This window comes from Borostomias antarcticus (assembly GCF_949987555.1).
Source record: "Borostomias antarcticus genome assembly, chromosome: 14".
NCBI lineage: Eukaryota > Metazoa > Chordata > Actinopteri > Stomiiformes > Stomiidae > Borostomias > Borostomias antarcticus.
The window spans coordinates 8897505-9012504 of NC_140247.1; the positions used below are offsets into that span (position 1 = coordinate 8897505).

The 115000-nt window shown below is 46.7% G+C and overlaps 14 protein-coding genes across 16 annotated transcripts; 4 read left to right on the plus strand and 10 right to left on the minus strand.

The window, feature by feature from the left end:
• The first annotated feature begins 6915 nt into the window (after window positions 1-6915).
• Window positions 6916-9556, plus strand: ccdc43 (coiled-coil domain containing 43). The gene is made up of 5 exons (XM_084448677.1): window positions 6916-7101; window positions 7533-7623; window positions 7778-7913; window positions 8098-8150; window positions 8533-9556. The coding sequence occupies exons 1-5, from the start codon at window positions 6928-6930 to the stop codon at window positions 8718-8720; spliced, it is 642 nt and encodes a 213-aa protein (XP_084304803.1). The 5' UTR covers window positions 6916-6927; the 3' UTR covers window positions 8721-9556.
• An 818-nt stretch (window positions 9557-10374) lies between these two features.
• Window positions 10375-15004, minus strand: moto (minamoto; the record flags this gene model as incomplete). The annotated part of the gene is made up of 4 exons (XM_084448414.1): window positions 10375-10520; window positions 12621-12801; window positions 13039-13173; window positions 13334-15004. 4 exons carry the CDS (start codon window positions 15002-15004, stop codon window positions 10375-10377), a joined length of 2133 nt encoding a protein of 710 aa, XP_084304540.1.
• A 3614-nt stretch (window positions 15005-18618) lies between these two features.
• fzd2 (frizzled class receptor 2) lies at window positions 18619-20970 on the plus strand. Its single transcript, XM_084448800.1, has one exon. The coding sequence runs from the start codon at window positions 18663-18665 to the stop codon at window positions 20031-20033; it is 1371 nt and encodes a 456-aa protein (XP_084304926.1). The 5' UTR covers window positions 18619-18662; the 3' UTR covers window positions 20034-20970.
• A 28778-nt stretch (window positions 20971-49748) lies between these two features.
• mylk5 (myosin, light chain kinase 5) lies at window positions 49749-73499 on the plus strand. Of its 3 annotated transcripts, XM_084448794.1 has the most exons (18): window positions 49749-49958; window positions 50065-50213; window positions 52718-52867; window positions 53723-53875; window positions 54718-54888; window positions 55160-55195; window positions 57111-57238; window positions 59190-59343; window positions 59435-59746; window positions 59896-59998; window positions 69356-69559; window positions 70192-70409; window positions 70663-70786; window positions 71026-71178; window positions 71310-71439; window positions 71611-71698; window positions 72225-72365; window positions 72926-73499. In XM_084448794.1, the coding sequence occupies exons 2-18, from the start codon at window positions 50084-50086 to the stop codon at window positions 73126-73128; spliced, it is 2598 nt and encodes an 865-aa protein (XP_084304920.1). In that variant the 5' UTR covers window positions 49749-49958; window positions 50065-50083; the 3' UTR covers window positions 73129-73499. The 3 variants fall into 3 exon arrangements, with proteins under 3 accessions (XP_084304920.1, XP_084304919.1, XP_084304921.1); XM_084448793.1 differs by having other exon boundaries at window positions 49749-50213; XM_084448795.1 differs by lacking the exons at window positions 49749-49958; window positions 50065-50213 and having other exon boundaries at window positions 52746-52877.
• A 61-nt stretch (window positions 73500-73560) lies between these two features.
• LOC311317709 (complement C1q-like protein 2) lies at window positions 73561-74656 on the minus strand. The gene is made up of 3 exons (XM_084448796.1): window positions 74502-74656; window positions 74108-74242; window positions 73561-74017 (listed from the first exon to the last, which is right to left on the minus strand). The coding sequence occupies exons 1-3, from the start codon at window positions 74611-74613 to the stop codon at window positions 73731-73733; spliced, it is 534 nt and encodes a 177-aa protein (XP_084304922.1). The 5' UTR covers window positions 74614-74656; the 3' UTR covers window positions 73561-73730.
• Window positions 74657-76385: 1729 nt separating this feature from the next.
• LOC311317934 (complement C1q-like protein 2) lies at window positions 76386-77886 on the minus strand. Its single transcript, XM_084449091.1, has 3 exons — window positions 77731-77886; window positions 77337-77471; window positions 76386-77246 (listed from the first exon to the last, which is right to left on the minus strand). The coding sequence occupies exons 1-3, from the start codon at window positions 77840-77842 to the stop codon at window positions 76960-76962; spliced, it is 534 nt and encodes a 177-aa protein (XP_084305217.1). The 5' UTR covers window positions 77843-77886; the 3' UTR covers window positions 76386-76959.
• Window positions 77887-78071: 185 nt separating this feature from the next.
• Window positions 78072-79360, plus strand: LOC311317332 (telokin-like; the record flags this gene model as incomplete). Its single annotated transcript, XM_084448415.1, has 3 exons — window positions 78072-78078; window positions 78499-78639; window positions 79047-79360. The coding sequence occupies 3 exons, from the start codon at window positions 78072-78074 to the stop codon at window positions 79247-79249; spliced, it is 351 nt and encodes a 116-aa protein (XP_084304541.1). The 3' UTR covers window positions 79250-79360.
• Window positions 79361-79445: 85 nt separating this feature from the next.
• LOC311317333 (cerebellin-3-like) lies at window positions 79446-80904 on the minus strand (the record flags this gene model as incomplete). The annotated part of the gene is made up of 3 exons (XM_084448416.1): window positions 79446-80137; window positions 80228-80362; window positions 80622-80904. The coding sequence occupies 3 exons, from the start codon at window positions 80902-80904 to the stop codon at window positions 79851-79853; spliced, it is 705 nt and encodes a 234-aa protein (XP_084304542.1). The 3' UTR covers window positions 79446-79850.
• A 1967-nt stretch (window positions 80905-82871) lies between these two features.
• LOC311317636 (complement C1q-like protein 2) lies at window positions 82872-83832 on the minus strand (the record flags this gene model as incomplete). Its single annotated transcript, XM_084448716.1, has 3 exons — window positions 83644-83832; window positions 83250-83384; window positions 82872-83158 (listed from the first exon to the last, which is right to left on the minus strand). The coding sequence occupies exons 1-3, from the start codon at window positions 83753-83755 to the stop codon at window positions 82872-82874; spliced, it is 534 nt and encodes a 177-aa protein (XP_084304842.1). The 5' UTR covers window positions 83756-83832.
• Window positions 83833-85337: 1505 nt separating this feature from the next.
• LOC311317659 (adiponectin-like) lies at window positions 85338-86635 on the minus strand. Its single transcript, XM_084448740.1, has 3 exons — window positions 86479-86635; window positions 86087-86221; window positions 85338-85996 (listed from the first exon to the last, which is right to left on the minus strand). Exons 1-3 carry the CDS (start codon window positions 86588-86590, stop codon window positions 85710-85712), a joined length of 534 nt encoding a protein of 177 aa, XP_084304866.1. The 5' UTR covers window positions 86591-86635; the 3' UTR covers window positions 85338-85709.
• A 1188-nt stretch (window positions 86636-87823) lies between these two features.
• LOC311317334 (cerebellin-3-like) lies at window positions 87824-89491 on the minus strand (the record flags this gene model as incomplete). The annotated part of the gene is made up of 3 exons (XM_084448417.1): window positions 87824-88724; window positions 88815-88949; window positions 89209-89491. The coding sequence occupies 3 exons, from the start codon at window positions 89489-89491 to the stop codon at window positions 88438-88440; spliced, it is 705 nt and encodes a 234-aa protein (XP_084304543.1). The 3' UTR covers window positions 87824-88437.
• Window positions 89492-90885: 1394 nt separating this feature from the next.
• On the minus strand, window positions 90886-92384 carry LOC311317933 (complement C1q-like protein 4). Its single transcript, XM_084449090.1, has 3 exons — window positions 92135-92384; window positions 91733-91867; window positions 90886-91642 (listed from the first exon to the last, which is right to left on the minus strand). Exons 1-3 carry the CDS (start codon window positions 92373-92375, stop codon window positions 91356-91358), a joined length of 663 nt encoding a protein of 220 aa, XP_084305216.1. The 5' UTR covers window positions 92376-92384; the 3' UTR covers window positions 90886-91355.
• A 2631-nt stretch (window positions 92385-95015) lies between these two features.
• On the minus strand, window positions 95016-100454 carry LOC311318032 (coenzyme Q-binding protein COQ10 homolog, mitochondrial). Its single transcript, XM_084449214.1, has 5 exons — window positions 100321-100454; window positions 98200-98361; window positions 97617-97809; window positions 96427-96528; window positions 95016-95528 (listed from the first exon to the last, which is right to left on the minus strand). The coding sequence occupies exons 1-5, from the start codon at window positions 100419-100421 to the stop codon at window positions 95379-95381; spliced, it is 708 nt and encodes a 235-aa protein (XP_084305340.1). The 5' UTR covers window positions 100422-100454; the 3' UTR covers window positions 95016-95378.
• A 7772-nt stretch (window positions 100455-108226) lies between these two features.
• hsd17b1 (hydroxysteroid (17-beta) dehydrogenase 1) lies at window positions 108227-111038 on the minus strand (the record flags this gene model as incomplete). Its single annotated transcript, XM_084448419.1, has 6 exons — window positions 110936-111038; window positions 110029-110190; window positions 109517-109696; window positions 109302-109395; window positions 108977-109160; window positions 108227-108385 (listed from the first exon to the last, which is right to left on the minus strand). The coding sequence occupies exons 1-6, from the start codon at window positions 111030-111032 to the stop codon at window positions 108227-108229; spliced, it is 876 nt and encodes a 291-aa protein (XP_084304545.1). The 5' UTR covers window positions 111033-111038.
• Between the last annotated feature and the right edge of the window lie 3962 nt (window positions 111039-115000).

Consider the following 115000-nt stretch of genomic DNA (forward strand, 5'->3'; position numbering starts at 1 on the left):
AGAACTCTAAGAGCGGTCTCCATGGATGACTGCGTTTGCATATTCATTAGGCCTTCGTCTTTCTGCGCTCATGTGGTGGAGATTTAATTGCGGTGATTCTGTCTAAAGAGCTTGGGAGAGGGGGCGGCAGCCACATCCGGGGGGGATATGGGGAAGGTCCGCCAACAGCTGGCATCAGATCCACAATAACTGTCCTCATCACCATTCACTTGGAAATCGGCTCAAAGTTTTAGTAACACCATCTGAGCAACCAGAGAGCCACAAAGACACTGAGCCGCAGGATGCAAGGGTCTTTGAGGATAAAATAAAATCCCAAAGTCTACACTTGCTTGTCCCAGAATGCTCCCTTTAGGACCTTTACCATTTTCATTGTCGGGTGTTTAATTTTTATTTTAATAATATAAATGAATACAAGGCAAGCCAACATATATGATGAGGGGATGTGCTGTTGTTTGCTGTTTTTAATATTGCAAATGGATGCTGGTTTTTCAGGGGGCTGGTGTGTGTGCTGTCACATTGACGCTACCGCACGGGAGATGTTGACAGAGAGGACATTGCACACTGGCTGGTGGCATTGGGAGATGAAGACAGGGGTGTGTGTGTGTGTGGGGGGGGGGGGGGGGGGGAGAAGGGTTGCCTGTGGAGCTGAGCATGTGAATGCCCACCCACTCACATGGCCTGGCGGCCCTCGTCACTTCGCATCAATCCACAACCCTCGATAAAAATAGGATGGCCGTCCTACAGGGCGACAGCATTCTGCGCCGACCACGGGCTTCTCTGCTTGAGACGTGACAGAGGCTGTGGCGGTCTGGAGGCCTAGTCGTGCCGGCCTGACACTCACACAAGTGAGCCTCTCTCCCCTCGTCTCTTTGACACCTCCTCCCTCCTTAAACCAGCGCCTCTCCACTTTATTTACGTGCTGAAGTACAGAGGCATCTGTACTAGCAGGAGGAGCGACAGCACAGTCTAAACCAGACCGCATACCACACCAGATAACAACATTCTGAATAGAAATTAGCGTGTTGTTTAAGTTGATACAGGTACACTCGGCCCCTATATCAATATCAATGTGTATAAGAGTTTAAATAATGTATCTGGGATCTGAGGAGAGACACGCAGGACAACAAAACAGCGCGTAAACACCGCAGCTTCCTTGTGGCATCGGAGGAGCTTCACACTTCATTACTGCAAGGCCGGCGACGTGTGAAGCCATTACACCGGAGGGGGGGGGGCAACCGATACCCCAAACACACAGAGTGCTCTGCAGTCCATGCACTCGGAAACCCTCTTCCTTGATTTATTCAAACAGCCGGCAGCTCCCCCAATGTTAGCTTCTGTGAAGTGCATTGTATTGCCTATGTGTATGAAGTGCGCTAGCCAAAAAAATGAAGTTTGATTTGATTTGCCAAAGAAATAGGGGCAGAGGGCAGAAATAATAGTTTGTAGCTCTTGCTACTGTACAGACCTTAGGCTATGACCTCAGTTTGGTCTACTTACTAATAGAGTATGTGAGCAAAGTTATGGCTGCATGTGAAGTTGCAGCGCCACCGTTTGCTAATGAGTAAATTATTGTCTTCCATCTCCACCCAGTGGTTAACAGTAGAATACTTTGTACACTCATGCCCCTCTGCTCCAAAGAGTATGGAATGCCAAGAGGGGACAGCTAAGTGCATTTTTGGCACCCGCCTGAAGAGGGTACTCATGTAGCGTTTCCGCCATTATGGACTGTCATCTGCAGCCGAATTCATCCAGTCAGGTCAAAATGAAGACTACAAATCAGCTGCTGAAAAAAATGCACAAAGAAGTGCAAAGGGTTGAGTCTGACATGTTTTGGTCACTTGGTCATCCAGCTCCAAGGCGATGGCTCCTACAAAAAAAAAAAGTTGTAATTCACAATTGATTGAGATGATATGGTTCAAATAGCCTAAAGTTGGCATATATTTTCCATCAGCAATATGGTTAGCCTACCTTTGATCATGTGTGTAGTTTTGGTTCTGCCTACTTCTTGGCGACGTAAGAATGAAGAAACATGGCAGCAACACTTGCTGAACTCGTCGCTAAATGCCAACGGCAGGTTGTTTTTGGCATCAGCATGGCCATTTTCAACTCTGCCTTGGTCACTAGATCAGCTTCTGAGTGTCCTCTAATAAAGAATGAATCAATCGTTGGCGTTCCTCTATCCCTCAATGGCTACTTTATGTTTAGCCGTGCTAGCATGTTTTGTTAAATCATTTTTCCCTCCGTGCTCCACACTGAGGTCGACGTTGCAAGGCTTGCAAAACGCATGGTGGGTGCTACAGCGGCTGGCATTCCCCCAGGAGAAGGTCTCGGTCCAGGTCGACTGGAATTTGGCAGCATATTTATTTTTTTATTTTTCAATTTGTCTTTTCTTGGGAGGAGTGTCAGGTGTTTCACCCTCCACCTCTGCTGTCGGCCACGGAGGATATCGTGAACCCATAATCGAGTCCGACCAACTCTCCTCCTCAGCCTCTAAATAGGCTAGAGCCAGAGCACTCTTTCTACTTTTTGACATAACAGTAAAAGCCAAAAAGTTGCTTAGTGCAAGTAAATAATGTAACGGTTGGTTACAAGATAAAACGTAAGGTACAATGTATCGAACTTGGGTAGAGTCAAGAATGTTGTTATGGAAACGAAATACCGCATCTTTTTTTTGTGCGTAGCTGTAAGACATCGCACCATAGGTGCGTGGCTGTAATGGTGTGTTCGTTTGTGGCCGGAGATGGCAAGTGGCAAAATACTTACCTCCGACCTGTGTGCATTCGAGCTATAGCGAAGTCGCAAAAACATGGATGCGCAGATTCTCTCTGTTGCGCTTACATGTCTCTTGTTCTCACTTTTTTTTTAAATGACGACATTACCTAGATAGGTTACCTAGCTAGCTAACGCGTTAGCCTAAAGATTGCCTGTAACGTTAGCTAGACGACGGTTGTGACCAGAAGGACTCGTTTCATCACTTTTGCTGGTTGCAAGTTACAACTTCACCGTTGAAAAAACACTGAACGGCTAATAACGATAGGTTTTAGTAACTACGGCATTAGAAAGTTGAACATTGTCTTTTCAATTCACACAATTGTGTTTCAATCATATTTTTACTTACCGTTGTTCATATTCGCAGCCATTTTGGATTGACTTCAGTCGGCAACTGGGGGCTGAGAAACAGTGAATCTGTAGTGTGGACACAGCCTAAGATAGTACAAACTTTTTCAACTGCGCGGCTATGCGAGTGATGCACTTCGCCTGGTTGGAGTCATGCACGCAGGCAGGGTTGCCAGATACTGCGACAAATATCCCCCACAATCATACTTTTTTCCTCTGGGGAAAAATCTGATCGGGAGCCTCGCGGGAGAAAGGGTTAAAAATCGTGACTCTCCCGCGTAAATCGGGAAAGTTGGCAGGTCTGCCCTATGCATGGATGTATTAATAGAACTGGATACAGCCACTCCATTCACTGGCCGCTATCAACAATGAAGCCCTATTGAACCGCGCCATCTTGGCAAATTTGTAGTCATTTGACTATTTCCGGTGACTTTTGACTTGCGCAGTTGTGCTTTTCTGGCCTTCCGGTGACTTTTGACTTGCGCAGTTGAGATTCTCTGGCCGACGCGCGTCCACGAAAAAGTTCACATTTATCTGAAATGTAGACGCACGTTCCCGGCTCTCTCGGCTCTCCCCGCTTTGATTTAGCAATGAAAACCGGCTTGCATATTAACCTGTTTTTGTCAAATATATCAATTGGAGAAATTATTTTTTCATCCAGGCATCTTAGTTTTAACAGGTTAAATATAACTGAACATGTTTCGTTTGCTAGTAGATGGTATTCATTCCGTTCGCGATAACGTTATTGCAGCCAGGCTAAATTCCTCCAGGGAGCCAGTGACCGGCGAGTTGAAGAGCTTCACTCCCCGCCAGCAGGAGCTTTGGCCGCGGCTACCGCATCTCGGATAACCCGCTGAGTTCCTGGCTGCTATTTCACACTCGCCCTTGATCAATCCCAATACCGATCCATGGTAATAATGAATCAATCGTTCAGATCAGATCGGCAGTGCTGCATGCATGTTACAACATCATTGTTAGCTTTATTAACATAACCATAGCCTACATTTATCTCTCTAACGTTAGGCTATCCATCTTACACCAGTCGGCCATTCGATAGCTGGAAGCGGTCAACGCCAACGTTGACTGAAAACACCCAAACTCAGTGTATCGTTTCATCTTCATGCTACACATCAACTCCTTTACATTGTATGTGAATACATTCCTGTTATTCTAAAAATATCCCATTTCTGTCCATTCCTGGAAAAGGCTAATAATTGCTGTCAAATGATCACTCCAGTTTATCACCGTATCCCACTACCATTTCAACTATGCACAGGAGATTGTCTTGTGGTCATTTTCATTAAAAATGATTAGCCTGATCAGTTTGTTGTATGTATTAAGCCCTTTTTGAGCGGTATGCTTGTATTAATAGCTTATAGCTTGCCATACTCACCAACCTTGGGACCTCAGAAATAGGGAGCATTTCCAAACCAAATTGCGGGGGGGGGGGGGGCATTAAAAGCATTACAAATTAGACATTAAAAGCATTAAAACGAAATGTGAAACATTATATATATATATATATATATATATATATATATATATATATATATATATATATATATATATGTGTGTGTATGGAGCAATTGTTTTTAATGTCCGACTTTTGTCTGTGCTGTTCAGTAAATGTGCATCTGTCCTAATTTATTGTAGCCTATCTACTACACAACCTAGTTCAAATTTATGAATCTCCCGCGGCGTGATCATTTCCAAACCAAATTGCGGGGGGGGGGGGGGGGGGGGGGCATTAAAAGCATTACAAATTAGACATTAAAAGCATTAAAACGAAATGTGAAACAGCATGACAACATACATATTCCTTGATTATTTGTATGCTGTGTTGTCCCGTCTGAGTTTGTCCTGTTCGTGATTGGTCTCGTGTTCCCACTCGATAGGCTTGCACCTTGACGTTGGTGAGTGGGCTTTAAACCAAGACGGGCCTTTGTATGTGTATGTGTGTATGTATGTGGTTTGTGTGTCATATTCTATTATTGAAATGTAATAACAGAAACAGTGTGCCTCCTCTTATCCTCACAGCTCAAGCCATTTTTAGGAGACCAGTTCACACCTCAACCAGACCTGCTGCTGTTTAGGACCTGCTTTAAGCCCTTTTTTGTGGTGTCCGTTTTCTGTGTTCTGTGTCAAGTAAGCCAACCCACCTTCAATGCAGTGTAGCCTCCACATTTGAATGGTTACAGCAGTCTTGTCGTCTACAAGCAACAGTCTCTGGCTTTGCATGGCAATTTATGTAGTATCATCCGAGTTCTACAAATGCTGTACTTTTTTGTACTGTAAGTAACCCCTCAATTATTCAATTTTACTGGGGAGCAGTGACCATAGCCTACTTGCCAACCCTCCTGACTTCCGCGGGAGATTCATAAATTTGAACTAGGTTGTGTAGTAGATAGGCTACAATAAATTAGGACAGATGCACATTTACTGAACAGCACAGACAAAAGTCGGACATTAAAAACAATTGCTCCATACACACATATATATATATATATATATATAATGTTTCACATTTCGTTTTAATGCTTTTAATGTCTAATTTGTAATTGTGAAATAGCAGCCAGGAACTCAGCGGGTTATCCGAGATGCGGTAGCCGCGGCCAAAGCTCCTGCTGGCGGGGAGTGAAGCTCTTCAACTCGCCAGTCACTGGCTCCCTGGAGGAATTTAGCCTGGCTGCAATAACGTTATCGCGAACGGAATGAATACCATCTACTAGCAAACAAAACATGTTCAATTATATTTAACCTGTTAAAACTAAGATGCCAGGATCAAAAAATAATTTCTCCAATTGATATATTTGACAAAAACAGGTTAATATGCAAGCCGGTTTTCATTGCTAAATCAAAGCGGGGAGAGCCGAGAGAGCCGGGAACGCGCGTCTACATTTCAGATAAATGTGAACTTTTTCGTGGACGCGCGTCGGCCAGAGAAGCTCAACTGCGCAAGTCAAAAGTCACCGGAAATAGCCAAGTGACTACAAATCTAGCCAAGATGGCGCGGTTCAATAGGCCTTCACTTTAGATTTCGAATCCTGGGGGCTTGGCCCTATGCTGCTTCCATCCTACCTCCCAGACACAGCTCCTTGGTATTACTGAAGATGGCTAGTCTAGCCAAGTTACAGCTTGTAATGGGTATGAGCATGAAAGTAAATTCTATTATTTAAAATTATTTATTATTTAGTTAACACAAGTGTCAACGTGAAAAAGTGAGTGCATGACACTGACAGCTAACAGTGCAGCACAGGTTAAGCAATCAACTTGACAGTCCAAAATGGCGACGGCCCGGCTCAGCTCCTGGGCGTTTTGGTTCCATATCAGAATGAATGGAGTGTTCCCTCTTGACATTCCATTCTCTTTGTCTAAACTGCAAATGAAGGATGAGAGTGTTACGAGTATACCTCCATGGTTACGAGGCCTAAGGCACCAGACTCACGGGCTCCACCTTGAGGTCAGATCCAACCAATGGAATTTTGCCACATAGCTATAATATTGTTTATCTTACTGTCAAGTGAATTTTTGCCAGCCTGTACATTTAGAAGCTTCCAAATCCCTGCTATGCGCTGTATTATTCGTGTCAGCTAGAGCAATATAGGTGCATATCAGATTATGTTTTCTTCAAGATTTCGGACGCCAGTAAACGTAGTTCAAATTTGAATTAACGATTGTTTTCCATAGATATGTGGAATAAACACAGAGTTGAAATAAACTATAAATAAACCCGCCTGAAATAAACACCGAGTTGCTTTAGCAGGCAATCTGCACGGTCGTCTCGTGGTGTCTGGACCCCATAGGGCCATCATGGCTGCGCCCGTGACAGACGCCGGGGAGTTTGAAAACTGGCTAAATGATCGACTTGATTCTTTGGAAGTGGATCGCGAGGTGTATGGAGCGTATATTTTAGGAGTCTTGCAAGAAGAGGAGACGGATGATGAGAAGGGAGATGCATTACAAGGAATCCTGTCAGCGTTTTTGGTAAATGTAAACTGCACGACACACCATGCGATGCTCACTGCTACAACTTGGGACGTTAGTCACCGTAACGTGAGCTAATAGGTGACTGTCGTGAGCTGCCATGCCATGATATAGTTGTTCATGTGTAGCATTTTAGGGGAAAAAGCAACCTCACTTTAACTAGCGTAACGTTATAGTTGCGAATGACTAAAGAAGACTGGTCACTTAGCTAGCTAGCCGACTCCTGTGCTAGCTTGCTTTTATTAGCCAGTGAGTCAGTATTTCTGCCTTCTAGTACTTACTTTCTAATTTTAGACAGCTCTGTCGGTTGCTGACATTCGAGTTTGTTCGTAGCAGGCCAGCGAACAGAAACGATTGCCTCTCGTCGATAGTTGAGTCAGAGTTATTTGAACAACAACTGTTACTCGTATGCCTTTGTCTCGCATTCACAGGAGGAAGACTCGCTTGAAGATGTCTGTAGAGAGATCATTAGGCAGTGGACGGAGAGCAAGGCCCGGTCTGCAGCCAAGAGTGATGTTGATGGTAGGCTGAGGCTACAGTGTGCTGTGTATTAGATGCAAGGAGGAGAGGTTCACCTCCTCCTGTGAAGAATATTCAAGATCATAGTAATTATTCACCTGATCATTATCTGATGCTGACCTCCTCCACTAACTCTCCCTCTTACCTCTGTGCATAGTTGAGGTACAGGCCATCGCCAGCCTGATAGAGAAACAAGCCCAGATTGTTGTGAAACAGAAGGAGGTGTCTGAGGAGTCAAAGAAGAAGAAAGAGGCCCTCCTGGCTCAATATGCCAATGTCACCGATGATGAAGAATATCCTTGGTCTAGATGATTAGCTATGGCTGTTGGATATTTGTATGTAGTATTTTTGTAGCCCAGCTGATGTGCAGAACTGTGGTACACACACAGTGAGTGTTGTATCAACAGGTGTCACCCATGTAAAACACCATAATATTATGTTCACAAGAATCGGTGTCGGTTTCCTTGACATGAACACTGCAGCTGAAGAAGAGGAGCCGGCAGGTGGAGCTTTTCTAAGCAGTGAAAAATGTATCCTTTTCCATGCTACAGTCTGTTGTATTCTAACTCATTTACAGTGCACAAACATATATTATACAGATATTATTGATGACCTTTATTCTCTCTGGTAATGTAGTGGAAAAGTACTAGGGCTGTTGAGAGGGGTCAGGGAAGAATTTTTACAGCTCACTTATCTGGCCCCCGGGTGATTACGTTTTTTTTTTTTTTTTCTTCCCTCTGGAATATGTAGAGAGTGGGTCGTATGCCCACCTCCCTTGTTCTCTGTAAAGCGCATTGTGTTGCCTCTGGGCATGAAATGCGCTATACAAATAAAGCTTTGATTGATTGATTGATTGAGGGCTCCATGCCCGGCCGTTTGATGGTGTGTGATATCCTTGACTCTGAGTCTCAGCCCTGTTTAAGAATACCAACGTGGAGGAGGTACTGACCCGTAAGAAGCAGCAGCGTGACCAGGCCCGGGAGGATTCCCAGAAGAAGAAGGAGCAGGACAAGATGCAACGCGAGAAGGACAAGCTGGTCAAGCAGGAGAGGAAGGACAAGGAGAAGAAACGCACACAAAAAGGGGAACGCAAAAGATAAAACCGAAACGTGACCCTTTTGGACATTGTTAGATGGTTTTGTTACCGGACACAAAAAAAACAATCTTTGATGCCTCTTTTTCCCTAGCCCCTCTTAACATGTGTCAACACAACTTCTTGATTTAGAGCAATGATTGAACTCATCACTCTGTTAATTGCTTTCTTCATGCTGTTAGTATTCATACAGGCATGTAGAGTTTACTAAATGTTATCTAAAGCTGGAAAACACGTTCAGCTATTGTTACCCATGAAAACATTTGTCAAGAAAGGAAAACACTCAGTGGTTTGACTCTTGTTGAGTAAACAAACTAATCCATATTTAACCTGTACAAGCTCCTACCTGTAACCAGTCACTAGTCTGCCTTTGCTGAACAGAAAAGGAGCAACATTTGTTTGGATTTCCATTTCAGTTTCATGTGCTAATAGGAGTACAGAAATATTCTGCAAGGCCTACAACTTCTGAGAAGTTGTCAGTGGGAGTAATACACCATTGGTTTGTTTTATACTCATGTACAGAGCTGCTGCTGCTGTACACAACGTGCCAATGTCTTGCAAATGCCTCAACTCCATACTCCTCTTAACACTCATGTCATTTTGTTGGGCCCTCAAGCCTTCACTTAGCGTCTATGCACTCATGTAAGAGAAGAGCAAACTGGTGATGGTGACATCTTTATTATACCCCAACTAGATCATGTACATTGAACAGAGTACTGCAACGGGGACATTTTTAACAATTTCAAATGAATAAAAGCTGTTTTAAAGACTGGTGCTATACTTTCTTGTTTTCATATGATGAAATAACTACATGCAGAAAATCAATCTTTGGGGAACTTCATTGTTAGCTGGCTCATGTTTTAACTTAGAAATTGGCTGAGAAACAATGTGATTAACATTGCATTGCTGTTAATCAGTAAATAAGATAAACATTAAAGCATATGGGCGCAGACTACCAGACTCTGTTTTTTTCCTGCAGTTTCCACCAGTCTTGTCAAACCAGTCACATTAATCCCAGTGATCACACTGTATGCTGTAGTCACTTCCTAGCTCCATTCAATGTGCATCACCACAATTCAATGTCCATCAACACTCCTTCACTTTATATTAATCATATTTAACTTTTACTCCTTTACGAGCTCTGGATGTGCTGCTAGGTATATTTTGTTGTCTGCCCTTATTTGTGACTCTTTAACATCTAATATTTTTATGCCTACTACATAGTTGTTGCTTGCCATGTCCTAAGGATTTCATTGTTCAGAATTACCTTGTGTTATAATGTGCATTTGATAAATAAAACACTTTGACTTTGAACAAGATACAATTGATAACAGTCAATGCATATCAGTTTCAGAAGAGAAAAACCCCCAAAAGTTTAGAATTATTAGCGATTGATTAGTATGTAAACATAAACATAGAATGACATAAAATGGATTCCATTATCATGCTTACTTAGTGTAATTTTCACTTATGATTCACAATAATCTCCTTTTCACTTATGATTAACAAAAAATGTACTTAAGAAGAACCTTGAGGCAACAGTACTAACCAATGAGCCACCGTGCTGCCTAAATTGTATAAGATAAATCACATTTCATACTATGAATGGGCCAGGCATGGCGTCATGGTGGGAGCATCAGAAGGGCAGAGGCCCTCTCTCCTCAGAAGGGCCTTCGCTCGCCCTGCTCCTCCAGCTGATCGGTGGAGGTCTTGGGGAGGGTCATCTGCAGGGCACACCACATGGCGGTGCGGGACTTCTTGGTGGTGACACACAGGTCCCTCAGTGCCACGGCCAGCAGCAGGATGTCTTTCAGAACCACAAGAAGCAGACATGATCAGGCTTTTTCAAGAGGAAACATTTCTGATTTGGTGCGCCATGCTTAGACATGACAATACAGACTGAGCCAGAAAAGCATGTCAGTGAATACAGCCCAGATTTTAGGTCAGATACAGTTATGGTCAAAAGTTTAAATACACTTGTGTCGTGGCAATCTTGAGTTTCCAATAATTTCTACAACTCTTATATTTCTGTGATGGAGTGATTGGAGAGCATACTTCTTTGTTACAAAAATACATGAAGTTTGGTTCTTTTATGAATTTATTATGTACTACTGAAAATGTGACCAAATCTGCTGGGTCAAAAATACAGTAATATTAATAATTATCAATTGTGGTGATGTAGAAAGTTGTGTCAATCAAATTTGTGGCATGGCCTCTTAACTTCTTGTGAGTGATTATGATTGACTACAGCTGGTGACTTCTCTGAGCCCATTTAAATAGGGCTCATTTGATACAATCATTAGGCTCAGCTACAAACGTTTCAATGGGAGCTCATCACGGATCAGAAAAAGCGGATCACTGACTTGAACAAGTCAGGAAAGTCACTTGGAGCCATTTCAAAGCAGTTACAGGTCCCAAGATCAACTGTGTAGTTGTGTCACTGCCACAATCAGGAAGAAAATGCAAGCTATCACCTGCTGCTGAGAGAAAACTGGTCAGGATGGTCAATCAAGAACCACCAAAAAGAAGGGCTGTGTTCCGAATCGCATACTACCCTACTATATAGTATGCCAAAACAGGGTGAGTATGTCCCAATACATAGTATGCCACATGCAGTATGGCAAAAAATACCAGGATGTCCTACTACATCCGGTCGTGTTTTGCAGTATGCAAGCCTGCAGGCTTTTCTGGCTATTCTGACCCACAATCCTGTGCGCAGCGGAAATGTGCGTCACATGTGCGAGTCGTGACAGCTGTAGAAGAATGTCGTGTTATGGACAGCAACGGATGTGGGCAAATTTCAAGGCGCAATGTTATGACAAGGTAGTATGTCCCAATTGGATGCCTACTGCTTGCAAAGTACGTACTTTCTAAGGGCAGCTGTAGTAGGTACTGGTAGTAAGAAGTAGAAGTATGCGATTCGGAACGCAGCCCAGGTCTGCAATGAATTAGAAGCTGCTGGAACACAGGTGTCAGTGTCCACAGTCAAACGTGTTTTACATCGCCAGGGGCTGAGAGGCTGCCGTGCAAGAAGGAAGTCTTTGCTCCAGATGCGGTGCCTTAAGGCTCGACTGAAGTTTGCTGCTGATCACATGGACAAAGAAAAGGCCTTCTGGAGGAAGGTTCTGTGGTCAGATGAAACAAAAACTGAGCTGTTTGGCCACAATGACCAGAAATATGTTTGGAGGAGAGGAGGTGAGGCCTTTAACCCCAAGAACACCATGCCTACCGTCAAGCATGGTGGTGGTGGTATTCTGCTCTGGGCCTGTTTTGCTGCAAATGGAACTGGTGCTTTACAGAAAGTAAATGGAATAATGAGGGAGAATTACCTCAAAATTCTTCAGGATAACCTAAAATCATCAGCCAGAAGGCTGGGTCTTGGGCGCACTTGGGTGTTCCAACAGGACAATGAACCCAAACCCCCTCAAAAGTGGTAAAGGAACGGCTAAATCAGGCTAGAATTAAGGTTTTAGAATGGCTTTCCCAAAGTCCTGACTTAAACCCCATCGAGAACATGTGGACAGTGCTGAAGTCCATGTCAGAAAGCCAACAAATTTAGCTGAACTGCACAGATTCTGTGGTCAAAGATTCAACCAGAAACTTTTGGATGGCTACCAAAAGCATCTGAGGTGAAAATCGCCAAGGGACATGTAACCAAATAATATTATTGCTGGATGTATATTTTTGACCCAGCAGATTTTGTCCTATTTTCAGAAGACCCATAAAAATTTCATAAAAGAACCAAACTTCATGGATTTTTTTGTGACAAAGACAAATGTGCTCAAATCACTCTATCACAGAAAAATAAGAATAGTCGAAATTATTGGAAACTCGAGACATGCCAACACATGTTCTTTGCAAGTGTATGTAAATGTTTGACCACGACTGTATGTTTTCTCTGAATTACCTCTGTCCTCTCTGAAATGGGCCCCTCCCGGCCTCTGCCGGTTGGATGTGTTGACAAATTCCTCCTCGCGTCTGGCCTGGGTAATGTAAATAGCCTCTTGATGTCTGTCCAGGGCTGAACCAATATTGGCGTGAAAGGGGAAGCTACGGAGATGCTCCATCTCACCAAGAAGGCTCACCACCTAAGAAATGGAAATTACAACATCAATGACAATATGAATATACTATTATTTTCATACTTATGTGGGTGACTATCCAATTAACACAGAAATATGTACCGTTTTCAAATTAAGCTAATAACACCTACAGCAACCATCCTCAACAGTCTTTATCAATGAGACTTTTATTGGTGATAGACGAGTAAAGCTGTGGGTGGGACTAGCATTGGGTGTAACCAACTCTAGCGTTGGGTGTCTCACCCTGGTTTGCTCTCTGATCTGGTCCACGATGAGATGGTCCACTCTGGATGGGTTCGGAGGGACTTTGGGGAAGGCACTGTTGCTTACAGCTGAGATCCGCCTCACAGGGTAGCTATTGGTAAGGATCACCTCTGTCTGAAACAGAAAATATGAAAAAGAAAAGAGTCTGTATTTGCCCACAAATAAAACTATTCATACAACAATAATTGGTAGTTAACATGTTTATTAACAGGCACCATCATCAGGGGCATAATATTTAGTCAACCATAACACATCTTAACACACCTATGCTTACCTTCTTCCTCTCCTTCTCCAGGAACCTCCACTGCTCATAGCATTCCTCCAGGTGGAAGTGGAGCTGGCTCATGGGCCCCCCGCGGTTCCTCATCCTCGGGGACCTCAGTGCCGAGGGAATCCCCGAGTACGGGCCCTCTCCACTGGACCCCATCAGGTCATAAGGGTTGAAAGCTGCAAACTCACTGTCTGGCAGCAAATCACACAGGTCAACGAGGGGGAATGGGCTGCCATAAGGGAGAGAGGACCTGGGGTTGAAGCCAGAGGACCTCATGGAGGGCAAGTGGTAGTTGTTCTGTCTGGGGTCGCTCCCAGGATACATGTAGGGCAGAAACAGTGGCATCTTCCCCGCGTTAACGTTGCCGTTTCCTCCTCCAAATCTCTGAGAGCTGTACATGCTTCCCAAGATGTCCAGGTAAGGGTTGTGAAGGAGCCCCTGCCTCTTGTCACCCTCTCTCATGTGACTGGCTGTATGAGGCCTGGCGGTCTTCCCATCCATGCGCTGTGCGGAGAAGCCCTCTCCCACCAGGCCAGATACGGGCATCCTGTTTTTGTCCAGCTGCATCTCAACGTCTCTATCTCCACATCCCCTCAGCCCGTCCACACCTGTCCCCACCTGACCTTGTCCCATGTGAAGCACTGTACCATCCCCCTGACTGAAATCTTCAATGGACAGTAGACCTCTCTGGATTTGGTGGGATTGTTGAGGCACAAACTCGGACACAGAGTGTGACAATATTTTGGAGGAGACGGAAGGCACACTGTTGCTTCTGGGTGGTTTGGGTGTGCTCTGGTTCTGCTGGCATCGCGAAGTGAACTGGCTCAGATTCAGGTTGGTGGAGATGGGGTTGTTTCCTTTCTGCCCAATCAACTTACTCTGATAAGAATTTGGAGGATTGAAAGATGCAGATAGTGCTTTTGGTTGTTGGAAATAGTCATGTTGTAGACCAAATCCAGATAGATCTTTGGAGCCGAACTCACTCTGCAATGGCTGTTTTCTTCCTGCTCCATCAGTCTCCTGCTGAAGGACTCCAAAGTTCCCTCCCAGCTCCTTGTGAAACTGCATGGTTGGAGTGCTATGTGTTGACACTCTGGGGCTGGTGAACTTTCTCTGCTCAGCCATGCTGTCTTCATACTGCATCTGTGCAGTCTGCTTGTTCTGGACCTCCCTGGCAGATGTGTTGACCTGATCACCAACCATTAGGGCCTGGATATTACTGGCCAGCTTGTTGACACCTTGCATGGTATACTGCCTGGTTCTTCTCGTCTGGCCACTGCTTTGGCCTGTGTAATCTTCATAATAATCATCAAAGCCATGGCTATTCATCTTGCTCTGGGGTGAAAATGCATCCATGTGAGTATTCACTGAACCACAGAGTGCACCAACCTTTTCCGCTGTGCTGTACTCATGTTTACTTGGTCTCATTCTCGACATATAGGAGTTACCCACAGTGGGAATATGTATCCCCATTGGCTTCGACATCTCTTTTGCCTGGGGAGAGTAGGTGTCCAATTCTCCATTGCAGGAAGAGAAGAGCCACTGTTCACTGGAATCCAAGCCGTTGAAATGCTGATACATCTCCTCAGAATCATTGTTCATTGGCTGTCCTTGTGTTATATCGAAAGGCTCAGGGTAGGCATGACTTGGCAAAAAGGCAGAGTTTGGCAGCATTTTTGACTCAGCCTGAAAGTATTGCTCCCTCATGGGCTTTGAAGACCAGACTGATTTTAAATTGAATGGTGTCCTGAAAGGAGAGTTGAGTGCTTACAAATTAGAGATCTGAGGTAGCATTGGTTAATTGTACATTGCCCTAAAGGTGCACAAAGTCATTTGAACAACCTGTTTACCAACAGAAAGGCCAATGCATTCATTTGAATGCATGTCCTGAGAAATCATACAGTACAGTAAAATCATACCCCCAAAACCACTCTTCCACTTGACAGACTGTTAGATATACTTACTTTTCTTCAGTGTAGTAACTGTCCATTTGATCAGGCTCCTCCAAAATATTTGACACCAGCCCATAGAGATCAGCTTCACTTCCACAGTTCATTCCATCAGTGAGATTTCTTGAAGAAAGCAATATAAGATTCTATAAAATGTCTCTCACAAAGTTGTTTTTATCAAACTGCTGGACACTTCACATTCCCAAAAAAATCCCCCTACATTGTTTTTTCCTTCTAGTTCCCTTCTCTCTTATTTCTAGGTACTGTAATTACACATCATGTACAGCATTTCTCATTGTACAGGGTTCAAAACTAACATTTTCCACTGGTGGCACCAGTGCTAGCCAACTAGCAAATGTAATTACATAGCAAGCTGCTATGACAGTTAGTGACTAACGAACGTAGCAACATCTAGTTAGCTAACTTAGCTAGGCTAGCCTAAGTTGAAAGCCACGGCTATAAAGAGCATAGCTGATGTTATATAGCTGTAGCCAAAGAAGCTAGCTGCGCTTTGCTAGGTCAACTAGTTAGCCACATTGGTAAATGGACTGCATTTATATAGTGCTTTTATTCGAGCCTGCTCATTGGGAGCAATTTGGGGTTCAGTGTCTTGACCGTGGACAGGAGGAGGCAGGATTCAAACCGCCAACCCTACAATCACTAGATGGTCTGCTCTACCACTGAGCCACAGCCGCCCCATCTTCCTTGTAGAAGCTATTGTACACAACAGTCACCGTCTGGAACTGCAACCGTTATGAAATGCTACACTGCTCCGTCGAAATGTTTAGCGCCGAATGAGACAAGTGACGAGAAGATGGAGCGAGAGAGAGAAGAAGCGGGTTTGTGCGCCCTTCAGCGGTGTTTGTGTGTGTATGTGTGTGTGTGAATCCTCTCTTTTGAACCCTGTTGTATGAGCCTGGGTTATACACATTTTCGTTTAGTTCACTAACTGTACCTGCTTTTATTGTTCTGGGTGCATTCAATTAGTTGATATGGATCATCATCATGGGCAGACCATGGTGTGTAGGACATGGCAGGTTCTTCTTGCAGTGAGAAATTGGGTGAAGGGAGGAATGGTTGCAACAGCCTGCCATTGTCTCCAGTTCCACAAGTCTGTTGACAAAAAGAGACATTCAATGAAGCCAAACTCGGGTCTCAGAATCCTATAATCCATAATCAAACTCGCTAGGATAGAATAGGTGGTTGAGATGGAAGTTATCTAGCTACTGTAACATACTGTATTTGGCTATCGATGTAAACAGGCCAACACGTTTTTCCATTACCCTAACTTTGTACATGGATGGGTAGTATACAATAGAAAATGACAGAAGCAAAACCTGTTGTTTATCAGCAGAAAAGAGAGCTGATCCTGAAGATGTGCCTTGAAATCCGTTAAAAGCCATTCTGACTCCCCTTGTATCATTGATTCTACCTTTCACAGCATGATTAACCTAGGGAGAATATGATTTTCATGATAAGAATTAATTAAGTTTGGTATAAATATGATGTCCACTTATGAAGTGGCTTAAGTTAGCTAGAATAACTACTAAAGTTAACTTACTTTGGCAACTTACTAACTTAACGTTACTTGAGCTAACTTAACTAAGTTAGCCTAGCTGGCTAGAAAGACGATGGCTAACATTAGCTGAGGCTAGCTAACATTTGCTTGTCTAAATCTGCTAGCTAATGTTAGCTAGTTAGCTAATGTCAAAAGCAAATCAACCTACCTCCATAAATAAACTACTTTTTAGAATTGATTCTTACAGGTGAAATATTCACGATTTAATTACTGACTTTTCACACAGAAGAACTCACTAAATTTCGATTTTACAAGGATGTCAGTTGGCAGAGGAAGGAATAGGTCTCGAGCTCCTGGTTGTTGGCTGCACGCGCTCGCTATCGCGTTCGTCAAATCAACGCCAGTGGGTTGAGTATGGGTTGAGTATGGAGTTGAGTACATATTTCTAGACACGTATTGGTCCGTGAGACTTCTCTTAGGGCCAATGATTATGCTGTGTGGTGAAATTGGCATAGCAACAATGCGTAGCATAGGCTACCAACAATGAGAGAGAGAGAGAGAGAGACATACATTTTATTATAATTTTTATTTATTTATACATACATACATACATACATACATACATACATACATACATACATACATACATACACTATATGGACAAAAGTATTGGAACACCTAGGCCTACATATGACACGTTTCCACTGCTCCAGAGTCCAGTGGCGGAATGCTTTACACCACTCCATCCGATGCTTGGCATTGCGCTTGGCAAGGCCCTCTCGTCCAACATCAGAGTCTGACATCACAAATGCTCTTCTGGATGAATGGGCAAAAGATCCCACGGACACATTCCAAAATCTTGTAGAAAGCCTTCCCAGAACAGTGGAAGTTGTTATACCTGCAAAGGGAGGGAACAATATTAATGCCTTTGAATTTAGAATGGAATGTCATAAAAGCTCCTGTAGGTGTAATGTGTAGGTGTCCCATATAGTGTGCGCGCGCGCACACGCACACACACGCACGCACGCACGCACACACACACACACACACACACACACACACACACACACACAAACACATGTTATAACTGTTGTAGACGTGTTAAATCAACCACTAGAGATCGTTACAGTCCCGTGGTGCCCCGGGCGCAATGAATCCTTTTGGATAAAAGTAGAGCGACAGACTGACTGAAGACTGATTTGCGGATGATTGATAGACAGATAGTTCACGGGACATTGTAGGGTCGCACGGTGTCCCCACCACATCACACTATGACCAGCATCACATTTTGGGAAGGGTGAAAATCTGTTTCAAGACCCCCAAATCCCTCCTCCCTTGTAGAAAGTTGCAAGGGGAACTTGAAACAGTCTGATTGGACCATGTGAGTTGCACAAAGGAAAAGTCAAACAACCGAAGCCCACTGCTAGCGAGAGCAACAGTCCCCTATATGCATACCGGAGCAGTTTCTTATTCTGTTACTTGCAAGTTTCTCAAACTTCCTAATGCTGCGGAATACAAGGACACATTCACTGCACGAGTTTATCTGGAATAAATAGCCGAAATCAGAAGCGAAGTTAATTTGACAATGACAATGATTTCCCGTAGAAGTTTCGTTACTTTCGCACTTCTACTGCCCGCTTTGATCTCAGGGCAGTACCAAGGAGATAATGGAATAGCAGTTCCCGACCATGGATTTTGTCAGCCTATTTCCATACCACTATGTACGGATATAGCCTACAATCAAACCATCATGCCGAATCTGGTAGGACATACCAACCAAGAGGACGCTGGCCTGGAGGTGCACCAGTTTTACCCTTTGGTAAAGGTACAGTGCTCACCGGAGCTCAAATTCTTCCTATGCTCCATGTATGCGCCTGTGTGTACAGTTTTAGAAAAAGCCATTCCTCCGTGCCGCTCCATCTGCGAAAGGGCCAAGCATGGCTGCGAGGCGCTCATGAACAAGTTCGGCTTCCAGTGGCCCGAGCGTCTCCGCTGCGAGAATTTCCCCGTGCTGGGAGACGGGCACATTTGCGTGGGTCAGAACGAGTCCACTGCCACCGCCCCGCCCGTCCACATGCCCGTCCCCGGGACCCCAGGCGTCCATGTCTACTCCACGCCAGACAGGCCTTTCCGTTGTCCAGCTGTGCTCAAAGTCCCATCATATCTGAATTATAAATTTATGGGGGAGCTGGATTGTGCCGCCCCGTGTGAGCATTCCAGGAGCAGTGGGGGCTACATGTTTTTTAACGATAAAGAGATCCAGTTCGCTCGCATATGGATCCTCATCTGGTCCTCCCTGTGCTGTGCGTCCACCTTATTCACAGTCACCACATATTTAGTGGACATGCAGCGCTTCAAGTACCCAGAGAGACCTATCATCTTCCTCTCTGGCTGCTACACCATGGTCTCTATAGCATACATAGCGGGCTACTTCCTGGGGGACAAGGTGGTGTGCAATGACAGTTTCACCCCTGATGGATATAAGACTATTGTACAAGGGACCAAAAAGGAGGGCTGTACCATTCTCTTCATGATGCTGTACTTCTTCAGCATGGCCAGCTCCATCTGGTGGGTCATCCTGTCTCTCACCTGGTTCCTGGCGGCGGGTATGAAGTGGGGTCACGAGGCCATCGAGGCCAACTCCCAGTACTTCCATCTGGCAGCGTGGGCGGTGCCCGCCGTGAAGACCATCAGCATCCTCGCCATGGGGCAGATCGAGGGCGACGTTCTCAGCGGCGTCTGCTTCGTCGGCCTGAACAGCCTGGACCCGCTGCGGGGGTTCGTGCTGGGCCCACTCTTCATCTACCTCTTCATCGGGACGTCTTTCCTGCTGGCCGGCTTCGTGTCCCTCTTCCGCATCCGAACCATCATGAAACACGACGGGACGAAGACGGAGAAGCTGGAGCGCCTGATGGTGCGTATCGGCGTGTTCAGCGTGCTCTACACCGTCCCCGCCACCATCGTCATCGCCTGCTTCTTCTACGAGCAGGCATTTCGCCATCACTGGGAGCGCAGCTGGGTCAGTCACAACTGCAAGGGTCTGGCCATCCCCTGCCCCATCCAGAACAGCCCCCGCATGACCCCCGACTTCACCGTCTACATGATCAAGTACCTGATGACCCTCATAGTGGGGATCACCTCTGGGTTCTGGATCTGGTCCGGAAAGACGCTTCACTCCTGGCGCAAGTTCTACACCCGGCTCACAACCGGTAAACACGGCGAGACCACCGTGTAGATCTCTCGGGACAACATGCTGTTTTCCTCGTCCATTCGTTCATCCGTTTGTTTTCTAAATACTTTTTTTTCCAATTTTCTTCTCTCAGAGTGGTCTCTTTATACAGGGATCAGATGCCGTCAGTATTTTTTATGGACGCCGTCAATAGACTTTGTACAGATAGCCATGCCAAAACTAAACCTTTTGAAGAGAAGGGTGGGCTTGACTTAAGAACATACTGTCAATCCAAGAATGACTGAAAGTTTCTGGACAAACAACACACATGGTTACTAAGTGCCATGTGCTGAAAGGCTCTCCTCCCCCAATCAGGCCACCATTCTTTTTTTAAAGTCACCAGCCATAAAACTCTCCAGTGTGAGTATTCAGCTGGGACTGCAGCGAGAGGGGAGGGAAAGGAGACCTGAGCAAACGGCCATTTTGAGACTTTATTTTTCACTCTGTGAACATTTCAGATGTAATTAAATGCAACTGTAAATAGTATTTGTAAAGATATGAAATTATATATTTGTATTTAAAGACGGATATGTTTTTTTTCTCTTGTCAGCTGTGCTTGGTTTAGGTACTGTTGTGCCACCTCTGAAAGGAGACACACATCGTTTGTCTGGCAGTCTGTGGCACAACAAACAAACGTTTCTCCTCTGTTCAACACAGAACTGTAATCATTTCTCCTCTAATGTACAAAATGTATAAAGTCAGGGCAGCTTGGGATGTGTTCTTTCCCTAATCTGCCTCTCCATCTTGTTTCTCTCTCTCCCCCTACTCATTAAGATCCTTGGAAGCAGGCCGTCACTTTGGTTCTGTATATTAATGCGTTTCCAACCTACTATAAATTGTAGCAGAACTCCTTTACCCCAAAGTTACTGAATGTGACACAAGACGACTAGACAAGTGTTGTAACACTAAATCTCGCCATTTTAATAACTGACTTGGTGGAGTACGGTACATCTGACAACTGTCTAATACAACAAATGTATTTCCCATGATGTACAGTAAGAGGCAGAGACAACACAATAAACACCTTATGATTTCATTTTTTTTTAGAACTTTGTCTTATGTGTTTCCTTTGCTGAGTCTTGTTCACTTGTTTGAGTTGATGCTGTACAGGGCCATTTTGAGGCGCAAATATCAAGTTGAGAAATGTAGATTCAGTCTAGCCTCAAGTTCTACAGAAACACGGATCCAGGGAGTTCTAAAGGCATGTAATCAAAATGCTTTTGAATATTGTGCTATAAGTGAGGTTTGACAGAATGTGTTAAATAGTAATTACATGTATTGAATCCCCTTACTAATGTGAAAGAAGGGATGTTAAAAGGTAGTTCAGGCTGGAACTAACAATGGACCCTTTAGAAATACAATCTAAATACTCTGTATTTTAAACAGTACTCTGGCTCTGTTTAGGGGCCTATCACATTTCTTCTCTAATGTATGTCCTTAGGGCGTGCAGTTTCATGGTTTTGCTCCAATACAATGCCCCCCTTTACGCTCAAGTCATTCAATTACCATGATAAGGTTCTGCGTAGGGCCATACGTGGCCGACTGTGTGTCTCCATCTGTATGTTGCGGCCTTTTTAACTTCGCCATTTGCCCTGGCTGTTGTCTGTGTCTATCTTGGTCCAACATAGTCGCACGCAATCTCTACTAGATTATGCCTCTCCATCCTCTTGCCCATGCCAACGTGTTGACAGTTGAGTCATACCTTAACATCTGTTAGCTTTCAGACTGTGAGGCGACTGCCTTGGAAATGTGTTACCCGTGGCTCTCAAGGGCTCGGGGCGTGAGGTAACATGGATACCTGGAATGACACACCTTTAGGACGCATATTAATTTATATGACAGAATTTCTGAGACTGTTCTTTGTCTCTCAGATCCTGTGGAAGGATGTACGTCTCTAATGTGAAGAGAAATTAAAAAGTTAAGGGCTTCACAGAGCTTATAATCGTTCAGAAGTAGAGTGCCGACGCAGAACACAGTGAAGCTGAAATCCCCCAAGTGATGAATGATTGAAAGTGAACCTCTGAAATGATGTAATGAAATAAATGTAGTGTTAGAGAAAGTGGATACTGCCAGGATCATATACCTCCAGCCCTGAGCCATTTACATGTACTTCACATACTCGCAGTCCGAGTGTAGCTCTTCCAGCCCTTCTTTAAACAGTGCACTAGTAGATGATTTATTCATATAGTGTTACAGGTAACAACAGACATGATTTAAGATCGCGAAAGAAACAGTGCCTTGTTGGGGAAGACAAGACATCCATCTACCTGTCCCCATTTCTAGTCTGGCCCTCTACGCCTCTGCCCTCCCCCCCTATCTCTCTCCGCCCTGCCCCCCTCCCCCTCTTTCCTTCTCCGCTCAGATGAATTGGGAGAATGCAGTGAGTCAGTGAAGCAGTGCTGGGCCTTGGCCCAGTGACAGACAGTCTCCTATGCGCTGCTTTCTTCAAAGGGCTGCTGAAACCTGACTAGCCCCTTGTAAACAGGGCCGCCTGGCCTGAAGGCCCTCTTCCTGCGCTTAACTCAACTTAATGGCTGGCTTGTTTGGTTTTTCACTGAAGCACAGAGAGACGAATGAGCAGAGAGAGAGAGAGAAAAGGGGGGATTTTGGGTGGGGTGCTGGTGGGTAAGGTCTGAGATTGTTACAGGGGTTGGAGGGGGTTTGGAAGGTATTTTGGAAAATTCTGTTTAATTAGGGTGCTTTTTTCTTTTCCGAGGAAAACAAAAAAAAAGAAGAAAAGAAAGGAGAATCGGGACGAGGGAAAGATGTTGTGGATCCGTAGACAGAAACCCTGGCTCTCTGACCCTCCTAACTAAATGGTACCAGATGCTCCGACTCACTCTTCAAAATGTTTTTAGTTTCACCAGCAAAGCCCTTTTCACTTGCTATCCTCTCTCAGGGAACTTGTCTGACTTATGTGACCCAGCAGGGAGACAGACTGCATGAGCTCTACAATGGATTTACCCCCGAAGGGCAACAGCTTTGTCCTTAATATGTGGAGGAATGTCAAAAGCCTTGAATTCACCACACTCCTTTACAAACTATCAAGATGAGATGACAAAGTGATCACGCTGAGCAGATTACATGCCCAAGAGGAGGGCTATCTATTTGGGTCAGACGTTTACAGCTTTTCAACACCAGTGACTTGAGTTTTCAGAGGCAGCCGTAGCATGAAAGTGGATTTGCTTTCCTTCTCTGTGCTAATCTGAGATTAATCTTAGTCTACCATGCTGCCTCGAGGGCAAGAAGGGACAAGCAGAAAAGTGGGCAGAAAGAATGCTCTTCAGAATGTTGATAAAGTCTTCAGAAAGAGTGTCATAGAGATGGATCATGTTTTAGTGACAGAGTTTTTTGGAGGTGTTAGTGTGTTTCTGACTGTGAGGGTCCATTGTTCATAATGTACCTGTGAATCTGCTTTCAACAAGCAAGGCTTTCAACTTAAGTGTTGAATGAAAAAAAAACGAATAAAGGTCAGCACCTTGTTGCACAATGTTTATGGAAAAACAAGATCACCAAAAATATTAATTTATAAAAACAAGGGCATAGTGAACCTGTCGTCCCCCACCAATGTTGCATGTCATCAGCATGTACAGCTGTTGAATGTGTAGGTGACTTTTCTAGTTTAGATATATCTATAGAGCCAGCATATAGGCCCATAATTTTTGGCGGTGATGTAAGCATTTATTGGAAATTAAGTAGTTTAATTTAGTAATTAAAATAAAATATCAGTGACTAAAATAGTTAACATAAAAAGAACCTCACTTTCTATAAACTGTTTCATGGAATGTTCATATTCAAAACAATAAAAGGTATTTGGTCTGGCCAGGTGCCAACTATTTTAAAAATATTTATGAATGGACGCATTGCTGAGGAATGTGTCAATTATGCGGCCCCTGACACCTGTGAATCCTTCATATACATTGGAGTATATCCTGTTATGCACTGTGTGTATATTTAGATGTGTATACAGATGGTGGTTGCCCTGCAACTGGCACGTTCTGTTTTAATATCTGTGTTGCTTTTATGTGTCTGTGTGCTACTAACCCTTTTCTGCCTCCCCTCCCCCTAGTGCCTCTCTCCCTCCTACCTTCTAACCAGGTCCAGTGGATGCCCCACTGTCACCCGCAGACCACCCTGAGTCCGATAGACACCCCCTGTGTCTGTTGTGGATGTCCAGTACAGCCACTAACCCTGTCTTCCTCCCTCCTCCCTAGTGTCTCTCTCTCTTATACTCTATACAGGTCCTGTTTAGACACCCCCTGTCTCCTGCAGGCCACCCTGTAGCAGGTCCCAGAGAACCCCCCCGTCCTCGGCCAAGGTACTCCAAATGGCTCCTGGAAATGCCCTCTGCCTCCTCGTGACTAGCTCCTTCCCACTCTGTGTCGTCAGCTGTCCCTATCCAGCCAAGCCCACCCCTTTTTCTCTTGGCTCTCTGCTTTCTGTTTCCCCACCCCTGCTTTGCGGCATTCTCTATGAGCCTGTTCTGCTAAAATAGACAGGTTCTGCCAATAGACAAACATTTTCCAGAAGCTTGCTCGATCATCTCATTGAGAGAGGTCAGGGAAGAATTTTTTACAGCTCACTTTTCTGGCCCCCAGGTGACCTATGCCCACAGAACAAGCGCCAAAAGACCTACTGATCTCCTCAAGCTCTGAACTCTGTGGATTTAGAAAGTAGTGGGCCTCCTGAGTAGAATATACTTTAATTTTACTAAGACACCAAGCATAGTTTTTTATGCACAAAGCAAAATGTACTTGGCAATGGGAAAAAATGAATTGTGGAGAGCGCCCCCCGGTGGTGGGTTCTGGTACATGTGTGACAAACGCGCAAATGAACGAACACACGCACGTAATAACGTACAGCACACATGCCACACCCACTAACATACAGGGCTCAGATTAATACCTCCCCAACTCGATTTCATCAGGTTGGGGACAAGAGAAATAACCTGGCTTGGGTCTGTTACTAATCAGGTCATGGGGATATCTCAAACAGGAAGTCCAGGCGCTGAGGGCTTAAGCTCAATTAGTCATCGTCATATATTATCCAGACTAGAGGGCAGCTGGGCTTTTCCAGAGCACATGTCATATCTGTGTATCTAGCTCTCCCTTGAAATCAAAACAGGAAGTCCAATATGTTCCCTCTCCTCCTATTATGAGCGTGGATTGCTTCCTGAGGCCGCGTGTCGGGGGAGCGAGAGACGAGAGTTGGCAGGAAAGGAGGCTAAACTGCATTTTGAATCACTTTGACTCAAGTATAGTACCTCTTCTCTTCAGGCCAAGCTTAGATCCTGCAGCTGTATTGACATGCGTTGTCAGTCTGCCTCTACTAGCAACCATAAGTAAACAGCCATGAAATGCAACTCCACATCATGAGTGTCTCGGATGTCCTGTCTTGTTTCCCAGTTGTCTTATGAGACTCTGTGGACATCAGTCAGGTTTTAAGAGGCAGTTGAAAAGGTCACTGATTCCTTCATTGGATACCAGCTGCAGGGGAGAAACGCAGTAAAGAGAGAAACATGAAACTCAAACTCTGACTTTAGATGGAAATATCTTTACCAACTGACTATCTTACTAAGCTCACTGTCTGTCTCAAGCCCCCCCCCCCCCCCCCCAAAAAAAAAACTTACTGTCTGGCTCAAGCCCCCCCCCCCCCCATTTTTTAAACATCAAGTACACCAAACAAACTCTTGTCTGGAGACAGTTTCATAAAATAGTACCTTTATTTACATTTTCAGAGGAGCTATTCCACTGCTCTCTTGTTTGCGAGGCCTGCTTGGGTCTGTGAGGTTTTGTAACTACAGCAGGAGGGAGTAGAACAGAAGCCAACAAATGTGGTGGGGCTTCTGGCGGAGCGCGCCCCCCCCCCTCCGTGTCTCACTCTCACGCCTCACGCACACCATTTGCCCCGGCTTTTACGGCCCGCTGAGTACACAGGCCACTCAGGGGTGGCTTTGGCAAGATGGATGGGTGAGGCTCAGGCACGCACACACACACACGCACACACACACACGCACACACACACGCACACACACACCCACGCACACACACACACGCAACCGCACATCCATAAACATGGAACATTTGACTCTTCCTCTGCACTACCTGGGGTTATGCTATCCTGTTCCCCGTCCACTGGTTTGAGCGTGGAAGGAGAGAGAGAGAGAGAGGGAGAGAGCGGGGAGAGAGAGAGAGAGAGAGAGAGGGAGAGAGCGGGGGAGAGGGGGGGGGGTCCCAGAGCTGCTCCAGCTGTTGCACAGAGAGGTGCAGACAGCTGCGCTAGGGGTATTTTGGGAGCCTGAAACGCGCCTGGGATAATGATGGCCTTGATTTGGAGGAGCAAGGGGGGTTGAGGCGCAGCCAGACACCACACTGTATACACGGCCGTGCCACTCTCCTAAACTCCGGGGCTGATGGCATGGGCCGCCTAGTGACGACCATACAAACAGAGCAGGGTCACCCCGACTGCACGTCATGCTACCCGCTTGGAATGATTCAAGAATGAAACCGTCCTGCTCACCAAGCTCATATCCAACCTGCAGATCTTCCCCACGGTCTGGGCTGGTCTCCCTGGTCTCCCTGGTCTCCGGGTTGGACTGTTGCTGCTCAACACAGAGAGGGTCAGCAGCCTGAACACAGAGAAAGAGGGCGAGCACTCTGAACACAGAGAGAGGGTCAGCAGCCTGAACACAGAGAGAGAATCAACAGTCTGAACACAGAGAGAGGGTCAACAGTCTGAACACAGAGAGAGAATCAACAGTCTGAACACAGAGAGAGGGTCAGCAGCCTGAACACAGAGAGAGAATCAACAGTCTGAACACAGAGAGAGGGTCAGCAGCCTGAACACAGAGAGAGAATCAACAGTCTGAACACAGAGAGAGGGTCAACAGTCTGAACACAGAGAGAGAATCAACAGTCTGAACACAGAGAGAGGGTCAGCAGCCTGAACACAGAGAGAGAATCAACAGTCTGAACACAGAGAGAGAATCAACAGTCTGAACACAGAGAGAGCGTTAGCAGCCTGAACACAGAGAGAGGGTCAACAGCCTGAACACAGAGAGAGAATCAACAGCCTGAACACAGAGAGAGAATCAACAGCCTGAACACACAGAGAGGGTGAGCAGCCTGAACACATAGAGAGAGAGTCAGCAGCCTGAACACAGAGAGAGAATCAACAGCCTGAACACAGAGAGAGAATCAACAGCCTGAACACACAGAGAGGGTGAGCAGCCTGAACACATAGAGAGAGCGTTAGCAGCCTGAACACAGAGAGAGGGTCAACAGCCTGAACACACAGAGAGAGAATCAACAGTCTGAACACAGAGAGAGCGTTAGCAGCCTGAACACAGAGAGAGAATCAACAGCCTGAACACAGAGAGAGAATCAACAGCCTGAACACACAGAGAGGGTGAGCAGCCTGAACACATAGAGAGAGAGTCAGCAGCCTGAACACAGAGAGAGAGGGTCAGCAGCAGGAGCTAAGATAAACACAAACAACAGCGGTCACTTAGGAGGGTAAAGGGTTGGGGTGAAAGCACTTACTGCCCCACCTCAGTGCCTAAAAACCCCCAGGACCCCCCCCCCCCTCCCCGCCTGTCTGAAGTACCCGTGGTCAGGCTCCGCCCCTGAAGCAGCCCATACTTGCCTGTCTCTGTCTGGGGCTACTGGGAAACACACAGCTTCTCTCATGGCCTGAGCCCAAACAGGGGGACCCGGGACTTCTGGACAGAACCGGAGGGCAGTTATTAGGTTCTCCTAAGTGGAGTAAATACCGTAGAACAGCTACCAGAATGTATAATAGTTAATTTTAAATGCTAAAATTTGTTTCACTGGTAAAATTTCCCTCTGGTCACAATACTTCTTCAGCTTGGTGGTTATAATGGAATCTTGTGTACATCTCACAAGTAGCTGAAAGGTTCTATCCGTTCTATTCCTAGCGTTCTTCTCCCATGGGTTCTCCAACCCCGGAACGCCTTGGGGCTGCAGGTGATGACTTATTGCGTTGGCTGCTCCGTGGCGAGCGCCAGTTAGCCTGTTTTAATGGGGCCTTTTTACCTCTTAACTGCTCTTTCAGAGGAATTTACAGCCCCGGCTCCGCAGCGCTCGGTGGGCCAGGCGAGGAGGCACACTGGCGCTTTGTCCGGACGGGGCCAGGAGTGGAAAGGTACCGCTAGAGGCGAGGTGGCGGCAGGGTTCCTAGCGTGTACGTGTGTGTGTGTGTGTGTGTGTACATATGTGTACTGTATCTGTGTGTGTGTGTGTGGAGGGGGGGGGGGGCTGTGTGTGTGTGTGTGTGTGTGTGTGTGTGTGTGAGTGAGTGAGTGAGTGAGTGAGTGAGTGAGTGAGTGTGTGTGTGTGTGTGTGTGTGTGTGTGTGTGTGTGTGTGTGTGTGTGTGTGTGTGTGAGTGAGTGAGTGAGTGAGTGAGTGAGTGAGTGAGTGTGTGTGTGTGTGTGTGTGTGTGTGTGTGAGTGGTTATAGGGGGACTGGAGCCGGTAGGTTTTCTCTGTAATTTCTTCCTCCCTGAGCAGCGTAATCACTTCCATGTGGGCCCCGCCCAGGAAGAGGTGGAGGGGCCTCACTGAGGAGGTGAGAGTTACACACACACACACACACACACACACACTCACGAATCCTACACACACACTCTTCAATAACATATTTACCAGTGAACACACATGTTTCTCATATGCACATATATAGTGGTAATACATGTATTGCTTTCTCAAATGTCCAGTAAAGAGAAACTTTAACAGAACTAATCTCTTGTTATGTTGTATGTATGTTGTTGCAAAGCTATGAGACACATACACACGCACGCATGCGCGCGCACACACACACGCACACACACACACACATACACATACACATACACAACATAGTGACGTCCAGTCTGTAGCACCATTTATTCACTTTAGTGAATCAATAATAAACCTCATAATCCCAGTCTCCTGCGGCAAAACATAAAAGATATCATTACATTCAATTGACTTATTCATAACTGAGTAATAACACTACAAATTTATCGAACACTCATTGAACTTGTTTATTGAACCAGTCTTAAAGCTGTGAGATTATGGCCGTGGCCTAAAACCGCATTTTCTAATTTCCTTCCTCCAATCCTGAGGTAGTGTTTTTCTCTGAGCGTCTCTTGCTGCTCATGTCCAGCTGTGTGTAGGAACACCCCGGGCACAGCGGCTTCAGACGTCCACGGTCAAAGCGTGGAACTAATAGCGTAGAAAAACAAACAAGCCCCTCCGCCCCTCGGCCAAGAGGAAACGTTCGGCTCGAACGTATCCTCCGTTTACCGGGGGGGCTTCAGTGAATCTCTCTCGAATCTCCGTGCGGAGAGCAGAGGAGTGAGAGATTTAGCGTTGTGCAATGGTTGAAACGTGTTCTCCAAATATTTGAAGATGGAAGAAAAAAAGCAGCAAATGCCGAAAAATGACCCCCTGTCCCTTGGCCAACATTGCAGTGTTATTGTATTTACATAGTGTTCATCTGGTGAGCGATACCCCCTGCTGTTCTTTCATTCAAAGGCCTACTGAGCTGGCCGGCTCAACTCTTCTTATATAAACATACAGGAAATACCCTGCTCTATAAACATACAGGAAATACCCTGCTCTATAAACATACAGGAAATACCCTGCTCTATAAACATACAGGAAATACCCTGCTCTATAAACATACAGGAAATACCCTGCTCTATAAACATACAGGAAATACCCTGCTCTATAAACATACAGGAAATACCCTGCTCTATAAACATACAGGAAATACCCTGCTCTATAAACATACAGGAAATACCCTGCTCTATAAACATACAGGAAATACCCTGCTCTATAAACATAAAGGAAATACCCTGCTCTATAGAGTCTTGGGTCACAGAGGAACCTCTACCCCCACGGCCTCGTCAGTCCAGAACCAGTACCGGCTTGACGGCTGGATATAAATGGACTTTCTGGGACACCGTCCAATTTCCTGTGTATATGGAGCAGTGTGACAGAACCGGGCCTAACCCAGCAGTGGGCCCCGCTCCAGCAGAACAGCCCCTGTCTCCAGCACGGCCAGGGGCCCTGTCTGTGGGGCCGCTCCTCTGCAGCCCCATTAGAGAAGAGGTCAAAGGGCGTCGTTAGGACAATGTGCTACTCCCCCCCACCCCCGGCGGCTTGGAGATACAGAGGTATGCTTAGAGAGAGGACAGGGTGTAAGAGAGCCCGCAAACACACAGAACCGGGATTATATAGGTGGGAGGAAGGGGAGATGGAGGGGGATTGTGGGTAAGATAGCAAAGCCGAGCGGATCCCAGCTGTCTGAATCCCCCCCCCCCAACACCAACGCCCCCCTGTTCCCTGGAGGTAAGGGGAGCAAATGTTCACACTGACCGAGCCACTCAGGGACAACAGCTACGGCCCAAACAGCTCTCTCCCGCTGAACACGAGGCACTATGTGGCAGGTGACAAGCCTCACCTACTGGCCAAATGGCCTAGTAAAACACAGCAGACATGTGGAATGCAATGACTAATAAAAGCAATACAACGGCCAGCATGTGAGAGCCGCGTTTTCATTTAAGTGCCTTCCCTTGCACAATACTTCCACAATAAAGCATGTCATCCTACTGTATATGTTTATATGTCCATATCCTTCTATATCATACTATATCTTTGAAACATTAACTTAGAGAACAGAAAAATAGGATACTTTACAAATGATCACTGCATCCTTTTTCTATTGTCAATACAGTATTAAAGGCTAAAGTGGTATTAAGCTTGATTGTAGCTTTTTCTTTGAAACGCCTCTCTTAGATCCCAAAGAGTCTCCCATGATGGATCCTATTAACTACTGAGAAAGAAAAACAGAATATGAGCGATATGTCAGCCCCTGTATCCCCTGAATACCATGTTTTAATCCCCTGTCACGTATGTCAAATGTTCAGCTGTATGACAGTTCTGACACTGCAATTAAATAAGACTTCAAAAAGACCCAACGAGTGGTCTTGACTGAGCAGGCGGATTAATCTATAAGCCCCGGAGCCATGTGAGTGGCCCCCAGCCCCGTCACAACCCTCGCCAGGCGCTCTTTGATGACCTCACCAGCCCCGAGGGAGGAGGGACAAAGTGTGCGCTCTGGCACAGAGACAGTCTTCCCTGTCTAAATGAGCCATTAATGAAGCCTGTGTCTGCCTCACAGGGGCCTCACAGGGGTCTCACAGGGGTCTCACAGGGGCCTCACAGGGGCCTCGCAGGGATCTCACAGGGGTCTCACAGGGGGTCTCACAGGAGTCTCACAGGGGTCTCACAGGGGCCTCGCAGGGATCTCACAGGGGTCTCACAGGGGCCTCACAGGGGGTCTCACAGGGGTCTCACAGGGGTCTCACAGGGGCCTCAGAGTCGCCGGTCACCCAGGGAACCAGCTGATTAACATCAGGGGAGTCTACCACTACTGGAGGATATTGACTGTGTTTAACCTCAACCACACTTTACTGCTTGTCTTACCTGCTGAATAGTCGCCCTCCAGGATCTGTGCTTCTAATGCCCCTAGTGATAATAGTAAGTAAGTAAGTAAAATTGTATTTATATAGCACCCTTCGTAGCACGATTGCACAGAGTGCTTTACAGTAGGAACATTAAAATCATCAGAGTCCAATCTGATACATACAAGTGCACTGAATACATGAAAGAGAAAGAGTGCACGTAAACACAGTGACATAAAAGAGGTCATGTCAGGGGAAAACAGGCAAGCTGAAAGGAGAGAGTGCGTCAGATAGAGACGGCCGAGCACTCAAAGGCTTGTCTGTATAAATGTGTCTTTAGCTGCCCTTTAAAACTGTCCACAGAAACAGCAGCTCTCAGATTCTGTGGGAGGGAATAATGTCCCTGGTGATAATAATGTCCCTGGTGATAATAATGTCCCAGGTGATAGGACCCAGGGACTCATAGACCAAGTCTGCTACTCTTCTAGCAACCTCAGAATATATTTTCAAATTGAGACTCAAGAATCATTTTTTTCAATGAATGTATTATTATTTTAGGAATATGTATATGTTTAAATGTTAGTTGATGAACATGTACAAAGTATGTACAAGTATGTACAAAGTATGTACAGTATATAGGCTACACTATTTCTGTCTCTACGATTATTTTGTGTTACTGTACGTAGGCTATAAATCTTAGTAGCCCAATTCTTACGTTATTCTGTTATGATGATAACTTGTGCTACTTTAGTATGAAAAGTGCATTATGATGATGATGATGATGATGATGATGATTATTATTAGGTGGGCTAGCTTGCAGAAGCTAGCCCAACTTCTGATATTCCCACTATTTCTTTCTTTCTTTCTTTCTTTCTTTCTTATTATTAGGTGGGCTAGCTTGCAAAAGCTAGCCCAACTTGTGATATTCCCACTATTTCTTTTTCTTTCTTTCTTTCTTTCTTTCTTTCTTTCTTTCTTTCTTTCTTTCTTTCTTTCTTTCTTTCTTTCTTTCTTTCTTTCTTTCTTTCTTTCTTTCTTTCTTTAACCTTAACTAGTTCTTCATACTTTGTGCTAGAAACTTCATTCAGACTTTAAAATGTTCATGACGTTCAGCTCTTGAACGGATCCATTCAAATTTTTGATATTTTTTATAGTTTTTTAGAAATTTAACTTTTAAAACTATTTTTTGTCCCATTGAAACTGCTTGAAACTGCTTTTGGAATGTTCAGAAACTTTGTTTTTAGAGTGGTGGCAGCAGTTGCTTTGAAAATATTCACACATTTTGTAAACTGCTGGCACTCCTACAGTTTTGAAAGCTCACACACATATTATACATCAAAACATTCACACAACTGTGCTGATTCGTACAATGTAAGTATCTAAGCAGTGTGACTTATAGTTTTCGCTGTATGACGATTTGTTCGGCAACTGCGCTCCTCATTGAAACGTATGGCAACGCACTCTAGCTTTTGAGCTGCTAATTTTGCATTTTTACTCTTTTTCTTACTTGTCCCTATGCCCACAGTTTTAACAGCTCATACACATATTATATATCGAAACGTTCCCATAACTGTGCTGATTCGTACAATGTAAGTATCTAAGCCGTGTGACTTATAGTTTTCGCTGTATGACGATTTGTTCGGCAACTGCGCTCTCCATTGAAACGTATGGGCCCACACTCTACCTTTTGAGCTGCTAATTTTGCATTTTTACCCTTTTTCTAACTCGTCGCCATGCCTACAGTTTTTAAGCTACACGGACATATCATATCCTAAAATGTTCAGCATTTTCTCAGGATTCCTACGGTGTCAATATCTAGGCTGTGACATTTATACTTTTTGAGAGAGAGCTGTCTGAATCGGACATGACTTTCCATTGAAGTGAATGAGAGGATGCTCACAGTGTCAGTTTGGATTTGAATTTGGGGACACATGCAGGCTCTCTGTACAGGCACCCTTTTATGACTACTGTGGTAGCATTCATATTCATTCATTCCTTCCTTCCTTCCTTCCTTCCATCCATCCATCCATCCTTCCTTCCTTCCTTCCTTCCTTCCTTCCTTCCTTCCTTCCTTCCTTCCTTCCTTCCTTTCCTTCCCTTCCTTCCTTCCTTCCTTCCTTCCATCCTTCCTTCCTTCCTTCCATCCATCCTTCCATCCTTCCATTCCTTCCTTCCTTCCTTCCTTCTTGCTTTCTTTCCTTCCTTCCTTCCTTCCTTCCTTCCTTCCTTCCTTCCTTCCTTCCTTCCTTCCTTCCTTCCTTCCTTCCTTCTTTCCTTCCCTTCCATCCTTCCTTCCTTCCCTTCCTTCCTTCCATCCTTCCTTCCTTCCATCCTTCCTTCCTTCTTTCTTTCTTTCTTTCTTTCTTTCTTTCTTTCTTTCTTTCTTTCTTTCTTTCTTTCTTTCCTTCCATCCTTTCCTTTCCTTTCCTTTCCTTTCCTTTCCTTTCCTTTCCTTTCCTTTCCTTTCCTTTCCTTCCTTCCTTCCTTCCATCCTTCCTTCCTTTCCTTTCCTTTCTTCCTTCCTTCCTTCCATCCATCCATCCTTCCTTCCTTCCTTCCTTCCTTCCTTCCTTCCCTTCCTTCCTTCCTTTCCTTTCCTTTCCTTTCTTCCTTCCTTCCATCCTTCCCTTCCTGCCTTTCTTTCTTTCTTTCTTTCTTCCTTCCTTATATTCAAAAAAATATTCAGAATGACACTCTTTTTCAGGCTGCAAACTCATATTAATATATTTTCTCCTCTTTCAGCTATTGAACTCAATAAAACTATGAGTTATGATGAGTGGTCTAATCTATTTTTGAGTGTAGTACTAGCAGTACTTATAACAAACACCTACTGCAACACCTCCACAGCTACTGCTCGGCCTGGGGTGGTCTATAGACACATGGTCTCCAATGAGGGGTGCATGGGGATGGCCTAGCAATCACTGACCTGCCCCCCACAACCTCTGACCTGAGGGGGTGGAGTCTCGCCACCACGCCACTATCCACGCCACCGTCCCCACATCTCAGACCCTGAGTTGGCTAAAGACGCAGTTTTCACGGTTGGGTGCATGTGGGTGGTCAGGGGAGCAGTTCACTGTCCTAGACCGGCTCCGACACGAGGGGGCGGAGTGTCGTCAGTGTCCCCACATCTCAGCCCCTGAGTGAGCTACAGACACACGGCCTTCACTGTTGGGTGCATGGAGATTGCCCAGATGTCAGTGCACTGCCCCCGACCTGCTCTGACCGGAGGGGGAGGAGTCTCGCCATCACGCCACTATCCACACCACGGACCTCACAACACAGCCTCTGAGGTGGCTAGAGACACACAGTCTTCACTGGTGAAGGCAGGTGGGTAGCCCGGCATGGCCTACACTGTCCACGACCAGCTCTGACCCAAGGGGGCGGAGTCTCACCACCACGCCACTATCTACGCCACGGGCCCCACAACTCAGCCCCTGATTGGGCTAGAGACACATGGTCTTCACCGGTGCGGGCGGGTAGGTGGTCTGGAGAGGGGTACATTGTCCTTGACCAGCTTTGACCTGAGGGGGCGGAGTCTCACCACCATGCCACTGTCCACACCACAGACCCCACAACTCAGCCCCTGATTGGGCTAGAGACGCACGGTCTTCGCCGGTGGGTGCATGGAGATTGCCTGGTCTGTAGTAGTACTAGCAGTAGCTGTTACATAAAACTGCAGCAGCTAGCCCACCTCACATTTTCTCCAGGAAATGTACTTTCTAGTTATTATTATTATTCGGCCTATTATTACATTTTTGGAGGCCTTCTAAACCAATTAAAGCCTAATTGTCACAGCAAATCCCATAGGGGACTATGGTAAACTTTCAGCTCACCTGATCTAAGAGCAGAACCGTGTTTGCCCTGTAGGCCTGGGCTACTACGATTCCGCTTGCATTAGCATACCACATACACGAACAGAAGTCGATTAATGTGCAATCGTGAGAAATTAGTAGGGCCTACAGGGAATTGGGGGGCGTGAGGCGTGTCTCAATGTGCGAAGAGTGATAGGCGAATGTTTCTCGTTGACGGGGATTGATTGAGTGAGTATAGGCTACTTTGAAGTTTTCCACCCTGTTGTTCCAAATTCGCTTCTATAGAACTATAGACTATAGTCTATAGACTATAGTCTGTTTATCGCCATTTGACAAAAGTTGGTTTGAACGCTCTGACTAGCGATACCTGGCTGCGAGGTGTCATTGTGCTGCGTCATAGTAGTCCAATTGTGCGTCATATTCGCAATAATTTGACGCAATATGTAGGTTTATACAATATCTAGGATCTGGTCTGGAGGAGCTAGGGGTGATGAGCAGTAGCCCTGCCAGCTAGTCTTCGCTCTGTTGTCTCTGCTGCCGCTCGATGCGAAGGTTATCTCTTTATTTCCAGTTTCAATGTTCCACTCGTCAACTTCGTTCTGAATGTTCTAGTCTTGTAGGGGTAACTGTATTGTTCTTTGTGTACCTATTGCAACATGTCAGAAATTATGAATTAATATATGATGGATAGATTTTTTTTAGTAGAAACCTTATTGCAAATATCTCCTGTTTCCACAGCCCTCGTGTTTTGTCAGTTCGGGTGGTTAACAGACAACATGCAAGACAACCGGAGCTGGAAAGAGGCAAGTACTCACATTCTAGTTTATACTTTGAGCGACAGGATAAAAAATACATTTAAGTCCTAGGAACTGCACTACAGGATCACATTCAAACCATGTGGCTTAAACTGAGACTCCCACATAGTCCATTATACTGTGTTTATTTGTGTACATTCTATTGTTTATTTGTGTACATTCTATTGTCTCTATTGACGTTGTTTTGTTCACTCAGAAGGCTCAGACCATGTGGCTTAAACTGAGACTCCCACATAGCCTTGTCCATTATACTGTGTTTATTTGTGTACATTCTATTGTTTATTTGTGTACATTCTATTGTCTCTATTGACGTTGTTTTGTTCACTCAGAAGGCTCAGGACAGAGCCTCCAGGTTAATGAGGAGGCTGATGGGAAAGAGTCCTAGGAGCTCTGACCAGGACTCCAGCAGTCCAGAGTCCACGCCGCCTGAAGTCCGCCAGGCAGTCGTTGGCCGTCACTCAGGCAGTAACCACAGCGTCCCCCGGGCCGAGCTGCACCCGCCACCCTCCAGGAAGACCAGCGTCGACAACAAATCAGCTGATAGCCATAAACTGGCAGCAAAAACCAGTAAAACTGGAGAGGCCACAGCCGGGAGGTCATCCGCTCATTCATCCAACAGCTCTGACAAGGACTCCAGCAGTCCAGAGCCCGCGCCACCTAAAGTCTGTCATGCAGTTGTTTTCCGTCAATCACCCGGTGGTAAACACACCAGCAGCAGCTCAAAGCAGCACCCACCACCCACCCAGAAGACCAGCATCGATAACAGATCACCGGATAGTTCCAAACCGGCAGCTACAACCAGGTTCTCCATCCATCCATCCAACAGCTCTAGGCCACAGGGTCAGCAGCCCAGAGGGATGTCCGTTCTGAAGCCTCCAGGGAGCTCTAGGGCAGCAGGACCTCCAGAAGCAGCTCACCCCGACATGGGGAACACCGTGGCTACCAATGATGGCGTCACCGACTCGACCAACACCAACATGACATCAGACACAGAGGCCCAGCAGGTGGCAGACTTCCCTCAAGCGATCGAGATGACGCACACCATAGATGGCGTTAATGAGTTTCAGCAGGCCACACCCCAACTGACGGCCGACACCACTGGGGTGTCCCAGCGCCAGGGGGAGGCGGAGCAACGAGAAGAGAGCCGCACGGTGACAGACCAATCAGGCCTCAGCGATGACGTGAAGGGCGAGGGCTCCACAGTCCCAGAGACCTCTAGCATTGGTAAGAAGATAATCAAATTCCCCCTCCTGCTGTTTAGTAAGTCACTGGGTGTCACGCCTGGGGCAGAGCCCACTGACGGGGCAGAGACCACGCCTGCTGAGGTGGTCAGCTCCCCGAAGGAGACTGGGGTTGGAGACATGATCAAGCAGATCTTACCAACTTTACCCAAGTTCAACTTGTCTAGCCCTGCTGAAACAGACAGTAAAGTCAATAGCAAAATCAAAGACTTCTTCAAGTACACACTTGGTAGACAGGAAGTAGACAAAACCCCAGCCATAGACACGGTAAAGAAATGGTCTCTCACTGAGGTCCAGAGAGCCGACCATCAAGGAGCAGAGCAGGTCAAAGGCAGGGACTATGGCAAGTGGAGGCCTTCCTCCAACGACCAACAGAGGCTCAACCAAGCCCTTCCAGAGTCCGACACACAGCCTAGGGAGGTCACCAAGAGGAGGGGTACCATCTACGCTCAAGACCTCCAGCAACAGATGCCTGATTTGGGCAGATTCAGACCCAGGGATTCCTACAGGAAGCGGGTCACATACGCTGAGGACACGCAGCAAAGGCCTGACCAGTCGATGCCAGAGCCAGACGAAGCCTTGTTGAGATTAAAGGACGTTCCACGTCGAAGGGGTTCCATCTCGTACGATGAGTACCAGAGACTCAACCAACAGATGCCAGTCACCACCATCAACACCTCAGCACATCAGGACCTGGAGATCTTCCTCCAGCTACTGTCAGTACCCTTAGCTCCGTTCTATACCCTCAATACTCTTTTGTATTCAGTTTTATTACCTACCCCCACAGTAGTGAGGATAGTACAGTATGTAAGATTCAATACAGTTATAATTACAAAGATAGGCAACAATACGTTGGTGTGTGATATGAAATGTGATAGATACGACAACAATATGTCTTGGGGATATGACAATGTTTCTTTGACTTTCACTTTTATTTCTTATACTATTATATTTGCCTCTGCAGGGGGGTCGATAAGAACGAAGACCTGGCAACCACAGTGTCTGATGAACCACTGACAGATACTCAGACTGATGGTGAGAGTCTGTTGATTGTCGTATTTTTATCATACATCTCCTCCCTCAGTCTGCAATTATCGTCACTTCACTTCCATTTTGTTACAGTAGCTAACTTGTTAACCTGTTTGGCTGATTGTCAATAATCATCCGATCTTGAATCTGTCTTCTACCAATGGAGCCTTCCGAGAGGTTTTTGAACAGTTTGCCCAGAACAGCCATGGCTACATCGACAAGGAGAGTCTGACCTCCGCGCTGGACAGACTCCAGATCAGCATCAACCCTGAGCAGATGGAGAAAGCGCTGGAGACAGCTGACTACGATGGTATGGGACTATAGACTCAGCAGCTGTGTCGTTGCGGGGGATAATTATCCATGAGAAGCCCTGACCTTGAGCTAACGTGTGTTGATTGGTACACCTTTTGTTTTGTTTTTTGTCTGCAGAGGATGGAGAGGTGAGCTTCCAGGACTTCCTGTCTGTGATAACAGACAGCCAACGGTTTTCCAAATGTGTAAAAGGTGGGGTTGCAAATTTCAAGGAATTTCATTAATCGATAACTGTTAACCTTAACAAACAATAGTCGATTAATTGATGAGAACGTCCCGCGCTGGACTGCGCTTTGCTCCATTCATTCTTCTTCCGCTGTGTCTTTGAAATTTCCTGGCATCCCAATTAGCCTTCACTACATGGCATGGCGCCCTCATGTGCAGTCAGACCCTAAATCATGATTACATTCCACGCAACTCCCGTTGAAAACGTTCATAAAAAATAAAAAATAAAGTTCATTAACAAGCACTTAATTGAGTAACCAAATCTTACTCAAGTAAATTCTTATCGGCAATTAATCGATAGTCGATTAACTGTTAACATCCCTAGTAAAAGGTGAAGATTCTCTCTGTCATCTCCCTATGACAGACAGCTGGAATACGACACATATAAACTGCGAGCCTTCTTCTTCTATCATGCTTATCTTCCGTTTCAATCTGCCCCGCTCCTTTACCTGAGCCAGCCGTGGGAGCAGAGTCGCCCCAGTCTGTGGAGGTGTTTGAGACGGTGTTTTACAAGTCCCTGACAAAGATGCTGGAGGCTGGCATCCTGCCCACCGCTACAACAGGAGAGATAGTCCAGTATGTAGCGTCTTATTGTCTTATTAATGAGTCTCTTAAGCCTAGCTTATACTGTGCAAGACAAGCTATGGTTCATGGCTCGTAGATGCACACACAGTAGGCTATAAATGTATACAGTGTTAGGTTATGTGTGTCTATGAGCCATCTCTGTACAGCTCAAGCAACATAACACACAGCACGCAACAGAACACTACAATACATCATACACAATAAGCAATATAAAATACAGTACAATACAAGGGCCATCGGGTGTCCAGCTCAACCTGAGTTGAAGGCCTTGGAGAACAGGTGAGTCTTTAAAGAAGACTTCTCTATGGTCTGAGCAGACCTAATGAGCCAGGGCAGACTGTTCCAGAGCCTGGGGGCCTAGGCAGACCTAATGTGCCAGGGCAGACTGTTCCAGAGCCTGGGGGCCTAGGCAGACCTGATGAGCCAGGGCAGACTGTTCCAGAGCCTGGGGGCCTAGGCAGACCTGATGAGCCAGGGCAGACTGTTCCAGAGCCTGGGGGCCTAGGCAGACCTAATGAGCCAGGGCAGACTGTTCCAGAGCCTGGGGGCCTAGGCAGACCTAATGTGCCAGGGCAGACTGTTCCAGAGCCTGGGGGCCTAGGCAGACCTAATGTGCCAGGGCAGACTGTTCCAGAGCCTGGGGGCCTAGGCAGACCTGATGAGCCAGGGCAGACTGTTCCAGAGCCTGGGGGCCTAGGCAGACCTAATGAGCCAGGCCAGACTGTTCCAGAGCCTGGGGGCCTAGGCAGACCTGATGAGCCAGGGCAGACTGTTCCAGAGCCTGGGGGCCTAGGCAGACCTGATGAGCCAGGGCAGACTGTTCCAGAGCCTGGGGGCCTAGGGGCTGGGCAGACCTAATGAGCCAGGCCAGACTGTTCCAGAGCCTAGGGGCTGGGCAGACTTATGAGCCAGGCCAGACTGTTCCAGAGCCTAGGGGCTGGGCAGACCTAATGAGCCAGGCCAGACTGTTCTAGGACCTAGGGGCCTAGGGGCCGGGCAGACCTAATGTGCCAGGGCAGACTGCTCCAGAGCCTAGGGGCCGCCGCCCCAAAGGCTCGGTCACCTCTAGTCTTCAGCCGAGTCTTTGGGACAGCCAGCAGCAGCTGATTAGAGGACCTCAGCTCTCTAGCTGGGGCGTGAACGTGTCTTACACAGTATATACTAGGCTGTATTCTTTTTGAGTGCTTCAGAGATCCTCCCTCAGAACCCGTTCATGGAGAGTCCAGTTTAAAGGGTGTCTTTCTCTCGGGGCAGATACTACCACAAGAAGATTTTGCGGCTGATCCGCAGGGCGGTGCGTCCGGGCGGCGCGGGCGGCGGCCATCTTCTCACCTACTACTCCAAGGGAGCATATCTGATCGGGTTTAAGAGCAAGCAGCTCATGAAGTACATCAAACCATTGGGTGAGCTTACAACAACAGCAACAACAACAGCAACAACAACAACAACATCAACAACAACAAATCGAGTGTTGTCCTGTCTCTATTGTTCCATGCTTAGCTGACCTCTCCCTCTACGTTCCCTACTCACAAATACATCCTGTTGCTCAGACCAGTGAAGACTGTCATGATTTTGGGTCGGCAGAACCCAAGGAGAAGGAAAAGGACAGCCCCTACTCAAAGTGTCCCAGCCTGAGAAAGGTCAGACGAGACGCACCACGCCTGCCCCTCAAACCCGCCATGATGGTCAAGATGGGCCGCATGAAGTCTGTCAAGACCTGGAAGACCGTTGAGATTGAGGACCGCATAAGACAGGTAACAGTTTGAGAGAAGGTTGTTAGGAATGTAGCGATATTTCTGTTTCATACTGTACCTCCATACCAGTAAGATTCAAGATTCAAGATTTCCTTTATTGTCATTCGAACATCTTCTACAACGAAATTAAAACTCACATCTAACGGGGCTCCAATATAAAATAGAAAACTAGATCAATAATAAAATATAAATATTTCACACTCACACCATTATATACGCACCTAAGCTTACCATGATTGGTGGAGAGGGGTCAGGGAAGAATTTTTTACAGCTCACCTTTCTGGCCCCCGGTGAAACTGTTTTTCTGCTTCCCTCTGGAATATGTAGGGATGGGACCTATGCCCACCCCCCCCATTGCTCTCTGTAAAGCGCATTGTGTTGCCTCTGTGTATGAAATGCGCTATACAAATAAAGTTTTGATTGATTGATTGATTGATTGATGATTATGTCTCTCAGCTGTCAATCAAGCACCCTGGCATGGAGACCATGGAGATGATCACGCCGGTCAAGATCAAGGTGAACATGTCCTTGAAAGAGAGGGACCGCCTGACCTACAACCAGATCGGTCAGATCCAAAGAAAGGTATGGAGGGAGTTTGTCAAATCTGCTTATATTGATTATTCACCTCTCACGTGACCACGCCCTTGCTGAATTTCCCCCTCTACTCCTCGGCCTCTCCCCCTCTCTCTTTCCTCTCTCTTTCCTCCCCCCCCCCCCCACCTCCATCACCCTGTCCCTCTCCCCCTCTCTCCTTCCCCTAACTCCCCCCCCCCCACCTCCATCACCCTGTCCCTCATCCCCTCTCTCTTTCCCCTAACTCCCCCCCCCACCTCCATCACCCTGTCCCTCTCCCCCTCTCTCTTCCCCCCCCCCCCCACCTCCATCACCCTGTCCCTCCCCCTCCGTCTCCCCCAGTCCAAGTCAGGTCAGAGGCGCTACCTGAAGACCCTGACCCAGCTCAAGCGCAGGGACACGTGGAACTCCTGGGGCTCGCTGCAGTGCTACTGTGATCTCCACAGCAACAAGGACTTCCCCGAGACTTTCACCGCCTACTCCTGGTCCTGGAGCGGCTGCCGCAACGCGATGGAGACCGGCGACCTGGACGTGGGCCCCCCGGATGTGGGCCCCCCGCCCCCCGCGCGCGGCCACCCCCCGGGGCCCGTCCACAGGAAGCGACGCTCGCAGTCCGATCGGGGCGGCCTCGAAGGCGTGGCGCAGACCGCCCCGGCCGGTGGGAGGAGCTGTGCTCCTGACACTCGCGACCAGGTGGACGGCTCTTCAACTTCGACAGGGACGAGGAGCGGCCCTAGCGAGCAAACGGGGGAAGACCCCGCCCCCGACCTCCCCAGGTGGACGGACAGCCCCCTCGCCGCCTCAGAGAGGAGTAACACGAACATCAACACTCAGCACACAGGAAGTAACTCTGCTCCCTCTTCGTTGGGGGGCTGTAACCCCAGCCGACCTGATGAGTACACCGAGTTTGACTCCGACTACGACTATGAGTGGAATATAGCGCCATACTATGTCATCAGAAAAGACCGCCCCCCCAGCTGATCTGGGACTTTGGGCCCACCGCCTCCCCCCCCCCCCCCCAGACACTGATCCTTCATCTCTGAATAAAAAGAGACTTAGTCAAAAGAACAAAAAGTTGAAAGAGACTAGTTTGTTTCTCAGTAGAATAGGCTATATGCACAACCCCAGTACTTCCTGAAATTAGACATGCTTCTCTATTTCCTGTCCTACACTATTGGATGAAGTGATGAGTTGCCCATCTGATGATATACGAAAGAAGAAGAAGAAGAAGGATGAAGTGATTAATCAGGTGTGCCTGACTGCAGCACAATGATCAGGCACACCTGAATAATCATTTCATCCAATAGTGTAGGACAGGAAATAGAGAAGCATGTCTAATTTCAGGAAGTACTGGAGTTGTGCATACAGCCCATTAGGACACAAAAAAGGACAGCGCATACCTCCAGTGTGTTTGATGACCCTGGGTGCAGAGGTCAACGAGAGACGACCTTTGTGGTTCAGTTTGGTCTGAACCATCTTAAAGGCACACCCAGCCCGGCTGTGGGAAGATGAGGTGTGTTTGTTGCGCATGAAGGTAACTGGCGGCTAGGGGAATGTGCGCCGAGGCGTGTGTATGAATCACAGAATAGTCCTAGAATGAGGTATGTATCGAGGGTCAGGCCAAAATCATGTTCTCCTTAATTTCCCAACAATCTTCTGATTGTGATTATGTCCAGATGTTCCCTTGTGTTTGTCTCCAAGTAGTCGTTTCCAATAACTCCCCTCGCAACAAGACAGCTCCAGACCCCCCACGTCTCAGACAGGGTTTGGCTGGGGGTCTCGAGGTCTCCGGGCTCAGAGCCATCCGGCACGGCCCACTCTAGCTGGGCTGGGTCACTCTTATTCACTCACTGAGTGGTCCGGGTCGTGGTAGCGGGTTGGAACCGTTCGGGGCCACAGAACTGAACTGATCAGGCTCAGTGCTGGTTGCCTCACTCTCATTAGGGGAACAGCCTCTGTGTAATGTTAACCAGAGAAATGTGCGCACACACACACACACACACACACACACACACACACACACTGATAGAGAGGACGTCGACCTTCTCTGGTCTGGCTTTCATTAAGAAGATGACTGTTAATAGACCACAGTAGAACAGGGAGCTCTGTTGTAAAAGGTTGTGTGTGTGTGTGTGCGTGTGTGTGTGTGTGTGTGTGTGTGTGTGCGTGCAAGGGTGCACACATGTGCGTGGGTGCGTGATACCTGCACAGATATCTGTGCTTTTGTGCCAGAAATCTGAAGTGAACTTGAATACTTGAGCTCATGACGGGCCAGAGGGCCCGGTTCTGCCTCTAAACCAGATGTTCTGGATTTTGCACTTATACATTTTATTTTTCCCTTCCTTGGTTTTCTTTTTTCCCCTTTCTGTGTTGTGGAAAATGTGTGTTCTGTGCATAGTGGAGAGGGGGAGAAGGCCCCCTAGTGGTTAATGTTTCTCTCACACATCGGCATGCTATGGTACATGGAGCTTGACTGCCAGTACTTCAGGACTTCTCCATTAGGTGGCGCCAGTGTCTTCTCTCGGCAGTGTCTGCTTCATGTTCAGGAGTCAGGACTATATCAGCTTCCTCTGAAACAAACAGTAAACACTTTAGGAAAATACACTGCCTATTTTTGAAGACAGAATGTTTGGATCAGCTTGAGTTGATCAGTTGAAGTGTTTGTCGTGCTGAAATGTTTATAGTCTTGTTACTCAGGAGCAAAACAAGACGGACAAATACAGTCTGTCTCACAGCCTTCATTGTTTATGCAGCAATAATTCATATATGTATATATGTATGCTATAAACAGCCTATAGATCTTGGCATTTGAAGCAGCTTCCTAGATGGATAGATGGATAGATAGATAGATAGATAGATAGACAGACAGACAGACAGACAGACAGACATAGATAGATAGATAGATAGATAGATAGATAGATAGATAGATAGATAGATAGATAGATAGATAGATAGATAGATAGATAGATAGATAGATAGATAGATAGATAGATAGATAGATAGATAGATAGATAGATAGATGGACACCACAAGAGGTTGGGTCATGGAGGGGCGGTACATCCCTCCGGTAGCTGCAGCCGACGCCCGTTCTACCGGGCTGGTGGCCACTCTGTCTCCCCCTGGTGGCCAACGCCAGTACTACCGGGCTGGTGACCACTCTGTCTCCATCTGGTGGCCAACGCTAGTACTACCCAGCTGGTGACCACTCTGTCTCCCCCTGGTGGCTGTGGACGCTCAGCCTCCTAGAGTTAGTAGAGGGGCAGGGTAGCACACCTGTGGGTCATCAGTTGTTTGACGGAAGCCTACTTGTACCTGCTTGTGACCAGGGGACAATGTGGTGTGGTTGAGCGGAGGTAAAAGGCTCCCTAGAGATTATGTTGGATTGGTAGAAGAGAACTGTTTTGCCTTTAGGATACCTGCTGTAACCGGATGAGGTTTTGAGTTGTTTTTGAATGAGTAAAGGTTTATTTCCTTAGCATCCTGTGCACCACACCAGCCTGACCACTGAACAAACAACCTCTCATGGTGTCACAAGAGAAGAGATAGATAGATAGATAGATAGATAGATAGATACAGTAGATAGATTGACTGATAGATAGATAGATAGATAGATAGATAGATACTGTAGATAGATAGATAAATAGATATATATATATAGAAAGATAGATAGATACAGTAGATAGATTGACTGATAGATAGATAGATAGATAGATAGATAGATACTGTAGATAGATATATAGACAGATAGATAGATAGATATATACTGTAGATAGATAGATAAATAGATATATATAGATAGATAGATAGATAGATACAGTAGATAGATAGATAGATAGATAGACACTAGATAGATAGATAGATAGATATATACTGTAGATAGATAGATAGATAGATAGATAATGTAGATAGATAGATAGATAGATACTGTAGATAGATAGATAGATAGATAGATAGATAGATAGATAGATATGAACTTTAATAACCCTTGTGGGGGGGAATTTGGGCGTTCCTCATGACATATTGCTGTTTTTTCCCCCGAGAGGTGGAAACTATTGTTGATAATATGTGGTCAGAGGTGTGACCTCACCAGGAGCCCCACCATTGTGTTGCACTTCCGCCGGGCTGCTGTTGTTTCTCTGCTTCCTGACCTGCATATTTGTCTCTCCTTCTTGGATGAAGCGGTGGTCTTTCCGTTTCCGGCTGTCACGATGACCTGTGTGTTGATCTGTTTGGTTTCTAATTCTCATCACGATGACCTGTGTGTTGATCTGTTTGGTTTCTAATTCTCATCACGATGACCTGTGTGCTGATCTGTTTGGTTTCTAATTCTCATCACGATGACCTGTGTGTTGATCTGTTTGGTTTCTAATTCTCATCACGATGACCTGTGTGTTGATCTGTTTGGTTTCTAATTCTCATCACGATGTCCTGTGTGTTGATCTGTTTGGTTTCTAATTCTCATCACGATGACCTGTGTGTTGATCTGTTTGGTTTCTAATTCTCATCACGATGACCTGTGTGCTGATCTGTTTAGTTTCTCATTCTCACCACGAGTCTCAGTTCTCATCATTCTACTCGTTATTGTTTCACCATTTTCCAATTCGAACTTGATTTTCTCCCTCAGCTTCATGTTGTGTAATTTGCGTCAACGCTGCCCCAGCTGTGTTTATCTCCATCCCACATCTCGACCGTGTTTAGACTGAGAAGACACACTCAGCGGCACACAGAGACAGCAAAGACGGGGTCCATTTTAAAGACTACAACAAAGATAGGGGCCATTTTAAAGACTATAACAAAGATAGGGGCCATTTTAAAGACTAACAAAGATAGGGTCTGTTTTACAGGATGTTGAGGGTGCACTACCTGCAGCTAAGCAGTCAAAGCTGAAGGTTAGACATAACACATGTAAGCCAGGTTAGACATAACACATGTAGGCCAGGCTAGACATACTGTAACACATATAGGCCACTGTACTGTTTTTTAAGCATGTTGATGTACAGTCTCACTGTTCATTTTTGGGCAATTTATTTTTCCCATCACCACCTCTGTCCCTGTCAACTCTGGATACGTAGTATTCTACATGTGTGCATGAGTGTGCATGCGTTTAGTTGAGTTCTGAAAATGGGTCTAAGACCAATTCACACTGCCACAACAATAGCCAACAAACGGCAACAACAAATAACAAACAGCCAACAGTTGATTCTGTTCGGTTGGTGTGCTACTGCTTGCAGTGTTTCCCAATTCAACTTGCTCAACCGGGGGTTGTGGTATGTTGATCAGTGTGCTATGCTTTTCCAACGAACTATGGCGTAGCGTCGACCGTTAGTGACTTACTTACTTACTTATTATTTATACCAATCATTCTAAACCCAACAGACAACAAGAGAGTGTTTGGAATGCTGTTGTTAGTTGGTCATTGTTGGTGATTTAGCTGATTGAGTCACTGTGTGATGTGTGGATTAGGGGCGAGTTCTGACCTCTCCACTGTCTGTTTGGGCGGCTCATGGACCCGCCCCGTGATTCAGATCCGCTCCAAAATTGAATGGGTTGTGAGTTGGCCGATGCTACACCCCTCCATAGAGTTGCATGAAGATCGGTCTGATAGTTTTTGCGTAACGGTCAAACAAGCGAACACACACCACTGAAAACATTACCTTGCCTTGCGCTGTTGCTGGGGCGTAGGTAATGACGTACCATCGGTCACCAACAGCACATTCGGAAACCTTTGTATTCATGTCCTGCTATATTTCAGCTGCTACCCGCTGACCTGCTCTGGGAACATAGATAGAGAGCTGTTGTGCAACTCAAGTTGGGTCCGAGTCAGCAAGAATGCATCTACATGCATGACACTAGAATAAATCCTCACAATGCTCTCTCTGTCTGCACCATCTGGCCTTAAACGTGTTTGCTTTGGGAATTCTTATCCCTTGTTCTACTGAAACTAAAACAAGCCACCACAGACCTTGGACATTCTATGTGGTCAGTGATGTGGAATTTGGGACGGGGCGTGGGTCAGGGGGTGAGAGGGGGTTTGTGGGGGCGAGTGGAGCGGTATTGGATTAATGATCTACAGTTTCTCAGTTTTCGTAATGGTATTAAGTTCCAGTTCAGTTTATTGCCATGTGTATATATACACACTGAGATGTATATACTGTAATTTTTTATCATACGAGCAAGAGTGAAAAGAAGAGAAAATATATTCTCTATTCACTTATAAAAATATTACAATGAGAATATATACATGGTGATGAATACAAAAATATCATAAAACTATTAGAATATACAGTGGTCATTCAAAAGCTATACAACACTGGAATATAAATGAAATCAATGAATATACATATATTAGTGATCATTCAAAGCCGTACAGCACTGGGATAATACATATCTCCTGAACGGCTACTAACTGCTCTGATAAATGTAGGCCAAGGAATTTGAAGCAACCCCTTCTCCGTTAATATGGATAGGATTGTGCTGCATATTTTTCCTTCTGAAATCAATGATGATTTCTCTGGTTTTGCCTAAATTTAGATTTAGATTAATACTAGCACACCAGCTGATTAAATAATTTATAACTTCTTTATAATTGACTTCATCATTCTCAATAAGTCCAATTATTGTTGCATCATCTGCAAATGTAACAATATAATTATTTGGCATTTGGCAGTGTAATCATGAGTAAAAAAAAAGTGAGAACAATAATGGGCTCAACACACAGCCTTGAGGCATCCCAGTACTCAGGACAAGTGGTAAAGACACTTACCACCTGTAGCCTGTTAATTAAGAAATCTAAAACCCATTCACAAATGGAATGGGAAAGGCCAAGATCTCGGAGCTTGAGCACCTTATTTACTATCGGTGACGGCGAAAGTCAGCAACGTTATTTGGCTGAATACTATGACGTTGTTGTTGTTGTTGTTGTCTCATCTGATCACAGAATGAAAGTATGCAAATGTTTTGTGCTAGGCCAGTCCTAGATTACATCTTGTCCTTACTTGTTTCTTTAAATAACCAACAGGTCCGACTTGTACCAGTGCTACCCAGAGAGAGAGTGTTTGTGTGAACGCAGGGCTGCTCTGATGAGCAGAGCGAGGCGTCTCCAGGGAGATTGCGGTTGCCACACAACAGGTGGGTTTGTGGGAGTGGCCTCGTTGCCGTGGGCGTGGCGTGTGGAGGGGTTCGCCACGGCGATCTGTCCACCGAGAAGGGATTTATGTGTTGTTTTCAATCAGAGCCGGCGCCTACGAGGGTGAGAGGACCTGTGCTGATGCAAGTGAGTCACACACACCCAAACACACACATCCAAACACACACACACACACACCCAAACACACACAAATACCCAAACACACACACACACATCCAAACACACACACATCCAAACATACACACACACATCCAAACACACACGCATCCAAAAACACACGCATCCAAACACACACACACCCAAACACACACACACATCCAAACATACACACACCCAAACACACACACACACACACACATCCAAACACACACACACATCCAAACACACACACATCCAAACACACACACATCCAAACACACACACACCCAAACACACACACATCCAAACACACACACACCCAAACACACACACATCCAAACACACACACATCCAAAGTTCAGTCAGCATATTGATAAGTGAGCACTTGACCGGCGAGACTGTAGAATGTTGAGAGCCAATAAAAGAAACTGTGGACCTTTGACCAAATGGAGAGATAAGTATCAGTGTGTGTGTGTGTGTGTGTGTGTGTGTGTGTGTGTGTGTGTGTGTGTGTGTGTGTGTGTGTGTGTGTGTGTGACCGACCGCTGCTAGGCTGGCCAGGGGGGTCGGGATGTGTGGGCGCTGTTAGGAGACACGAGGGACACAGACAGAGATAGGATCTGGTGGAGAGGAGAGATTTGTAAACTGGAGGTGGAGTTAGCTTGGGATAGAGCGTGCTAGAGAGAGAGAGAGAGAGAAGGAGAGAGAGAACGAGCAGAGAGAAGAGGCTTAGAGAAACACTGAATCCAACTGCTCTTTGAATTGGTAGTTGGAGAGAGAGAGAGTGAAAGAGAAAGAGAGAGAGAGAGAGAGTGTGAAAGAGCGAGCGAGTGAGTGAGAAAGCAAAGGCACATGCAGTGGTGACAGAGCGGAGGGGAGAGGAAGTTTGATAAGCGATGTGGGAAATGACTGTCTAAACTTATTTTTGTTATCCAGAGACTGTGGATATTCTCAGATGGCCATGAGTGGTGAGGGAGGGAAGAAGCGCTATGTGTCGACCTTCAGGATGGACATTAAACCCTCCACGACCTCCCAAGCACAGGGAAACAGGCCTAAGAACCGGGTAGACAGACCCTCAGACGCAGGTAAGGGGTGAATGGAGAGATAATTATCTGTGTGTGTGTGTGTGTGTGTGTGTGTGTGCGTGTGTGTGTGTGTGTGTACGTGCGTATGTGGATGTGTGCGTGAGTACAAATGCGACCGGTTTAAATATTCCCTCAGGTCATGCTCATGTACATGTGCCAGGACAGACAGACAAGTTGGAACATGAGTTTTCTTACCCAGTAATCTCAAACCAACAATCTCACCTTGCCAAGGATTTATTTTCATTTTCAGAGACCGGGTATATGCTGGTGTTCGATGATGATAATGATGATGAAGATGTGTGATGAGTGGTTATTTGCCGCTTTGAGTATTGCAGAAGTGAACAACCGGCGCTATTCTGGGACTGAGTGCTGTGTACGTTTTGAGCGCTGCTTCTTTTTAGTATTTCTTCCAGCCGCACTGTAGAATTGAATGTAACAATCATCACACATATTTCCCAGATAGCAAGCGGATCTGGGCCATATACAGGCCAGATCTGGCCCTTGTGGCTTAGTTCCGGCCCATATATGGCCCAGAATCATTACACATCCGCTTGCTATCTGGGTTCTGGATTTGGACTCATGTGCATGTGCATCAGCTCCTGGTTGCTCAGTGAAAGTGTGAAACGCCAGAGAGCGTCGTAGGGAGACGTGAGAATCCTCCCCCGTGTGTCGGGGTGAAGAGCAACAGGGATGTTTTGTTTGAGAGCTGCCGTCTCCCAGACCTGCAGGTTAGAGGTCAGAGGTCAGGGGTCAGCCAGCCCGGGCCTGTCAGGGAGGTCAGTCTGGCACCATTTCTACCTGCTACTGACTGGATGCCAGCATTATCAACATTCAAGATGTCTTTATCGTTATGGCCTTCATACAAGTGTTATGGAGTAAAATGTGTGAGTTCTGGCTGCTCAGCTTTGCAGCAACAGAATAATAATACAAGATGATAATCATTTTAAAAAAGAACAGTGAAATATAACAGCACTATCTATAATACATCTAATGTATCTACGATACAATACAAAAGTGAATATATGGTGTGTATGTGTGTGTTAAGTGTGGGTGTGTGAAAAGTGCAGAGGTGTATTGTTTGCGTGTTAGTGTGTGTTTGTGTGGCCGTACTGTACACCTACTCCTGCTGCTGAAGGGTTAATGATCCGACATTGGGATTCCACCCAAGGTCAGGCATATGGAAGAGATAAGAGGCCTATAAAGACCCGAAGCGTCCGAGATAGTCCAGAGATAGACCAGAGATAGTCCAGAGATAGACCAGAGATAGACCAGAGATAGACCAGAGATAGTCCAGAGATAGACCAGAGATAGTCCAGAGATAGACCAGAGATAGACCAGAGATAGTCCAGAGATAGACCAGAGATAGTCCAGAGATAGACCAGAGATAGACCAGAGATAATCCAGAGATAGACCAGAGATAGTCCAGAGATAGTCCAGAGATAGACCAGAGATAGACCAGAGATAGTCCAGAGATAGACCAGAGATAGACCAGAGATAGACCAGAGATAGTCCAGAGATAGACCAGAGATAGTCCAGAGATAGACCAGAGATAGACCAGAGATAGACCAGAGATAGTCCAGAGATAGACCAGAGATAGACCAGAGATAGACCAGAGATAGACCAGAGATAGACCAGAGATAGTCCAGAGATAGACCAGAGATAGTCCAGAGATAGACCAGAGATAGACCAGAGATAGACCAGAGGTAGTCCAGAGATAGACCAGAGATAGACCAGAGATAGACCAGAGATAGACCAGAGATAGACCAGAGGTAGTTCTGGTCCGGGGGCGTCTTCGCTGCTCTCGGCTCCAGCGGACTGTTCTCAGCCAGGACTCATATATCCGCTGGGGTCCCGAACGTCCCTCAGCACCTTCTAGGTATGGACGCACTTCCTGGAAGACCTCGTTTTACCAGGAAGGAGTCAGCGCAGCGCTGGTCGGTGTGAGTCAGGGGAACGAGTCAGGGTTTCGATTTCAACCGTGAACAAACGGACGGGAGGATATTGCTGATGGGATAGGGGGGAGGTGAATGACGGGGATACATGTTCGGATATCAAGACGAAGCTGAATAGTTTCTGTAGTTGCTGGAAGCGTTTGAGTCGTATACTGTATTGTACTGACTGGAGGTGACGAGGCCTCAGCAGTTAGACGCGTTGAAAGAGAAACCTACGTACGCTATGATGTGGCTTCACACGGGAAGAACAGAGAAAGAGCGGCAAACCTTGGTGCTAGTACTGAAAGATGTCAGACAAGAAAAACAACAATAAGCTGTTTTACCCTCTGGCTGTCTGGCTTTCAAATCCTCTCACACTTGTGGTTAAGACAACAGGTTGTCAAAACTACACATTGAGTGTTAGTAAACTGAGAAGTGAGGAATCTATTTGAGCAGAGTAACAGCATGTTGTGTGATTGCCATGCAGGACACAGATGGCCCGGGGTGTGAAACTCAGTCATCCAGTATTCACGGTGCTCTCTTACCTCACGCCTGGCCTTCCCCCCCCTCTAGGGTCCGGCTGCACCTCACCTCTCAATGGTTTGGCCCCGCCCCTCTTCACCAAACCCTTAAAGGACTGCTCAGTAGACGAAGGAACTGACATCATCCTGCGTGGGGTTGTTGCAGGAAGTCAGCCAATCAGTGTGTCCTGGCTACACAATGGTGAGCTACAGTAAGGACAGTCCCTACGTAGACCTGCATGAGTCCCTATGTAGACCTGTACTGCATGTCTGGCACAGAGTTGGAATTAATGATTTTTACAACGACTTGAGAAGAACGGCATCTGAAGGTAAACTGTATTAAAGCTTTGCACATGTTAACAGCAGGGAACTCATTTCGTCACATGTAAACAGCAGGGAACTCATTTCGTCACATGTAAACAGCAGGGAACTCATTTCGTCACATGTAAACAGCAGGGAACTCATTTCCTCAGCGCATTTTTGGATAATGATGTTGCAGATGTTAGATAACAACCTTGTGATGTTTTCAAGTTCATATTTGGATTCAATTTAGGAGGACAAGGAACAACTCAATCAATGCTGTCCCAGAACTTAAATTTGATTTTCATCTGTTATACAAAAGGTGTCCACCCCTTCCATCCACCTACACTCTCTCTCTCTCTCTCTCTCCCTCACTCTCTCTCTATCTCTCTCTCTCTCTCCCTCTCTCTCTCTCTCTCTCCCTCTCTCCCTCTCTCTCCTCTCTCTCCTTTCTCTCTCTCTCTCTCTCCCTCTCTCTCTCTCCTCTCTCTCTCTCTCTCCCTCTCTCTCCTCTCTCTCTCCTCTCTCTCTCTCTCTCCCTCTCTCTCCTCTCTCTCTCTCCCTCTCTTTCTCTTTTTTTCTCTCTCTCTCTCTCTCTCTCTCCCTCTCTCTCTCTTTCTTTTTCTCTCTATCTCCCTCCTCTCTTTCTCTCCCTCCTCTCATATGTGGATGCAGGAGCTTCATGGAGAACATATCTGTGACAGAGTGCGTTTGATGTGTGTGTGTGTGTGTGTGTGTGTGTGTCTGTGCCGGGCAGGTGAGGCGGTGCGTTTCGGGGAGCATGTGTTCGATGGCAGAGGAGCCAGACTGGTTGTGAGGGAGTGCCTACCGGAGGACGCCGGCGCCTACACCTGCCTGGCAGAGAACGCCGCTGGCAGGACCTCCAGCAGCGCCGCCGTGTGTGTGAGAGGTGAGAGGACACACACACACACACACACACACATACACTCAGAAACAACAACATTTTCAGTTGGAATGAAGCATATCCCAGTGGAACATGTACACTTAAAGCTCCATGAGACAACTTTTTATGGTTCAATATTCACCTTTACTTGCTATTAGTTTATGAATTGGCCTTAACAAGACCTACCAAAATCATTTTCGTGACATGAGACTGCATGAGACCCTGTGAATTTATTATTTTAGAATGTCGGTGTACTGGCTAGTACACTGGCGGGAAATTTTGTGGGGGAAATGGAAGTGCCACGTTTTGCGTGTCACAATATCAGGACAACAAACACTTCGCCCAGCAAAATGAACTCGTTTGTTATCATTTTTTTCCCATCATTACAGCGAGTGAGTGGGGGATTGTGGGAAGTGTGGTTCTTAAAACGCAGTGCCGATTTTATCACGACCAGAGGGGCCGCCAAAGTGCCGAGATATCTCATGTAGCTTTAAACTGTTTACACTAGTAAACACTAGTAAAGCTAGTATGTTTTGCATTACTGCATGGCATGGATGAGTCGAGAGGGAATATGGATGGATAGATTATAGCATCAGTCAGTCTATTCATGAGTGCAAACAAAACTCAGGTATTATCTTTCACTCTGAAACCCCATCAAGAGGAAGTGCAAATGACAATCCAACGATGGACTGTTTCAGATCCAGTACTTCATATACTAAGGCACGCTCTGGAGGTTTATACCTGCAGTTCCACAAAAGGGTTCACCACATGTCCCAGAGAACCTTTCATTTCTCATTCATCTCTGCTCTGTCCTTCTCTCTCTTATGTTGTGACCCGATGGGAACCAGACTTTGAGACAATCTGTGGGGTGAGAAACTACACTTCCCAGCAACCCCCTCTCAGCTCCAGAACCATCATGGAGAACCGGAGCTCAAAATCACCCCTATCGCCTAAAGATGACATCAGGGTGTTTGGAGATGCTGACTCCCCTACGAGCCCCGCCCCCCCGAGCCTGGGAGGTAACGCGCTTAGATTCGTCACACCTCACTTCCCCTCATAAAACGTGGGAGGAACTAGCGGTCAAAGAGACTGCTCCACTCCGCCACCTTGTAAGGGGAGAGATACCGCAGTAGCAGACCAAGCCCAACCCCTCTCTCCCAGCTGATTTCCCTAGACCGAGCTTAGCCCCTCCCTCCTACACCTGAGGCGCGCGTCCCCTCCATCCTGCCAGTCTGCTGCTGGTATCTCACCTGTGCTGACATCTCACCTGTGCTCCATCCGTCTCCTCAGGGGTGACTCAGAAGAAGAGCGCGGACTCGGGGACAGGTGAGCGCACCACTTCCGTTCTCTTCCCTCCCAGCGCTGCCCAGTCACATCACAACTATTCCCAAGTGTCTCTGTCTAAACGTCATGTTGGTATGAAAGTGTTTTTCAGTTGTGTAGACCGTGGTGTTGTCCTAGCGGAGGTGGTGTTAGCGTGCCCTGTGGCTGGTCTCTCCTCTAGCCTGGCCTTTGTACCTCTCTCTTTTGTTACCAGCATTGTGCTCTTGTAGGAAGAGACTTTGTTCAAGTATTGTTCACTAAACCGGATCAGGGTGTTGCCGGGTTGCTCTTCGCACTGTCCTGTCTCGTCCCCGCACCCTGTCCAATGTTGTCTCCATGTTATGCGCCACGCCCGAAACAAATTCCTAGTATGTTGAAAAACTACAATGGTACAATCTGCTAATGGTAATAGGATGGATAGTTCACCTCACGGCCAATAGGCTCTGTGCACCAGCTTCACTACTTCCTGAAAGTCACTTGGGCTGCATTCCGAATCGCATACTTCTACTTCTTACTACCAGTACCTACTACAGCTGCCCTTAGAAAGTACGTACTTTGCAAGCAGTAGGCATCCAATTGGGACATACTACCTTGTCATAACATTGCGCCTTGAAATTTGCCCACATCCGTCGCTGTCCATAACGCGACATTCGTCTACAGCTGTCAACTCGTGCATGTGACGCACATTACCGCTGCGCAAAGGATTGTGGGTCAGAATAGCCAGAAAAGCCTGCTGGCGTGCATACTGCAAAATACGACCGGATGTAGTAGGTCATCCTGGTACTTTTGCCATACTGCATGTGGCATACTATGTATTGGGACATACTACATTCTGTTTTGGCATACTATATAGTAGGGTAGTAGGCGATTCGGAACGCAGCCTTGGCTTCTTTATTTCCTGTCCAATATGATTGGATTAAGTGATTAATCAGGTGTGCGCTGGGTCTGCCGCACACCTGATTAATCACTTAATCCAATCATATAGGACAGGAAATAAATTTGCCAAGTGACTTTCAGGAAGTAGTGGAGCTGGTGCACAGAGCCTATTTCAACGTTTGAAAGTACACATTGGGCTGCTTGTTTTTGCTAAATTGACCCAAATGCAATTGGGTCACGGCTGGAATTTCGAGTGCATTGAGATAGACGGGAGGTAATGTTAATGCCATGCCTTGAGATCAAAGGTCCTATGATGTCAGAGTTCCCCTCGTCCCGAAGAGAAGGTCCTTTGTAAACCGAGACCAATTTAAACACGAATCTTATCTTCCCCTGTTTAACACGTGTTATCGTGCCCAGTCAAATTCAACACACTGCTGCCATTTGAATACAGCCCGGTGCCTGCAACGTTTGCACGTAAATGGAGTTATCGTCTCAAATGTTATGTCATGGTTATGAGATCGTGACTTCCTCCTGGCTCTTGGGCGTGTGTGTTTCAACCTTTATGTGTCGTTAAGGAACAGGTTTGCTGAAAGTCTTAGTGTCTGTAGATCATACTGGATGTACTTTCTTCACCCACATCATCTACAGGGGATCCAGTAGAAATGTTACCTCAACTACCTGCACAGTCCATGTATGTTAGGTGATTTTGCGATGAACTCACCTCGCTGGAACGCTGCATGCCGGACTCTGATGCGGTCAGGCCACGGAAGGAAAGCCCTTGTGTTGTGTTGGCGTTTGCAGGGGAAAGTTGAAATAGTTCAATCTGTCTGTGTTTAGTAATGAAATCCTGCCTTTGTTTTCGGTTTATACACCAGGCCCAGCAGAAAATAAGGGCTGTCTATTAAGAAGGGAGGAACACACGCACGCACGCACACACACACACACACACACACACACACACACACACACACACACACACACACACACACACACTTGAAATGGCGCCATAGCCCTGAGGTTGTGTTTCCTGTTCCCCCCACAGCCCCTGCGGTGCAGTTTGTGGACCCCCCCAACCACGTGGAGGTGCGGGCGGGCATCTCGGCGCGTCTGACGTGCGCCTTCAGAGGAAGTTCTCCTGTGGTTTCCTGCTGGATCAGAAACAAAGACCAGGTAGGCCTACAAACCAACTCAATGTATGCAAGTATTCTGCTAAAAAGACCTCAGCTATGTCTGAATGTCTCGAAATCAAGAGTTTGGTTCCAAAATGAGATGAACACCAATTTGTAACATTTGCATTTTATTATCAGGAATGATTGCTAAATGATTGGTCCACGAGGCCGGCTATGGACTTTACACCCGTTACTGTCTGCAATGACTGCTCCTCTTCATCCCTCGTTACTCTACCTCTCCACTTCCTGTGTTACTGTACCTCTCCACTTCCTGTTACTGTAAATATCCACTTCCTGTTAATGTACCTTTACACCTCCTGTTACTGTACCTCTCTACTTCCTATGTTACTGTAAATGGTAAATGGACTGCACTTATATAGCGCTTTTCCACCTTAGCGGCACTCAAAGCGCTTTACAATGGCCTCTCATTCACCCATTCACACACCAATGGCGGTAGCTGCCATGCAAGGTGCTAACCTGCTCATTGGGAGCAATTTGGGGTTAGGTGTCTTTCTCAAGGACTGTACCTCTCCACCTCCTGTTACTGTACCTTTACACCTCCTGTTACTGTACCTCTCCACCTCCTGTGTGTCGGCCTGCTTTTATCTATCTGTAGTCGTGTGGTCATCCTGGTCGCAGGACGATGCGGGGCAGCGTCAGGTGGAACGTGATAGCTGTGGACTGATGGTGAAATAGGTCAAACTCTCCACTCAACCCAGCCTCCTTCAAGAACAAGAAAGTCTGGGGATAATCCACTTAAATATTAGGAGCCTAATCCAGAAATTAGATTATGCAATAATTCTTGTTATACAGTCAGACCCTGGTGTTTTGTTTTTGTAGTGACCCTTGGTTAAGTAAGAGTAGCACAGACTCGGACATAGCTCTGGCACTCCTACTGCCTCTTGTGGTGCCAACAGAGAGATGCAGGCCAACATTGAGTAAGGGAGGGAGGGAGTGATAACCAGACGCTATACTAGGTACGCTGGCTTCCAGCCACAAACAAAAACACTCACACTGAACACCAAATGCCAGGTCAAAAACCTAGGTGTCATGTTTGATTCTGATCTTAATTTTGTGGCCCATATTAAGAATGTGACAAGGACATCCTTTGAACAGAAACATTGCTAAGGTGAAACCTTTTCTCTCCCAGGCAGACACTGAAAGACTAATGCATGCTTTTATTAGTAGCAGGTTGGATTACTATAACCCTCTCCTGTCTGGTCTACCGAAGAAAGCTACTGTATTAGTCATAAATATGACACTCACCACTGTGTTCTTTATCTTCTTCTTCGTTTGGGTTTGATGTACATCCTCTCCCCCCAGGCTCGGGGCCGGGGGGCCCCTTTACCACCCCAAGCCTGGGTGAGGGGTCACCTGGGCTATGTGCATGTCACCGTTTCGTCATCCACAACCGTCAGGCCATGCATTCTCTCCCTGTCTCTATCTCTCTCCTTCTCTCTCTCTCTACCTCTCTCCCTGTCTCTCTCTCTCCTCTCTGTCTGTCTGTCTCTCTCTCTCTCTACCTCTCTCCCTGTCTCTCTCTCCTCTCTGTCTGTCTGTCTCTCTCTCTACCTCTCTGTCTGTCTCTCTCTCTCTCTACCTCTCTCCCTGTCTCTCTCTCTCCTCTATGTCTGTCTGTCTCTCTCTCTACCTCTCTCCCCGTCTTTTTCTCTCCTTCTCTCTCTCTCTACCTCTCTCCCTGTCTCTCTCCTCGCTCTCTCTCTACCTCTCTCCCTGTCTCTCTCTCGCCCTCTCTCTCTCTCTACCTCTCTCCCTGTCTATCTCTCTCCTCTCTCTCTACCTCTCTCCCTGTCTCTCTCCTTCTCTCTCTCTCCTCTCTCTCTCTCTACCTCTCTCCCTGTCTCTCTCTCCTTCTCTCTCTCTCTCTCTCTCTCTCTCCCTCTCTCTCTCTCTCTCCTTCTCTCTCTCTCTCTCTCTCTCTTTCTCGCCAGGTGGTGGACAGGTCAGAGTTGTGGGTGGAGAGCAGTGACCGGAGCACCACGCTGGTGATCGCCCAGGCCCAGCCGGAGCACGCCGGACGCTACACGGTCGTGCTCAAGGACCGCAAGAGCTCCGCCCACCACATCCTCACCCTCTCCGTCGTAGGTAAGAGTCGTCTTTAACGAGCGTCCTGCAGGCGCAGAAAACCATGACGTATCTGTGTGTGTGTGTGCGTGTGTGTGTGTGTGCCCTCCAGACCGGCCCCAGCCCCCAGCCTCCAGCCCGGTGGTCTGCCTGGTGTCTGTCGGTGGTCCGGTGCTGTCGTGGTCGGGGCCCTGTTACGACGGCGGCAGCGCGGTCTTGGGCTACGTGGTGGAGGTGAGGAGCCAAGGCCCGGCAGAGCCTGGGGACTGGAGTGAGCTCACGGCCCAGTGCAAGAGCACCTCGTACAGGGTACGATCGGGCCTGCAGCCCCGGGAGCGCTACTGCTTCCGCGTGAGGGCCTACAACGCCGTGGGGGTCAGCGAGCCCAGCCAGGAGTCCCAGGTGGTCAGCATGAAGCTGGAAGGTGAGGGATGGACACTGGATTTCAGTGTATCATTCACCTCAGTGGTAATATGTTTTGAAGAGAAAAGGGTGGTTTGTCGTCAGACTCAACTATCAACCCTCTGTGTGTGTGTGTGTGTGTGTGTGTGTGTGTGTGTGTGTGGTCTGCAGCTGAGCCACAGGAGGAGGAGTCTCCTCAGACCTATCCTGATGTCACTATAGACTCCACCCACAAAGTCACTGACCACTACACTGTACTGGAGAAACTGGGCGTGTGAGTATCTGTTGTAACACACACACACACAAACACACACACACACACACACAAACACACGCACACACACACACACACACACACAAACACACACACAAACAAACACACAAACACACACACATGCACAAACATACACACAAAGATACTGATGTTGGATAACCTTGATTAACCTTACTGGTCAATGAATGCTGAGAAGAGAATAATCTTTCTGTTGTTTATTCATCATAGCATGTATCAAAAACATACAGTATCAACCATGCTTTAGGCATTGGTTCAATTATAGATTTCAGACATAGCTTAGTTTAACATAGTTACGTAACAGGATTAGACAATGTAACGTACCGTAAACAGATGAGCAGATGTTTGACAACAGGTGGACCTAGCATGCTAACATGCTAGCTTGCTAAGCTAAGCTAAAGCCAGCGTAAGATAGTTTAAGCCTTCATGAGTTACGAGGTTAAGCGCACCGTTCCAGTCCAGTGGTTCTTACTTTTATACTGTTCAGTGTAGAGCCTTAATATAGGCTGTCATCTGACCATTCTTTATTTATGGTAAGAAGCGATGATTGGCACAAAACCAGTTCAAGATTAGACTCTGCTAGGGAACTTATCCATATCTACTTTCTGATTGCCCAATCCTACAGCTGCTATTGACGGTTCTTCGCTGACCAAGTGAATTGAGAAACCCCTGACCTTTCCTCAACTGTATCACCTTTGGCCGTAGCTAAATATACACAGTATTAGAGACACTTAAGCCCGATATAGCTTTTATATGACAGCGAATGAGATCACTGAAACTAGAGACAACCCACAACAGACCCCCGTATGAGGGATTAATTTCCCTCAAAACCAGTAACATCACAGTTGGCTTCTAGCTTAACTCAAAAATGTCAATAAAACAACAATTAACATTAAACAATAACTTCAGACAATAGATGCTAACTCAAAAACCCACAGTCAATTTACTAAAGAATTGTGTTTGTTATTCAGAAAACATTAGCTTTGTCTGTAGGTAGGAGTAGGGAGCGGAGTCCTGCGTCTTTGTCCCCAATTTTCATGGGACAGTTGGCGCCAGTCTCCACTGCCTCGTCCAGAACCCCACAGCCAAGCCATCTCGCGAGAGAGAGTTTCTCGAACACATGTGGAGAGGAAACCCACATGTTAGTCACAGTTCTTAACCATTTTTTTTTTTTTCCCTTTTTCTTGAAACATAAGACAGTTAAACACTTTTAAGACTGTTAAACAAAACAAACAAAAATGTGTACATTGACAGATAAATACACTGCTTTGTCCTGTTACAGATAACTAATGACAATATGTATATATTAGTGATTATTCATTAAGAAAAGTCATCCTCACGGACATGTTTTTCTGCCTCCTCGCGATGTCCGTTGAGGTCCTTCTGTTTTCCTCCTCCCCCGTCTGATCCATTGGCACACGTTCAGTCTTTTGCCACCCGTCTGATGGCATCCATAGGAATGTCCTTTACCACCCGTCTGATCCTTAACACTCACACTCCCTAGCATAGGAGTGTCCTTTGTCCGATCAGTCCAGTAGAGTGTAGAGGAGACTGGGTAGCACTCCATAGACGCCTTTCCTTGATGGTCTTTGGCTCAAGAGTCACTTTGTTCCTTTGTTAGTGGAACTTCAGCACAATGCAGAGGTTACAGATGTCCACATTCACTTTTGGGTAGAGGGGAGACTGGAACTCAGCATAGCGTAGGAGTTAGGGTACAATTCCATCAGCAAAAACATTTGCAATTTTCTTGTTCCAATTAAAAATTAAAGTTATTATACATTTCTAATAAACTTGTTGTGCAGATAAATTTCGGACCAGCGCCTTGTCTGTACATTAACTTAAACTTGCTGCTTGGTTGGTATTGAAATAGAACTTATTTAAAACTTTAACTTGAGTTAAATAAACCTTGCCAAAATCAAACCACACCTAAGGTTGCTACGCACAGTGAGGCGTGGCCAGGCAATTTCAGGCAAGTTTTGGAGCAATGAGCAAGAGAATATGAAGATAACAAGAAAGTTGACATCCCAATGTTCATTTTGCATCAGTTGAGGATTGAACTTGTAACTTCTGACACCAAGCAACATCCTCTATCTCACTGAGCTAATTAACAACAACTGACGTTTGGTTTTACAAATAGACCATGTGTCATCATAAAACACTGGTGGTATCTGCAATAGCCCATGAAATATCGTTGTTGATTAAAGTATACACTGAAACAAAGGATACAACAATAGATGTTGCATCATATACTAATGGTCTGCTCTTTAAAGTGTGGATGAGTGGCCTAAGTGATCAGAGTCTCATAATATATTCAACAAATTAAAGAGACAGCTGGTGACAATACTTTGTATTGTAAGACATTTTGATGCATTGTCGCTCAATCTTAATGACACTCTGGTCACTGAGTTTGTGAATGACAGTCTGAAGATCTAATGTAACATTAACTTCAGCAACAGTCGCTCAGTTTGGCCAATCAATGAATTCAGTCATTGTAATCCTCGGCAGGGGCTAGGTATGTTTGCCAACAGCGATGTCTCCGATTGGTGGAGCTTGCGTTGGATTGTGGGTAATGTAGTGTTGGATTCAGAGGACAGAATTAAACATTTTTCAAAAATCCAATTTCTGAAATAAAAATCTGAAAGAAATCACACTACATCTATCCTTTATGACAATCTTCGCTGATGTTTTGTCCACGAGAAGTTAGACTTCAGTGGAAGAAGAATAATAATAATAACATAGGCAAATACAATAGGGTCCCTGCAGCTACACTGCCTGGCTCCTAAATAAACCAATCCCCCCCTTGGACACGAAATTATCAAAATAATGCAGTGGACAATTAATGACATGTTTTAACTAAATATACCTAGATGGGGACTGTAATCAATAATTTAATTCCTAAGTTGAGCATAAAGCATTGACCACTCATAGCAGAATTAATGTCCATACTCCTGGCGTTCTAGAGCTATCTTTCTTCACTGTTTCTATTATATCATTTTTATTTCATTTTATTGTATTTTATCTTATTTTTATTTATTTTTCAAAACCCCATTCCCTGGCCTTCCCTTTGTGTCCCTCCCAGAGGTCTGGCTGGGGGTAAGGTGCCATTCTCCTTTCTCTTTGCCCCGTGCGGCATCACATTCCATGTTCCACGCACCTGAACCATAGGCCTCCTTTCGGAACCCTATCGTCCAGCCGCCGGAACCCCACAGTCCAACCGCCGGGCTCACCCGTCAATCACCTCCCCCGTCTGGCGCCAGCCTCGTTGGGGTACACATTCTTTTGGGCGATGACCTCAGCATGTCTCATGGTCACACCTGGCCTTTGGGGTATGATGAGATTTCACAAACAATGAACAGTTGATAATCTCTGACGCTCTCTACTCTACCTGCTTCCTGTAGCTGTGGCCTGTCACCATTCACTACTGCCTTGACCCCGCCCCCTCTCTGTAATGGAGAGAGAGACAACATTGGTCAACAATCCCACTTGTCTTTCACACAGTGGTAAATGCAGGCTAGAAAGAGATGTAGTTTCCTGTCTGCCAGGACAATTTCCGCATGTGTGCTCAACACTTGTCTTGGCATCGATGTACTGCTCTGTTCTGATTCTGCCATGTTGCTCTATCTTCCTTTGGATTGAATTAAAAACACACAAATTAACACCACAGTATAATACTTTGTTAGTACAGCTCTAAGATGAAAGTAAAAATACAACAATCTCAATGGTAATGACAATGATGGCAATTGATTGCGCTTAAGTCTTAATTACCATACAGAGGTTCATGATGGTCTCCTGACCTCCATTGCTGCGCGACTGGTCTGGTTCCAAATTTATTTCTGCTGCACACAGAGACTTTAACAACAGATTAACAAATTCCTTATTCAATAGTACAATTGTATAACAACAGTGTAATATAACAATTTGTTCAATTTCTCATATAGTCATTGATTTCCTCTCCACATTCCTTTCTCTCATTATTTCCTGGTGATAATAGTGAGTAAAAATCGACTGATTATGATTTGGACAGTTCAATTAAAAATTTCAAAAATATAAATTATTCTAGCAACAATTCAGCTTATAAAACTAACACTATTATTCTAAAAAACATTCTATACCTATTTCTAATATTTTACATCTATTTCCTAATAAAAACATAAATTATACTAAACAATGTCTTGCCCTGCTTCTTAACACTTCCCTGGCTAAGAGCAAACACTAATTGGGACAATGTTTTTATTAAAAGAATGATTTTATAATTCTCTTTGCTAAATGACTTTGCAGAAGATAAAATATTACTAATTTCTTCCCCTGCAGGGCACTAGATTTCCAATGAATCTTTCGCTTGGAATGGTTAGTCTAGAATATAATTTAGCAAATAGTATTTACTCTCTCTTCCTTGCCCTCATGTACACACTAGTCTTTTCTTTGTCCCGCCTATGCCACTGAGTTTAAACAGTTCACTTGATTACTGCTTCCTGCTTTCCCTATAACTCAAATAAGTCATTGCCTACTTTCCCATCAGGGATAGGTAATAGTCACTAAAGTCGTCACTCTAGTCACTACGCTTCCCCTATTACTTTCTAACAGTAATTTCCAGTCAGGTTAAGCATGTTACTTGGTTAATTGGCTACTCACTCACAGCTCACCTGATTCACTCTTCAGTGTACTCTTGATGGTTAGTCTCCAGCTCTCGGACGTCAGGTCACGATGGACAATACAATCCCATCGTAGAACGGACCTTGGCTCCAGAGCACCTCACAAGTTAGTTCAGTCAGTTATTAGATTGTATGTCAATAGAAATATTTATCTCCAGTGGAGATAACATTTCTTGTGTAGTCATGTTGTATTCGCTTGACCCAATGGCTGGTTCACCACGGCCGCTCTGTCCATCCTGCAGGTAAAAATACACTTCACAGATGTTAACCAGCTACGTCGTATTATTAAAGTTTTGATCAGAAACCTTAATCACGTGCCTTCCTACGAGCCTGCAAGATGGAAGACGTGGAGCGGTGGCACCCAGGCGATTAACCAATTAATCACTGGGTCAGTTATTTGTCTTAAATCTGCGCGCCATTCACCACCGGTGACGGTGTTGGCCCAATCAAACCACGTTGGTAGACGCACAGGACTCGATTCTCCTTCACGACTTCATCTCTCCTTACTCTGGAACAATACTCTTAGGAAGTCATATTATTGTTATGTTGTACACACATTACAGCAATATTTCCCTCAGTAGTCTATTGTTCTGTAGATTCTGATCGCTTGATATTGTTACGTTATTTCACACGCGTTACAGTGCCAATTCTTAAAACAGTACTATATATACCTGTTGTGGCCACTGAGTGTCTTCCAGCTGTGCTGGGGGGGGGGTATACTTTTTCCTCTTGGTTCATGACGACCGAGTCATCTACACAATGTACTGCAGACCACCAGGTAAGCTGATGACCTGTCCTCCCCATTCTTTCTCAGGACAATAGGTGTCCCGAGCGTCTGGGGAGACAAGCACCATTATTGCAGACAGTACTCAAATCATCATTAGCAAGTTCCCTATTATTTTAAATAATATATATATATATATATATATATATTCAGGGTATTTCAAATTGCAGTTTCAATAGTTTAATATCATAATTTACTAACAACTAATCATAGTTTTGGCTCAATTCAATATTCTTTGGGATACCGTAATTTTGAAAGAGAGGGAGAGACAGAGACAGTGAGAGGGAGGGGTGGGGGCGAGAGCAGAGGTAGGGGCTAGCCCGCCCGCCTGAGCCGGGGCCGTTGCTATTAATAGATTCTTGGTGCCTAAGAATTGTGTGTAACTGACGCACACACCCACGGCGGATTTCTGCTCCAGCCTGTCTCTCCTGATCTCCCAAAAGCGTTATAATAGCACTTTACTCAGATCAGCTGGCTTTTTTAGTGAGTAAGTTTCAGCACATTAGCATAGCTGTAGCGCTTAGCATTTTAAGCATCGTTACAGTTATTTTTATGACATGCATAAACATTATTATCATTTTTTAGTCGTCACTCGCTTTTTCTGGTATTTCCTGACACTTTTCAACTACAAACATTTCCTGGAATCTGGCGTAACCACAAATGTCACTTGTTTTCGAAATCCCTGTTCTGGTGTTTGTCTCCGTTAGTTTGTGGTTAAATTGTCAAATTAGGTACGGTACCGGTACAATTACGACCGAATGACTTCTCGATTGTTTTACCATGAAATCAGGCCCTTTCTTTTTACACATTCCTTTTATTGTCCCCTTGGAATCGTGTATTTTCCCCTTTTCTGCCAAGGTGATACGTCTAAACTCTGCAGTATTATAATCAACACATCCAATCGAGATAGTCACTTCTGCTTTCTGGGACCCCTTGTTTTTTACTGTTTTTGGTTACAGCGCAGGGAAAACGACTATGCCAGTCCTGGCCAGCTGCCAGCGGTCGGTCCTTTCCCTTAGATCTTAAAAACGCGTCTGTATATCATTCACTTCTGAGGAACTAATCTAAATCACTCATTCCAAATCAATCAAATCTCTGGGAAATAGCACTGACTGGCGGTTGATGCTCACTCATACTTCTTTTAAGTATCATTTTCCTGTTAGTTTCAGTGACAAATTTTACACATTTAAAACTCATGCAAATTTTCACACAGCTTAAATCTGGCATTATTCCCGTTCAACATTCATTGACCCTTTAATTAATCAGTTCCATATATCAGGTTCTTTTACTGAAATATATTCAATCCTTGCCTGACAACGCCATTTTGATGTTGTATAACCTTGATTAACCTTACTGGTCAATGAATGCTGAGAAGAGAATAATCTTTCTGTTGTTTATTCATCATAGCATGTATCAAAAACATACAGTATCAACCATGCTTTAGGCATTGGTTCAATTATAGATTTCAGACATAGCTTAGTTTAACATAGTTACGTAACAGGATTAGACAATGTAACGTACCGTAAACAGATGAGCAGATGTTTGACAACAGGTGGACCTAGCATGCTAACATGCTAGCTTGCTAAGCTAAGCTAAAGCCAGCGTAAGATAGTTTAAGCCTTCATGAGTTACGAGGTTAAGCGCACCGTTCCAGTCCAGTGGTTCTTACTTTTATACTGTTCAGTGTAGAGCCTTAATATAGGCTGTCATCTGACCATTCTTTATTTATGGTAAGAAGCGATGATTGGCACAAAACCAGTTCAAGATTAGACTCTGCTAGGGAACTTATCCATATCTACTTTCTGATTGCCCAATCCTACAGCTGCTATTGACGGTTCTTCGCTGACCAAGTGAATTGAGAAACCCCTGACCTTTCCTCAACTGTATCACCTTTGGCCGTAGCTAAATATACACAGTATTAGAGACACTTAAGCCCGATATAGCTTTTATATGACAGCGAATGAGATCACTGAAACTAGAGACAACCCACAACAATACACACACACACAAACACACACACAAAGATACACACACACAAACACACACGCACACACACAGGCACAAAAACACACTCGCACAACTCTTTCAACACATCTCTGTCTTCCCATGCCCTCTTATTCTCAGTTTTTTAAGCAGGACAAAAACAAAGTCCTCCGATCCATTTGCCGAACCTTTCAGAGACGAGGCTCATTAGCTTCTCATAACAAATCAGTTTGTTTATTTGGTGTTTATTCAACAAAGAGACACTCCGAGTCTGCTAAGTAGATCATGGAGGATGAGACTATCCAAACATCTATGTAGGAACGCCCATCAGCTCCTCTCTGACTTATAGTTATTTATATATCCCTCCGCTGAGTGTAAGTGGAAGGATACTGCAGTGTAAAGTTCATCCTGATTAATATCCTTGGCCCCTCCCCCTCCGTCCGGGCCATGCAGGCCGAGGTCCTTAGCCCCTCCCCCTCCGTCCGGGCCATGCAGGCCGAGGTCCTTAGCCCCTCCCCCTCCATCCGGGCCATGCAGACCGAGGTCCTTAGCCCCTCCCCCTCCGTCCGGGCCATGCAGGCCGAGGTCCTTAGCCCCTCCCCCTCCGTCCGGGCCATGCACGTCGAGGTCCTTAGCCCCTCCCCCTCCGTCCGGGCCATGCAGGCCGAGGTCCTTAGCCCCTCCCCCTCCGTCTGGGCCATGCAGGCCGAGGTCTAACTGACCATTTGGCCAGATCTCCAGATGAAGGCGATCAGAATCACAAAGCCATGTCCACCACACTCCCCTCTCTTGAATGGCCTCATTGTGCTTTCACGGTCATTCAACCATCTCTCTTCCAACTATTCTTCCAACTGTCAATGGGTACTCTCTAATCAATGAGAGTACAGCGCTTTGGGTTCGAGAAATGCGCTTAATAAATCTGATTTATTATTATTATTATTATTATTATTATTATTATTATTATTATTAATGAATGACAATGGCTGGGTTTCCCGAACGAGTTAAGAAGCACTTAACGCCAAAGTACTTCTTAACTCCCATACAAAGGGTTGCTTAAAGGACAATGCTCGTTTTTGACAACCTGGACCTTATTTACGACATATTATAAGACGTTTGACTCACCGAGATCACTTTGGTGTAGTTCGGAGGCATGTAGAAGAAATTTAAAATCCAGCGCGAGCCAGTATATCCATGTAATGGCGGTGGTCGGGGCACTTAGAATGCAGTTTCTAAAAATCTATTTTCTGCCGCGAAACGGTTGTTTTCATCAATCTGTCTGGATGAATCGCTAGTTGTGCTTACATAGAGCATGCCTGTTGTGGTTTTCACATGCCATGATCTTTAGAAACGTCTTTCGAAACGAAATAGCTTCCTCACTTGCTCCAGCACTAATGCGCACAGCGCGCAATCGTTGCTCCAGCACGCTGTGCGCATGCGTGCTGGAGCAAGTGAGGAAGCTATTTCGTGTCTAAAGACATTTCTAAAGATCATATTACAGAGGCATGTGAAATACCACAACAGGCATGCTCTATGTAAGCACAACTAGCGATTCATCCAGACAGATTGATGAAAACAACCGTTTCGCGGCAGAAAATAGATTTTTAGAAACTGCATTCTAAGTGCCCCGACCACCGCCATTACATGGATATACTGGCTCGCGCTGGATTTTAAATTCTACATGCCTCCGAACTACACCAAAGTGATCTCGGTGAGTCAAACGTCTTATAATATGTCGTAAATAAGGTCCAGGTTGTCAAAAACGAGCATTGTCCTTTAAGAAGGGTTCCTTAAGAAGGTTCTTTATCGGGAAACCCGGCCAATATCCTTATAAAGTCTGGTGTGTGTGTGTGCGTGTGTGTGTGCGTGTGTGTGTTCCATGCCGGACCGGGCCTGTTCTCTCGTCATCCACCTGCTGATCAGGGGAAAGTTCGGCCAGGTGTTCAAACTGAGCCACAAGGAGACGGGCCGCCAGTGCGCCGGAAAGTTCTACAAGGGCCGTCGGGCCAAGGAGAGAGAGGCGGCACGCAGGGAGATCGAGCTCATGAACGACCTGCACCACCCCAAACTGGTCCAGTGTCTGGCTGCCTATGACAACAAGCCAGAGATGGTCATGGTCATGGAGCTGTGAGTATCTGGACGACGTCATGATTCATTAGCTTGACCTTTAGAGTAGGGAAGCACTATATATCGGCGATCATATCGGTATTGGCCGATGTTAGTCATTTTTTAATATATCGGTATCGGTCCGATGTGCAAAACAGGGCCGATGTAAACAGCAGATCATTATTTCTGTGTAGCTGCTGTTGTGTGTGTTGTTTTTGAGAGGAAACAATGTGGTAAATCTATGATTTATCAGCTTTTCAGAATGTTTTGGAAATAGAGACAGTGTTTCCATGTGTTTTTCAGTATGTATAACATTTGATTTTCATAGAAACTTTTTTTGTACAGAACATATCGACATTGGTAAATATCGGTTATCGGCCATGACAGCAATGTTAATGGCCCGGTTTCACGAAACCTTCTTAGCGCTAAGAAGCTCTTTGAGTCTTCTTAAGGCTCCCGAAACAAGCAAATGGGCGCCTTAAGAAGACGCAAAGAGCTTCTTAGCGCTAAGAAGGTTTCGGGAAACGCAGCCAATATCTGTTATCAGTATCAGCCAAAATGTTCATATCGGTGCATCCCTACTTTAGAGTGCAATAGAACAAGAGTGGAGTTGAGCCGTGTTAAACATGGGTTTGTGAACGCGTTTTCGGCAGCATCTCAGGCGGCGAGCTGTTCGAGCGCATCGTGGACGAGAGCTTCGAGCACACGGAGCCCGCCAGCGTCCGATACATGCAGCAGATCTGCGAGGGGATTGGCTACATGCACCGCCAGAACATCATCCACCTGGACATCAAACCCGAGAACATCGTCTGTGTGAACCACACCGGCACACTCATCAAGATCATAGACTTCGGCCTGGCCAGCAAGCTGGGTGGGTGTCAAAACCGTTTTGAGGTTAAAGAGCAAAGACAAAATGGCTGCCGTAGAGCTTAATGTTCTTGTGTGTTCTTGTCTGTGTGGAGGTTAAAGAGCAAAGACAAAATGGCTGCCTTAGAGCTTAATGTTCTTGTGTGTTCTTGTCTGTGTGGAGGTTAAAGAGCAAAGACAAAATGTCTGCCATAGAGCAAAGACAAAATGGCTGCCGTAGAGCTTAATGTCCTTGTGTGTTCTTGTCTGTGTGGCAGACCCCTCTACTCCCCTGAAAGTGATGCACGGGACGCCAGAGTTCGTTGCTCCAGAGGTGATCAGCTACGAGCCCGTTGGCTTAGCCACCGACATGTGGAGCATTGGGGTGATCTGCTACATATTGTGAGTAGTAAACCATGTGACTTTGATGTCATTGATGTCAGCATTTCTGTAGTCAGTGTGCAGCAGTGCTTGTAGTCTCCACAGGAAGGTGGACAGTAAACTTCTCTCTACTGAGGCTATGAAGCTATGGACTCTGACACCCCCTAGTGGTTCTACATGCTGTTGCAGCTACAAAATGTTGCAGGGAAACAGGCTGATGGAGTCATTGTGTGTGTGCGTGTGCGTGTGTGTGCGTTCAGACTGAGTGGCGAGTCTCCGTTCCAGGGTAACAGTGACACTGAGACTCTGGCCCTGGTGACCGCTGCTACGTGGGAGTTTGACGAAGAGAGTTTCGAGGACATCACTGACCAGGCCAAAGACTTCATCAGCTCCCTGCTCAATAAGGACTCCAGGTCTGTCCTCACGACACAATAGCACACCTCTACACCTGGACTGAGCACTGGGCTGTCTTTACTCTGTGTGCCTGAGTTGAGAATCCCCCTAACCCCCCCCCCCCAACCCTCTCTACCCCCCCCCCCCCCAGACACAGGATGTCCTGTGACGAGGCGCTGGCCCACTCCTGGACGGCCGCCTTTGTCGCCGCCGACCCCAGCACTACCAAGAGCCTGTCCAAGGAGAAGATGAAGAGGTTCCTAGCCAAGCAGAAGTGGAAGGTATCACTCCAGGATCGGCTCTAGGATCGCTAGAATGTTTCATCGGCTCTGGGGGGCCTATAGTCAATGACTCGGACACTGAGCCCGACGTGTGTGTGTGTGTGTTTGTGTGTGTGTGTGTGTGTGTGTGTGTGTGTGTGTGTGTGTGTGTGTGTGTGTGTGTGTGTGTAGAAGACGGGGAAGGCCCTGCTGGCCCTGAAGAGGATGGCCCTGCTGTCTAAAGGGGACCGGTCCGGCTCTTCAAGCAGCTCGGCAGATGGTGAGACACTCCTGCGCCGGGTCCACTCTTGACCACGTCCATCTAGTTTCAGCTGGCCTCCCTGCAGACTTTGTCTTCCTGTCCCTCTGCCTGTCCCTCTTCCTGACCCTGTCCCTCCCCCTGACCCTCCCCCTGTCTCTCTCCCTGTCCCTCCCCCTGACCCTCCCCCTGACCCTCCCCCTGTCTCTCTCCCTGTCCCTCCCCCTGTCTCTCTCCCTGTCCCTCCCCCTGTTCCCTTCCTCTCTCTCTCCCTGTCCCTCCCCCTGACCCTCCCCCTGTCTCTCTCCCTGTCCCTCCCCCTGACCCTCCCCCTGTCTCTCCTCTGTCCCTCCCCCTGTTCCCCCCCTGTCTCTCTCCCTGTCCCTCCCCCTGTTCCCCCCCTCTCTCTCTCCCTGCCCCCCCCCCGTCTCTCTCCCTGTCCCTCCCCCTGTCCTTCCCCCTGTCCCCCCCCTGTCTCTCTCCCTGTCCCTCCCACTGCCCCCCCCCCTGTCCCTCCCCCTGTCCCTCTACCCGTCTCCCTGTCCAGACTTGCCCCTGAGCCCGGAGGCAGCGCAGGCCCTGCAGTCTCTGGAGCTCAAGCTGCAGGGCCCTCCTCAGTTCTCCCGGCCCCTGAGGGACGAGACGGTGGCGAGGGGCTCCACCGCCCGGCTCTCCTGCCACCTCACAGGTAAACACACACACAGGGTCCCCAGGGCCCGGCTCTCCTTCCACCTCACAGGTAAACACACACACAGGGGCCCCAGGGCCCGGCTCTCCTGCCACCTCACAGGTAAACACACACACAGGGGCCCCAGGGCCCGGCTCTCCTGCCACCTCACAGGTAAACACACACACAGGGCCTCATCGCCCGGCTCTCCTGCCACCTCACAGGTAAACACACACACAGGGGCCCCAGGGCCCGGCTCACCTGCCACCTCACAGGTAAACACACACACAGGGCCTCATCGCCCGGCTCTCCTGCCACCTCACAGGTAAACACACACACAGGGGCCCCAGGGGCCAGGCGGGGCCCCCACAGGACTCACATACACTGGATACTTCACTGTAGAGTGAGGGGTTTTGAGGGGCGTCAGTCGGTGCTCATGGAGGACTGATGGAGCCCCGGGGTCGAGCATGGTCCCATATCTCATCCAACATCTGTACTTGTACCCTTGTACCTTGACTGTATAGTTCGGTTTCATTACACGAGCTCTTATCTATGGATGTTTCTCCCCCCCTCCCCGACAGGCTACCCTGACCCGGAAGTGGTTTGGCTCAGGGGGGAGGAGCCTATAGTTGAGTCCTCCCGTGTGCAGATAGAGCAGGTGGATGGCTGCTGTACCATGGTTCTGCGACAGGTGGCGCCAGAGGACTCAAACGTCTACACCTGCAGGGCCACCAGTGACCAGGGGAGGGCGCACTGCTCAGCTAAACTCAGAGTGAAGGACTAGTTTGGTGGAAACTAGTTGGGTGAATTTGTATTGAAACGATGCAGAAATTCTAAATGTCACAGATTTACAAGTGTTTGTAGGATAACATCAAACATCCCATATAATATCCATGAGTGCCTTGTACCGTTATATTGTACATTCCTTCTTCAACACAAAACAAATTCATAGACAACACCACAGCTATTTTGGCATATTATTATTATTATTATTATAGAATATGGCTAACAGTAGGTTCAAACAGAATTAAATATTTTTCTATTGTTTACAGATACCTTTAAAATTCTGTGTCCACATTTTGTTAGTTCTCTAAGAAAATATATATATATGATTCAATTTGACTACAGTTTTGTGCACAGATTACTGACACTCTACTAACTGCATAATAAATAAATTTTTCAGCTATTCTTCTTTGTGTATATTTTAATAGCTTATGGTCTAGAATGTCTAGCTGCGTCCCTAGGACTGGAATGAGGAACTGATTAGTGTAGATAAGACACTGTAAGGACAAGCGATGATAAGAATTCCAATGTACCTGTACTTATTACACATGGCAAATAAACATTCTATTCTATTCTATATCTTTGCAAAGGAGTACATCACATTCACATGGGAAAGAGCAGGAAGCCACTGAAGCTGTTGTAGTTCATGGTGTCGTCATAGATGAGTCTGTGGGCCCAGAGTTGGACGTAGATGTTGTCGCCCACCTCCAGAGGGATGACCACAGCGTTGCTGCCAATGTCGTTGGCGTCGGACCCTGAGGTGTCCCACACCGACACCAGCCTCTGGCTATTCTTCATCAGGGACACCACCGAATTAGGGGTGGAGCGCAGGTTGTTCATCATCGAGAAACGAAAGTAGTACATTCCCTTCACCATGGCAGTGAAGATGCCTGTAAAAAAACAAAACAGGTTTTACACCTCCATTCAGACAAACAACCACTCAAACACTGGTTGATCTACGCGGTATCAGTGTAGGCTACCTGTGGCCGGGTTGTAGCTGCTGCCCATGTTGGAGAAGAGCTTCTTGTACTGCAGGGGTGTGTTGGTGCTGAAGGGTCCCGTATTCGCAGAGCCCGAATCAGTGAGCGTGGCTGAGAACGCCACCTGAGGCCGGCCTGACAGACAGACAGACAGGGCATGGAAAAGCTCACCTCACTACAAATTTTTTTTTTTACCTTTAATTAACCAGGTAAGTCAATTGAGAACAAATTCTCATTTACAATGACGACCTGGCCAAGAGGCAGAGGTTAAACAGGTCGGAGCACATCAAATCCTCACAAACAAAAACAATAATTTTGTCACTGTTGGGCGGAAAACTTGTATCTCCAAAATGAGCGGTACTCATTTTGTGGTAGCCTACTGTACATCTCTTACCCCCAATCAGTCTCTTCAGCTCCTCAGTTTCATTCTCACTGGTCTGTAGTCTGGTCTCCATCAGTCCCAGTTTCTCCTCCATGGTTGCCAGTTTCTCTCCCAAGGCTGCCATTTCATTGGCCAGAGTGCAGGTGTCAGGACAGCAGAACGCTCCATGTTTCTGGCTGACTTTCTGGTCGAGTTCCTGGGTCTCAGACACAAAGCAGCATAGTGCCAGTAGCAGGATTGTGATTCCCTTCATTCTGAAGCTCAGCTCCCAGAAACTGGTTCTGTATTTCAGCATGGTCCTCTATATAAACTGTCAAACGTTGTGCAATACTGGAATGCACTTCAGAGTACAAATGTACGGTGGCCTGCAGACTTTCTTCCTGTCCCTCTGCCTGTCCCTCTTCCTGACCCTGTCTCTCTCCCTGTCCCTCCCCCTGACCCTCCCCCTGTCTCTCTCCCTGTCCCTCCCCCTGACCCTCCCCCTGTCTCTCTCCCTGTCCCTCCCCCTGACCCTCCCCCTGTCTCTCTCCCTGTCCCTCCCCCTGATCCTCCCCCTGTCTCTCTCCCTGTCCCTCCCCCTGACCCTCCCCCTGTCTCTCTCCCTGTCCCTCCCCCTGACCCTCCCCCTGTCTCTCTCCCTGTCCTTCCCCCTGACCCTCCCCCTGTCTCTCTCCCTGTCCTTCCCCCTGACCCTCCCCCTGTCTCCCCCCTGTCCCTCCCCCTGACCCTCCCCCTGTCTCTCTCCCTGTCCCTCCCCCTGACCCTCCCCCTGTCTCTCTCCCTGTCCCTCCCCCTGACCCTCCCCCTGTCTCTCTCCCTGTCCTTCCCCCTGACCCTCCCCCTGTCTCTCTCCCTGTCCTTCCCCCTGACCCTCCCCCTGTCTCCCCCCTGTCCCTCCCCCTGACCCTCCCCCTGTCTCTCTCCCTGTCCCCCCCCTCTCTCTCTCTCCCTGTCCCCCCCCTGTCTCTCTCCCTGTCCCCCCCCTGTCCCTCCCCCTGTCCCTGTCCCTCCCCCTGTCTCTCCCTGTCCCTCCCCCTGTCCCCCCCCTCTCTCTCTCTCCCTGTCCCCCCCCCTGTCTCTCTCCCTGGCCCCCCCCTGTCCCTCCCCCTGTCCCTGTCCCTCCCCCTGTCTCTCCCTGTCCCTCTACCCGTCTCCCTTTCCAGACTTGCCCCTGAGCCCGGAGGCAGCGCAGGCCCTGCAGTCTCTGGAGCTCAAGCTGCAGGGCCCTCCTCAGTTCTCCCGGCCCCTGAGGGACGAGACGGCGGCGAGGGGCTCCACCGCCCGGCTCTCCTGCCACCTCACAGGTAAACACACACACAGGGGCCCCAGGGCCCGGCTCACCTGCCACCTCACAGGTAAACACACACACAGGGGCCCCAGGGCCCGGCTCACCTGCCACCTCACAGGTAAACACACACCCAGGGGCCCCAGGGGCCGGCCGGGGCCCCCGCAGGACTCACATACACTGGATACTTCACTGTAGAGTGAGGGGTTTTGAGGGGCGTCAGTCAGTGCTCATGGAGGACTGATGGAGCCCCGGGGTCGAGCATGGTCCCATATCTCATCCAACATCTGTACTTGTACCCTTGTACCTTGACTGTATAGTTCGGTTTCATTACACGAGCTCTTATCTATGGATGTTTCTCCCCCCCCTCCCCGACAGGCTACCCTGACCCGGAAGTGGTTTGGCTCAGGGGGGAGGAGCCTATAGTTGAGTCCTCCCGTGTGCAGATAGAGCAGGTGGATGGCTGCTGTACCATGGTTCTGCGACAGGTGGCGCCAGAGGACTCAAACGTCTACACCTGCAGGGCCACCAGTGACCAGGGAAGGGCGCACTGCTCAGCTAAACTCAGAGTGAAGGACTAGTTTGGTGGAAACCAGTTGGGTGAATTTGTATTGAAACGATGCAGAAATTCTAAATGTCACAGATTTACAAGTGTTTGTAGGATAACATCAAACATCCCATATAATATCCATGAGTGCCTTGTACCGTTATATTGTACATTCCTTCTTCAACACAAAACAAATTCATAGACAACACCACAGCTATTTTGGCATATTATTATTATTATTATTATTATTATAGAATATGGTTAACAGTAGGTTCAAACAGAATGAAATATTTTTCTATTGTTTACAGATACCTTTAAAATTCTGTGTCCACATTTTGTTAGTTCTCTAAGAAAATATATATGATTCAATTTGACTACAGTTTTGTACACAGATTACTGACACTCTACTAACTGCATAATAAAGTTTTTTTCCAGCTATTCTTCTTTGTGTATATTTTAATAGCTTATGGTCTAGAATGTCTAGCTGCGTCCCTAGGACTGGAATGAGGAACTGATTAGTGTAGATAAGACACTGTAAGGACAAGCGATGATAAGAATTCCAATGTACCTGTACTTATTACACATGGCAAATAAACGTTCTATTCTATTCTATATCTTTGCAAAGGAGTACATCACATTCACATGGGAAAGAGCAGGAAGCCACTGAAGCTGTTGTAGTTCATGGTGTCGTCATAGATGAGTCTGTGGGCCCAGAGTTGGACGTAGATGTTGTCGCCCACCTCCAGAGGGATGACCACAGCGTTGCTGCCGATGTCGTTGGCGTCGGACCCTGAGGTGTCCCACACCGACACCAGCCTCTGGCTATTCTTCATCAGGGACACCACCGAATTAGGGGTGGAGCGCAGGTTGTTCATCATCGAGAAACGAAAGTAGTACATTCCCTTCACCATGGCAGTGAAGATGCCTGTAAAAAAACAAAACAGGTTTTACACCTCCATTCAGACAAACAACCACTCAAACACTGGTTGATCTACGCGGTATCAGTGTAGGCTACCTGTGGCCGGGTTGTAGCTGCTGCCCATGTTGGAGAAGAGCTTCTTGTACTGCAGGGGTGTGTTGGTGCTGAAGGGTCCCGTATTCGCAGAGCCCGACTCAGTGAGCGTGGCTGAGAACGCCACCTGAGGCCGGCCTGACAGACAGACAGACAGGGCATGGAAAAGCTCACCTCACTACAATTTTTTTTTTTTACCTTTAATTAACCAGGTAAGTCAATTGAGAACAAATTCTCATTTACAATGACGACCTGGCCAAGAGGCAGAGGTTAAACAGGTCGGAGCACATCAAATCCTCACAAACAAAAACAATAATTTTGTCACTGTTGGGCGGAAAACTTGTATCTCCAAAATGAGCGGTACTCATTTTGTGGTAGCCTACTGTACATCTCTTACCCCCAATCAGTCTCTTCAGCTCCTCAGTTTCATTCTCACTGGTCTGTAGTCTGGTCTCCATCAGTCCCAGTTTCTCCTCCATGGTTGCCAGTTTCTCTCCCACGGCTGCCATTTCATTGGCCAGAGTGCAGGTGTCAGGACAGCAGAAAGCTCCATGTTTCTGGCTGACTTTCTGGTCGAGTTCCTGGGTCTCAGACACAAAGCAGCATAGTGCCAGTAGCAGGATTGTGATTCCCTTCATTCTGAAGCTCAGCTCCCAGAAACTGGTTCTGTATTTCAGCATGGTCCTCTATATAAACTGTCAAACGTTGTGCAATACTGGAATGCACTTCAGAGTACAAATGTACGGTGGCCTGCAGACTTTCTTCCTGTCCCTCTGCCTGTCCCTCTTCCTGACCCTGTCTCTCTCCCTGTCCCTCCCCCTGACCCTCCCCCTGTCTCTCTCCCTGTCCCTCCCCCTGACCCTCCCCCTGTCTCCCCCCTGTCCCTCCCCCTGACCCTCCCCCTGTCTCTCTCCCTGTCCCCCCCCTCTCTCTCTCTCCCTGTCCCCCCCCTGTCTCTCTCCCTGTCCCCCCCCTGTCCCTCCCCCTGTCCCTGTCCCTCCCCCTGTCTCTCCCTGTCCCTCCCCCTGTCCCCCCCCTCTCTCTCTCTCCCTGTCCCCCCCCCTGTCTCTCTCCCTGGCCCCCCCCTGTCCCTCCCCCTGTCCCTGTCCCTCCCCCTGTCTCTCCCTGTCCATCCCCCTGTCCCTCTACCCGTCTCCCTTTCCAGACTTGCCCCTGAGCCCGGAGGCAGCGCAGGCCCTGCAGTCTCTGGAGCTCAAGCTGCAGGGCCCTCCTCAGTTCTCCCGGCCCCTGAGGGACGAGACGGCGGCGAGGGGCTCCACCGCCCGGCTCTCCTGCCACCTCACAGGTAAACACACACACAGGGGCCCCAGGGCCCGGCTCACCTGCCACCTCACAGGTAAACACACACACAGGGGCCCCAGGGCCCGGCTCACCTGCCACCTCACAGGTAAACACACACACAGGGGCCCCAGGGCCCGGCTCACCTGCCACCTCACAGGTAAACACACACACAGGGGCCCCAGGGGCCGGCCGGGGCCCCCGCAGGACTCACATACACTGGATACTTCACTGTAGAGTGAGGGGTTTTGAGGGGCGTCAGTCGGTGCTCATGGAGGACTGATGGAGCCCCGGGGTCGAGCATGGTCCCATATCACATCCAAGGGTACTTGTACCCTTGTACCTTGACTGTATAGTTCGGTTTCATTACACGAGCTCTTATCTATGGATGTTTCTCCCCCCCCTCCCCGACAGGCTACCCTGACCCGGAAGTGGTTTGGCTCAGGGGGGAGGAGCCTATAGTTGAGTCCTCCCGTGTGCAGATAGAGCAGGTGGATGGCTGCTGTACCATGGTTCTGCGACAGGTGGCGCCAGAGGACTCAAACGTCTACACCTGCAGGGCCACCAGTGACCAGGGGAGGGCGCACTGCTCAGCTAAACTCAGAGTGAAGGACTAGTTTGGTGGAAACTAGTTGGGTGAATTTGTATTGAAACGATGCAGAAATTCTAAATGTCACAGATTTACAAGTGTTTGTAGGATAACATCAAACATCCCATAAAATATCCATGAGTGCCTTGTACCGTTATATTGTACATTCCTTCTTTAACACAAAACAAATTCATAGACAACACCACAGCTATTTTGGCATATTATTATTATTATTATTATTATAGAATATGGCTAACAGTAGGTTCAAACAGAATGAAATATTTTTCTATTGTTTACAGATACCTTTAAAATTCTGTGTCCACATTTTGTTAGTTCTCTAAGAAAATATATATGATTCAATTTGACTACAGTTTTGTACACAGATTACTGACACTCTACTAACTGCATAATAAAGTTTTTTTCCAGCTATTCTTCTTTGTGTATATTTTAATAGCTAATAGTCTAGAATGTCTAGCTGCGTACCTAGGACTGGAATGAGGAACTGATTAGTGTAGATAAGACACTGTAAGGACAAGCGATGATAAGAATTCCAATGTACCTGTACTTATTACACATGGCAAATAAACATTCTATTCTATTCTATATCTTTGCAAAGGAGTACATCACATTCACATGGGAAAGAGCAGGAAGCCACTGAAGCTGTTGTAGTTCATGGTGTCGTCATAGATGAGTCTATGGGCCCAGAGTTGCACGTAGACGTTGTCGCCCACCTCCAGAGGGATGACCACAGCGTTGCTGCCGATGTCGTTGGCGTCGGACCCTGAGGTGTCCCACACCGACACCAGCCTCTGGCTATTCTTCATCAGGGACACCACCGAATTAGGGGTGGAGCGCAGGTTGTTCATCATCGAGAAACGAAAGTAGTACATTCCCTTCACCATGGCAGTGAAGATGCCTGTAAAAAAACAAAACAGGTTTTACACCTCCATTCAGACAAACAACCACTCAAACACTGGTTGATCTACGCGGTATCAGTGTAGGCTACCTGTGGCCGGGTTGTAGCTGCTGCCCATGTTGGAGAAGAGCTTCTTGTACTGCAGGGGTGTGTTGGTGCTGAAGGGTCCCGTATTCGCAGAGCCCGAATCAGTGAGCGTGGCTGAGAACGCCACCTGAGGCCGGCCTGACAGACAGACAGACAGGGCATGGAAAAGCTCACCTCACTACAATTTTTTTTTTTTACCTTTAATTAACCAGGTAAGTCAATTGAGAACAAATTCTCATTTACAATGACGACCTGGCCAAGAGGCAGAGGTTAAACAGGTCGGAGCACATCAAATCCTCACAAACAAAAACAATAATTTTGTCACTGTTGGGCGGAAAACTTGTATCTCCAAAATGAGCGGTACTCATTTTGTGGTAGCCTACTGTACATCTCTTACCCCCAATCAGTCTCTTCAGCTCCTCAGTTTCATTCTCACTGGTCTGTAGTCTGGTCTCCATCAGTCCCAGTTTCTCCTCCATGGTTGCCAGTTTCTCTCCCACGGCTGCCATTTCATTGGCCAGAGTGCAGGTGTCAGGACAGCAGAACGCTCCATGTTTCTGGCTGACTTTCTGGTCGAGTTCCTGGGTCTCAGACACAAAGCAGCATAGTGCCAGTAGCAGGATTGTGATTCCCTTCATTCTGAAGCTCAGCTCCCAGAAACTGGTTCTGTATTTCAGCATGGTCCTCTATATAAACTGTCAAACGTTGTGCAATACTGGAATGCACTTCAGAGTACAAATGTACGGTGGCCTGCAGACTTTCTTCCTGTCCCTCTGCCTGTCCCTCTTCCTGACCCTGTCTCTCTCCCTGTCCCTCCCCCTGACCCTCCCCCTGTCTCTCTCCCTGTCCCTCCCCCTGACCCTCCCCCTGTCTCTCTCCCTGTCCCTCCCCCTGACCCTCCCCCTGTCTCTCTCCCTGTCCCTCCCCCTAACCCTCCCCCTGTCTCTCTCCCTGTCCCTCCCCCTGACCCTCCCCCTGTCTCTCCCCTGTCCCTCCCCCTGTTCTCCCCCTGTCTCTCTCCCTGTCCCTCCCCCTGATCCTCCCCCTGTCTCTCTCCCTGTCCTTCCCCCTGACCCTCCCCCTGTCTCTCTCCCTGACCCTCCCCCTGTCTCTCTCCCTGTCCCTCCCCCTGACCCTCCCCCTGTCTCTCTCCCTGTCCCTCCCCCTGACCCTCCCCCTGTCTCTCTCCCTGTCCCTCCCCCTGTCCCCCCCCTCTCTCTCTCTCCGTCCCCCCCCCTGTCTCTCTCCCTGTCCCCCCCCCTGTCCCTCCCCCTGTCCCTGTCCCTCCCCCTGTCTCTCCCTGTCCCTCCCCCTGTCCCTCTACCCGTCTCCCTTTCCAGACTTGCCCCTGAGCCCGGAGGCAGCGCAGGCCCTGCAGTCTCTGGAGCTCAAGCTGCAAGGCCCTCCTCAGTTCTCCCGGCCCCTGAGGGACGAGACGGCGGCGAGGGGCTCCACCGCCCGGCTCTCCTGCCACCTCACAGGTAAACACACACACAGGGGCCCCAGGGCCCGGCTCACCTGCCACCTCACAGGTAAACACACACACAGGGGCCCCAGGGCCCGGCTCACCTGCCACCTCACAGGTAAACACACACCCAGGGGCCCCAGGGGCCGGCCGGGGCCCCCGCAGGACTCACATACACTGGATACTTCACTGTAGAGTGAGGGGTTTTGAGGGGCGTCAGTCAGTGCTCATGGAGGACTGATGGAGCCCCGGGGTCGAGCATGGTCCCATATCTCATCCAACATCTGTACTTGTACCCTTGTACCTTGACTGTATAGTTCGGTTTCATTACACGAGCTCTTATCTATGGATGTTTCTCCCCCCCCTCCCCGACAGGCTACCCTGACCCGGAAGTGGTTTGGCTCAGGGGGGAGGAGCCTATAGTTGAGTCCTCCCGTGTGCAGATAGAGCAGGTGGATGGCTGCTGTACCATGGTTCTGCGACAGGTGGCGCCAGAGGACTCAAACGTCTACACCTGCAGGGCCACCAGTGACCAGGGGAGGGCGCACTGCTCAGCTAAACTCAGAGTGAAGGACTAGTTTGGTGGAAACTAGTTGGGTGAATTTGTATTGAAACGATGCAGAAATTCTAAATGTCACAGATTTACAAGTGTTTGTAGGATAACATCAAACATCCCATATAATATCCATGAGTGCCTTGTACCGTTATATTGTACATTCCTTCTTTAACACAAAACAAATTCATAGACAACACCACAGCTATTTTGGCATATTATTATTATTATTATTATTATTATAGAATATGGCTAACAGTAGGTTCAAACAGAATGAAATATTTTTCTATTGTTTACAGATACCTTTCAAATTCTGTGTCCACATTTTGTTAGTTCTCTAAGAAAATATATATGATTCAATTTGACTACAGTTTTGTACACAGATTACTGACACTCTACTAACTGCATAATAAAGTTTTTTTCCAGCTATTCTTCTTTGTGTATATTTTAATAGCTAATAGTCTAGAATGTCTAGCTGCGTACCTAGGACTGGAATGAGGAACTGATTAGTGTAGATAAGACACTGTAAGGACAAGCGATGATAAGAATTCCAATGTACCTGTACTTATTACACATGGCAAATAAACGTTCTATTCTATTCTATATCTTTGCAAAGGAGTACATCACATTCACATGGGAAAGAGCAGGAAGCCACTGAAGCTGTTGTAGTTCATGGTGTCGTCATAGATGAGTCTGTGGGCCCAGAGTTGGACGTAGACGTTGTCGCCCACCTCCAGAGGGATGACCACAGCGTTGCTGCCGATGTCGTTGGCGTCGGACCCTGAGGTGTCCCACACCGACACCAGCCTCTGGCTATTCTTCATCAGGGACACCACCGAATTAGGGGTGGAGCGCAGGTTGTTCATCATCGAGAAACGAAAGTAGTACATTCCCTTCACCATGGCAGTGAAGATGCCTGTAAAAAAAACAAAACAGGTTTTACACCTCCATTCAGACAAACAACCACTCAAACACTGGTTGATCTACGCGGTATCAGTGTAGGCTACCTGTGGCCGGGTTGTAGCTGCTGCCCATGTTGGAGAAGAGCTTCTTGTACTGCAGGGGTGTGTTGGTGCTGAAGGGTCCCGTATTCGCAGAGCCCGAATCAGTGAGCGTGGCTGAGAACGCCACCTGAGGCCGGCCTGACAGACAGACAGACAGGGCATGGAAAAGCTCACCTCACTACAATTTTTTTTTTTTACCTTTAATTAACCAGGTAAGTCAATTGAGAACAAATTCTCATTTACAATGACGACCTGGCCAAGAGGCAGAGGTTAAACAGGTCGGAGCACATCAAATCCTCACAAACAAAAACAATAATTTTGTCACTGTTGGGCGGAAAACTTGTATCTCCAAAATGAGCGGTACTCATTTTGTGGTAGCCTACTGTACATCTCTTACCCCCAATCAGTCTCTTCAGCTCCTCAGTTTCATTCTCACTGGTCTGTAGTTTGGTCTCCATCAGTCCCAGTTTCTCCTCCATGGTTGCCAGTTTCTCTCCCACGGCTGCCATTTCATTGGCCAGAGTGCAGGTGTCAGGACAGCAGAACGCTCCATGTTTCTGGCTGACTTTCTGGTCGAGTTCCTGGGTCTCAGACACAAAGCAGCATAGTGCCAGTAGCAGGATTGTGATTCCCTTCATTCTGAAGCTCAGCTCCCAGAAACTGGTTCTGTATTTCAGCATGGTCATCTATATAAACTGTCAAACGTTGTGCAATACTGGAATGCACTTCAGAGTACAAATGTACGGTGGCCTGCAGACTTTCTTCCTGTCCCTCTGCCTGTCCCTCTTCCTGACCCTGTCTCTCTCCCTGTCCCTCCCCCTGACCCTCCCCCTGTCTCTCTCCCTGTCCCTCCCCCTGACCCTCCCCCTGTCTCTCTCCCTGTCCCTCCCCCTAACCCTCCCCCTGTCTCTCTCCCTGTCCCTCCCCCTAACCCTCCCCCTGTCTCTCTCCCTGTCCCTCCCCCTGACCCTCCCCCTGTCTCTCTCCCTGTCCTTCCCCCTGACCCTCCCCCTGTCTCTCTCCCTGTCCCTCCCCCTGATCCTCCCCCTGTCTCTCTCCCTGTCCCTCCCCCTGACCCTCCCCCTGTCTCTCTCCCTGTCCCTCCCCCTGTCCCCCCCCTCTCTCTCTCTCCCTGTCCCCCCCCCTGTCCCTCCCCCTGTCCCTGTCCCTCCCCCTGTCTCTCCCTGTCCCTCCCCCTGTCCCTCTACCCGTCTCCCTTTCCAGACTGGCCCCTGAGCCCGGAGGCAGCGCAGGCCTTGCAGTCTCTGGAGCTCAAGCTGCAAGGCCCTCCTCAGTTCTCCCGGCCCCTGAGGGACGAGACGGCGGCGAGGGGCTCCACCGCCCGGCTCTCCTGCCACCTCACAGGTAAACACACACACAGGGCCTCATCGCCCGGCTCTCCTGCCACCTCACAGGTAAACACACACACAGGGGCCCCAGGGGCCCCCACAGGACTCACATACACTGGATACTTCACTGTAGAGTGAGGGGTTTTGAGGGGCGTCAGTCGGTGCTCATGGAGGACTGATGGAGCCCCGGGGTCGAGCATGGTCCCATATCTCATCCAACATCTGTACTTGTACCCTTGTACCTTGACTGTATAGTTCGGTTTCATTACACGAGCTCTTATCTATGGATGTTTCTCCCCCCCCTCCCCGACAGGCTACCCTGACCCGGAAGTGGTTTGGCTCAGGGGGGAGGAACCTATAGTTGAGTCCTCCCGTGTGCAGATAGAGCAGGTGGATGGCTGCTGTACCATGGTTCTGCGACAGGTGGCGCCAGAGGACTCAAACGTCTACACCTGCAGGGCCACCAGTGACCAGGGGAGGGCGCACTGCTCAGCTAAACTCAGAGTGAAGGACTAGTTTGGTGGAAACTAGTTGGGTGAATTTGTATTGAAACGATGCAGAAATTCTAAATGTCACAGATTTACAAGTGTTTGTAGGATAACATCAAACATCCCATATAATATCCATGAGTGCCTTGTACCGTTATATTGTACATTCCTTCTTTAACACAAAACAAATTCATAGACAACACCACAGCTATTTTGGCATATTATTATTATTATTATTATAGAATATGGCTAACAGTAGGTTCAAACAGAATGAAATATTTTTCTATTGTTTACAGATACCTTTAAAATTCTGTGTCCACATTTTGTTAGTTCTCTAAGAAAATATATATGATTCAATTTGACTACAGTTTTGTACACAGATTACTGACACTCTACTAACTGCATAATAAAGTTTTTTTCCAGCTATTCTTCTTTGTGTATATTTTAATAGCTTATGGTCTAGAATGTCTAGCTGCGTCCCTAGGACTGGAATGAGGAACTGATTAGTGTAGATAAGACACTGTAAGGACAAGCGATGATAAGAATTCCAATGTACCTGTACTTATTACACATGGCAAATAAACGTTCTATTCTATTCTATATCTTTGCAAAGGAGTACATCACATTCACATGGGAAAGAGCAGGAAGCCACTGAAGCTGTTGTAGTTCATGGTGTCGTCATAGATGACTCTGTGGGCCCAGAGTTGCACGTAGACGTTGTCGCCCACCTCCAGAGGGATGACCACAGCGTTGCTGCCGATGTCGGTGGCGTCGGACCCTGAGGTGTCCCACACCGACACCAGCCTCTGGCTATTCTTCATCAGGGACACCACCGAATTAGGGGTGGAGCGCAGGTTGTTCATCATCGAGAAACGAAAGTAGTACATTCCCTTCACCATGGCAGTGAAGATGCCTGTAAAAAAACAAAACAGGTTTTACACCTCCCTTCAGACAAACAACCACTCAAACACTGGTTGATCTACGCGGTATCAGTGTAGGCTACCTGTGGCCGGGTTGTAGCTGCGGCCCATGTTGGAGAAGAGCTTCTTGTACTGCAGGGGTGTGTTGGTGCTGAAGGGTCCCGTATTCGCAGAACCCGAATCAGTGAGCGTGGCTGAGAACGCCACCTGAGGCCGGCCTGACAGACAGACAGACAGGGCTTGGAAAAGCTCACCTCACTACAATTTTTTTTTTTATCTTTAATTAACCAGGTAAGTCAATTGAGAACAAATTCTCATTTACAATGACGACCTGGCCAAGAGGCAGAGGTTAAACAGGTCGGAGCACATCAAATCCTCACAATAAAAACAATAATTTTGTCACTGTTGGGCGGAAAACTTGTATCTCCAAAATGAGCGGTACTCATTTTGTGGTAGCCTACTGTACATCTCTTACCCCCAATCAGTCTCTTCAGCTCCTCAGTTTCATTCTCACTGGTCTGTAGTCTGGTCTCCATCAGTCCCAGTTTCTCCTCCATGGTTGCCAGTTTCTCTCCCACAGCTGCCATTTCATTGGCCAGAGTGCAGGTGTCAGGACAGCAGAACGCTCCATGTTTCTGGCTGACTTTCTGGTCGAGTTCCTGGGTCTCAGACACACAGCAGCATAGTGCCAGTAGCAGGATTGTGATTCCCTTCATTCTGAAGCTCAGCTCCCAGAAACTGGTTCTGTATTTCAGCATGGCCCTTTATATAAACTGTCAAACGTTGTGCAATACTGGAATGCACTTCAGAGTACAAATGTACGGTGGCCTGCAGACTTTCTTCCTGTCCCTCTGCCTGTCCCTCTTCCTGACCCTGTCTCTCTCCCTGTCCCTCCCCCTGACCCTCCCCCTGTCTCTCTCCCTGTCCCTCCCCCTGACCCTCCCCCTGTCTCCCCCCTGTCCCTCCCCCTGACCCTCCCCCTGTCTCTCTCCCTGTCCCTCCCCCTGACCCTCCCCCTGTCTCTCTCCCTGTCCCTCCCCCTGACCCTCCCCCTGTCTCTCTCCCTGTCCCCCCCCCTGTCTCTCTCCCTGTCCCCCCCCCTGTCCCTCCCCCTGTCCCTGTCCCTCCCCCTGTCTCTTCCTGTCCCTCCCCCTGTCCCTCTACCCGTCTCCCTTTCCAGACTTGCCCCTGAGCCCGGAGGCAGCGCAGGCCCTGCAGTCTCTGGAGCTCAAGCTGCAAGGCCCTCCTCAGTTCTCCCGGCCCCTGAGGGACGAGACGGCGGCGAGGGGCTCCACCGCCCAGCTCTCCTGCCACCTCACAGGTAAACACACACACAGGGGCCCCAGGGCCCGGCTCACCTGCCACCTCACAGGTAAACACACACCCAGGGGCCGGCCGGGGCCCCCGCAAGACTCACATACACTGGATACTTCACTGTAGAGTGAGGGGTTTTGAGGGGCGTCAGTCGGTGCTCATGGAGGACTGATGGAGCCCCGGGGTCGAGCATGGTCCCATATCTCATCCAACATCTGTACTTGTACCCTTGTACCTTGACTGTATAGTTCGGTTTCATTACACGAGCTCTTATCTATGGATGTTTCTCCCCCCCCTCCCCGACAGGCTACCCTGACCCGGAAGTGGTTTGGCTCAGGGGGGAGGAGCCTATAGTTGAGTCCTCCCGTGTGCAGATAGAGCAGGTGGATGGCTGCTGTACCATGGTTCTGCGACAGGTGGCGCCAGAGGACTCAAACGTCTACACCTGCAGGGCCACCAGTGACCAGGGAAGGGCGCACTGCTCAGCTAAACTCAGAGTGAAGGACTAGTTTGGTGGAAACTAGTTGGGTGAATTTGTATTGAAACGATGCAGAAATTCTAAATGTCACAGATTTACAAGTGTTTGTAGGATAACATCAAACATCCCATATAATATCCATGAGTGCCTTGTACCGTTATATTGTACATTCCTTCTTTAACACAAAACAAATTCATAGACAACACCACAGCTATTTTGGCATATTATTATTATTATTATTATTATTATTATTATTATAGAATATGGCTAACAGTAGGTTCAAACAGAATGAAATATTTTTCTATTGTTTACAGATACCTTTAAAATTCTGTGTCCACATTTTGTTAGTTCTCTAAGAAAATATATATGATTCAATTTGACTACAGTTTTGTACACAGATTACTGACACTCTACTAACTGCATAATAAAGTTTTTTTCCAGCTATTCTTCTTTGTGTATATTTTAATAGCTAATAGTCTAGAATGTCTAGCTGCGTACCTAGGACTGGAATGAGGAACTGATTAGTAGATAAGACACTGTAAGGACAAGCGATGATAAGAATTCCAATGTACCTGTACTTATTACACATGGCAAATAAACGTTCTATTCTATTCTATATCTTTGCAAAGGAGTACATCACATTCACATGGGAAAGAGCAGGAAGCCACTGAAGCTGTTGTAGTTCATGGTGTCGTCATAGATGAGTCTGTGGGCCCAGAGTTGGACGTAGACGTTGTCGCCCACCTCCAGAGGGATGACCACAGCGTTGCTGCCAATGTCGTTGGCGTCGGACCCTGAGGTGTCCCACACCGACACCAGCCTCTGGCTATTCTTCATCAGGGACACCACCGAATTAGGGGTGGAGCGCAGGTTGTTCATCATCGAGAAACGAAAGTAGTACATTCCCTTCACCATGGCAGTGAAGATGCCTGTAAAAAAACAAAACAGGTTTTACACCTCCATTCAGACAAACAACCACTCAAACACTGGTTGATCTACGCGGTATCAGTGTAGGCTACCTGTGGCTGGGTTGTAGCTGCTGCCCATGTTGGAGAAGAGCTTCTTGTACTGCAGGGGTGTGTTGGTGCTGAAGGGTCCCGTATTCGCAGAGCCCGAATCAGTGAGCGTGGCTGAGAACGCCACCTGAGGCCGGCCTGACAGACAGACAGACAGGGCATGGAAAAGCTCACCTCACTACAATTTTTTTTTTTTACCTTTAATTAACCAGGTAAGTCAATTGAGAACAAATTCTCATTTACAATGACGACCTGGCCAAGAGGCAGAGGTTAAACAGGTCGGAGCACATCAAATCCTCACAAACAAAAACAATAATTTTGTCACTGTTGGGCGGAAAACTTGTATCTCCAAAATGAGCGGTACTCATTTTGTGGTAGCCTACTGTACATCTCTTACCCCCAATCAGTCTCTTCAGCTCCTCAGTTTCATTCTCACTGGTCTGTAGTCTGGTCTCCATCAGTCCCAGTTTCTCCTCCATGGTTGCCAGTTTCTCTCCCACGGCTGCCATTTCATTGGCCAGAGTGCAGGTGTCAGGACAGCAGAACGCTCCATGTTTCTGGCTGACTTTCTGGTCGAGTTCCTGGGTCTCAGACACAAAGCAGCATAGTGCCAGTAGCAGGATTGTGATTCCCTTCATTCTGAAGCTCAGCTCCCAGAAACTGGTTCTGTACTTCAGCATGGTCCTCTATATAAACTGTCAAACGTTGTGCAATACTGGAATGCACTTCAGAGTACAAATGTACGGTGGCCTGCAGACTTTCTTCCTGTCCCTCTGCCTGTCCCTCTTCCTGACCCTGTCTCTCTCCCTGTCCCTCCCCCTGACCCTCCCCCTGTCTCTCTCCCTGTCCCTCCCCCTGATCCTCCCCCTGTCTCTCTCCCTGTCCCTCCCCCTGACCCTCCCCCTGTCTCTCTCCCTGTCCCTCCCCCTGACCCTCCCCCTGTCTCTCTCCCTGTCCCTCCCCCTGATCCTCCCCCTGTCTCTCTCCCTGTCCTTCCCCCTGACCCTCCCCCTGTCTCTCTCCCTGTCCCTCCCCCTGACCCTCCCCCTGTCTCTCTCCCTGTCCCTCCCCCTGACCCTCCCCCTGTCTCCCCCCTGTCCCTCCCCCTGTCTCTCTCCCTGTCCCTCCCCCTGTCCCCCCCCTCTCTCTCTCTCCCTGTCCCCCCCCCTGTCTCTCTCCCTGTCCCCCCCCCCCTGTCCCTCCCCCTGTCCCTGTCCCTCCCCCTGTCTCTCCCTGTCCCTCCCCCTGTCCCTCTACCCGTCTCCCTTTCCAGACTTGCCCCTGAGCCCGGAGGCAGCGCAGGCCCTGCAGTCTCTGGAGCTCAAGCTGCAGGGCCCTCCTCAGTTCTCCCGGCCCCTGAGGGACGAGACGGCGGCGAGGGGCTCCACCGCCCGGCTCTCCTGCCACCTCACAGGTAAACACACACACAGGGGCCCCAGGGCCCGGCTCACCTGCCACCTCACAGGTAAACACACACCCAGGGGCCCCAGGGGCCGGCCGGGGCCCCCGCAGGACTCACATACACTGGATACTTCACTGTAGAGTGAGGGGTTTTGAGGGGCGTCAGTCGGTGCTCATGGAGGACTGATGGAGCCCCGGGGTCGAGCATGGTCCCATATCTCATCCAACATCTGTACTTGTACCCTTGTACCTTGACTGTATAGTTCGGTTTCATTACACGAGCTCTTATCTATGGATGTTTCTCCCCCCCCTCCCCGACAGGCTACCCTGACCCGGAAGTGGTTTGGCTCAGGGGGGAGGAGCCTATAGTTGAGTCCTCCCGTGTGCAGATAGAGAAGGTGGATGGCTGCTGTACCATGGTTCTGCGACAGGTGGCGCCAGAGGACTCAAACGTCTACACCTGCAGGGCCACCAGTGACCAGGGGAGGGCGCACTGCTCAGCTAAACTCAGAGTGAAGGACTAGTTTGGTGGAAAGTAGTTGGGTGAATTTGTATTGAAACGATGCAGAAATTCTAAATGTCACAGATTTACAAGTGTTTGTAGGATAACATCAAACATCCCATAAAATATCCATGAGTGCCTTGTACCGTTATATTGTACATTCCTTCTTCAACACAAAACAAATTCATAGACAACACCACAGCTATTTTGGCATATTATTATTATTATTATTATTATTATTATTATTATTATTATAGAATATGGCTAACAGTAGGTTCAAACAGAATGAAATATTTTTCTATTGTTTACAGATACCTTTAAAATTCTGTGTCCACATTTTGTTAGTTCTCTAAGAAAATATATATGATTCAATTTGACTACAGTTTTGTACACAGATTACTGACACTCTACTAACTGCATAATAAAGTTTTTTTCCAGCTATTCTTCTTTGTGTATATTTTAATAGCTAATAGTCTAGAATGTCTAGCTGCGTACCTAGGACTGGAATGAGGAACTGATTAGTGTAGATAAGACACTGTAAGGACAAGCGATGATAAGAATTCCAATGTACCTGTACTTATTACACATGGCAAATAAACGTTCTATTCTATTCTATATCTTTGCAAAGGAGTACATCACATTCACATGGGAAAGAGCAGGAAGCCACTGAAGCTGTTGTAGTTCATGGTGTCGTCATAGATGAGTCTGTTGGCCATGAGTTGGACGTAGACGTTGTCGCCCACCTCCAGAGGGATGACCACAGCGTTGCTGCCGATGTCGTTGGCGTCGGACCCTGAGGTGTCCCACACCGACACCAGCCTCTGGCCATTCTTCATCAGGGACACCACCGAATTAGGGGTGGTGCTCAGGTTGTTCATCATCGAGAAACGAAAGTAGTACATTGCCTTCACCATGGCAGTGAAGATGCCTGTAAAAAAACAAAACAGGTTTTACACCTCCCTTCAGACAAACAACCACTCAAACAATGGTTGATCTACGCGGTATCAGTGTAGGCTACCTGTGGCTGGGTTGTAGCTGCTGCCCATGTTGGAGAAGAGCTTCTTGTACTGCAGGGGTGTGTCGGTGCTGAAGGGTCCCGTATTCCCAGAGCCCGACTCAGTGAGCGTGGCTGAGAACGCCACCTGAGGCCGGCCTGACAGACAGACAGACAGGGCATGGAAAAGCTCACCTCACTACAATTTTTATTTTTTACCTTTAATTAACCAGGTAAGTCAATTGAGAACAAATTCTCATTTACAATGACGACCTGGCCAAGAGGCAGAGGTTAAACAGGTCGGAGCACATCAAATCCTCACAAACAAAAACAATAATTTTGTCACTGTTGGGCGGAAAACTTCCATCTCCAAATCTCCAAAATGAGCGGTACTCATTTTGTGGTAGCCTACTGTACATCTCTTACCCCCAATCAGTCTCTTCAGCTCCTCACTTTCATTCTCACTGGTCTGTAGTCTGGTCTCCATCAGTCCCAGTTTCTCCTCCATGGTTGCCAGTTTCTCTCCCACGGCTGCCATTTCATTGGCCAGAGTGCAGGTGTCAGGACAGCAGAACGCTCTCTGGTTCTGGCTGACTTTCTGGTCAAGTTCCTGGGTCTCAGACACACAGCAGCATAGTGCCAGTAGCAGGATTGTGATTCCCTTCATTCTGAAGCTCAGCTCCCAGAAACAAACTCTTTTCTGGTTCTGTATCTCAGCATGGTCCTCTATATAAACGGTAAAACGTTGTGCAATACTGGAATATACTTTAGAGTACAAATGTCCTCCATGATGCAAACTATGCTGTGTGGAGTCCCAGTTCAAAGTTCTCCAGGAAGTGTTTTATTTTATAATTGGGGGCCAAGTAGCGAATCTGTGTAAAGGCCGCCATAGGGATTGTAAATTATTAATCTTAATAATTTTCCTCTGCCATTTTATTTCAAACCTTTATTCATAGGCTACTCGTAAAGCACTGAGATTTCCCTAATTTACAATGATGAATGAATTTTCAATGAATGAAAAACAGTAACAGGTCATACAAGTACAAAGGTCTAGAGCCATGGATTTAAACTCTGTGACTGAAGGAAGTTCCTCAAGCTTTAAGCCTAAGGCCTGGTGGTCTGAGTCGTCATTTTCCAAGTCACTCTCTAACAGGATGTATGTTGTCAGTCTAGTTCACAGGTGGCAGTGTCCATGGGTGAACAGCTCAGGCGATAGCCTACCTGCACGCTGAAAGAACCGTAGACCCCTCAGAACTTCTGCTCTTCCAGATGGGTCAACCCCCAAGCTGAGCAAACCCCTCAGAACTTCTGCTCCTCCAGATGGGTCAATCCCCAAGCTGAGCAAACCCCTCAGAACCTCTGCTCCTCCAGATGGGTCAACCCCCAAGCTGAGCAAACCCCTCAGAACTTCTGCTCCTCAAGATGGGTCAACCCCAAAGCTGAGCAAACCCCTCAGAACGTCTGCTCCTCCAGATGGGTCAACCCCCAAGCTGAGCAAACCCCTCAGAACTTATGCTCCTCCAGATGGGTCAACCCCCAAGCTGAGCAAACCCCTCAGAACTTCTGCTCCTCCAGATGGGTCAACCCCCAAGCTGAGCAAACCCCTCAGAACTTCTGCTCCTCCAGATGGGTCAACCCCCAAGCTGAACAAACCCCTCAGAACTTCTGCTCCTCCAGATGGGTCAACCCCCAAGCTGAGCAAACCCCTCAGAACTTCTGCTCCTCCAGATGGGTCAACCCCCAAGCTGAGCAAACCCCTCAGAACTTCTGCTCCTCCAGATGGGTCAACCCCCAAGCTGAGCAAACCCCTCAGAACCTCGGCTCCTCCAGATGGGTCAACCCCCAAGCTGAGCAAACCCCTCAGAACTTCTGCTCCTCCAGATGGGTCAACCCCCAAGCTGAGCAAACCCCTCAGAACCTCTGCTCCTCCAGATGGGTCAACCCCCAAGAAAGAGAAGCCGTTTTGGGGTCCCCGCTCTTCGCGTGCCAAACAGCCGTCCGACACACCGCTTCTCCGGGTGACGCATCTGGCGCCTCTCACATTACTAAAAGTGTAGGCTACTTAATACATTCTGTAAAATCATTGAAGTGCAGCCTAGTATTTTTTCTCCTGGCAACACTGTTTTGTGAGATTGGTTCAACCAGTTCAATGTCGTTCAGATATAATGACCCTCCCTGTTTCTCAGGCTGCTTCACAGTGTCTCAAATATCGGGCTCGCCGACATCTTTGAGGACCGGGGAGCACACTGGTGAAGCCTGCCGTTCGGCTCGACCCAAAATAAACTGGTGCTGGTCTCCTGAACGGATACTTTGATTATTCTGATGCCCGCGGCGCGAGATGCCAGCCCACGCCAGGGTATCCATGTCTGCCAACCAACACAGGGGCAGAAATAGCTCTAAGTCAGGCGCCCAGGCATTGCAAAGTCACGAGCAGCACACTAGCCACAGAACACCTGACTGGTCCACGTGGAAACGCCCTGCAGAAGACAGGGCAGACCAGGGAGTGGCAGTTGAGAATTTGCCTGGGAAAACTGTCAGTTGGAGAGGGTACAGATCAAAACATTCCCACATGAGGACATTACTCCAGAACTGCATCCATTTTGTCCTCAATCCACAGGATTGCATCATTGCTCCGTTGGTGACCACAAATACGGATGGAATGTAGAAAATGGGAAAATATAGGCTACTGATTGTTCTAAATGCTTATCTGGTTACATATTAAGGTTAGAAAAGGGGTATTAGGGATTCCCCAGGCAGGAAGTTGCATCACAGCAGCAGCACACAAAGGAAAACAAAGAAGCACAATCAGGGAGACTGGTGAGGCCACCTGTTCGTTTCATGTGGTTAAATGATATTGAAAAAAAAAAGGTTACACAGATTAAAAATATATTTAAATAAGTAGTTCTGCTTGCAGGTAATTAGTGTTCTCTGTGCATAAGCAACTGATCCATGCTTGCGCAACTGATCCACCCGACTGAGTCATGTGCTTCCCTGGAACTATGTGCCAGGAACATTCTGTGTCTTGGCCTTGGCCTCACCAGGGATGTTTAAACTCCACACAGAATCCCAAATGTTTGTCCTGTCTAGTTAAAAACCAGCCAGGGCTGAAGATAAAATATATGCAAAATAAAGAAATGAATACAAGACACTGGTTTAACAAAAATAAGCTTTTTAATTTCCATTGACACTAAAATAACTATTAGTGTAGGACAAGAAAAAGCTACCCTCTGAAATGCTGTGAACATTGCAGAGTCACTTGGTCATTCACACCTCAGTCAAGAACTTTAATAAAAAAAACAGTCCCTTTCAAGATTAACATTTGACGCAACACATTCACATTTATCCCAAAAATAAAAATGCCTGTACATTCTAGTAAATAAATTAAAGATGTATGTGATGAATAAATAATGTTTTTTGTGTATATAACTTAAGTAAATATATTCTTGAAGAACAGAAGCAAGGAGGAATCCCAGTCTCCTGCATAAGACATAACCATGTTGAAATCTGTGTGTGTGTGTGTGTGTGTGTGTGTGTGTGTGTGTGTGTGTGTGCGTGTACATCGGGGTAGTTGGGTTGTGATGTTGTTTGGGAAGCAAGGCGTCGTCTTTTCCCTCAGTCTGTGTGGTGGAGAGGTGATTGTGGGGTCAGGGGTGGGGTTCTCACGCTGACCTCACTGGCACCCCCGGTGGGGAGGTACTGTAGTGCAGCCGTACAGAGCGGCTGCCCGTCTCTCAAAGGCGTTCACCATCTTCTTAACGACCTCGTCGAAGAACATAGTCGCAAGCTGAGTGTGCAGAAGGGATTTGAACTCAAATGACACCTGGAGAGAGAAAGAAAGATACAGTTATGTGTCCGTTCCTATAAACCTGCCCCCCAGAGAACATGGATTCACAAAGGTTCCACCCAGGTCAGCAAAACGCATTTATGGCCTGGTGGGTGACTGAGGTGGTTCACTTTTAATGCCTTCTACCATCACTCTACACAGTTTATTCAAAACTAAACTACCAACTACTTCTTAGGCTCCTCTAATCTTCACCTTTATTTAGGCAGGGTCCCTTTTGAGACACAGACCTCTTTTTCAATCTCTATTCCCATGCTACAGCGGACTGCAGTCTTAATCCCCGGCCTCATGTTCCTCGCAGCTGACCTGGTCCATAAACGTCTCAAACTCCCAGCTAGCTAGTTCCTAGTGGTAACTGGCAAGACCGCCGGTTCAGGATGCCAGGATGATCCCGATCAGACAGCTGGGTTTATATATAGAACCTAATTGGCTTTACAGGACACTGCCCTTCATCTATTAATTCTTTCAGAAGCGTACAAGAACTACGGAAGAGCATTAGGGCCAACAGCAGAGATTTTTTTTTTTTTAAGCTTCTGAGTTTAAAGTCAGAAATTCAGACTTTTTTCTCAGAAGTTATTTCTGACTTTTTTCTCAGAAATTCTGACTTTAAACTTAAAAAAATAAAATAAACTCAGTTGTTGGCCCTAATGCTCTTCCGTACAAGAACACAACGTAGCCATTCCACTGGCATGCTGTTTGATCTCAAGACTAAAGCTTCAGTAATCATCTACATCACTGAAGAAGGGTACTGCCGCTCAATGTTTGTGTCATTTATAAGCATTAGCTACACCCATAAGCTACAGTGGGCGACATTCTAACTTCGCTGACTTACGAAGAGATTGAGAGAGGTTTGAAATGATTCTTGTGTGGTACTCACGTAGAACTCCACCTTGCAAGAGGCTGGTTGGTCTTTGGGTCCAGGAGCAAACCTCCATAACGTCTCTAGATGATTGAAGATGGACGCGTCTGTACACACGGCCTGTAACAACACATGTGGACACTCATCATCATCGTCCTGTCCCCAGAACTGACAGCACCAAGAGTGTCCAGACTCGGGAGGCAGTGGACGCCTCTGTAAAGGTGGGGATGCCGATTCAGCGGTCTGGCAGAAATGGCGCGGGACTAGTGGGTTGTTCACGGCTGGTTTGGGGCGCCGTGGCCATGTCTGTCCACGTGACTGTGTCTGGACTAGTTTCTGACACTCAACATGTTCAGTCATGTTCAGGCTTCATTCGCCACGAGAGCTCAAAACATTAAACGAGGAGAAGCGTCCTTGCATGTCATCGACTCCCGTCTTCCACTGAGGGGAACATGAGGTTTTGACAGACTGGTAGGCAGATGGCCATCTAAACGCATCAGTTGCAGTCTTTTTTGTACGTCCTGAACTTAACCACATCCCTAATCGTTTATTTTGCTCAACCTTCATCCCTTTACTGGGAAGTCCAGATGTAGAGGCTGTACGGTAAGCAAGGGATTAACATGGGCTGTTCTTTGATGTGCCATCAACCGGTCTCAGGTAAAAACACAACGACTGCTACTTTCTAGAACTGTTTGGAGAGAGGAGAGATCCACACACTGGTATCTCCTGGTTCACTTAATTGAAAAAATGCAACGTTTCGACCCGTAGGTCTTCATCAAGCAACTTCAAAGTTTCAAATGACAGGTAGCAGGTATATATAGGCTGAGAGCCTGTGACATCACATTTGACATCATCTGCCAGTCAATTAGGCTAAAAGGTGCAGTTAGAGGCTGCAAATATATAAACACATCACAATGGCATATGAATAGCCTATATACATCAATCTAAATACAGATACAAAAAAAATAAAGTACTCTAAGATACAGCACCTGGCCTACTAAGGTTGTGCGTATTATTATTATTATTACTATAATAATAATAATAATAAAATAAATAATAAATAATAATAATAATAATAATAATACCAGCAACAATAGTAATAATAATCATCATCATCATCATTATTATTATTATTATTAATAATAAGCTCTTTTGCCTTTTAGTTTCTAGAGTTTCTTTAGTTTCTAGAGCGGTGTAGATGGACTCACCCTGACTTGGTGGTTGGGGACCGTTGTGAGCTCAGAGGTGTAGCGCTCCACAACGGGAGGGAACCCGATCTCCAGCTTCGCCCGGACATCCCCGTTCCTTCCCTTCATAATGCAAGACTTCTTACACCAGGGGACGAAATGCTGGTACTGGTCCACACTGGCCACCACGTTGTACATCTGCTCTGGAGTATACCTGGATCGGGACCCAAAAAGTCAGTCATCAAACTGATGCTATGACTCCGGGCCACTAGTTTTATGTGTGGAATGTTTTCACGCAATCGCCAAAGTATTATATTACGATTTCATTCTATGTACTTGGAAAACCTCACAGTCATACCACAGGTCTTCTCACTGTGACAGGCACTCCTCAAAAGAGCGCTGACAGTCCGTCCAAGATGGACGTCCCTATTGGCACAACTGTCAGCGTGTCCGCCTCACAAGTGGAAGAGCTCGCCAACATGGGTTCGAATCCCACCCCGGGCAAGCCCTTAACATGGGTCGAACTGTTGAACACAACCCACAGGAGAGTACAGCGGTTATGTGTGTGTGTTTGTGCACGCATGTGTGTGTGTGTGTGACTCACCCTAGCGTCCGGCATTCGGAGTAGTCCATTCTGCGGGCGGCGGTGGGGACCACCAGGTTGATGAAGCTGCGGGTGGGTGTGTCCGGGGGGCAGGCGGAGGGCAGGGGCAGGGTGGCGTGCCGCGTTCCCAGAACCCCACAGGAGACCAGGTTTCTGGGAGGTCTAGGAGGAAGAACAACAGGCTCATCTAGGATTTCCGTTCGGCTGCTGGAAATCTCAAGAGTCTCTAAACACAGTCGGGTGCTGCCTTCAGACGAACTGTCATAAGCCTACTGGTGCATTATTCAAAATAGGCCGGTGTGTTGCTGTTAGAAACATCAGGGCTTGACATTAAGCTTTTTCTGGACAAATTAAACTGATATTTTACTTTTTCAAGAAAAAAATGGGTAGTGCAGGGCAGCCTCTATCGAAAGTAATGGTTTCGTCACCCGGGGATTCCCACAGTCTCGTGACTCACATTCCACCGACCGCACTTCACAGCCCGCCCAAATAATAAAGTCGCTACAATGATTGCAAACCTACATGCAATAATGTAAGATATTTATTTGAAGGCTATAGACGAGTAAGTATGTGCGCTTAGACTTTTTTTTTGGGGGGGGGGGGGGGGGGGGTCGCTTAACAGTAACTGATGTACCGCGGTAAAGATAGCATGATGTTTGATATTCGTGCCATTCATGGTCATTCACGAGGCCGAATTTGGGTTCCGGTTTGCGGCCCGATGAAGTTGGCTACGGACTCACAGTTTCTGATTGGAATTTTAAAACACAGTTTCAGATTTGTGAAACCTTTATCCCATTTGTGAAAACTTGAAAAAGTGCGATTTCACTTTTTTCCCAATCTAGACCACATTAGACCAGGTCCAGATCAAAAACCACATTACCTACTTTTCTCTGGTTTTCATGCAGTGTATTTCAAATGCATAATCTTCGTATGGAACATAACTTCAAGGAGGCAAGAACGGTCGAATCAACAATTTCTTGAGCATCCCAGATAACAAGCGGATCTGGGCCATATACAGGCCAGATCTGGCCCTTGTGGCTTAGTTCCGGCCCATATATGGCCCAGATCCGCTTGCTATCTGGGATGCCTATTAGCCTACATGGGGTCCGAACTTCGGCAATACAAGGTTCACACAGTGTTGCCAACTCTTCCGTAAGGGAAGTAGCTATTGGCTGTCCCAGAAGTCGCTAGAAGTTGCTAGATGGCGGGGGGCAGCTTTTAAACTGGCTTCAAACCAGGAATCACATGACGACAAAAATTTGCATACAAGGAATGTTCATTAACACATATATGGTCACAAAAGATCAACTATAGTCTTCTGAATGGTCTTTGCCCCCCTTCTTGGGACATGGGGGCTCCCTGGGTCCTTCCTGGATTCATGTTACAGGACTGTAGGCTTCTCACTTCAGAGGTGACAATTTGCTATAGAATCATGCTGACTCAGAGACAAAGGTTGTAACTCACATGTTAAACTCCTTAAATCAACACAGTTCCAACTAAAGTGAAGTTTATTCATTCTTCTAATAAAATGATTACTACATGAGAGTAACACAGATGTGATTAATGTAATACATGATAAAAATATATACTACATTCACAAATAGGATAAAGGTTCCACAAATCTGAAACTGCGTCTTGGAATCTACTTGATAATCTAGTGCAGGTTTGACGGGTCTAGGTAATGTGTTTTTTGATCTGAACCTGGCCTAATGGAGAAAAAAGAGTGAAATCGCTATTTTTCCAGTTTTCACAAAGATGATGATGGTTTCACAAATCTGAAACTGTGTTTTAATGAGTCCCTGTAGTATATTTGCTAATCTAGTGCAGATTTGACAGGTCTAAATGCTGTGGTTTTTGATCTGGACCTGGACCTGGTCTAGTGTGGCGTTATGGCATTTTTAAGGTGGACTGGAAAATTCCAATCAGAAACAGTCAGTAGCCAACTTGCCGCGAATTGACCCCCAAAGCCTCGTGTTTGACCGTGAATGTCAAATGAATATCAACAAACATCATGCTGACTTTACCGCGGTATAGATGTACAGATTAATTCCCTTAACGTACAAAATATCCCCCATTCCATAAGCATGCAATGTCTGTTGTGTCTGTAGGCTATAGCCTCACCTCATATTCGCCCTGGTCGAAAGTCCTCGTGTCAGTTTAGAAGAGTGTATCTCAGACATCTCAACAAGCGCCCGGAAAAGCAGAGTCGTTTTGTTAGCCATGGTCGTGAGTTTGATGAGAGGCACTTCCCTCCGGGGCCTGTCTTTCTCCCTGGTGTAGCAGGTGGAACTGATGTGTCACATTACAAGTGCCTGATAAAGACGCGGCTTTGGGGAGTGACGAAGGTGGAACTAGAAGGATTGGCCACACCCCCTTTCCCAATTTCGGGCAAGGCCGTATATTGTTTACGCAGACGTTAGAATACCTTCAGATTTAAATCGTTTCTTTGGCATGTGCATGGTTTACACATAGCCTATGGTACTAGGAATTTGACTAGGGTAATGGCATACGCTGATTAAGACGACATACGACAGGGTGCAGGACAGTGCAAATACACAGTGCAGCAAATACAAAATACTGGTGAGTGGTCAGTAGGCCTATTAAAATAATGCTTTACCAAAAGAACACAGCTAATCTCAAGTAGTGCACTATAACATAAATAAAACAGTTTCACATTTGTGAAACCTTAATCCTATTTGTGAAAAACAGAAAAGGATGATTTCACTCTCTCTCCCCCCATCTAGACCACATTAGACTAGGTCCAGATCAAAAACCTATTTGCCTAGACCTGTCAAATCTGCAACTAGATTATCAAGTAGAATCCCCAGACTCATTACGATGCAGTGTCAGATTCTCTCTCTTTCTCTCTCTCTCTCTTTCACTGTCAGACACACGCACACACACACTGTGCGAACCGTGACGACATCGTCGGTGTGGTGTTACAAATGGAACGCGGCATTCCACAGCAAGCAGGGACGAACACAAGATCAGACTAGTGCTGCGAGCAGCAGTGAGCGGGCCCTCGCACCCCACGCGGGTCGGGGTGTGGCGCCGTTAAAGGGTGTGCTATTTCGGTGTTCAGTACTGACAGAATCTTCCTGTCACCAGTAGGTGGCGCTCTAAGCGTGACTCAATACCGACGCATAGATGTGTTCAGGACAGTACCTTGATGAAGCGTGAGAAATGTTGTGTAAATCGGACAAAGTATGTAGGAGTTATGAGGACTTCCTGTTTCACCAGTAGGTGGCGCTGTAGGTATGACGCAATACTGACCTACAGATGTGTTCAAGATGCGACCTTCATCAAGCATTAGCAATTTGGAGTAAATCGGATAATGTATGTAGGAGTTATGAGTACTTCCTGTTTCACCAGTAGGTGGCGCTGTAAGTGTAACTCAATACCGACGCATAGATGTGTTCAGAAGGTGACCTTCATGAAGCGTCAGCAATTTGGTGCAAATCGGATGATGTATGCAGGAGTTATGAGGACTTCCTGTTTCACCAATAGGTGGCGCTATAAGTATGACGCAATACTGACACATAGATGTGTTCAGGACAGAACCGTCATGAAGCGTGAGATAAATCGGACAAATGGGATAATGTAAGGAGGAGTTATGAGGACTTCCTGTTTCACCAATAGGTGGCACTATAAGTATGATGCAATACTGACACATAGATGTGTTCAGGACAGAACCGTCATGAAGCGTGAGATATATGGGACAAATTGGATTATGTATGGAGGAGATATGAGGACTTCCTGTTTCACCAATAGGTGGCGCTATAAGTATGACGCAATACTGACACATAGATGTGTTCAGGACAGAACCGTCATGAAGCGTGAGATATATTGGACAAATTGGATAATGTATGGAGGAGTTATGAGGACTTCCTGTTTCACCAATAGGTGGCGCTATAAGTATGACGCAATACTGACACATAGATGTGTTCAGGACAGAACCGTCATGAAGCGTGAGATATATCGGACAAATCCGATAATGTATGGAGGAGTTATGGGGACTTCCTGTTTCACCAATAGGTGGCGCTATACGTATGACGCAATACTGACACATAGATGTGTTCAGGACAGAACCGTCATGAAGCGTGAGATAAATCGGACAAATCGGATAATGTATGGAGGAGTTATGAGGACTTCCTGTTTCACCAATAGGTGGCGCTATAAGTATGATGCAATACTGACACATAGATGTGTTCAGGACAGAACCGTCATGAAGCGTGAGATATATCGGACAAATCCGATAATGTATGGAGGAGTTATGGGGACTTCCTGTTTCACCAATAGGTGGCGCTATACGTATGACGCAATACTGACACATAGATGTGTTCAGGACAGAACCGTCATGAAGCGTGAGCTATATCGGACAAATTGGATAATGTATGGAGGAGTTATGAGGACTTCCTGTTTCACCAATAGGTGGCGCTATAAGTATGACGCAATACTGACACATAGATGTGTTCAGGACAGAACCGTCATGAAGCGTGAGATATATCGGACAAATCGGATAATGTATGGAGAAGTTATGAGGACATCGTGTTTTATGGCGAAATGTCAAATTTTGGCGGGGCGCCACGGCAAGGGTGTTTGGTGAAAACTCAATTTTCTTGATAACTTTTGATCACAAAGGGCTTAAGATGAAGCTGACCGAGTATGAAGTTGATCGGATGAAATCTGTAGGAGGAGTTCGTTGAAATACGAGGCATGGAAATGGTCAAAACAAGGACAAAATGGCACATTAAAAGCAAAATGGCGGCCTTCCTGTTGCATGTTGGGTACAGCTCTAAGAGACATTTTAGTGTGGCTCGATGAAATACATATGCCCTCCGAATTTCGTTCGCCTACATCAAACTGAAAGGTGGGGCTCGCCATTTGAAACTTTCCAGGGGGCGCTCTTGAGCCGTTTTGCCACGCCCATTTCCGTCACCCATGAATTATCAAATTTTTCACCGGGACTGACGTATCTGCAAAGTTTCATCCGTTTTCATCGATGTTTAGGCCGCCAAAAAGGCATTTGTTTTGGAAGAAGGAGAAGGAGAAGGAGAAGGAGAATAATCCTTCGAAATACAATAGGGCCTCGCACCGCCAGTGTGCTCGGGCCCTAATAATAAACAAACTAAAGAAATTGAAGAAAGATTATAGAGACGAAAAGAAAGACCTTGGAAAAAGTGGAGCAGGACAAAGTAATATTACACAATTTTATGATGTCCTCGATGGCGTGATGGGTCAAAGACCAGCCAACCAGACCAGTGGTGCACTTAATTCGGCCACAACGGCATCGTCTACCATTGTTAACTCCATGGAACCATCCACGCCTGAATCTGACGGTAGGTTGACTGCATTCATATTATAATTTAGGTAGATACAAGTTTGTTTTGTTTCGTTGCAAATTCGACGATGCTTGCTTCATAATAAGGGTGGTAATCAACCACTTCGGCCATGCGTAAATGCGCGCTGGGAAGGAAGAATGATCTCATTCTTATCTATGCTTCTAAGTGCCAACTATTTAAATCGCCAGCCATCGAACTCGCTTTATAGAAATTATAATTTACATTCCCTTAAATGAATAGTGTGGTGACGACCCACTATAAAATGATGCAGTAGACTACGCAAGGCACTTTGGTGACGCACCACCTAAACAACTTCACGCATGCCTATATCTCCAAGCTGACATTCGCCTCATGTGTGATGTGCAGGTCATCTTAATGTGATTCTTTTATTTTTTAGAATTGTCCAATGTCAGTGAAGACACCCACATCCATACTGGGCCCTCTACCAGCAGGCTAAGACCAAATAGGCCAACCAGAGCTGCTCCTGCTGAGGATGGAGGAATCCCAGAACAGGAGGAGCAACCAAGTACACGAGAGAGTATGTTTGTGGGACAGGACCTCCTTCCATTTCTAACAAAATCATTCCGTATTGAAACCAAGTTTTCTTTAATGCTGTTATTCCACTCGGGAAAGAAGAAGAGACAGGACTTTGGTCGACTGCTGTCGTGTGAATGTGAAATGTGCTTTATAAATAAAGGTTTACTTACTTACTTACATACTTACGTACTAGGACATCCAGGATGTCCTTGGATATATGCAGAGAGCAGAAGAGAGGGCTGAGGAGAGAGGAGAGAATGATGGAGATGATGCAGACCTCTAACAACACTATCCTAGGGCTGGTTGAGAGGATGGTGTCTGCAATAGAGGCAGTTGGCAGTCAGAGCAGCAGCAGCAGTCAGAAATGACCATACTGTAACAGGCCTACCTAAAACAGGTTACATCAGGTGTCAGGTAGTAAATTTGTACATCTGTTTGTGTTTACATTTAAGTATTCGCATGTCTACTTAAACCAAGTGTTGAGGTTGTACATTTTGATGAAGTTTGTTAACCTGTCTTTTTTGTTTACATGTATTCTGTGTTCAGAGGCCTACTGTACTTTAACCTCTGTCAGGTGTTTTAATTTCACATTGGTAAATCTGACTGCATGTTTACATGTCTCAAATGTTGACTTGTTTAGGAGAAAGTATCAGGAACATGTCATTGGTTTAATAAAGAAAACTTTATTTTCCACAACATTGTGTTAAAGTTGAAAGCAGTGAAAGGCAAAAATGCCATTGATCCCTCAACTGCAGCTCGCAGGTAGTCTATGCGGTCTATCATGTAGCAGGTAGTCTATGCGGTCTATCATGTAGCAGGTAGTCTATGCGGTCTATCATGTTGTTAGATGCTATTTGTTTTCTTCTCTCTTCTTCTGCTTCGGTCAGATGTAGCTATTGGTTATATCCGGTGAGCATTGGGCAACACCCCTGCTGACGTACAACGGTTCGGCTCAAAACTGACCCGTTCTCTGGACAGAACCAAGGTTCCAGGAATTTTGAACAGAACCGGTTCACGAACCAGAGTTCTTTGGTGGAAAAGGGCTAAATGTTGTTGTCCTGGGACACTATGACTCACTACTGTATGTCCAAACAAAACTAGCAAGACGTGTTAATTATAACAGGTTGATGGCTATGACCTTGCCTACACCAAGTCCAAAATACAGTTGTTCCTCAATTATTTATTGTGAAAGTGCTGAGTTATTTATTGTGAAAGTGCTGAGTGAATGAACAATGGATTTATATGCTTTGGCATTACTGGTGTTGCGCTCTGCTACCTCGGGCCACTAGGGGGGGTAACAGTCAACTAAAAATGCACCTCCATAATCCCTGGGTGATCCAGCATTAAGTGGTTATGTAGTGCCACTAGGAATGGGGGCGTTAGGGACCATTACAAATGACATGGAAACCATTCCTTCATTGACGTCACTCTGCCGTCATCAGTTTGTCAACCTTACAGTTGAGGTTGTGGTTGTGCAATTGTGTTCATTATGAAAAACCCATAGGGAGGGAAAGTGAAAACATGCGCCCCTAGTGGATTTGTTCCTATCGGAGAGGAGTTTCAATATAAACTCCCATAGACCGGATTTTCTAATAATTACTACAAAGCCATTTCGGTAAAGTTATCAAAACAAAAACTTGTGAGTGTCTTTACAGTAATAACCTACTAACCTTGAGAATTTCAAACAGTATTTCACCTTCTTTCAAATTTTCAAAATTGCTCCATTCCTCCAGTCAAAGTCAATGGAATTTAAGAAAAATATTTTCATAATTCGAATTGTGATTGAAAATCAACTATGATCACCGGAATCAACAAAGTTTGTCTCCAAGTATTTGCCGTTTAAGGCATTCTACTAACTTTTCTGTGTCGACCAAGATATGATTTTTCAAAAGACGTGTCTATGAGAAATCCCATTCATTCTCTCGGCATTAGTAACACTACCTCTAGGGGGCGATGAGATTACTTTCCCTTCCTATTCCTACCTTGAGCAGATAGATCTGGGGTGAGTTCAGCCTCTGCAAAACATTGCAAAACATTTATTGCAAAATATTTATGGAAATGTAAACGGCTGTGTGTTGAACATGCTTTTGTGATACGGAAGTGTTGCACCTATGACAGCTGAGAAGATAATGTTGAAGTTTATAAATCAGTCTCCTGACTGGGTAACACCTCTGATACAACCATCAAACAAGAGAAACCCTATCTCAAAGCACGTTGCACACCGTTTCTAGTAAACATATCGTTCAACCCGGAAACTAGCAAAACGATTCACACTGTTTTCAGATTGAACTCACCCCTGACAGAGTAGCTGCCACCTGGTGGACAAAGTAAAAACAACCAGTGAAGCGTGAATTGTTTCCTGAAACAAGATTATTTCAGAACGCTTCAAGATTTCTTCATTTGAACTGAGTGGCGATATAATCTTAGTTATGATCTTAGTCACATCTTAGTTAGCAGCAACAAACCGCCGACTGGATTTACGAACTGCATTATGAACCTTTAGTAGGAACAATGTAGATCAGAATGTCCCTGCCTGGGAACACATATGTGTTTATGTGTGTGTGTGTGTGTGTGTGTGTGTGTGTGTGTGTTTGACTAGTGTGTGCGTGTGTGTTTGCTGTGTGTGTGTGTGTGTGTTTGTATGTGTGTGTGTCCCACCAAGTCATTGCTTTGTGCCAGTGTTTGTGCCAGTGAGTGGGAGCACACAGAGATCCCTCTCACGCTGGGTGAAGGTTACGGCAGAAGAGGTCCAGTAAACACCAGAACGCTGGGAAATTACATGATAAGAGAAAAAGTCTGTTCAAAGTTCAACATCAGACTGGGCGAAAATAAAAATTAACTCTCACGATTTGAGCACTACTTATTTTATTTGACGAATGTTTTTTGCTATAACTTCAAACGACAAAATCAATGCTTTTATTGTCAACTATCTGTGTTTAAGGAGGTGCCTGGACATGACTAGGCTACTATTGGTGCGTTCGTTTATAACTGGGAGGTGGCAAATTGCGACTTGCTACTAGGAATGATTAAATACAACGCTGCATGAACTCGCACTTCCTTGTCGCAAATTCGGATATGTTTCTCAGCCCCCAGTTGCTCGAATGCACTAGATATAACTAGGTAACTGTGATATAATGGTATATAGCTCGAATGCACACAGGTCGGAGGTAGGTATTTTGCCACTTGCGACTTGCCACCTCCGACCACAAACGAACGCACCATATGTCGCAGGGACTCACCCCCAATCCAACTCTTGCTGAGTGCCAAGCAGGAAGGCATCGGGTACCATTTTTTTGTAGTCTTTGGTGTGACTCGGCCAGGGATTGAACCCCCAACCTCCCGATCTAGGGGTGGACACTCTAACCACAAGGCCACTGAGCTGGTTGAAAATAAAGCTCCTACCCATCACGAGTAACTAAGATCAAATTGTATATAGGCCTATTGTACTGTAGTAGTTGTGGAAGGTTTTGTCTTATAAACCACAGATAATATAATCTTGTGAGAACATCCAGCACTGCAAAAAATATTAGTTAAAATACAAGAAATGTATGAAAATGAAATGAAATGTACTCAATTTTATGAAAATTACTGAATTTGAGGAGAAATGACTTAATACTGGTGAAATTATCTGTCCAGCAAGATAATTTTACTTAGAAATCTTAAAATAGTCTGGTTCGAGTCAAGAAATAAGATAGAATCTAGTAAATAACTTTTAAAACAAGATAATAAATCTCATACTTCCAAATGTAAGATTTGAAATCTTGGCAAGCAGAGAACAGTTTGCAGTGTGATCTCGCAAGCCTGGCGAGCTCGCTGTGTGTTTCAGCATGTGAGCTTGCAAGTAGGATGTTCTCACAAGGCCAAGATAGAAGTAGGTGTGGATTTCCACTGACTTGTCATCCCCTTGAGAACTCACTCATACAATAACTCCTGCCCCACCAATTTACATTTATTATTGGGAGTGAATTAACGTTATTGCTGCTATTCTATTCGAGACAAACTAACCCAAAAGCATATGAATGCAAATAGTTGTATTTATTTATCATGATTGGAATAACAACAGTACTTTAGGTTACCTTCTCTGTCCTTACTGGCGAACTGGGCTTGGATTATGCTCAGTAAGAAAAAGCTGTCTAGCAATATGGCCACTAATATTTCTGTGTTGTGTTGGTTGAGAAGATGTGGTTGCTCATAGCTCGGATGTACTGGGAGCCGTCGGGGGCGGTGAACTTGAGGCTGGTGAAGAAGGCGCTGTTGGTGTAGTATCTGAAGGCAGGGCTGGCGGACTGGATGGCGTCCAGGAAGACCTGTAGGACACAGCCACCAGAGACGCAGAGCCACAGCTGTCAAAACCGCTCAGCAGCGCTACTTACACTATCACAGAGAGTCCATAATTAGCTCTCATATACTGTACAAGTATGCACTGTGCTCCCGGGGGGGGGGGGGGGGGGGGGGGGGGGGGGAGAAGACATGTTGACTTAAAGGTAGCCTGTGTGATGTGACGTCACTACCGAATGGAGCGGGGTGACACTTGCCAGTATGCATGCTTTGACTGCTGGCACTGAGAGAAGGGGGAAATCTTCCTTATTTACAACATCTCTGATAGGTGATCACCTGGGTATGAAGTCATCAAATCACACAGTCCACCTTTAAAGTAAAAATAAAATAAAATAAAATAAAATAAAATAAAATAAAATAAAATAAAATAAAATAAAATAAAATAAAATAAAATAAAATAAAATAAAATAAAATAAAATAAAATAAAATAAAATAAAATAAAATAAAATAAAATAAAATAAAATAAAATAAAATAAAATAAAATAAAATAAATAAATAAATAAAAAAAATAAACTCAGATCGGACTTCACTAAAGTGACACTACTCTTCCCAGACTGTACCTTTACAATATCGTCTGTGTCCTGGGCGGTATTCTGGAACACAGTCCCACAGTGCTGCAGATAGGCGTCGTAGAGGCCGCGCGTGTGGGCGTCCACCAGCTGGAGGGCGGGGTCTCCCAGCTCCGCCCTCTGCACATTGTTCATGAAGTCCGTGTTGACAGGGCCGCATTCGATGAGGCTCACGCTGCATGATGGGACATGGAATCTTTACACACGCATTCAATTTCCGATCCACTTCCCACAACTACAGCTAAATAGACAGGCATGCGCAGGCATACCTAACTCAAAAGTGCATCATGATAACGACGCAAACCTGTAAACTTACTGGATGTTAAAGTGTTGCAGCAGGATGGCCAGACTCTCACAGGTTCCCTCCACCGCAAACTTACTAGCACAGTAGACCTCATTAAAGGGCAGTCCTATGACAAAGACAGACAAAAGACATACAGACAGACGGAGTTACTTTGACATAGTCGGGTGTAGCTTCTTACGTTCTGAACTACTTCTGTCCATCCAGCCCCACGCCCTGCCCGGTCTCACCCTGCAGCCCTCCGACGCTGCCGGTGACCAGGATGCGCCCCTGACCCCTGGCCTTCATCCCGGGGAGGAATGTCTGGATGGTGCTGATGGTCCCCAGCAGGTTGACCTCCAGGATCCCCCTCATGGTATCCAGGGACTGCAGCTCCAAGGGCCCCATCAGGCCCACGCCAGCGTTACACACTGGAAAGACCGTAGAAAACACACACACACACACACACTTAAGTGCAGAACACACACTTGCATGCAAAGACCAGAGAACACACACGCACACAGTGCAGAACACACACTCGCATGCACACACACACACACACACACACACACACACACTTAAGTGCAGAACACACACTCACATGCAAAGACCAGAGAACACACACGCACACTTAAGTTCAGAACACACACTCACATGCGCGCACACACACACACACACACACACACACAGCCATACACATAAAAACAGAACACACACAGAACATATCGTCACATTGTTTCTAAACCATGAGACAGAACCAGACCCAAGATGTCCACCCTCTTCTCCCTGACCCGGTCTCTGGCGTCCAGGATGGACTGCTGGTCGGTGACGTCCATCTGCAGCATGTCCAGGGTGTCCTTGTGAAGGCCCTTCACACACTCCAGAAGACGCTCCTTCTTGCTCAGGTTCCTCATGGTGGCGTAGACTAAACACAGATGTTTCTCAAGGACAAATCTTCTACACAAGGATGCATGTGTACCAGTACTCTAGATCAGGCATTCCCAAACTGTGAGGCGGGCCTCTCCTAGGGGGGCCCCAAAGAAATTCAGGGGAGGCGCGGAGGGATGGTTAGAAAAAAAAAGGAAAAACATGTTTTTTATTTTTAAAATGTCTATGGTTTTTATGAATGAAACGTGATTTTAAAGGTCAGAAGATCAAAATAAATAATGGGAGAGATGTATAGGGAGGCTAGCGAACGCTGCCTTCCATAATGGACACATTTGGGGGGTTGGGGGGGCGCGGTGTGTCACTGTTTTCATAGGGGAGGCCCACATTGATGAAGTTTGGGAACCCATGCTCTAGATGAACTTAGGCCTACTGTAGCCTACATACGTTTTGGTCATTTAAATATTATTAGTTACGTAGGCTACATATGTTTTTGACATTTAAATATTATTACAGTTACGCTAGTTAAAACCGAAGTACAAGGTAAATATTTTTGTAATTGTCCAAATATGCAAGGACTCATTGAAGTCTATACAACGTTAATAACTTTAGGAAGTATATACTGTTTTTTAGACACTAACTACACATTTCTCATATTTACAGACGTAAACAAAAACAGTGAATTTACAGAGGAAGCCGTGTCACGTTTATATCCTTCCTTTATAGATAGATAGATAGATAGATATATAGATAGATAGATAGATAGATCTTTATTATTATCCTACCTTTATATGTTTTGTTTGGATCGGAGGCCAGTCGGACGGCCAGGCTGAGGCCTATCCCCGACGAGCATCCCGTGATGAGCACGACGGTCTGGTCCATCAGGCTGCTGCACATCTCCGGGTTCGGTACCGGTCTGCAGAGAGGGCGGACTGAGGCGAGGAAGACCACCGTAGCCGGTGAGAAAGGGAAGGGATGAGACCGAGGGAAGAGACGCTCGACTTCCCTCTCGAAGTCTCGTGTTTTACAGTTGCTGCTATCTCAAGGTTGTCAGACTGTAAACATGAGAATTGTTCCCACCCTGTGATGGAGCCTCTGCTAGTCAGAGTTCGAGTTTTGTGGGGGTCTCTAAACTTTCTAACGTTAGGGGCAGAGAAAGTCGTGGCCAGGTGTTCCTGTGTAACACGGCCATCACCCCGCCCAAATCTCCTCATTCTCCTCCCCACACGCCACTGCCAACAGCTCTCATGATCCTAGGAACCTCTCTCTGATGAGCCCTTCGTGGGAGCAGTGTCAGCTGCTAGTATCTCCCAAAAGGCCAAACCTGGATATAGTCAGAGATATGTAAACCAAGGCTACAATGCACTGGAACACTGGGAATACCTGCAACCGATTCATTTGGCCAGCAGAGGGCAGTATTCCTCTTAATCCTTGTAGGTCATAGAATCCCTGGCTTCTTCACATCACTTTCTTGAGTGGACTTTATCCCGCATCCAAAGACACACAGGTCACGTATTCTCCTTGTAAACGCCAAGGACCACTCTACAATAAGATTGAGAACAGCCATGAAGAACACATTAAACTCTTGGAAAGGAGGAGAAATGTAGGTCAGCAGATTCACAGAGGAGTCTTTACTTGACAACACTGATGCCGACAATTACCAGAAAGATGGGCCCCAGAGGGAAAAAACGAAAGTTGGGCACTGAGACATTTGTCGAGATCCTCTGATTAGACAGCAGCTGTGGCCTATTCAGGCTCACTTTGAGGATACCGACACGATAAGAGAAACGCTGCTGTATCAGACTCTTAGCAGTCTTTTGGTCACCCAAAATAGCGATACAGCTAGATTCTGACCAGGCCTCTTAACCTCCAAAAGGAAAAAAGCAGTGGTTGCGGGTTGTTAAATATGGAACGGTAACATGATATAGAATGTTTGGTGATGACCTCATACATGAGAGATTAACAGTGGTCGTCTCAGCCATGTAAGAGAGAGGTATTATAGATGTCCTGTTCTTGCCAGGAAAATGTCTCTTTCCCTCAGTTTCCTCACATTCCACCCCAGGCACGCCAGCCCTACATGGGCACGGCGCTCTCTGCCCACAACCCTCCACCAGCCAAGACAGGACTTGAGCTTGATAAGAAAGAAATGAGTGTGGATATCTTATGCCCTACCCCCCCTCTCTCTCTCTCTCCCTCTCTCTCCCTCTCTCTCTCTCTGTTATAGGCTATGTGTTGTGGAAGATGTGCACTTTGTTTTGTGATCATTTATATGTTTATGCTGTGAAATGGCCTGATCCTTGATTTTAATTTAATTTAATTGCACCAATAAAGGGATTACTAAAGTCAAGTAATCCCTTTATTTTGACCGCACCCCTATTACCATAAGGAAACAGTCAGGTGGATTTAACCCACTGAGCAAAGACACGTCTAAAAGACGTCTTTTAGATTTCTTTTTTGTCTTTTTCGGACGTCCAAAGACATCCAATTAGGAGCCAGAATTAATGTTTTTTTTAGATGTTCAAATATTGAACCCGTTTTGCACGTCCGCAGACGTCTTAGAGGGGTCCAAGCCAGACGTTTGAATATTGAGGGGTCCAGCAGACGTACAAATGGGGTTCTGGACCGACGGACGTTATTAAGACATGATCTGAACGTCTACCTGACGTTGCGTGTTTGCAGGGAATATGAAAAACCTGATATCCGTTCCAGTGAATATACCACCCAGGCCTACTAGTCAGGCGAGACAGCCCTTTTCTCCGGAAGTTATTTCAATGGCGATCCTTAATTTCAGGTCCCTACCAAGCAAAACTTTTCTCATTAATGATCTTATATGTGAACGTAAATTAGACTGTATGTTCCTAACTGAAACCTGGCTAAATATAAATGGACCAGCAGCCCTCATCGAAGGCTCTCCTCCTAACTACAGCTTTTTTCAATCTATCAGAAGCGGGAAGAAAGGTGGAGGAACAGCCACCATAGCTACAGATGCCCTCAGCTGCAGGACCATCTCCTTTGATGATTTTACCTCTTTTGAATACCACGCTATTGTCTTAAAATGCCAGCCCCCAGTTCTGGCAGTAACTGTATATAGGCCTCCCAAACAATGTCCTGCCTTCTCTACAGAATTTTCAGAACTCCTGTCCATCATCCATACAAATTATGATAAGATTATCATCACTGGAGATTTCAACATACACGTGGATACTGAGGCGGACTCGAAAGCCAGGGACTTTATCAACCTCCTAAACTCCATGGATTTTATCCAACATATCACTGAGCCAACCCACAACCGCGGCCACACCCTTGATCTAGTGATTACTAAGGGCCATATATCACTGTCTCCTCTATTAGTGACCTCGCTCTCTCCGACCATTTCTGTATCTTCTTCACCGCATTGGTTCCTAAAGTCAAAAGTAGCACTGAGCGCTTTATAAAGAAACGGTATCTTACCTCCGCAGTAGCCGATAGTTTTAGAGAAATAATGATCACAAACAATTTATCAACTCAGGAGTGGGGCCATCAGGAACTATTGAAGACTTAGCAACCACCTTTAACACCAGAGTAAGGGCAGCCTTGGATTCTGTAGCACCTATTAAACTGAAAAGGATCACAGCCAATCAGAAAGCTCCATGGCGAAATGAGGAAACAAATCAACTAAAGAGAACCTGTAGAAGATCTGAACGTATATGGAGAAAGACCAAGCTACAGGTCCACCATGATATTCTCAAAGAACATCGCTCTGCCTTTAATAAAGCAATAAGAAATGCAAGGAAAGACCACTTCTCAAAATGGATATCTATCAACCGAAATAATTCAAGAGTGCTCTTCTCAACAATTGATAGCCTAATAAACCCTGCCGTAAAAACACATGATAACCTGCTCTCTACCTCCAAATGTGAGGAATTTGCAGCTTACTTCAGAGAGAAGATTATGAATATTAGAAGGAATATCACCCAGGAAAGGCCATGCATCCCGTTCACAGATCCTCTCCCTCCATGTAATGGATATATAAGCTTATTTACACTGGTGGACACAGAAATGTTGAGAAAAGTAGTATCCAAACTCAAGTCCTCCACATGCCTGCTGGATCCCATCCCTACCGATTTTTTCAAAACTATTTTTGACTCTGTATCCCATGACATTTTAGCCATTGTTAATGACTCTCTATCTATTGGTGTCTTCCCACCAATACTTAAAACTGCTTTGGTGAGACCCGTGCTGAAAAAAAAACAACTTAGACACTTCAGTTCTTAGCAATTTTAGACCAATCTCCAACCTCCCCTTTTTGAGTAAAATTCTGGAAAAGATTGTTTTCAAACAGATTAATGATTTCCTAGTTCTACCCTTGACCTTCTCCAATCCGGCTTTCGCACCCATCATAGCACAGAGACGGCATTAGTCAAAGTTGTAAATGACCTCAGAATTAATGCTGACTCCAAAGAGCTCTCTGTTCTCGTCCTCCTGGACCTGAGTGCAGCCTTTGATACTATAGATCATGCAATCCTCATCAAAAGACTGGAGAAGTGGGTTGGCCTCTCCGGTCCAGTCCTTAATTGGCTTAGGACCTATCTAACCGGTCCAGATTTCTTTGTTGCCCTCGGGGACCATAGCTCAGGAAAGATCCCTATGACCTGTGGGGTGTCCCAAGGATCGATCCTAGGACCTCTACTCTTCAGCCTGTAAATGCTGCCCCTTGGCAGTGTCATCAGGAGGCACAACATCAGCTACCATAGCTACGCAGATGATACCCAACTCTATATTTCTGTAACACCCAGTGACTACTGCTTGATTGACTGCCTGGTCAAGTGTATTACGGATATAAATGTATGGATGTCACATAATTTCCTCCA

Coding starts and splice junctions, on each gene's coding strand:
- ccdc43 (XM_084448677.1), top strand. CDS start 6,928: ATGGCTGCGCCCGTGACAGACGCCGGGGAGTTTGAAAACTGGCTAAAT. Junction 7,102..7,532: donor GAATCCTGTCAGCGTTTTTG/GTAAATGTAAAC, acceptor TCGCATTCACAG/GAGGAAGACTCGCTTGAAGA. Junction 7,624..7,777: donor AGCCAAGAGTGATGTTGATG/GTAGGCTGAGGC, acceptor CTCTGTGCATAG/TTGAGGTACAGGCCATCGCC.
- fzd2 (XM_084448800.1), top strand. CDS start 18,663: ATGTATGCGCCTGTGTGTACAGTTTTAGAAAAAGCCATTCCTCCGTGC.
- mylk5 (XM_084448793.1), top strand. CDS start 50,084: ATGGCCATGAGTGGTGAGGGAGGGAAGAAGCGCTATGTGTCGACCTTC. Junction 55,196..57,110: donor GAGCGCGGACTCGGGGACAG/GTGAGCGCACCA, acceptor TTCCCCCCACAG/CCCCTGCGGTGCAGTTTGTG. Junction 70,787..71,025: donor GGGGTGATCTGCTACATATT/GTGAGTAGTAAA, acceptor GTGTGCGTTCAG/ACTGAGTGGCGAGTCTCCGT.
- LOC311317709 (XM_084448796.1), bottom strand. CDS start 74,613: ATGGCAGCCTTGGGAGAGAAACTGGCAACCATGGAGGAGAAACTGGGA. Junction 74,243..74,501: donor GCTGAAGAGACTGATTGGGG/GTAAGAGATGTA, acceptor TCTGTCTGTCAG/GCCGGCCTCAGGTGGCGTTC. Junction 74,018..74,107: donor CAGCTACAACCCGGCCACAG/GTAGCCTACACT, acceptor GTTTTTTTACAG/GCATCTTCACTGCCATGGTG.
- LOC311317934 (XM_084449091.1), bottom strand. CDS start 77,842: ATGGCAGCCGTGGGAGAGAAACTGGCAACCATGGAGGAGAAACTGGGA. Junction 77,472..77,730: donor GCTGAAGAGACTGATTGGGG/GTAAGAGATGTA, acceptor TCTGTCTGTCAG/GCCGGCCTCAGGTGGCGTTC. Junction 77,247..77,336: donor CAGCTACAACCCGGCCACAG/GTAGCCTACACT, acceptor GTTTTTTTACAG/GCATCTTCACTGCCATGGTG.
- LOC311317659 (XM_084448740.1), bottom strand. CDS start 86,590: ATGGCAGCTGTGGGAGAGAAACTGGCAACCATGGAGGAGAAACTGGGA. Junction 86,222..86,478: donor GCTGAAGAGACTGATTGGGG/GTAAGAGATGTA, acceptor TCTGTCTGTCAG/GCCGGCCTCAGGTGGCGTTC. Junction 85,997..86,086: donor CAGCTACAACCCGGCCACAG/GTAGCCTACACT, acceptor GTTTTTTTACAG/GCATCTTCACTGCCATGGTG.
- LOC311317933 (XM_084449090.1), bottom strand. CDS start 92,375: ATGAAGGGAATCACAATCCTGCTACTGGCACTATGCTGCTGTGTGTCT. Junction 91,868..92,134: donor GCTGAAGAGACTGATTGGGG/GTAAGAGATGTA, acceptor TCTGTCTGTCAG/GCCGGCCTCAGGTGGCGTTC. Junction 91,643..91,732: donor CAGCTACAACCCAGCCACAG/GTAGCCTACACT, acceptor GTTTTTTTACAG/GCATCTTCACTGCCATGGTG.
- LOC311318032 (XM_084449214.1), bottom strand. CDS start 100,421: ATGGCTAACAAAACGACTCTGCTTTTCCGGGCGCTTGTTGAGATGTCT. Junction 97,810..98,199: donor TCCGAATGCCGGACGCTAGG/GTGAGTCACACA, acceptor GTCCCGATCCAG/GTATACTCCAGAGCAGATGT. Junction 96,529..97,616: donor TCCCCAACCACCAAGTCAGG/GTGAGTCCATCT, acceptor GTGTTGTTACAG/GCCGTGTGTACAGACGCGTC.